The sequence below is a fragment of the Amblyomma mixtum genome, chromosome 3 (assembly GCF_055824585.1).
Source record: "Amblyomma mixtum isolate Tamu chromosome 3, ASM5582458v1, whole genome shotgun sequence".
NCBI lineage: Eukaryota > Metazoa > Arthropoda > Arachnida > Ixodida > Ixodidae > Amblyomma > Amblyomma mixtum.
The window spans coordinates 300756988-300899642 of record NC_143014.1 but is presented as its reverse complement, the minus strand read 5'-3'; the positions used below and the strand labels follow the sequence as shown (position 1 = coordinate 300899642).

The 142655-nt window shown below is 48.9% G+C and overlaps 2 pseudogenes; one reads left to right on the top strand and one right to left on the bottom strand.

The window, feature by feature from the left end:
• Positions 1-23354: 23354 nt before the first annotated feature.
• Positions 23355-77432, bottom strand: LOC149355367 (uncharacterized; annotated as a pseudogene).
• A 7217-nt stretch (positions 77433-84649) lies between these two features.
• Positions 84650-85366, top strand: LOC149355366 (uncharacterized; annotated as a pseudogene).
• Positions 85367-142655: the final 57289 nt, after the last annotated feature.

Here is a 142655-nt window from a genome sequence, read left to right as displayed (position 1 = left end):
CGCGTGTCTTTGAGTACTTCAAGGCCTGGAAGAGAAATATTTTGTTTAATTTATTGCATTTTTGCGTGTGGCAGCTATATAAGTGCGGGGACTTGGGCGAATAATTTTAGATGGCAATAAGCTCACGTCGTTGTCTTTTTGTCTTCCTTTCTCCGCGTCCTTGCCCTGTTCGTGCTGCCGCCTGTCCGCCTTGAGATAAACCAACTGGCTCAACCGACCGCTTTGCGTCCTGGTAATCAGGACGGTAGAAAAGAGAACAGCAGTGGCTTTTTATTCTCCATAGATCGTCAGCTGCTCTGTCTGCTTAAGCGTGCTGGGAAGAAATCAGCATTAGAGAACCAGTTGTATCGTCTGCGAAAGGCACGTACCTCTGTGAGAACCAGTGACAGCGTTCTTATCGCGCACCTCGCGAGGGTGCATGGTATTTATCGCCAGCCGCGCAAGGCATCCGTGAGAGCGAAGTCCATGTTGTATTGAAACAAGCGGCGCAGGTTAATTTTGGCTTCGGAGATGCGACACCCGTACGCGGATATATAAATCCGAAGTTGGGAACACGATCGGCTGCGTTTGCGAGAAGCGACCATGCTCGCCAACGGAGACACCAGCCTTCCACTGCGTCGTCAATCTTCTGGAGAGGAGGAAGCGTTCAGACCTTGTTCCTCTAGGCGGCAACTGTATGGCCGGCCTTGCCTGGAGAGCTCTTATAGCGTGTTCCAATCAGTGATCAGGAGCAAGTTTTCTTACCCGCGAAAACGAAGAGTGAGTTACAAATGGCCAAGTTGAATTAAGATGGCAAGCTCTCATTAGACCGTGACGAATATCTTTCACCTGCTCGGATTCAGACAGCCGCTCCAAGTCGCCGATTGGGATACTCCATTATTCACCTTTAGAGTGCGCGCGGTACAAAGCGTAGGCTATATGCTGCTGCCGGCGTCTGGTTCGTACACCTGCGGCTCTCGATGCCGCAAACTTGTTTCCTGGTGGTGCGCACAAGTTCGTCCAGAGGAACAGTTGTTTACTGCTAATGTGGATTCCTGTTGTCTGCGACTTGACTGTCACCACCACGTAATGGTGCTAACAGCATTGAAATTACATAGCATATTGCCACGCATCATTGTAGAAGGCTGCAGGAAAGGGTTGTTATCACTTTTGTTCGTGACGCGAGAAGCGACCGGACTAATCTCGATTGTTCACAGCCATGAACAGCTGCATCTACTTGTTTCTAGATTACTCTAGATGATCTCGACCTGTTATCTCGAAGTTTCCTTGCCGGCTTTAAATTGAGCGATGCCGCGAGCGGCGGACATTCGTAGTTCGACGACCGCCGAGAACGTTTGTGCAAGCATGCGTGGACGCACTGACAATGAGCGAGGCTGAGTTCTTGCGCAAATGGTCGACATACTTTATCGTCCTGCGCGGCGGTCGAGTATCGGCTTTCTTACTGCATTACTGACGTGCTCAGTGCTGCGTCACTGCGCATGTGCTTGACTCATCACAACATTAAGTTCATCCGTTTTGTTTTGTATTTTCTATGTCACCACAGTACAAAATAAAATTCTATTTCTACGCCCGATCTCGTCCAGACCCAGCGAAGTTTTTTCGGCGCTGGCTTGCTGAGAAGTTTTGCCAAGTGCAGGCGGGCCTCGGATCCACTGCGACCCCGAGGTTCCGCAACCAGCCTCCCAGCCCAGGCGCCGTGCCTTTGCCGGTGCTCGGGCAACTTTGAGACCTTCAAGCAGAGCCCAGTCGGCCGCCCGTGACGTCATGGGAGGCCCGAGACTTGCTGCCCCTCCGGTGTTCCGTGCGCCGCCCCCAAAGGCGCACTGTTTTCAGTTTACAGTTACTTCCGACGCGACAGCTGACGACATCGTCGACGGCATCGAGTCGGTTGTCGGCCCGAAAGGGCTAGAGAGCCTCCAACACCATGGAGGCATGAAGTTCTGCGTCGCCTTGGCCTCGGCTGCGGCAGCGGAAAAGATGCTAGTGGAAGGCGCCTTCAACGTGAACGGCACTTCCGTCCCAGTAGCCTGCGTGGGTCCCGCCGTGGTCCATGTGACGGCTTTTCGTGTGCCGCTGTATGTGGGAGATGCGGCGCTGGCGGCAGCACTGACCTCTTACGGCAAGGTGCTGGACATCACCCACCCCGTCCTCAAGGGCCGTCGTCACGTCGGCAACGGGACGCGCGTGGTCCGGATCGAGATGAAGCAGGCGGAGCCGAACTTCTTGACCGTCCAGGGCCACCGCGTCATGTTTGACTACCGAGGCGTCCGGAAGGTGTGTTCCCGCTGCGGGCAGGACGGCCACATCGGCGCGGCGGGTCGAACGCCGCGGTGCGCTCGCTGCGAGGTGTTCGGCCACGACACGGCCGGATGCGGAGCGGCTTGCAGGCGCTGCGGCGGAAGCCACGCCACAGCGGCCTGCCTGCGACCACGGTCCTATGCGGCGGCCGCCGCCTCGAGAAAGGAACCGAGCAAGGACAACGTGGTCGCAGAAACGCGGAGCACACCAACTGTCCGGACGCCTGTTGCCGACGCGGACCCTACGACCAGCAGCCCGAGGGAGCCCGAGCCCACCCCCGCGACGGAGGTGCCCGTGAAGGAGCAGCTCGAGGGGACGCCTTCAAACGAGGTGGAGCCGTTCGGTGCTGTTTTCGCGGAACCCTTGCCGCCGCTACCCCGCACAGCTTCCTTCAACACCGAGAGCAGCAGCGGCGATGAGTCGAGCGTGGCGTCGGGCGACCTGGAGGAGGTCCCGGACAAAGTCACGCCGCTTCGCCTGACAGGCGACTTGACATGCGGGCAGGTGTCAGGGCCGACGACTCCTCGAGGTGCGGACGACGCGCGCTTCCCGTCACCAGCCAGCCACACCCTCCCATCGGCGACCCTGGCATCGGCTTCAGCTGCGAGCGTCGCCAAGACCACGCAGCAACCGGTGAGCGAGGCCACAAGCGCCGACGGCCCCGAAAATATGGACTTTTCGAGACCCGACTACAAACGTGCCCACCCTCAATCATCGGAATCCGAAGGGACTGTTAACGGACGTTCTAGCAAAAACGTGCCGCGCGCGCCAAGCGCCGCCCTTGGCAGCGCTCTGTAGGTTGTATACTATGCCGTCGGTGCTCTTGGTAGTCATGGCGGTTGTGCATCTCCTCTCCCTGAATGTTCGGGGATTTCACTCCGTAGACAGACAGAGAGAGGTGATGCACTTTGCCAGGGCTAGGGGCGTCGACATCCTGTTTTTACAGGAATGCAACTTCCGTACTTCACGTGATGTGCTGAATTTCACCACCCGGTTTTCTGTTTTTGCTTACTTTTCGTTGACTGATTCTCATATGTGCGGTGTTGGTGTCGTTTTTGTAAACCCCTGCCTGCGCGCGGGTGCTCATTGCACTTTCGGGCTGGACGGCCGCACTCTTGCGGTCGACTTCACACTAAACCAGCGGCGGGTACGTGCGTTGGTTGTATACGCGCCAGCACGGCAGACTAGTAGTTCCGATTTTTTTGAGCGCCTCGACTCATTCCTCCTTGATCCCTACCCCACTTTAATCGTCGGCGACTTCAATTGTGTACTTAACATCGACCGTGACGTCCGCGGACAGGGTCACGGTCGTCGTTATTCCGGTGCCCCCGCGCTCCGCGTTCTCGTGACTCAGTTCCGCTTGTCTGACGCGTGGGTGCAGCTTCACGGGGATGCCTTTGGAGCAACGTGGGAGAGAGCACAGTCAGCGAGTCGGATAGACAAATTCTATTTTCCACCAGAGCTCGCTTCTTTTGTCGTCAGCTGCGAAGTTCTCGCGTACCCTGCAGGCACGCCGGTGATTTCCGATCACCACCCCTTGTCAGTCAGGCTCGACTTTGGTGAGGGCACCCCACGTACTGTTACGTGGCGCATGGACACGAGCCTACTGGCAGACCCGGAAAGCCTGGCGTCGCTGCGTACGGCGTTGGCCGCATCGTGCAAGAGCTTCGTTGCGACTGATTCATGGGACACACTGAAGACTCGTTGGCAGGCAACTGTGGTGGCGGCCGGTCAAGACCGCAGACGCCGGGTAACGCATGCACTGAATGATACCCTCAAGCGCATTCGTATAGTGCAAAGGGGAGCACCCTTAACCTTTGCCATGAGCGATTACCTGAGCCTACTTAAAGCACGTTACCACGTGTTGCTCTGCCAGTCATCACGGGCAGCTAGTCGCGCACACCAGCTCGGGCGGCCTATATCAGACCCGGCTGTGCTACGACACGTACGCGCAGGCACGGCAGAGGAATTCGCTCCCGCTACTGTGCCTTTCGTGACACTCCCTGACGGCACCCAAAGCAAAACCGCGTCCGATATCTGCACGATCTCTGGAAGTCACTTCTCGAACCTGTTCTCAACGGACAGTTGGCTAAATCTTCAAGATGGGTATGACGGGCTTCTACAAAGGTTTTTTGGAAACTTGCCACGAGTAGCTGAAGAGCTGCACGAAAACCTTTGCGCACCAGCCACAAGCCAAGAGCTGCACGCCATCCTGCAGAGTATGAATGCAGCCTCTGCCCCCGGTCCAGACGGCATTCCAACAAGTTTTTATCCAACGTTTTTTTACCAGATCCAAGGAGCACTGCTCAAAATGGTCAACGGCTTTCTCGCGGATGGGTTACGTCCGAACTCTTTCCGCGAATGTCGCATCATACTCATTCCGAAAGCGGGCGGTGACCCCTCCGACCCGCAAGCATGGCGGCCCATAAGCCTCTTAAACGCAGACTACAAAATAGTAGCATCTTTACTAAACAGAAGAATGCGGACGATCCTGCCTCACCTAATCCACCGGGCTACAACCAGCAGCGTGCCTGACCGCTCTGTGTTTTCTGCATTGGCACTCACAAGAGACCTGTTCACATTTGCCAGCAGGACGGGCTTCACCGGGTGTTTTGTTTCGCTCGATCAGGCGAAAGCATTCGATCGGGTGGAACACTCGTATTTGTTCGGAGTCCTCGAAGCCTTCGGATTCCCGCCGCAAATTGTCAGCAGGCTGCGCCTACTTTACGCAGACCTGAACGCTCATCTCTCCGTAAACGGCCACCAGAGCGCTCCCTTTTCAGTCACCCGGGGCATAAGGCAAGGATGCCCTCTCTCACCAACATTCTTCGTGTTATGCCTGGATCCACTCATCCGGCGCATTAACGACAGTCCGTCCATACGCGGCTTCCCTCTGCCTGGCCAGGGCCAAATCAAGGTTTCGGCCTACGCCGACGACGTGTCGCTTTTCCTCCAGGACGAGGATAGCTACGCCGCTTTTTCGCGGCTGTTTCTCGAGTACAGTGAGATATCGGGGGCCCTATTGAACAGGGGAAAAAGCAAGGCACTAAGGTTTGGCACCTTCACACCGAACCTTGCGGGCGAGGTGGAGTGGGTGCAGGGAGTGAAAGTCCTGGGAGTAGTATTCCTCGCCAGCGGAGAAGTAGCCCGCGAAACCTGGACTAACCTCCGCACGAACGCTGAGAAACGCCTCTCGGTGGCGTCAACTTTCCGCCTTTCAATGGCAGAGCGCTGCTATATAGTTAAGTCCACAATCCTAGCCGCATGTTTTTTTTTCGCCCGCGTCGCAAACCCACCGCGCACGTTTGCTCGCAGGCTAACCTCGGCCTGTGGCTCTTTCGTTTGGGCGGGCAAAACCGAACTTGTGTCACGAATGTTCATGCGCCTTCCATCGTACATGGGTGGGTTTGGTATACCTTGTATCCGCACCATGTGCAATGTGCTCGCCTTGCGAGGAGTACGAGATCTTGATTTCTTTAAAACAGCGCGAAAGACAGGGACACAGATAGAAAAGACACACACAGCGCTGTTTTAAAGAAATCATGGTTCACCAACTAGCCTGCACGTCTACACTTATACGAGATCTTGTACGCAACCCAGACTATCCCGGGAGAACACTCCTCACATACTTCCTGGGTACAGCGCGTAACGTGTTTTTTACACAACACGTGGTTGGCCCTACAGCCGAGCAGCCGCCGGAATTTTTCGTTAACGTGCGTCGCACACTGGTGTCGTTGTCTGCCAGCGTGCCCGATTTGGATGTTGATGAAACCCCGCCCTCCAGGATGTGTGAAGCACTAACGGTAGCTGAGCTGACACGCGAACAACTCCAGAAAACGAGACGGGCACGCTGGCGCCAACTGACCTCAGCTGCGCTTCCTGCAGATGTCAGGGACTTCGGCTGGCTGCGAGGCTGGCGGGTCCTGCCCACAAGAGACCGCCTTGCGGCGTGGGGCGTGGCGCCCTCCGCCCGATGCCCGCAATGCGTTCTTTTAGAAACGTTGCGGCACGCTATGTTCGACTGTGTAGTGGCGCGCACCTTTTGGGTACTGGTGTCACGGATGTTTTTAACCCGCCTCGAAGCGCGCACTAGTTCACGCGAACTGTTCACAAATATGCTCTTGTGTGTCGGAATGTTCGTTTTGTGGCGGCAGCGTGGAGCGGCTTCCTTAAATGGGCGTCCGCAAAGAACAATGTTTCCAATGTTGCAGCGCCTCCGCACGCGCCTCTTTGAACAAGCATGCGTGGAGGCTCTGTCAATGAGCGAGGCTGAGTTATTGCGCAAATGGTCGACATACTTTATCGTCCTGCGCGGCGGTCGAGTGTCGTCTTTCTTACTGCCATACTGACATGCTCAGTGCTGCGTCACTGCGCATGTGCTTGAAAGATCAGACTTCAGATCAACTGTTTTGCTTCGTATTTTTGTTCCTTTAGAAAAAAATAAACTTCTCTTTCCACGCCGCCACTGAGTGATTCAGTTCTTTTGCGGGCGCAAGTCAGCCCTAATAAAGAGCCTCGTTTGCAAGTATTTCTGGTGTCTTTCTGACCGCTGGACTGCCGTCACTAAAACGTGACATCTGGTGGAGGTGCGGGGTAGCCTTCCATGTACCGGACACCCCCTACAAGCCGTGACGCCAACCCTCCGAGTCATCAACCGCAGGACCTGAGTCCAGTCCACCGCGCTAGCCGACGCCTGCAAGGGGACGCACCAGAGTTCGGGAATCTGGCGGACCCTACCCGGAAGCGGAAGCCAGCCGCAACGTCTACCATGAGCTTGCCCCAGACGACGACTCCAATCATTCTTCACCAGCCCCGGGTGCCACCAACCTTCGACGCTTCGCCTGGCGCCGACCCCGAAGAATGGCTGGAGCAGTTCGACCGTGTGGCTATTTTCAACAACTGGGACGATGCCACGAAACTCAGGTACGTCTTCTTCGCCTTGGAGGGACCAGCAAAAGTCTGGTTTGAGAATGAGGAAGCTAACCTCACGAACTGGGAAACCTTCAAGGAGCACCTTCTAAAGACCTTCACGAACGTCGTGCGAAAGGAGAGAGCCCAGCAGCTGCTACAGTCTCGCATGAAACACCCAAACGAGACCGTTGCTGTGTACACTGAAGAAATGAAGCGTCTCTTCCGGCGTGCCGACGCGAGCATGAAGGAAGAAGAGAAGGTGAAGTTGCTTATGCGAGGAGTTAAAGAGCAACTATTTGCCGGCCTCGTTCGCAACCCATTGAAAACCGTCGCGGAATTCGTAGAAGAGGCATCCACAATGGAGAAAACTCTTGACGCCCGAGCCCGCCAGTATGACCGTCAGCAGCGCTTTTTGTCAGCAAGCTGCATGGACACGTCTAACAACGATAACCTGCGGGAGGTTATACGTGAAGTTGTGCGAGAGGAGCTCCGACGATTGCTGCCAACGGGAACGCAGCCGCAACTTTCATCGCTCACTGACGTCATCCGGGACGAGGTTCAACAGGCCTTGGGTGTGACACCGACACCCACGCAGCCTCTGCAGCCCCCAGCCATGACTTACGCCGCAGCTTTGCGCCGTCCTGCACCTCGACGACGGGACCCAAGCCCCTATCGCCCTCAGCCAGCTGCGTTGGACCGCCGCCCACTCGCCCCAACCCGCCCGTCCTACGAGCGACGCGCGCAGCCGAGGAAATGCGACGAGTGGAGAACTCCCGACCAGCGCCGCCCACTACGCTTCCACTGTGGCGAAGCCGGTCACGTCCTCCGGCACTGCCCATACAGAAGACTGGGCATCCGAGGGTTCTCTTACGACGCTCCACGACCCCGACCCGGCCAGCGACCAGCCGAAATCGAGGAGTTTTTGCGTCGGGAAGAATACTCATCGCCGAGCCGCCTATCACGTTCCCCGTCGCCATCGTCCCCGCGCTTTGTTTCTCCTAGCCGATGTTACGCCGTGCGTGGACGCTCCCCCAGCCCCCGAAGGTTAAACTAAATAAAGCAGCCTCTGGAGGTGAGGTTGCTTCTAAGCGCTATGACAAAGATCCTCCATCGACGAGTACTCAAGACCATGCCTCAACTACTACGACAACACCGACGACGACGACACGGCCAGACTTGAAGCTTTTACCGCTGCCCTTAAACCTTATTACGAACGCTAAAGGACTCGAAGTTCGCGTTCTCCGTGTTTATTTTCATTCTAAAGCATCGAGGCGATGCTTCTTTGAAAGGGGGTAATGCTACGTATCATTGTAGTGTTTGTTCGTTCAATGTCAAGGCTGCAGGAAAGGGTTGTTAACACTTTTGTTCGTGACGCGAGAAGCGACCGGACTAATCTCGATTGTTCACAACCACGAACAGCTGCATCTACTTGTTTCTAGATTACTCTAGATGATCTCAACCTGTTATCTCGAAGTTTCCTTGCCGGCTTTAAATTGAGCGATGCCGCGAGCGGCGGACATTCGTAGATCGACGATTAACGAGCACGCTTGTTGCTTACGCCGCCACTGAGTGATTCAGTTCTTTTGCGGGCGCAAGTCAGCCCTAATAAAGAGCCTCGTTTGCAAGTATTTCTGGTGTCTTCCTGACCGCTGGACTGCTGTCACTAAAACGTGACAATATGAGGGTCTAATGACCTAAATCTGCACCTGGTATGCCAGCAACACTCTTGTGGAGGACCACCTGGCGTTCTTTATTGCGTGCACTCACATCGCACAGCTCAAATGTGTTTCGCACTTCGCCTCCGTCAAAATGCGGCCACCGCGGCCGGGATTCGATGCTGCGTTCTTCGCCTCAGCAGCCGAACGCCATATTTACTTATGCACCTTGAGTATTGCAGTCATATGAAAAGCGGCCGCTATTTTACCCGTTCGAAACCCACGCAAAAAACCCCGACTTCGCCTTAGCTGAGGAAGCGCTTTTGGAGCACCCACTCTGGCAGAATAGCATGGCCTTGCCTCAGGGATGTGCCTCCAGTAGTCATGTGGTACATGTGCAGCCGGGAGCTGTAACAAAGTGTACCTGGTACCGCATGCAATTTAGGCGGAACAGGCGGAGCATGCATTGATAAGGCTCAGCGCATACCAATGCTCACCTAAAATAATTTTGTTGTGAAATAGCATCTGAAAAGTGATCAGAAAGGAAAGTCTTTAGAAGAGGCATCGCTCGTGAAATATCGATGCAAGAATGGCATGACACTGTTCCTCGTGAGCTGCGGCCCCAAGAGGTAAATACGGGCCTGGCTCCATGAGTGACTACCATTCAATGCCCTATTCTTTCCTTATTGCCTAGCGGTGGTCCTAGTCTGGTTAACCTCTATGTATTGAACTTTTTCGCTCTCTATCGAACACGAGCTGCAACATGATCTGGGGATGTTTTTTTAGAACCCTTGCGCTGCACTTCCTCGCTCTGCCCATCGCAGCAGGGGCTGTATTGAAATAGTTTGCCTATTCGCATGACACTCGACGACTGAAAGAGCTTTGCCCACAAAATCGCATGCTATCCCTCCTTGAGAAGTAGTCACTCTCATCCAATAATTTTTTTTGCACATTTTTCTTTATTTTTTCTTCTGCAATTCGTGACCACATGGCTCAAGCCTGCTCTTGCCCTCTGTCGATGGCCCAGCCGCTGGGCGTTGAGAGTCTACGCGCCGTGGTCGCCACTTCTGCAGACGGCAGGCGAGGCCTGGCCCCGACGAGTGGCACCACCAGTTATTCGGGCGCCAGCCCACCGGCGATTGCAGGAGTTACGGCTGGTTCCTGATCAAAGACCGGGAACCCTGCCGAGCCCGCAAGCAATGCCGACAGCTGCTCATCACCAGGCAGCTGTTGCTGCTGCTGTTCGTCCCGCTTCAACGGACTGCAGCGGTTACCGGAAAGAGATGCGTGAGCACACACAGAAATTAATTTTCCGAACCACTATTCGCGTTACAACTAGGCAGTGGGTTCGCAAAAGTTCCTTCACAATGCTGTGTGAGGTACGTGAATATCCGGGAAAAAAATCTCCAGAACAGCATCGGCTTCCATCTGCTAGATAATATACTACGCAAAGGTACTGAAATCGCTCCCACTATTTCAGCCTCCGCCACACGTCGACAGCAATACTTTCCCTGTGTAAGAGGCGTAAAAAGCAAGAGAGTAACTTGCTTTTTTATATCAGCCTTCTCAGCAGCGGAGGAGTGGACGTCAAGTGAGCTCTTTTTCTAGCACTGTTTGCAGATGTAGAAAGTCTGGCGCGAGGCGAAGATTGGCGCTGCAGTAAGGGGCCTGGTTTGTCGATGGAAGCTGTAACATTTACCTGTCTGTGGGGCAACACGCACTGCTTATACCGGGCGTGCCAGCTAAATGTAACCAAACTTTAAAAAAAGGCGAAGTGTCCTAGTCCAGTGAAACCAACTCAGGGTTGTTCATAGTCGCGTGGCCTAGTCTTGAGTAATTTTTGTGCTCTTGAAAGTTAATTAATGAGTTAAGTTTAATTAGCTAACTTTTTAATTATTAACTTCAGGAAGAAAGTGTCAATGCAAAAGTTTTAGATCACATCGAAAAACCGCTAGCAGTGCTGTTTCCGTCAAGTTACTGTTTACGTAGCTTCATTTATTTTCCTTGAAAGAAAGTTGTCACATGACCAGCTGGTCGCTCACTTCTCTGCCCCAATGTGCACCCAAAGTCTCATCGAGGAGAGCACTTCAGGAAAAATGGATTTTATTCTGTAAGGCCCGTCTTGGGACGTTGAAGTGGCACAGTTGTCATGTGGAAGCTTTTTCTTATTGTGCGGGTTATGGTTAAAGGCAGGTAAAAAAGCTACTTTACGTTAATATTACTTTGCTGCAAATGTCTCAGTAAGCTGTTTCTCAAAGCGATCTACAACTTTTCCATTGACACTTTGTTCCTCAAGTCAATAATTAAAAATATAGTTAATTAATCTTAACTAATTAGTCAACTTTGAAGAACGAAAAAAATACTGCAGACTAGGCCATGCGACTCTAAAAACCCTCATTTGGTTTCAGACGGCTAGGACACTCCGTGTTTTTTAAAAGCTTGGTTACATTTAGCTGGGACACCTGGTATATGCAGCACATACATTTTGCACCTTGGTCTTGTTTAGGGACGGTGAGGAGCAGGAAGCGTTTCACTGACGCACCGTGGACATTTAGCGTGCTCCTGGCATTTGCCCAGGTTGAACTCTTGCGTTGCCACTTTACTCTTCCCTTTAGCGAAAATCACAAAGTGAACAAGAGAGGGAAAACCTCAGGGTGCTCGCCAGTGTTTCGACAAGAGCATTTGTCTTCGTCTGGGCAAATCGTTCATCATTGGCGGGGTTTAATTACAGTCATCCTTCCGAGGAGGAAGGCCTGGTGAGGGGGAGAAAGATGTGAAGTGGGAATGGTGTTAGGATGGGGAGACGTCCAGGCATGATGGCTGCTAAATTGATTAGCCGGTTGACCTGCACTACTGTGAAAAGAGGAGGGCCAGATCACCAGAAAAGAGTCCGGGGGAGTGGAGCGTGGAGAGAAAGCGAGCGTGGGCTTTCAAGGCCTTGAAAGCGAACCCACGCTCGCTGCCACTCCCCCGGACTCCTTTCTGCTGAGCTGGCCCTCCTCTTTTCAGAGTAGTGCAGGTCAACCGGCTAATCAACTTTAGCAGCCATCATGCCTGGACGTCTCCCCATCCTAACACCATTCCCACTTCACATCTTTCTCCCCCTCACCGGTTCTTCCTCCTCGGAACGATGACTGTATTTAAACCCCGCCAATGATGAACGATTTGCTTGGACGAAGACGTCCTCTTGTCGAAACGTTGGGAAGCGCTTGGAGATTTTCCCGCCCTTCTTCACTGTGCGATTATCACGAATCATCTGACTAACCTCGCTACACTTTAAAAAGACATGGTATATGGAGGGCAACAGGCTGGGGCGAGTTTAGCTCAAGGAGGTGGAAATTACACCGCAAACGAAAGGCTTCAACGCTTCTAAGCAACCTCCGATTCCACCATGAAGAAGCACTCTCCCTGGTAAGAATGAGGCTTATCAAGAACGACAGTGCGAAAAGCACAGTGCCATCAGTGCCGGAATAATTGAATTTCTGATAATCTGTGCTGTCTTTGGCTCGTTCCTCTTACAAAACTCTCTTATGAGCTGCCAAAAAAGCAAAGCCTGACTCATTCATTTCCTCAGTGTAATGAGGTCCTCAAAAACGGTGAGTTTTTCTCAATACGAGATCCATAATATTCATCGTCAGTTCGGCCGTTTTACAATTTGATCAGCAAACAGCTCTTCTTAGCCGCCCATGCGTTTCTTATAATTACTCACCTGGAGTCCGTGGTCGCCACCTGTTGCTCTTGAAGTCTAATAAGCTCCTCAAGCAGATCGCTGAAAGTGTCAACAAGCAATTCGTAGATTTCCTCGTCCAATTCGTCATCGAAGCTGTCATCGGGGCATTCTGCTTGCTCCATAGGCCAAATGAAGCTCTCCGAGTCTGGAGCCAACATCTCGGAAAGTCCACACATCTCAGCGCAGTGACCAGCTGAAGTCCAGATGGGGCTTCTGTTAATCAAGAGATGTGTTTTTATTACATTTTCATGTTAAAGAGCGCCTGAGTTTTAGTCGTGCCGCACAAATAAAATTCGTCTGCGACAAATTAATATCCCCAAAGCCTCCCCGGTTTCACGTCTTTCTGCAAGGGGTGTGTTCGGCAGCGTGTTTGGCGTGGAGAGGTGGATATAAGTCATCGCAGATTTGCTAACATCGGTAACCCAAAGAACTGTTTGCCACAACACGGAGTTATCGTCTTTCACAGCCGTATTGCACACATAAAGAAGCACGGGACGATTGCCGCAAGGGCTTGAGAAGTTGGCAGTTAAACCTATAAAAAAAGCAATGATTAAACATTTCCGGACACGTTGACACCACGGATAGCAACAACGCCAAAAAATAAAATCGCTTGCACGTAGCGATGGGCTAAGCCATAGGCGACATCGGTGCTAGTGCCATTTTTTCGACAGATGTAAAAGGCTGCCATTCACAAACGAAGGGCTATCTCGCTATGTTGGGATGCGCGCAGCCCAGTTGCATTACAGTTGAACATTAGACTACTTTATAACTACAAAAAAAAACATTTTCAGCGCATGACATCTATCAAATCGACAAGGGATGTTGTTGTGGGCAATCTATATTGCATGAAACGCACTCAAGGACGGCTTTTGCAAATATTTCTAAGCTCCTGCTCGTTGCGAAAGATTGCAGTGTGGTTTAGTGTTCAGCTCTTACCGCCGCCATCACTACAATATCCCCAAAGAAAGGTATCAGTGGCTTACTGATTCGTGAGAAAATACGGGCACGGAAAGGAATTCTTTTCTCGGGATTGTTAGGGGCGACATGACACGAAGAGACTGGCTGAAGCGCAGAAGTTCTTCAGAGATGTTAATAGACTGCTGCCAATTATCCAAAGAAAACGTTTAGCTCCATTAATTTACTGAATATGGTGCGTTCGTGGTCATTCCAAGAGACCACAATATCGGTAAAATAAAAAGTCGACAACTAATAAATCAATCATAATACGAATATGCACTGCATACCTTTAGCAAAACTCCCAAAATCAGCTCCCTTCGCAGCGAAAATCCCATTACCATGGTGACAGGACCCAACCTGAGGAAAGCAGTTTCGTGCAGTGCAGGAAATTTCTGTCGCAATTCTCGTGCCTGCGCAGTTTCTCTACAGCATGCACATGGCGAGAAGTAGATGTGCACAGCTACGATTAATCCTTTGGTCGCGGCCTTGGTAGATGGCAGGAGCGTGCATGCAGAATGCACACCGTTATTCTGGGTTTACAAGTCTCCAGTGCTGCTCGTCATTTCGCCCCCAAGATAGTCCCGCGCCGCCACGATGAAGGGGTATTACGATGCAGGAAAGCCGACTTCACTTTTGCAAAGGGTCAATACTATCCCCAGTACTTCTATTCGTGACATAACGGAGACCACAAAATTCTTGTTGAAAAAAAAAACAAGCAGCAGCAACTGCGTTAAATCTTCATTTAATGATAGCTGGCCGGCATATTTTTATACCTGCTTTATATGAAAACGATCCTCACCTATTGCAACTAAATTTCCCAAGAAACAGACAAACAATTCCGGGACATGCGTTTGGGTAGACTGTTTTTTATAATTTACTATGACACAAAGGCAAATGTATTTAACCTAAGCGCCTCAAGGATTTCAATGTGTTGTAGTACGTTATTCTCGTGGCTTTGCATAGTTTGAAAATGAGAATCTTCCGGTTCTAACAAATCAATAGTACACCACAGGAGAAGGCGCACTCTCTCAAATGCACGTTTACGAAGGAGGCATACAAGAAACACAGGAAAACAACATATTTTTCAAAATAATTTTGGTCATGGATTTGCTCCGAATAGGAATGGGTTTTGAAAAACATGGAAGGTCATGTTCTCGAATAAAGATTTCTGAATTTACAGGGCTCCTTTTAACGCCATGGTGTTGAGTCATATGAAATCTATGGACACGATCGGACTCGGACCTGAATGATGATAAAGCATTTAACCTTAACCACTAAAGCCCCTTACATTTTTGTAGGGCTCGGTAGTGCAGAGAAACGTTGCGTCTAAATAAATTTAGCTGAAGAATACCTGCGGCCTTGTGCATCGCGTACTTCTCGGTGCCTTCAGGCATAAAATTCTAGCAGCGGCTTAACGGGCAAATGTGCCGAAGGAGATTAAAGCAGTATCAGTGAGTAAATTTTCTCACCTGGGGCCGCCGAGTACTGCAGCAATGAGCTTCCTCCGGGCAGGCTCTAGGCTGCGGACTGTCCTTGCAGCCGGCTGGCTCACAGCTAATCGATCTCCAGGCAGTCGAACGCGCTCATCACCGCGAAGTCCCTCGATCGGATGTGGATGGAAGCTGTCTTGAACCCTTAGGACGGCCTTCCAGGCGGGCTTCTTTCGGGGCGACGAACAGTGTGAATCCTCCTGCCCAGCTGCGCAAGCCGTCAGGGCAGGGCGCGTGTTTCACTCTGATCTTCATTTTCGTTTCTACCTCCTGCCGTAAAAAGCCGAAATTCATCAGAGATGCCTTGATGCATCTGAAAAAAAAAAAGGTTTTTAGGACGCTCTGCAGGCCCAGTGAATGGTGGACGAAAACTAGACAATTTAATGTGCACTACGTATAAGAAATATGCAAAATAAAATCCATTACCACTTTTCACACGTCTAAAGGGTAGTATGAAGACTCTCCGTCTAGAATCGTTAAGCACACTAGTTTTGATTGCTTCTTAACTTATTACTTTTTTTTCTTAGGTGTCACTGTCTTAAATGTAAGTATATGCAAAATGCGTAAAAAATGGTGATTGAGACAGAACGGCGTCTTATAGAGAAACGGGCATACTTTATTTGCTAAGCTATTTCAACACACTGTGAAAACTGTTTGAAATGAGTTATATAACTTTCACACAATAGTCCCCACATTATTATGATTATTGCAAACAAAAATGGTCGCGAAGTAAGGAGAAAAAAGATGTCAGGTGTCCAACTGCTAGTTGATTGGCCCGCCTGACGTCGAGGGATAATGTACTAATGTGGAAGACAAGCAGTAAATTTCATAGACACATGTAAGTGGAGTATAACGGGCATTTAAAAGAAAGGTTACAAATGGAATGCGCTCACCGGTACATGAATATGTGTCGCATGAAGCCAATTAAAGTTCTGAATAGCTGCGCTGGTGCTCTTTCGATGGAGTCATAAGCCACTGCATTTATCACACCTTAAATGTACTCAACACCTAGTTTTTATTGCTGAATTATTTCCTCTGTCTGGTATTTTGAAACCGCTCAAGCTGAGGGCCTATCAACTTCTGTTTCTTTACTAAGGACGTCGGTTTCAATTTAATTCTTCCTGCGAAGCAGCTATTCCCCTTAGAAGTTTCCTCACCCCTCGCTGAAAGTTTCCGCGCGGAAAAGGTTCTATATTCTGCCACCATCGAGTTGCCCCGTTAGCCGACAAAATGTCCATACTGTCGATTTACCCCGTGCAGTTGGAGTGAACGAGTGATGAATAGTGCAGTGGAAACAAGGGATTGTCGGGGGAAGTGGTTGCGCTGATAGGAATGTTGTTGCTCCCCACAGTTAATGATATGTTGGTTTCAGAAGGCAATCGCGCTCAGATTCGGTCGTACACCAGCTGGCGCATTTAATTCATGTCACATGACGCATTTTATATTCTGCCAAATGCGTAGCAAAAAACGCCATTTTTTGCAAAACAGCATAAGGAAAAATATAGCATAGAACTTTGACGAGAAACCACAGTGAGTTTATATATTTTTGCATTCGGTATTAATATATATTCTACCAGTACATACAATGCGCATCCGGCCTCCAGGAATTTGAATGCCTGGCTGCCGACCATCTATTTGTTCAAGAATTGGAGAGAAAATTAACAGAAAAATAAAATTATTGACTTTTTTCCAAAAGTATAAATGCAAATTGTTCTCACGTGGCTTTTTCTCCTGAGAAATGGCCACTTTTAAGTGGATATTAAGGATTGAGGCCTTGGAGCTTCTCAAATACCAGCTCCACGCAGTTTTGTCGCTGACTGTCCTACAGTGGTGGAAAGCCTCTAATAAAGCAGAAAACTGAAAAAAAAAAATTCATCAAGCGTTAGCTCTCACTACTGACGTTTGTCAAGGACGCGGACACAGGGGCACACTAAGTCACATAGCAACAGTGGGCGCGTAGCGCCTCAATTGATGCCTGCACTTGTTGTTGTTGTTGTTGTTGTTTAGACTGAGAGAAGGATGAAAAGGAAAGTGCACGGGCCTGCCGACTGGCTCGAGCCGAGCCACCACCGCTGCCACGTGCCAGTACAGCGGCCATCAAAGTGGGACCTCTTTGAAACCACCATTTGCAAAAATTTGGGGACCACCTGTTTGCCGCAGAATCTTCCAAGTGGTATCTAATGACTTGGCATATTCCTGAGGATAAAATTCGTGATTGAGATAAAGCTTAAATTATGCATGGGATTCGCAAGGACGACCTGTCCGCCCCCGAACTGTGCATTCTGCGGACCTTGAGGCGGCCATTATGGTCGAACCCTTTGCCGCGTGGGGTTCCGGATGGGGTCAAACGATCCGTCGTGTTGTGATGCACACGTTTATAAAATTTATTACACGATATAAAAAGGAAATCTATTCTATATAGCGAAGGTGGCTGGAAATCTCAGTAGTAGTGCAAAATCCTTTCGGTAGATGGCGCGGCTTGTGTCATAGATGGGATGTTTGGATTGCCGAGCTCATCGATTTAAACACTTGAAGCTCCCGTAGCTAACGCTCTTCAAGTCGAACACAGAGGCAGTGTTGGAGATAATTTTTTTTGTTATTTCCTTTCCGAGGCATGAAACGTCCGAATAGAACCGGGTCCGTTCGGTGGCCCTTACCAAACGTGACCAACCATTCTTCCGGCCATCATCGAGAGTCGGATTAAGGGCAAAGTCTAAAAAAAAATCTGCAATTCGCTGATCACGTTGTCTTGCTAAGTCACACAAGAGATGAACTTCAAAGCATGATCAATAAATTAGACAGACAGAGCAGTGCTGTGGGCCCAAAAATTAACATGCAGAAAACCAAAGTAATGTTCAGCAGTCGAAAACGGTGAGTAGCAGTTCGCAATTAGTAGCGAGGTGTTGGAAGTATTAAGGGAATATGTTTACTTAGGCTAGGTAGTGACAGCTGATCCGGATCAAGAGAAGGAAATAACTAGAATAATAAGAAAGGGGTAGAGCACATATGGCAGGTTCTCTCAGATCATGAATGGCAGTTTATCAACACCCCTCGAGAGAAAAGTATACAAAAACTGTATCTTACCTGTACTCACCTATGGGGTAGTAACTTGGAGGCTAAGGAAAAGAGTTCAGCTTCAGTTAAGAACAGCTCAGCGAGTTATGGAATGAATATTGGTACGTGTAACGTTAAGAGACCGGAAGCCGGCAGAGTGAGTGAGGTTAGTGGCATCCTGGTAGAAATCAAGAGGAAGAAATTGGTTTCGGCAGAGCATGTAATGCGAAGGCAAGATAACCACTGGTACTTAAGTGTAACGGAGTGGATTCCACGAGAAGGCAAGCGCAGCACGGTGCAGCAGAAAGTTTGGTGGGCGGATGAGATTAAGAAGTTTGCGAGGATACAATGGCTGCATTTGGCAAATACAGGGTTAAGTGGAGAGACATGGGAAAGGCCTTTGCGCTGCAGAGGGCGTAGTCACGCTGATGACGATGATGAAGGAACAAAAAAAAGAACCCGCAAGAAAGCGCGCTTAATTGACAAGTATGATTACATTGCGAAATAATACGGGTTTTAGCTACGACATCATGCTTACTTGTTCATTACTTGTTCCTGTTTACAATCGAACAGTCCCTAAACAGAACTTCGGAGACTGTCATTCACCGCTTGCGATTGGGAATAGACTACACGAAAAAGTTTCCAAATTGAACTCGGCGTGCAGACCGCCCACGACGTGTATGTTGCGATGAGAACGAAGTCGTAACTCAGCTGTTAATTGGATTGCCTACAGCGTAGCTGGCTTAGGCAATGATTGAAGAGAGACTTGACCACCATTCATAAAAGGCCTTTCAATCTCCAAAACATGTTAGGTTTACGGCTAACGCGCGCACTACGTAAGCGGGCACTCATAGTGCCGAAATCGTTTTCTCGAGAACAGCGTCATCCTTCGGAGTTAATTGATAGGTTATCAGTTGATTTTGTACTTGATTATCTTCGTTCGTGCTGTCCGCTGTTTGCTTCGATCTTACATAATTGTGGGTTCTCCGGTAACAATTCTATCTGTTTATCCTGAGTCTGATGCGTTACTTCACTTCACTTTATTCACCTTAAAGACCCCCTTCAGGGGGTGTTACATAAGGGGTGTGTTAATATATTCAACAATAATAAATACATGTCATTGCAGTATGATACAAGTGGTTAAAGAGGATAAGAATGAAGATGGGCACGTGATGGCGGCAACATCGGCGGGGAGGGCATTCCAGTCAACAATGGTGCGGGGAAAAAAGGAACCTGAAAAAGTTGCAGTGCGCGATAGAGGCCGGGCGATCTGAAACGGGTGTGTAGTGCGGTGAGATATGCGGGTCGGATGAGAAATGTAATGTGTTTGATTCAGAGTACTATGGAAAAACTTGTGGAGCAAACACATGCAGGCGACGTGACGGCGAGCTTCAAGGCTTTCGAGACCGGAATTATTCTTTAGAGATGAGACGCTGATCGTATATACGAGGGGTGTTCAATAAAGATTTCCCCTGACTCACTTCTATTTATTGCAGGATGCTGAAACTGCGCATATGTAATGACTCAAGTCACTATAGGTCACGTGCCAATGTGGAACTCTCAAGTAATAACAGTCTTTCTTTTATAGGTGCTGAAGTGGTGTGAGGTGTGATAATAGATGCAGTGGAATACAGAGCAGTCATCAAGTTCCTGTACTTAAAAGGCTGTACTCCAAGGGAGACGTTCGATGAGATAAAAGAGGTTTATGGGCAGGATTCCCCATCATAAGATGTAGCGAAGAACTGCCATCGTCAATTCAAATGTGGCCGGATTTCGGTGGAAACGGCTCCGATTGCAGCACGACCCCATTCCGCTATCGATGAACACACCATGCAGCAAGTGGAGGCCGCCATTTTAGAAAATGGCCCCGTAACCGTTGGACACCTAGCCGAAAATGTCAAGATTAGTGTGGGTTCCGCGAAAAAAATAATTTATTACCAACTTCATCTGCGTAAATTATCGGCTCACTGGGTTCCCCGGCTGCTCACGCCTTTCCAAAAGCAGGAACAAGTCGAATGCTCCCAGGCTCTTTTGACCATGTGCCATGGAAACCAGGAGGACTTTTTCAACAGACTGATTACACAGGATGAAAGCTGGGCCCATCACTATGATCCGGAGACTGAAGTCTAGTCGATGCAATGGAAGTACTTGGACTCATCGCCTCCAAAGAAGGCACACGCCCAGCCCTCGGCGGGCAAGGTCATGCTCACAGTCTTTTGGGACCAGCACGGAGTAGTCTTGATGGATTTCCTAGCAAAGGGTGTCAGGTTACTGGGGCATACTATGGCTCACTGCTGCGGAAATTGCGGAAGGCCATCAAAAGCAAGAGACGTGGCATGCTCACCAAAGGTGTCCGCCTTCTGCAAGACAGCGCCCCAGTTCAGAACTCACATGTTGCCCAGATGGAAGCACGCTGCTGCGGCTTTCAAATTCTACAGCATCCGCCTTATTCACCCGACCTCGCACCATCGTACTTCCCCCTCTTTCCAACAGTGCAGTCATATTTGAAGGGCAAGCATTTTCCAGTTGATGAGACTCTGATTTCTGAAGTCACAACGTGGCTTTTGGAGCAATCAGTCGACTTCTACAAGCGAAGTGTTTAGAGTTGCATAAAAAGACGGGAAAAATGTGTGTCTTTGGGTGGCACCTATGTAGAGAAGGACTAATAAATCTGCATAGTTTCGTTGCTCTGTGTCCACTGGAAGTGGGTCAGGGGAAATCATATTGAACGCCCCTCGTAAATATACAGAATGAACGAAGCGAATGGCGCGGTTTTGAACTGATTCGAGTGCATTTGTTAGGTATATTTGGTGTGGATTCCAGATGGGACTGGCGTACTCGAGTTTAGGTCTAATAAGGGTTTTGTAAGCTAGAAGTTTCACGTGCTGCGGTGCATGACGCAGATGACGTTATAGGAATCCTACAGATCTGTTAGCAGATGATATGATTGTGGTAATGTGTGTTCGTCAAGAACGATTGCTACATAGTGTTGCACCGAGGTACTGGAACGATTGGACGCTTTCTATAGATGAGTTGGCAACTGTATAGGAAAAAAACAAGGGGGTTGCGTTGACGGTGAAATGAGACGAGTTTGCATTTTTTACCGTTTAGTGTCATTAGCCAGAGGTCACACCATTCATGGACACGGTCGAGGTCATTTTGAAGAGCCACTTGAACAGAAATGTTAGTAACGGTACGATAAATTACACAGTCGTCGGCGAATATGCGAATTTTACACGATACTTGTGGCGCCAGATCGTTAATATATATTAAAAATAAAAGCGGGCCGAGCACAGATCCCTGCGGAACGCCGGATGTTATAAGGAGAGTGCTTGAGTTGATTGTTAATAGAAACAAACTGAAAACGGTTAGATAAGAATTCTTTAATCCAGTCTAGAATATTAGGGTGCAAATTTAAAAAGGATAGTTTAAGTAATAAGCGTTGGTGTGGTACCTTGTCAAAAGCCTTTGCGAAACCTAAAAATAATGCACCGGTCTGTAGGTTACGGTCGAGGTTAGCATGCAGATCGAAAGTGAAGATTGCCAGTTGGGTCTCGCAGGAGGGTCCCCTACGAAACCCGTGCTGAGCTGGATGAAAAAAGTTGTTAGAATCTAGGAAGTTTATGACATGGGAATAGATGACATGTTCCATGATTTTGCAACACACTGGTTAAGGAGATGGGGCGATAATTCAGTGGAGAGTCCTTCAGACCTCATTTGTGGACCGGAATGACCCTCCCAACCTTCCAGTCATCCGGTAGCATTCCTGTTGAAAGCGATTGCGAATACAATAATGAAAGATATATGGCTGAAATGTGTTTAGTATTTTTCAGTATTTAGAGTTGATTTCGTCCCCTCCAGCAGCTGATAAAAGTTTTATTCTGTCAATGTGGTTCGTTATGCCTTGCACTGTGATATCAAGGGGTGGCATTGTTGGTAATGCTACAGTAGGTGGAGTGGGCAGTGATGAGTCTGTTTCGTCTGTGAAGACGGACGCAAAAGCGCGGTTAAATATTTCAGCACATTCATAATCAGTGGCTACCTCATCAGCGGCGTTTGTAATAGGTGTGTTGCATGTTGCTCGGGGGTTTATTATTTCCCAAAACCTCCTGGGGTTATTGGTTAGGATTTTTGGCAGATCTTTTTGAAAAAAGGCACGTTTGGCGGAGCGAACTGCAGCATAATATGATTCTTCAGCTGCATAGTAGCGTTCCCATGCATCGGCACTTCGATTCCATTTCGCAGTACTATGAAGTCGTCTTTTTTTCCTTTCTAATCGTTTAAGATCACGTGAGAACCACGGTTTTGGGCGGTTTGCACGAAAGCTGATACAGGGAATAAATTTGTGTGATAGTTCATTTATCTTATTTTTGAAGACTGACCAGTTATCACTGAGAGTCTGGAGATGAAATACAGATTGAAAACAGGGCAGAAAAGCTTCTAGTTCGCTATTGATTGCTTCGTAATTTCCTTTATCGTACAGGCGGATGGTTTTCGCGAACGTTTGGCAGGAGGTGGGCGAAAACTTGAACGTGGCATGAATAACCTTATGATCACAGACTTCGCGCAGGTATGTAATCGATGATAAGCTTTCAGGGTCGTTGGTGAGTATTAAATCTAGGATGTTTGAAGATTCGTGCGTAACGCGAGTCGGTTCGAGCACCATTTGCCTCAAGTTAAAATTTAAACAAACATTTACAAAATCTCTAGCTTCAGAGTTACCTGCTATAGTGGGCCTACATTTTGCCAATCTATACTCGAGTAGTTAAAATCTCCGAAGAGAACAACTTGTGCAGTGGGGTAATTTTGTAATTTGATCTAGAGAATCGTTTAGTTTAGGAGCGAATAACGGGTTGGTGTTAGGGGCCCTGTAGCACACGCCAAGCAGAACGGTTTCCGGTGAAGCGCTGCATTTTGACCATAATATTTCTAGATCTGAAGTCATGTTAACAAGAGAACACGAGATTTGGTTGTTAATAGCAATAAGAACACCTCCTCCGCGTTTGCCCTGACCATCTTTACGATAAACGGTAAAATTCGGTAAGTCATCTAAAACTTCATTATCACTGACGTCGCTTGATAGCCACGTTTTTGTTAGGATTAATATGTTGCTGCCAGAAGATAAAAAGAGATTAGACAAGGCCTCGCGCTTTGGAAGGAAACTGCGTGCATTGGTGTAAATTATAATTTACAAAAGGCAAGATTAACTCGACAGTTAGTCGGCGGCTTCTTGCGCGCTTTCCGACGGCGAAAAGATTCCTATGGGATTTCTTTGACTGATTGCGTAGCTTGGTCAAAGATATACCGTTTCGGCCCCATGTGCAGGGTTTTGTAACGGAGGGAAAAGGGTACAGACTTGGTCCTAGCAAAGGCCACAAGGTGTTTTCATGCGTTTCGAACGGGTAGAGAAAAATCTTCGCCAATGCTGAAACCAGTGTCTTTAAGCTGAGTGCCTTTCGAGAGTATGATTCCTTTTGTTTTGAACGATGACAGCTTCACTATAATCGTCCTTTTGCGGTCATTGCTGTGGCGGCCGAGGCGGTGTGCGCGCTCTATTTCTTTGGGTTCTATCACCAGGTTGAGGGTGTCAAGGCAGGGTTGAATTATTGTTTTTTTCTGTTTGGTCAGAAGACTCTTTTTCATTTGGGTCCGGAAGGCCGTAGAATACAAGGTTGTCTCTTCTAGAGCGGTTCTCAAGATCGTCCAGACGCGTGTTCAAATCAAAAAGCTCTGTCGTTCTATCAGCGTTTGCTTGAAGTGTTTCCACTTCGGCTCGAAGGGTGCCAAGGCACTCGCATTGGGTTTCGAGGTCAGCAATCCGTTTGCTTAGGGCAGATATTGATTTATCAGTTGCTACCAGTTGACTTTTAAGGCCCTGCACTTCAGTGATAAGTTGTGACTGTCCGGCGGACAGCTTTTGTAATTCAGTCATAATATTGCCACGTATCATTGTAGCGTCCGTTCGTTCGCGGAAGGCCGCAGAAAAGGGGTGTTATTTTTGTTCCTGACGCGAGAAGCGACCGGACTAATCTCGATTGTTCACAGCCATGAACAGCTGCATGTTCGTGTTTCTAGATTGCTCTAGATGATCTCGACCTGTTATCTCGAAGTTTCCTTGCCGGCTTTAAATTGAACGATGCCGCGAGCAGCGGGCATTCGTAGTTCGACGACTGACGAGCGCGTTTGTTGCTTACGCCGCCGCCGAGTGATACAGTTCTTTTGCGGGCGCAAGTCAGCCCAAATAAAGAGCTTCGTTTGCAAGGCTTGCTGCTGTTTTCCTCACTGCTGGATTGCAGTCACTACAACGTGACAATATAATCAAAATTAAGTGGTCCCGGATTCGTTTCAACGTCGCCCGACAGTAGCAGTAGAGCGCGAACGACATTTACACATTCAACAGCAAGTTCAAGGCAACACTGCGTGCTCGGCAGCTGTACCAGGCAATAGTTGCTAGTTTTCTTAGCGAAAAGAGAACCACCTACCTGCATAGCGAAGGTAAGCGGATAGCGGCCCGTGCAGTGGCACAGCCGCAGAGCCCACAGTGTGCCGAAGGTGGGTGTCGCTCTTTTATAGATGGCGTGTATGATGCTGTCGGTGACGATGGTGACGCCGATGCGGCCTCCTTGGTCCGGCATACGAGAGGTGGCGCTGCCAGGGGCTCCGTATCATTGGTGGCGACCAGGTGCAAGGTACACGGTTCATCTTGTTGATATGGTGTCCGGATGTCAGCTGCGTAGCCGGGTGTCCTGATCGTTAACATCGGCAGGAGAGCAAAGGTGACGACTTGAGCAAGGACCTGCATAGCGAAGGTAAGAGGTTTAGCGGCCCGTGCAGTGCCACAGCCGCAGAGCCCACAGTGTGCCGAAGGTGGGTGTCGCTCTTTTATAGATGACGTGTATGATGCTATCGGTGACGATGGTGACGCCGATGCGGCCTCCTTGGTCCGGCATACGAGAGGTGGCGCTGCCAGGGGCTCCGTATCGTTGGTGGCGACCAGGTGCAAGGTACACGGTTCATCTTGTTGATATGGTGTCCGGATGTCAGCTGCGTAGCCGGGTGTCCTGATCGTCAATATCGGCAGGAGAGCAAAGGTGACGACTTGAGCAAGGACCTGCACAGCGAAGGTAAGCGGTTTAGCGGCCCGTGCAGTGGCACAGCCGCAGAGCCCACCCGACTTTAGGGTTATTCTTGTTACTTACTCTTTATCGCTTCCTTTATCCTTTACTGGGATTATGAGTAATCATTGCTTACACAAGTTCTATATTTCAGCATTTCTGCCTTGTACATTGCATTATCTGCACTGTGAATCCGGCTTTTGTAGCGCTGTCTCGTTCATTTTATATCGCCTGTTTTAGTGTGGTTTCTTCGCCTATGTTAAAAGAAGTAGCTCTCGCCGGGAGCAACATCTCATTTTATGCCCGTTGCCATAAAAAAGAAGGACGGCAATGGAGACAGGGCGTTTGGTATGCAGAAAAACAAAAGGAATAAAGACTGCGGTCTCGCCTGTGTCGAAATGCCAACTACAGGCGAGGAGTCGACACCCATCCCTCAGGACTTTTTGACAGGACACGACCACGGATACTTGAGTGGCCATGGTCATTCCTGAGCAGCAGCTTCCACCTCACCGACGTGGGTGCTTGCGATAAAGCGCTTCGGAAGTCCGACGTGCATTAAGCTTGTGGGGCAAGCGATGTGCTCTCCCCAGCCAGCAACTAGAAGCATCGTCGTCGGCACCATGCGTGGAGGCAGAAGGAAACGTGGAGGTGGTCGCGATCCACATGGTCCAGCGATGGTTTAATCATAGGTCACCCTACGGCTGTATGCAGTCGTGGGGCAGGCGGGTATGCAGTCATCATGCCGCCTTCTTAAAAGTTAATTTTCTCAACGCTTAATTTCCATAGGCTTACGCCTTGCGAAAAGCAGGCATTGCTGCGTCGACTTTTCTCCTGAAGCAAGGCTGCTAGTTTAGCCATTTTGTAGCTGTATTTGACTACTTTCGGAAGCAACTACCTTCCAAAGGTTTTCTTTAGCTGTGAGGAGCTTAGTTTGCTCTTTTCTTAAAAGCTATATCAGAATTTAGCTCGTTTTGCTAATTCTAGCTTTAATGCAGAGAAATTTAAGAATCAGTAATTTGGAAGATATTGAACAGTTCTGGTGACGACAACTACTTCTTACTAGTAATAAAGCTAATGCTAAGCATATTGCATCATAAGGTAGCGTTCTAGGAAGATAAAAAGCAGAACAGGAAACCGCACCTCGAGAGAAAGAATAAACTAATTTAGAAGAGGAACGAAGAAACATTCACGTCCCTCCTCTCTAGAAAAAATCATTTTTTCTTTTATATCGCTTCTTTGAGTTTCCGTGAATAAATAGTTTCAGTCGCAGACCATATAGCTGCTGATTATACACACAGAACTAAAAATACACCTGGACTTTTGCTTTCGCGAGACCCATACTCATCCCTCTGCACTCGTCCATGTAAATATACAGGGTGTTTTTTTTAATCCGTTTAGAGATTAAAAAAAAAGGCGTTGACAGTATCGTGAGTGCTGCCTTCACGGAACATGCATATCTGGCTCGGCGGACACAAGATAAGGACATTGCGGTCAAATTTATTTTATTAATGAGCCAATTTTTGTTAATTATATTTTAAGTCTTCACTTTACGCTGCATACTGCAATCGCAACATTGAAGACCGTAAAGATTCAAAGATAATACAATTTGCAGCATGCCCCTAAGTGTAACAGATATTGAGATATTCGCGATTTAATTTTCAGCCTTTTCGCATCCCATTCGTTAACTGGACGTTAAGAGAGAGATTGATGAAATGATGACGACAACCGACAGCACCAAGGCTAGCTCCGACTGCGGAGAAGAGCACATAGTCACTGGGCGAATTTGCTTTTCAGTCCCGGACTGTTCGGGACTACTTGCGGACTCGAGTCCGATATTTGTTTTTCTCGGGCAGCCCGAAAGCTCCGCCCACCTGCCTGCATCACCATAGCAACGCGTTCGTTTTTCGCCTATGGCAGTCCGCGGGCTACTTGGGGCTGCGGGGAAGGCAGCAGACGACAGCTGCGCGCCGTGCTGCCAGCCATATTGAGTTAGACTCTGTGTGCATTTTGCGTACTTGTCGTGTTCCTGGAGGACGATATAGTGCGTTAAACCTTCACACGAGCTACGTAGCTGCTCTCTGAGCCATAGTAAGACTTTTTGTTCTTGCATCTTCGTTCTATTTTCTTGAAATCCACCACACACGGACGAGCGTTCGGAGCTGCGAGAGCGTATTGTTTGCTCGTGTCGTCAAGAGGTTGTTGTTCGCTTGTTTTGCGACATGCTGTCTGCGCGCTTACCTGAAAGCATAGCAGGTGAACCACTCGTATACTGGAGCAGCTATAGCGCTTGTTGCCAACATTTTTGCGAAGGCTTTCGTCTATCTGCCTATCCGAAACGAGTTAGGCTAATATGTGCGAAATTCGCCGCAAGCAGTAGCGGTGAGCATACCCCCGAAGCTAATGGTGTCTTCGGCTGACGGCACTCGTGGAGTTTTCAACGCACTCGTGCGGTGCTCCACGTTCGGCTGGATGCCACTCGTGCAGTGCCGTGCATTCGGGTGGGACGAGCACGACACGCGTGCCACCGTGGAGACCGACGGTGGAGCGCGGTGCAATCCCGTCGTGCAGCGCGCGCTAGCAGACGACGCTGTTCACGCTCGTTGGTTGACGCAGCATCGACGAAGACGAAAAACGGACGAAGCATTACAAGTGGGCACATTTTAAAGAAATGTTGAAATTATAGCAGCTGCAATACATTTATTCGCGCTGCAGTCACGCAGCCACCGGCCGGCGAGCTATGTGCCTTCCGTTATGAGGAAATTAAAGGTTTGTCAATATTTTTAGTCTTGCAAGTTCTGCCTTATAGCTCCTGCAGCGAACGGCATATGCTGTTCATCCGGCATGCCTGCACTTTATAACATCGTACTTTTTGCCAACGTATGCACATGTTAAAGGATACCAATAAAGCGACAATGTGGGGCGCTTAGTGGATTGAGAATCACCCAGCAAACCAAAAACCTCCCAGAGACGTTTAGCTAGACGTCTCTGAGAGGTTTTTGGTTTGCTGGGCACCTGCTGATATTTTCGGAAGTTACTCTATCTGAAGCTCTAAAGGCGTATGCATCGAAACCGGCAAGCATAACGCCTTGGTGTGGTGTCTTACAAACCTGTGCCCCCATAATTAATCACAGTATCTCACGAGCAAGCTCGTGGGTCCCGCGTTTCCCGCTGATTCTATCAACGCCTGTTACAAGCGCGGTTCTGCACTGTTCTGAAGAGGCTGTTGCTAATTATACAAACTGTTGACTGCGCTCGTTGGCGTCGGCCGCTCGTAGGAATAGCCTCTGAGATCATCGAGAGTCTCGGGGGCCTCGTTCAACGGACGGCAGAAAGAGCAAGGGCACTCTGCGAGTGTTTCGCACATTCAGCTGATGTGCAAGGAGACGTGCCACTCGTGTAGTATTTGACGTCACTTCCTGCGCACCGGAACGGAGGCAGTGCGTGTCAGCCGAAGACACCATAAGTTCTGTAATGCACCTACGCTAAGCTGGCAGTACTGTCTTCAAATCGACTCAGTATCGTGATCGAGCGCACGGCGCTGCTTCGGCGTAGTGGTGGCCATGGCTTGCGTCGTCTGCTAGCAGATGAGAGCGTCCTGGTGCGGTAACCGAGGGGGATCCCGGCTCTGGCGGCGAGTCCGCAAGCAGCCTCTGGCAAGTAGGTCATGTGACCATGACGCTGTTTCCTGTCAGAGCGGAAGCCGAGACAAGTCAGCAAGTAGTCCGGGACTGGAAAAATAAATGCGCCCGCTGCCTTCGTGGGCAGCACGCGTTCTTTTTTCGTCATGGGCATTGAACTTGGAGGCACGTTTCCTGCCGCCAGCGGCTTCGAAAAAGCAGGACGGTGATAACGCGCAAGTTTTCCTTTTCCGCTCTGGCTAAGACAAGAAAGGACCGATGGCTTATCAGCTTGCCATTTATTATTTTTCACCGGAATCTCCGCTGGTCCGCTGCTGGCTGTCGATTCTGTTAACAGAACGAACAAAGCTGCGGCAATACTGTACATATCATTTCTGAATGTGCGTTGAAATGGCAGGGCAGCTGCAACCGCGACACTAGTTGATCGAGAAGGTGCAGATGGTTGTCGCCTGTGTAAAAACGAATGGCAGCGCTCAGCTCGCCTCAAGACTCTAAGCCTCCCAGAATCCTGGCCGCCCGGTTCCGTCACATATGATGTTCGCTGAAATATGCACAAACTGTTCCGGACCACAGGATCTGTGCTTCATGCAAGGAAGGCAAAATGAGTTACCCCAAGTGAAGAATTCGAGATAAATGTTCTGGCCTACGATCGTGCATACACCGAGGCTAGCATACGTGAAATCGTCCAGGCCGTTGGATCCTGCCGCTATTCAGTCTGGAGAGTGCTCAAGAAGCGTAGTTTTTACCCACACCACATATCGCTGCGTCAAGATCTCAGTGAAGACGATTATAAAAAGCGGTTTAAATTCAGCAACTGGGCATTAATCATATGTGACGAAGACTCAGACTTTTTAAAGAAAGTTCTGTGGACGGAAGAGGCCCCCTTTTGCCGTAATGGGAAGTCAATGTACCGAACTCCCGCTACTGGTGTGATCAGAACCCGCACTGCAGGGCTCCGCGAACACCGCAAGTCCGGTGGTCAGTGAAGACTGGTGTGGCATTTACTGAACTCGAGTAGTGGGGCCGTACTTTCCGGAAGAAAATCTAACAGCAAAGTCATACACAGCGAGCATTCTAAGTGGTGCTGTCAGCGATTGCATGTCCGAGATCCCGTTAAGTCAAGTCCCCGGCTCGTGGTTTCAGCACGACGGGGCGCCTGCGCCCTTCTCGCCGCGTGCAAGGGATTGGCTCGACAGCAACTTCCCCGGTCAGTGGATAGGGTGCGGTGGAATCATGTTCTAGCCACCTAGGTCACTCGACTTAACTCTGTTAGACTCCTTTCTTTGGGGTTACATCAAGAACGATGTGTAGGCAACTGAACCCGAAGACTTCGTAGACCTGAAACAAAGAATAATCAAGGCATGTGCGAATATACCCCCACATGTTGTGAAACGAGTGCTGCAGTCCATGAAAGAGAGATTCGTGGCATGCGTGGCGGTTGAAGGCAAGCAATTTGAGCATTACTGATGCATAAAATCTAGCCACCGATATACGACGGGGCAACAGTATCAGTCCACGTCTTTTGAAATTACTTTGGAAAAAAATAATGAAGCACAAGCCAAAAACTTGCACATCGTTCCTTTCTTGGACGTGCCAGAGCGGAAAGGGAAACTTAGCGCGTTATCACTATTCTGCTTTTTCGAAGCCACTGATGGCAGGAAACGTGCCTCCAAGTTCAATGACCATGCCGAAATAAGAGCGCGTGCTGCTCACGGAAGCAGTTACTGTGCGCTCTTCTCGAGCGCCTGCCTGCCGCAGTCGCAGCTATAGCCTTGGTGCCGTCGGTTGTCGTCATCATCTCGTCAGTCTGTTACGTAGCATCGTCGGCGGGATTTCTGGCGCACTCTGAGCGTTCAGTTCCTGAATCGGATCCGAAAAAACTGAAAATTCAATCGCGATTATCTCAATACTGTTGAACTTAGGAACATGCTGCACATTGTATTTGCTTTGAATCATTAGTCTCCAAAATTGCATTGCAATATGCAGCGTAAAGTGAAAAATTAAAAATAATTAACGAAATTTGGCTAATTAACTAATGAATTAACTTTGACTGCTATTTTCTTACCGTGTGTCCGCCGAGCCAAATTACTTTCCGTGAAGGTGGCATTCATGATACTATCAGAGCCTTCTTTTTAAATATCTGTAAATGGTTTAGCCGCCGCGGTGGCTCAGTGGCTATGGTGCTTGGTTGCTTACCCGAAAGACGCGGGTTCGATCCCGGCCGCGGCGGTTGAATTTCTTTGGAGGAGAAATTCGTGGCCCGTGTACTGTGCGATGTCAGTGCACGTTAAAGAACCCCAGGCGGTCGAAATTTCGGGAGCCATCCACTACGGCGTCTCTCATAGCCTTAGTCGCTTTGGGACGTTAAACCCGATAAAACCAAACCTGTAAACGGTAAAAAAAAAAAAACACCCTGTGTAATCCTTGAAGACAGGCAAAGTAATATTTAAAAACTTTTTTTAGACCTCCTAGATAATGGTTCGATAAAACCGCTACATATTTGTTGTTTAGAGAACATATCACCGAACCACAAGCCCGAAGCAAGCGACTATATTTTCTCCTCGTCTGCTCCGGTTGGGCGCAATACTCCGCATTTTACTCCGCCGACCGCAAAGCGCCACTCCGCAACGCGATTGGCGGAAAGGCACTACGCGCGTTTTTTTTTTTTTGCCATGAAATCATGTGGCCTGACTCCTCCTACTCTCCGCTTTGAGTTGAAAAAAAGCCGCATGCCAGGACGTGTAATAAGATCCAATAGGAAAATCAGCCCCATCATCATCATCATCATCACAAGCAGCAGAAGCAGCCTGAATACGCCCCCTGCAAAGACCTCTCTCTAACTGTTCAATTAAACCTGTCGTGTGCTAGCCACTGACACCATATCCACGTGAACTTCTTAATCTCATCCGCCCACCTAACTTTCAGTTGAAGTTCGTACGCTATAACCAGCGTCTCTCAAGAGAAGGGAAGATTCCACTGTCTCTACTGTAAGCGATGCTTTGAGATTTCGAAAATTTTAGATTATCACGGTGGTCTTTGGCAAATTCGGATTTTTCCGGCTCGGTGCAGGCCAATGCCCATGAATACCAACATCCACAACGAGAGTTGGCGCGCCACTGAGATGCACTCAGTTAGGAAACAAGATTTTTATCAACATTTCTGTCACCGAGCTCTGCTACTGAATGATGACGAAAATGACCCAAACTGGAATAGTCCACAGCCAAGTGACATACACCATTTATCATGTTCCATCAAAGACAGAAATGGTCATTTTTGGAAAGCTAGGGGTTGCGTTTTTTGGGAGCTTTCTTTACTTTCCTTTATTTCGCCTGTTTGGCTTCTACAGAGTAACCCAAGATTAGGTTTAGGTTTATTGGGGTTTAACGTCCCAAAGCGACTAAGGCTATGAGGGACGCCGTAGTGGAGGGCTCCGGAAATTTCGACCACGTGGGGTTCTTTAACGTGCACTGACATCGCACAGTACACGGGCCTCTAGAATTTCTCCTTCAAAGAAATTCTAGCCGCCGCGGCCGGGATCGAACCCGCGTCTTTCGGGTCAGCAGCCGAGCACCATAACCGCTAAGCCACCGCGGCGGCTAGTAACCCAAGAATATGCAGAATAGTTAGTTAGAATAGAATAGTTGGATTCATCACGTGCTGTAACTTTCTAACGCTCAGAATATTGCAAGACGGGCATACAACAAACGGTAAAAGAATTGAGGGGGCACTTTGGCTCTCTAAAGTGCTGCAAGGCGAAAACCTTTCCTTGCGCACTGGTTTGCATTGATTTCTTCATTTTTTTATTTTTTTTTTGTGTTTTAAGGTATATATTTATTTTTACCTTTTTCTTCTTATATTTTATTAATTATTTTTCTTTTTTTCATATTGCTTGCTGTTTTTATTTAATTTTTCCGACAGGGAAGGGAGGAAGATGGGAGTGAACGAAGACAGTGTATTCACTAGACGCGCCTTTGTTCATTCCAAACCATCCAGCTGGCATTGCGTAGTGGTTAGCGTGCTCGTCTCGCACTCCGGATACCCTGGGTCGATTCCCCAACTCGACCAATTTCCTACTCGGTTTTATTTATTTATTTTAGCTGGACCATCACTGTACCATCCCTTTAATTGGTTTCATGGTTTCTAGCCAAAGTACAATTGACCCCGTTTGAAAATCGCGCACTGTGACGTCACGATAATTTCGACAATTGAAAAGCGTGACATTTCTGTCGACAATTCCTGCTTACAACGATGAGGCCTTAAAGGCTTCCGCCTTAAAAGTGCTTGTCCATGTCCTCCCTTCGGGTTCGTCTGCGAGTTCCGCTTTACTACTTGTAAGTCACTAAGCGTCAAGCCCAACTGAATATTTTGTTGATTTTTTGCTTGCAAGGCTGAGAAGGTTGCAAGGCTGAGAAGGTACAAGACCAACAGGAACTCGCAGGCACAGTACGGGTGCAGATGTAGAATCTAGCGCATTAGAGGCACGTACACAGATGCCTGACAAGCGCGGCGAGGTGCAGCCTCGGAGTCTGTCTTCAAGTCCGATGATTCTGAACGTCGTTAGGGATTTAGTTTCGTAGTGCGTGTGTGTGCGTGTCATTGTGTAAACTAGACACCAGCATGAAACGCACTTAATTCTATGCACGTAGAAGATACGCACGATGGCATGCCCCCTTCATCATGGCCAGGGCTTAAAGTCGATCTCCTTCGAAAAGGTGGGGGGTCTCCAGTGATTCAACCACAGGGAAGGATGAAAATAAAGAACGAGAGAGAAAGTGGCTGGCCGTGTGTTTTACACATCGTTTTGCACAAAGGGGACAAAACTTTTAAATCTATTTATTTCGCTAAATTTATAACACAGACCTGAAAGAAGCTATGTCCGCGCTTTGCTACTGTGCTCGTTGTTGCTGAGTAGCCTGGGAGCTTAGTGGCCAGCTCAGGACTGACTCATTGTGTGAGGGCGCGCGTTTCCCTTTTTATTCCACCCTTTGTGTTGTGCTATCGGCTTTTTATTTTTCTCCATCTTTGATTTTGCAAAACAAGTTGATGAATAGAATAGACGTTTATACCCGTCGAGACTAAAGCGAAGGTTTCGAGGGCAAATTATGGGGTGTCGGTGGCTTTGAGCGATGCACGAATAGTTGCTGTTAATCGGATAGCTCTACACAACACGTGGTTGGTTTTGGGTCATGGAGTTTAACGCCCCAAACCAACTCAGTCTATGAGAGACGCCGTTGTGAAGCGCTCCGGAAATTTCTACCACCTTGGGTTCTTTACGTGCACTGACATCGCACAGTACAGGGGCCTCTAGAATTTCGCCTCCATTGAAATTCGACCGCCGCGGCCGGGATCGAACTCGCGTCCTTCGGGTCAGCAGCCGAGCCCATAACCACTGATCCACCATGGCACCTCTCTACACAACACGTAACTAATGATTTGCTCCCGCTGTGGTGTTCAAGTCGAAGGGCTGCATTTGTATGGAATAGCCAACACCCCTCCTTTAAGCATGCGCTGTAGGACACTGAAGAACGGCAAAGGCATGCTAACTCGGTGTCACTATATTAGGTTTGGGTCAAGAAGCGGAAGTTAGCAACAAGAAAATTAGCTGTGAGAAAATACTTGCCACACACACGTAATTTTCAGTGAGAAAAGTACTGTATCGAAACGCCGTGCGCCACAAAGAGAGTGGAACCACATATGCGACAGAATCCAAAAAAAGTTGAGCGCCATACACACGCGGCAGCTTCCATGAAAATCACTATGAAAATTACTCAATTAGGCAGCTAGTTAAATGGAACTTGTTAATCATCATCAACTTGTTAATTAAGAAAGTTTGTGGTTAGTTCCAATGGAGTGTTCGAAGCAATGGAGTAGACGATGCCATATCTGTTTTTGAAACAAAAAATTTGGTGCCTTCTTTACCACAATCATAAAACAGAGAATACAGTGGCATTTGGGAGCTCGACCTGCCCCAAATATCTCAAAGGACCTCTAAAATTTTGGAAGCTGGTCCACCCAGAAGACGTGTTAAAGTTGGTTAGTGAGTTTAGGACGTAAATCAGTGGGGATTAGTTGGTGGAATAGTGTTGATTATTTGTGATTTGCGAGCGGATTAAGGTGTATTAGGAGATATAAGTGAGTGGATTAAGGTGGTAAAGTTACAGCCGTGCATCCCCTTCGGGAGAGTTCGGTGGTCTTTTGATCTCGCTGCCAGTCTGTAAACTGTTGCAGTGGAGTCCGGCAACACAACACTTCGGCCCCAGCCACGCCAGTTTGTGCCGAGGTTCTCAGCGGTGCTGTGCATGCGACGGTGTTTTCAGCAGTTACCCTGCTCTTGTGACCGACCTGCTGCATATTTGCTGTTATTCATGCACGTATCAGCAATGCAAAACTTCGTGGACCTACGGACATTCCAATGGGAGTTTGCAGCGCGCTGGACTGCTCGACCTCGCAGAAACAGGAGTTTGCACTTTCCTGTTTCCTGTAAGGCGACCAAAATCGAGCACGACGCCGTGGTTGGGAAGTGAGAACGAAGCTAAATGAAAGTTAAGCCAATGACAAATCACGCCTTTCTGAGGTAAGTTTAAAAATCAGTCGGTGTAATTTGCTCCGCTTTCACTGCATGCAGTTTTGGGCACCTGTTAAATGCAGGTACACGTCGAGCCAGATGAGTTTGAGCTACTTCACAGAGGACCGAACAAGCTCATGTGCGCAACATTAACGGCGCTTTTATCGCATTTCTCAGACAAGCGGTCGCAGAAACCATCATAAAAAGAGAGGTGTAAAGCTTATGCGCCGTCCTTGTCTAATTTTTTCTTGAAGCCTCAGCTTCGTTGTTCCCAAAGGAGCTCTGCAAGACCCAGCCATTGCACTTCATAATCTGCGCCATCGATTATATATTCCTCACCAAAAGACTTCGAAACAGCGTCCAGGCCAGAAGTCTCCGGCTGATTTCTCCGCTTTGCAGGTGTCACACGACAATCGTCTCTGTCCGAGATTACACGAGTGGACAAAGTACTAATAAATAGGATGAACAGTCGCAGCATAGCTACAACAACAGGCTATTTTGTGCCTATAAACGTAAATGGGATGATGGGCGATTCCACCATGCAGCTGCAAGCCTGTCTCCATACCACAACAAAGGTTGTCGGCTAACATTAAAACCGATTATCTTGAAAGCAGGTTGGGGTGTTAGATTTGTCACGAATCTTCCTGTCCTTTCGAATACAGTCGAGGACACTTACAATCAACCCAACGGTCGCGTAAATTGTGTTACCGATGTTCACAGTAAGTGGATTTCTCACACTAAAGCAAAAAATACAGTCAGGCAAAAGGGGCGTTCATTTGTTAATAGAAGTGCGATATGAGCGCCAGTGCCTTCCACCCCGATCTCACCACACGATTTCCAAGCTCTCCAAAGCAGCCATGTGATCCACAAGACAACACTGCTGCCGACAAGCTGCTTTAAGGGCGCGTTATGCCCGTGAGTATGCCCGGTGAAGACACCAATCCGCTAGCACCTTTTGCAGAATCATTGGCCGAAAAACAGCCTGGAACAGGAAAAAATTTAGCGAAGGTTTTAGTTGATATGTCACAAAAACTGGCATTGATTACTACTAGGTTAAGAACAGACATCCGTGGCGTCGCAGATGACCACAAGGAACTGAAAGCTTCGATAGAGTGCATCAAAAGTGCGTTTGAAGGCTTGAAAACCAGTGTACAAAATGTTTGTTTAGAACTGTCTTCTGTGAAAGAGCAGCAGAGGGAGGATGCTGGATAAGTAGAGCTGAAAAAGCAAATGGGCGATCTGCGCAAAGAAGTTGTCTTGAAACAATACAGACGCAGGAAAAATATTGAAATCAAAGACGTTCGGCCCACTGCTCGTGAGTCACTCCATGAGGTGATTTGAAATGTGGCTGCTGCACTTAATTGGGAACTTCGCATTGAGGAGTTCGATGCTAATCATCGCGTACCAACAAAGAACAAGGACAAACCAAACATGATAGTGAAATTCACCTCAAGGAAGACGAGAAATGAAATACTGGTGAAGGCGCGTAAGCAGAGACATCTATTCCGGGTGTTGGCGGTAATCAACCAGTGTTTGTCAGTGAGCATCTATGCCCACAGACAAGACCCTCCTTGGTACGGCTGTGCAAGTGAAAAAGCAGAGGGGCTGGAGATTCACCAGGGTAAGCAATGGCAAAATATTAATGAGGAAAACCGTGACTTCTGGAGTCCTGCACACAACAAAAAAGAAGGACCTTGACCAAGTCGTTTAGGTCACTGACCACGATGCAGAGACAGTTTTAGTCTGTTGTTGCAACAATGGGTTTAACCGTGGATGAAGTAAATGTTAAATTTAGTAAGGGTCAAGAATGCACTGCAGCGCTCGTGGATTTTATGCCTTTGGACAAAGAGGTTTCATGAGAGCTATGGAAGAAGTAACCACGGAGTCTGCTTCAGCTCTTTTTCCTTTTCTGTGCAGAAGACAAGGATCGAAGGTAGACTCGCCGGATGCCCTGGGCTCAATCGTCCAGCGCTAGCGTCCAGTGGGGAACCGAAGCGCCGTTGCCAACTTTTCCTTTTGGTTATGATTTCAATAAATTTTTAGACAATGGAAACAGAACTAATTTAGAAATAAATGAATCCCGATTATTTTTATAATATCTAGCAACACTGATGCTGGTTTGGTTATGTGGAGCTTAATGACTGAAAGCAACTCATACTATTAGGGACAATATTACACACGAGAAAAAAAAATTATACAAAATATCAGCCTAAAACAAATATTTTGGTAAATATAAGAAAAAAACACAAATAAGAAATTTCATACAGTTTTCTTCTACATGAAAACAGAAAATATGTGTTATGAAACAAGGAAAGGGGAGAACAAACAAATTTACAGAAAATTTCTGAACACTGTTTTAACCAATTTTTTTTTTAATTGCTCGTCCTGACACAAGAGGCTGGGTATGGGCTGCGTTTAAAAATGCAAGGTCATTTTGTTTCACTTCCGGTAGCCTGTTATAAGGACTGCAGTTGCAATGGTAGAAAAGCCTTGATGGAACACATGAACTTCTACGTATAGGAAATAAAGAGTGTGCTAACTGTGAGCCGGTTTTGAGAGGTAGCTCTCAGGCGCTTCAGCTTTGTGAGCAGAGGGAAACCTGGGCACCTGTCTCATGAAGCCTCCCGTTTCTACTCAATGGGTCAATGGGCGACTAACGTAGTCGTCCTGAGGACGACTACGTTAGCACGAGAGGAAAGGTATGCATACTCTAGTGCCAGTAGCTCGGCATTTCTAGCTCGGTTGCGCTTATCGTTGCAAAGTGTATGTGGTTGTGAAGAATGAGAATACAAGAGGGGAACCAAAAAAACTAAACTTAGAACGCGCCGCCATTCGTAGACGTAGTAGAGAGTTCTATAGCTGAATGGGGTTAGTACTGACCTTCACGAAACAGCTGTGCCGAAGGTATCTGTTTGTAGTTGAACATTTGAGCTATCGACCAAATTTCAGAGAGAGACAAGAGCGAGCTGGAGCTCGGGCTAGCGGACGTTGACTGAGCATCTGCGCCCGCATTTGAGACGTGTATCCGCTAAATTTGTTCCTCCCCTTCTTACACAGGATCGAAAAAACATTCGATTGAGTTTGAGCCGGGACTTGAAAAAAGAGATTGAAACTGGTCTAGACTTTTTCACCGGAGTCATTACAGGTGATGAGGGTTGGTGTTACGGGTATCACCCAGAAACTAAGCAGGCGTCAAGCCAGTGGAAGACTCCCAACTCCGCCATACGAACTCCGCCATTGTGCATAGGGAATTTGATCGCCCTGGCGAAGCTGTAAACCAGCACTTTTATTTGGAAGTTTTAAGAAGTCTGCGAGAGGAAACTCCCGTAGTTTGGCGATTTGGTGACTAGTTTCTTCATCACGACGACGTCGCCGCATACACGGCCTTACGAGTGACCAACTATTTGGCCTCTCGGGGATGGCCTGTCCTTCCTTACCTCCCGTATTCACCACACCTAGCCCCATGCGACTTTTTTCGGTTTCAGAGAATGAAGAAAAGTATAAAATGGACGCGTTTTAGTGTTGACGAGGCGCTAAAGAAAAGCTTCGCTAGGGGCACTGGTCGATGTTAAAGTCTAAGAGTTCCAGTGATGCATCAAACATTGTGAAGAAAGACTTGACAAGTGCATCGCATTTAATACAGCGGACATTGATAGTGACTGAAGGAATTTATACAAAAGTGAAGTTTTTATGCAAACAATTAGTTTTTTAGGTGTCCCCCCTCGTACGCGGTGACTAAAATCAAAATACCATCAAGCTCACGTCTCGTGCGTTTAAAAAGTGGCCGTGAGACCTGTAGATTCAGCTGACACATTGTCTTTTTTTTTCACTTAAGGCTACACTAAGACAATAGGCAAGTGTAGCCATACTGTTGTTCATATAAAGGAGAGATTCCGTTGCTGGCGTTCTTCAAGGTACACTTATTGTCGTAGGCTTTGAAAGAGTGGCCTGAAATAAATCTGGATTCAGTTGAGGACTACGGGGTACAAAGAAGAGCTCAGGTCTTCACAAGAATTCCGCAGTTGAAGTGGCAAAACTTTTGAATAAAATATTCAGAAATCTCACATCTTCCATGAAATGTAAAAGAAAATTTGACGATTCAGATGCACCGCCTCATATGTACCCTCAAATACTGTATACCGTACGCGTCTTCAATAGCCAATGTATTGTAGTAACGCTCGGAGGGCTAAAGGCAATAGTCTCATTCTAGCACTAACGCCCGAGCCCTAACACTCCAAGCTGTCACACCCAACCCCCGGTGCAATTGGTCGCCACCATGGTGGGTTCGGGACAGAGGTGACAAATATGAACCTTCTTGTCGAAAGAGTGTTTACTGCTCTCAACCAATACAAACAGCAACCAACAACTACAATAGTGAGGGAGCGCTTCGAGAGAGAGAGAGAGACTCTTTAATGAAATACAGAGAATTTAGCTTCGCTCGCGTACGGGGTTATAAAAGCACAAAAGAGGGCAAAGCATACCAAACAAGGAAGGAACCTTCCGCTCACCTCGCGTTGCTCCGCGCTCCCGGCCCTCTGCGGTCACTCGTTTCTGTTGGCCGGAGTATACAGTGACGGCAGCGTTCTGCTGGGCAATCGTGTGATCCCCACGAGGGCACGGCTTCCCTCCAGAAGGCACGAGCGCTTCGAGAGAAACGGGTTCGTCCCAGCCTCTTCTAAAAGAGGAAAGGAGGAAAGCCTCCGCAGTGGCGTCGCCCCGGCGATACGAGACTAAGCGGGAGCGGTGTACATTTTCTCCCCTCTCAAAGCTCTCGAATGGAGCAGATTTTTTGCTTCATTGATTCCATTATTATGAAAGGAGGTATAGAAGGCTGAGTTTTTTCTAGCTTTATTTACACAGAGATGCAAACGTACTGAGCTGTAAATGTACACAGCTCTGCAATAATTTTTCTAGAAAAATATAGTGTAAAAAATCAATTCAGAATAGCGATTTCCAAGAAAAACTTTAAGCAACAAGTAACAATAGCAAAACTGAAAGATTCTACGGAAACAATGTTTCTAGTTCTGTCAAAAGCAGAGAGAATGGTGAATAGAATTAAAACATCAGAACGAGCTACGTTTAGTTAATGCTGAGAAAAACGTCTCTTAAATATTCTTGAAAATTCTTCAAAAGTAGGCATCACACCTGTGCCCTTAAACTTGGACTAAAATTGGGGCTCCGGCAAGAATTTTAAGCAAGAACGAATTTTTTTCACCGCACAGCCACATCAAATTTGAGTAGATTTGTGATAAACATAAAAACGGTTTCTTCGGATGGGTTATAATGCAGATCTTGTATGAAATATTGCACACACAGTAGACTCATTTCCGGACAATCTGCAAAGTGCAGTCAGCATTAGAGTGCCAATGAGCTGTTGGAGCAATCTTGGGTGAACATTGCTTCCTCAGCATTCTAATATCAGAGGTGATTTCAAAGACTTGACGAAGTCATATGATGGCTTAAAGCACTGGTCCGCACCTCTGTCACTGGAATAACACCTCGTTATTAAAAATAACTTCTAAAAGAGAAATGTATAGGGAGCAGGAGGAAAACTTTTATTTCTATTTATAGTGAGAGGTCGATGGTGCGAGCTGGAAGGGCCCGCCCCTTACAAACAATAGGAGGGATCCCTAGTCCTGGATCCCTGTAGCTTCCGCAGCGGCCCGGGCTCTAGCTACCAATGCCTGTTGGGCTTGGAGTTCGGAGCAGCCGCGCAGGGCAGCTTCCCATACCTCTCGAGTGGAGTGGAGGTGGGGTGGGTAGGCAGGATTGGAAGGGTATGCCCATACCATGTGGTAAGCGTCCGAAAACTCCTCCTCACAGTGCGGGCAGTCGCCCGAGAAAGAAGAATTGAAGTGCTTAAGTACTGCGGCCACAGTACAGTATTGGTATAGAGGCGGAGAAGCCAGCGCTCCTCCCCCCTGGTGAAGCATTTACAGGGAGTGGGATAGAGTCCATGAAAGGTTTGATAAAGAGATCTCTCTAAAGGTGGTGGCCGGATTGAAATTGAATTCGGGATCTGGCTGCGGATGAGGCGATGCCCGGTGAGTAAGCGTGCGGGCGGCAGCGTTGGCTGCCTCGTTCCCCTCAAGACCCGCATGAGCCGGAGCCCACACGATGGTACGATGGGTCGGAAACTGCGTACTCGCATGCGTGGAGGATTTTGAAAGCACGGTCTGGAATATACCCTTGCTCAATATTCCGGCAGGCGCCCCGGAGCCCGTGATAATGACTCGGCACTATGGATCTGCGGCGGCCAGTGCAATGGCGAGCTCTTCCGCAAATGTAATATTTGCGGCACGAAAAGTAAGGCCCTGAACCTGAACTGTAGTGTTCTGGTTGATGACGGCCGCCGTGTACCAACCCCCATGGTGTGGGCCGGCCGCATCCACATAGAAGACACCTGGCTTATGGCCATATTGTTGAGAAATAGCCACCGCCCGCGCGAGACGGCGACCATCATGGGTGTCTGCAGTCATGTTCTTCGGAAGGGGTCGCACCTGGAGTGCAAAGCGCCAGGCTTCAGGGATGCGGACCTGTTTTTCTGTCTGTGTTACATAGGATATGTGTAAGCGGGTCAGAAGGCGGCTCTCCGCAGGTGTTTCGTTCAGACGCAAGTATTGATTATTAAGATGAGCTTCTAGTAACTCCCCAAAGGTGCTGGTCACCCCAGACCGAGGAGACGCTTGTTGGACGTCGTTATGGGGAGATCGAGCGCTCTCTTATAAATTTTGCGGAGAACTACTTCTAAGGCGTTCTCATAGCATATGCTTAGGTGTAGGTAGGGACCCGAATATAAAATCCGGCTGGTTACGAATGAATTGGCCAGCCACAGGGCATCTTTGCATCGTAGTCCCCCCCCACCCCCCTTTCATTGAATACCCGGCGGAGCATCCGACCCACCTGGTCCCCCACCTTACGTAGCTTGTTTAGGGTAGTGCCTATCTTGCGTCTATGATGAATGAAAAGCACCAGCACGGATCTCCTCGTGTTCGGGTATCGTCCGCTAAGTAGGGAAAGGGAAATTTTGGTTGTGCACTTTGAGTTGGGGCGTATGTTCACAAATTCCGATTTGCTCGGGGAGCATTCAAGACCACAGCGACGAGAGTATTCGTCCACAATAGCTGCCGCTTGTTTCAGATTGGTCTCGATATCTCCAGCCGATTGTTGTGTTGCCCAGAGGGTGATGTCGTCCGCATACAGAGCATGTTGCACACCGGCGGCGACCTCAGCCAACTGGGTAGGAAGCTTCATCATGGCCAGATGAAATAGTAATGGCGAGAGGACAGCTCACTGTGGAGTCCTTTGTGTGCCAAGTAGGTATGGGCATGTTCATTGTCTTGTAGCCGGATATAGGATTGGCGATCTGTGGGGAATTATAAGCGACTCTGTGCTCGCCTCTGAGAGTTGAACATTTTGTTTGACTGATCTCAAATGGGATACTAGGTGTTGCGACCACGTTGGGTATCCTTGGTCCATTATCGATTGAGGATTAGTGTAGCTGTTCCTGAATTTGGTGCAGCAGGGTAGTTTTGCATTGGCCTGGGGTCTTGTGAGTGGCTTGGTATGGATTGTAGTGGTAATTATGCAGTGGTCGCTACCGAGGGATTCCTCGGTGTTGCTCCAACCTGCATTGCGAATATTTTTCGTAAAGGTGAGGTCCGGACACGTATCGCGTGTAACAGAGTTACCTATACGAGTGGGTTGCGCGGGATACGTGTGAAGAGTGAGGCCCAGTGTGGAAACAAGGTTCGCCACCTTGCGTTCGCTTTTCTCGTCACGTGTGTACCCCCATAAGGGGATTGGAGCATTAGTCTCCAACAATTATGTGGGGATGCCGATTCGCGACCTTCAAAGCCAGGCTGAAGATATCTGCGAATGTAACATTTGGTAGTTTTGGAGGACAGTAAATGAGTATGTGCAAGGGTGGGTCCTGTTTGCGCAGCGGAACGATCGTCACCATTACATAGTAGAAATTAGCGCTAAGATCCAGGTCAACCTGGGAGGCCGTGTAATTCTAATGTACGCAGAGGCAGCTCTGCGCATCCTGCTAGTACACCGTGTAATTGGGGAGGGTGGCGCCCTTTCCTGGCTCCTGAAGGGCCACCATAGCAGATAATGTTGGGAAAGTTGTAAGGAAAAGGCATGGATCGCCTCGCTTGGTGCGTGCCTTGAATCCGCGGCAGTTCCACTGTACAATTTGGATAGGGATCGAATCGGTTCGCGGATGCTTTCTATTTTTAGGGGCGCCCGCCATGATCAAAGGTAGAGTTGTGAGTTTGTAGAGAGGAGGTTTGAGAGCCAATGGCTCCAAGGAGAGGAGCGTCCTCTATACTGGGGATGGCACCGGAGGCCTCTTCCACTTCGCCGGCGATCTGACGCCTAGACGCTTTGAGCTGCCGGCCCCCGAAAGTTTTAAGCGGACCAGCGCGCTTGGGAGCGCGGGTGAGTTGAGCGAACTGAGCGGTTATGAGGTTTGGGACAGATGCCGCAAGGTGGCTAATTTTGTTGAGTGCCAACGTTAGTGTGGCATTGATTTGCGTCTGCAATGCGAATATTCTGGAGTTAACTGGAGTTTCGAGAGCGCTGACTCTCGCCTCGAGTGCCGCGAGGGCATGCGCAGCCTGTCTTGAAGGGGTTGCGTCGCTTTCGATTGCGTATGCGGCGGGTGGGGCAGAGGTATGGTTGGGGGAATTTTGGCGGGCCTCCGCTATTGCGAGGCGCCTTTGATAATTTGCAACCTGCTCGCGGATAGCAGATATTTCTTTTTGTTCGGCAGAGATTGCCCGTGTTTGGGTTTGGGAATGGGGAGGGAAGGGAGCAGCTGCCCTGCCCTCGCCGCTCACCTGCGAGTGTTGCTTGACAACTATCGCCCACGTCTTGGAGTCGGCGTACCGGGGAGGTCCGAGGTGCTTCGCTGCACCGGCATCAGGCGGCGGTGGCGCAGCTGGAGGTTCCCCTGGTTCCCGGTAGAGGGATTCACAGGCTGGTCCGTGGCTGGGTCGGCAGCCTTGGACTTGAGCTTGTCCGGGTGACCCTTGCCACGCCTGCGTCGGTTCCGCTTGTATTTACGCCCACGCTCCGCATGCAGGGGCTGGATAGCGCGATGTTTAGCCGTACACGCAGGGCCCCCCGTGGCATGAGCCGTGCCGCACACTGAGCACTTTGGGTTGCACTCGTGAGGGACCCGCACCCCGTCAACGAGTGGAGCCTGCTGCACAGTCCACCCCGGTCCAGCTTCTGGCCGGGGCAGGCGTCCACGCGGTGGCCGACCACATCGCAATGTCGGCAGGCTGGAATGGTTCGCTGGTAAGGCCTGACTTGCACAAGCTCCGAGTCGTAATGCACGAAACGTGGCTTTTCTGTTCCGGCGAAAGTCAGTCTTGCCTTGTTGGAGCTCCCAAATTTACACACTTCCACGATGGTGCCGTAGCGCCATTGGAGGCTAGTACGGGGCGAGACCGTAGTGTGTGTTACGGACCGTAACAACGCCGTAACAGACGCCCTTGTTGTCTGGGGGCAGGTGCCCCACAAGGGGGACCCGCCCGCCGGGTGCATTAAGGTCAAAATTCCCGATGATATGATCGGCTAGCACGGGTTTAGCAGTCTGAAGAATAATCAGGTTTTTTTCTGTTACCGGTATTATGGTAAGATCTGATGCGGGTTGCGTGCCCAGGAGATCCGTGAACGCCCGGCCGTAGCCGGTCTCCTGGAAAGTCTCGTACAACTAGACGCGGGTCCGAGGTTTGATGACAACTACGTAGTCGTCTGGTGCAGGCTTGGGGATAATAGGCGGTTTCCACTTCCTGAGCAGTCACCGATTGCGGCCCGCCGCTCGCGGGAGGGGTGACTGCCGGTTTCCGGCGTGTACGCCGGCCAAGTCTACGGACGCCGGCTGTTACGCTTGGTCCTGCGCTCGGTGCAACACTGCGGCGTTCAACGCAGCGATGCGAAATCTTGCCGAAACTGGGCCTTCGGTTGCCGCTGGGTCAAGCTTTGCCGAAACTGGGCCCCCGGTTGCCGCTTGGTTAACCATAGTCAGTGCATACTTTCCGGGTCGTAGCCCCGGCAGGAGACTTGCGTAGTAGTCATACTGGTGTCGGTGGCCAGAGGTGCCGATGTGTCGGGCGATGGGTTGCCCGCGCCACCAGCCCGATCGGGCGATGTGTTGCCCGAAAAAGAGGTTTAACCGGGCCCGCCTTCGATAAACTGGTGCCCAGATGTTCCGGACAGCTTTCGTTGCACGTTGGAGATGATCTTGCTGGGGTCTGGTGGAAACTTCCGCTGCTCCGGCTGAAAATCGGCGGAGCCGATGCGCAGCACGTTTGACTCCCCGTGTGAACGAGCGCCTCTCCCCAATGTAGAGGGCGCGTGCCTTCCGCAAAGAGTTCAGTTGTGCTGAGAGCTGCACCCTGACCCCTTCTTAGCAAATACAATATATAGATGACAGTCCCTCTGCGTTGTCATCCATAACGAGTAATGACCTTACACTTCAGCGTGGCACCAACGTTTCCGAATTAGTTTAAACTGCCCAGAGAAAACAGGTGCTGCCAATGCAATTTAAGGGAAAAGGGTACAAGTACACTGATGTAAAAAAATGAAGCATCAGTTCTTTATAAAGATGGAGTGATAGGAATGGATCACAATTCTTACAATTTTCTGTTCTTAGCAAAAGCTGTAATAGCTTAGTGAAAGAGCCGAGGACAGCGGGTGCTACGAAGGAGTCAATGTGATACCACGCAGTATCACAGGTTACACTAGATAGGAGCAAAGCTTAGCGTATAAACGGGGGATACTTATGTCTCACTACGAGATTCAAGTGAACCAGTTCTGAGCGTTTCCTTTCCTCGGAATCAAGCCAAAGTTAAGAGTGCAGATAAGATAGACAGTTCAGTTTCTACAGTCTTGTCTTGTTCGTAGTCTACACCCTCCGTTGGATTTGAGGAAAGATAAGAGTCATAACCGGATCACATTTCCGCTGGACACCTCAAACGCACTCAGAAAGTAAAGCAGCAACGCCGACTGAAAGCTTGTTTCCAGCTAACCTTCATGTTTTCGACTAAGCGCAATATTGAGGCGTCCACCGGCAGAATTATTGGCTCATGCGTCTTCCTTTGCTTAAAAGTGGCAGAGGACATAGACCACTTCAAAGAGTGTGGCCTGATTTGCGAACAAGACCCGACTAGGAACTTGGCTGCCCAATTTGCTCTGTGTAAGCTGGCTATGGTCTGTATCTGGAAGGAAGGTTTTAAAAGTACAGCCTATGATGCATAAAAACGCTGTGGATCACCCGTGCGTGTGTCGTCGTGCACAGTGCCTTGTAGTAGCGTCCGTCACTACGTGTACAACTAGTACTACTACTAGTAGCGTCCTTCACGACGAAACAGCAGGTCAGCTCCGGTCGCGGCAGCCGTGTTTTAAAGAGAAATGCTATCAAAATGACCTGCTACAGTTCGTGTTGCCGGCTATTGTCTCGCTGAAGGTGAAGCTTACGTTCAACCTTCACCTCGCTTTGAGGTTACAGTGCTTTGTAAATCGCTTCCTTATATTTTACGCTTGTGTTCCTTTGCCCTCTTCATCAAACATGACAGATGTTTCATCTATAAGGAGTGTTTTCAAACATGCCTTCCTTCCGTCTTCGCCCAGTTTCTACCTCGTGGCGCTTAACTGCAGCGGGCATGCAAAAGAGGAAGCTGAAGTATCCCGGATTACACTTCTGGATTCTTTGCAGAGTTTTTGGCACTTGGCTTGGCTCTTCTTAAAATTCCGTTGCATGTTGCACGGGTACTTATCCTTGCAGACTGCCTTTCACTTTTAGTCTCCTTCCAAACTTCCGGCAGCTCTCTATTGATGCGTTCCTTAGGTTTTTTGTTCCCCGCACAGTAAGGGAGGTCCGCTTTGTCTGGGTACCTGGTCATTCGGGAATCTACTTCAACGAGGTGGCTGATTTATTGGCAATGTCAGCTCTCACTGCCCATGTAATATATCCCGTACCGCACCTTATTATGTTGGAGACCTCCCGTTTCCAGCGATTCAAACATATATCAGCCAGCTTGGGTCATCCGTTGTTGAATACCGTGGACTTTCACCATTTAAAGCTCCCATGGAATGTTCCTTCATGCAAGACAAGGCGGTGTGAAGTGTCCATGACGCTTTTGCGATGCACAATCCCCCACCTCAACTTGTACTTTTGCAGATGCGGGTTTGCTACGACAAACCTTTGTAACACATGCAGAGAAGTTGAAACAATTGACTATTATCTCCTGTCTTGCCGGCGGTTCGCATTTCAGAGAAAACAGTATTTGGAAGTCCCTCTTTCGAGGTTAGGACTCCCTTTGTCTCTACCGGTTCTGCTCTCGTTTGGTGCGAGCGCCACGGGATTCTCGTTAAGCAATATTTGCGGCTACCTTCATGATTACATCATTGCAACTGGTCGCTTTCCCTGTTAAATCCATATAAAATTCCCCCGAATGTCCAAAAAGCGTATTTTATTTTATTCCTGAAATATCTAATTTGTTTCTTTATTAAAGATTTTCAACAATTCTTACATATTTTCTAATTTCAAACATTCTACTATTTCCCTTAGCTTTTTTTCCCGTTTTTTTTTTCCTCGGCATTCACCACCATATTTTGGCCAATCCCCCCGCGTGGGTATGTGCCATTTATATGGTGAAGAAGAAGAAGAACCTTCGCTCGTGGTTCGCGCTCTGTGTTCTTTCCGCCTCGAAGCTGTCCGGTGCATTTTAGCCCCAAGTGGACGGCAAAGCCTCCATCCTTCCGCCACCTGTTTAGCCCAACGAGCCCTGATAAGGCGACGATGGAGTCCACCTTGCTGAGTGTGCCGAAGATAGACCACGCTCTCACTGCTGCCCCTGGAGCTGGGGGTGTACCGCCCTCCGTGGGACGCCGACGCCTTCAGGGCAGATGTCTGGAATCCAGAGGCCCGCCATCCAGGTCGCACAGTGCAGCAGCGCACACGGAGCACTCGTCAGTGGTGGCGTCTGAAGACACCGATCATAATGTCCAGGCTTGCTTCAAACAGGAGGAGCAGCGCACTTGTGGCAGCCCACAAATCTTGCCCCAGCCGTCGACCGTTCCTGCTGTGACCAGAGTGGTGAGGTCATCTCAAGTATTAGCATGCGGAATGGTTGGCTCACGCATCTAGAATTATTCATTAGTATCCCCTGCACCACTCTTCAGCGCAAATTTCCTTTATTCAGGGAAACTCAATACATCATTGAGGAGACAGGTTTGTTGTCACCTTTACAAAGGAGGTTCAGAGGCAGAAACAGTGCCATTCACACAGCGTTTTTGAGTGTTTTCACTTCATTCTGTGCGAATAGCAACGCTGGAAATTATCTTCCCATTTAGCCTATGTCACTTCTCAGCATGGGTATATATGTCGCGGTCTACAGTGCGCAAATATTGTCTCTTAGTGGGGATACCTGGATTACTTGGGCAAGGACGCTCCTAGACAAGGACGCTCCTAGATTTGGTTGGAGTCGCCGGCTTTCTCCGCAACAGGTATCGCACTCACACCCCTCACTCAGTAGCATAACCGGAGAACCAATGAGTAATACAGATGCTACAATTGAGCGTGATTATCTTGAAACAGCTAGTAAAAGTCGCTCTCTTGAGTAAGGCAACTGAGTATGAACACCATTGGGTCATTGAAAAGCTTGCAGGAGTCGGTGAGCGCTTTAAAAAACTAGGAATTTGATTTCTCTCCCTGGGAGACTTTGATACATCCTTAAATTTGTGAGTATGACTTTCGAAAAATCTAAAAGGGCGCTTTCTTCAGTGTGTTGTGCGCGCAAAAGAGAGGGAAGCAGCAATGCGCAACAGACATCGCACTTTCTTGCTTTTCCTTCTGTCGACAGGCAGGATGAACCATTTTCCAACAGCTGCAGAATGTTTCGTGCAAGTCTGCATAGCCTTGTGTGAACATTTAGTAACTATGGAACAGAAACGTGTTCTTAAATATTATCCAGTTTTAAAGGCCACAGTGCTGTTCATGAAACCTTAATTTAATATTTTCTACAACTTAATTATCATTTTATTTCTCTCTGCTTTTCAGCTGAGGGCCCAGGCTCCTCATCTCTTCTTGTCGGAGGCGAGTCACCCAAGCCCATGTACAGAAGCGGCCGCAACTGCTGAAACGACGAAGCAGTCCGCACGCAAGCAGCAGCAGGTCGCACAGCAGGTCCCATCGCTGCTGCGATGTCGCTCAGGCTGGTCGGCCGTGCGCTAATGGCTGCTGCTGCATCTGCCCTCTCAGGTGAGGCTTCCCACCAGACAGCGCTTTGAGCATCCCGTAAGCAAATGGTAGAGCGACATTTTAATGTGCCTCCCACGCCTTGCTTATTATTGCTGCCAGTGGGTGCTTACCAATGGAGAAATTTTAAAGGTCAATATTAGGAATGTGCCAATAACCGAAAGTTCAGATATAGATTTCGGTTACTGTTTTTGTGTCCGAATCAAAAAGTCGCCATATTAAACATTTCGAATAAAATCGAGCCCACTTACAATGGCCGCAGTTATCCCGAATGCTCAGTAATACAGGGGGTGAAGTGCTGCTGTCGAAATACGTATTAGAGGAGGACGCTGCGACTAAGATAAAACGAAGAACCCTTGCCGCATCATTCGGCTATAGAGAACAAGGGAGCAGTAGGACTCCCTTCACAGTGAAACTCCCGTTTCCCGCAATCGCGAGGGTAGAAATTAAAGCGTCTCCCAATATCCAGTACACCGTCCCAGGAATAAGGTCTCGACCACACCCTGATCCACCCGACTAATCCCACGGCAGCACAAAGCCATCTTCCATGTCTTTATAATTAACCCTGTCCTGTTACATTCATGTCTGAAGTTGTGGCCAAGCAGCACACCAGGGCAGCCAAATGCTGTTCCGATGACGGAGTGCGTTGTCGGTTCTGGTCACTAAGGTGTGGCTGCACCCGAAGCATGCATGGTTATGCAATTCCATCTATACGCGGATGTTATTTTTCATTCGATAGAGAATTACGCGCTCATATTGCAGCGAGGCTCCAAAGTTTTACCGATCTGTTGCTTGCCGTTGCGCCTCGCATTACTTGGCGTGTCACTCTAATCTGTTCTGCCGCTACAGATCTTCCTCAGTTGGCAGGGGGCTTCGATTTCCAGCTCTGTGCTGCCCTCTTTACTCGCTGTGGTGTCTCAGTGGCTAGGACGCATGGCTCTTGACCCCTTGAGGGGGTTTCAATACTGGCCGTGGTGGCAGCTTTGCGTTGATATCGAAGAAGAAAAGGCGGTCTGCCTGTGCGATGTCACGGCACGTTAAAGATCTGCAGGCTGTCGAAATTCTTGCGGACTACTGCGCCTCTTTTTCGGTTACTTATTTCGTTCCTTCCTTTATCCCGTCCTCACTACGCGGTTCGTGTGTCAGCGAGAAGTGAGGCAGCTACTGTGTCGTTCGCTTGCCTGACAACGAATTTTCAATTTTCTGCTGCAATGGCTGGTCAGTATATGGCACTGCTGCCGGGCAAGTCCAATCGGGTCCTAGACTGAGGGGTTCCACCAGCAAACAATTCGTACTCAGTAGGTGTTTTTGCCCTCCTCCTCCGTTCTTGGCCACCCCTCCCCCTCCCTGACTGGTGGCTCCCCGTAGCAGCCAAGCGCACGCGGGGGAGCGCAGCGACTGCCCACCTCCTAACCGCAGAGGCCAGGTGCGGTCAAGGCCAACACGGCCAAGCCAGTCGGTGCGCACTGCAGGCACCCTCCATCACTCCTCGGCGTTATCCTTGCTTTCGCCGCTGCTACGTTAGCGGCTTTTAATTTCTTTATTGATCTTTTGTTTGATATTTTTCCGTAAGTTTCAAGGGGGTCGCGAGATCATACAGCCATTCTGCCTCGACTTCTGTCTGTGCCTCTGCTTCATCTGCGTGAAACCTATAACGCATATGATTTTTTTCCCTCCTCAACCCCTCGCCCCGCTTTCTTGCTTCTCGTTCCTGCGTAGCAGCGGATTCTTTGTGCAACTCTCTCAATCCCCGATGTCTTTGATGTAGTCACGTGAACACAAGCGCATCCCTTTAGTTTCCTCAAGCATTGGCTATCTCTGTAAAAGTAAAGAAGAGAGATTACAAATGGTTTCCACCTAGCATGGGGATGTTGAAATGATTGGGAATGACTATAGTGTCAGGCATCCGTCCACGTGCCCCTAAGGTGATAGATCCGTCCACGCCTTCTCCCTTGTTGTGCCTCTGTTCGTGTTGTTCCCCATTTAAAGGTGTCTTCTTTGGGCGCCAAACTCAAGAAAAGAAAATCAAGGGAATATTCAATTCGGCTAGACAGTTAGCGAGTTACAGTGAGTAAAGCGCAATAGAGAGACGAACCCTGCACTTTTAACATGCACTTTTAGTGCTTGTTGTGTGCCCATCCTGTAATATCCTCCGCCTCAACAGTTAAACCACGCAATGAATCAGCTCAATATTTTGTATAATCTTCGGTTACTCTGGCAAAAGAGAGGAAAGGAAAAAGAAAGCGCGCAAATTGCGCCTCTAGCTTTTTCAGAAATGACAATTTCTAGCGCTGTCGATAAGTGATAACCGATGCGTGCCATTTCAATGCAACTGTTCCAGTCGGGCAGTGAGGGTTGAATTGCAGTTTCATTCAGTAGTAGAGCTCAGACACTAATTTTTTGTCAAAATCATGCCGCCACTTTGAGAGCATCGCCTCAGCGCGCAAGTTATTGTGGATATAGAGGTCAGAAATAAAGACATCGTGCACAGTATGCCTTGTGGTGAAGAGGCTTCATAGAGCTGGGATTCAAATAAAAGTGGACTACACTGCCACTCATTTTCCTTCTTTTCCGTGCAGCACACAAGGAGCGAAGGTCCCTTGCTGGACGCTCTGGGCGAAATCGCCCACCGCTACTGCTCCAGGAGGATCAAGCGACAATGTCGACTTTTTTATTTGAAATGGTTCTGGTTTCGAATTAGGGAAATGCCGTTTTAGAAAATAATAGCCTAATAGAATAAAGTTGAAAGTGAATGCACTCCTATCACCTTTCTATATATTTTCTGACAACACAGTAGTAAAGACGCCCTTCTGTGTGATGTGAGTGCACGTTGCAGAGCAACAGGTCATAAAAGTTGACAATTACAGGCGTATTGTTGTGCATTGCAGTAAGTTTTTTTTTGTGGGAGTATGCTACCCCTACCAGCTCTTTCTTTGTTGCGGACGAATCTTATTCATATTGTAATTGCGGCGTATTTTGCGCGATGTATATTGCTAAGTAAATAATTTCGCAGAAATATCTAATTAGCCGTACGTGCTTCAACATTCAAATGAAGACTTATTTGCGGTTTGAAGTTACTTTTCTGGCCTTCAATCAGCTTAATAAAAGCATTATTTGACTACATAATCCGAACATTATCTATTTACCAGTAGAATTGCCAGGGGTTAACTGCGAGCGGTCATCATTCCCCCCAAAAGTGTGTATACGTCCCCAGATATGTGCAAAGCACCTTGATTAAAATGTATTGTATGCTTTCCCACCATGCATGGCTGCACTGTGCATATATGCGTACAGGCGCGGACAAAAGTAAACGGAGCACGCAACTGTCTTCAAATATTTTTCAGCCGTCACCTTATTGTGATCTCCAGCAGTGGTGCGCGCATGCTGGTAGCGGAGGTTGGTGGGTTTTCTTGTAGACAAACAACGCTTCTTCATTACGAATGGAGAAAGCGTGATTGCACTTCCAACTCAATAGCGTGCTCCGTTTACTTATGGCCGCGCGTGTACATGCGTATGTGCATAGCTTTCTTGGGATGGCGCTGCGCACACTAACAAACATACACTGGAAAGAGCAGAAGACAGATCGATGGAAATATGTGCACCTGTTGGTGAGAGATATTTGTTTGCACCAATTTTCTCTAGACTTTGATGTCACCAAAAAGAACTGCAAGGGTGTTTCGGCCCCCTTTTAACCGTTGAGTGAAGAAGATGAAGCGATGCCCTTCGGAAATGGCTTCGCACGGAAACCTTAGGGAATATTTTTTTGTGGAACAAGTCATCTGTCCTATTCGTCAGAAGTCGCCTCATTCAAAAAAGGCCTGAGTAGGAACCTATTGAAGTCACACGGCGGTTCCTGGCTGCGAACTTCGCTTTCAAAGTGTGCTTCACTTTCTACGTTAGCTCTGAGGCCCAGGTGTCCAAACCCATTTGCCCGGATCTGAAACCATGCGCGGAGCATATGTTCATTCGAGGCCTAGAGCACGTTGAGACAGAAACTCGCATAATCTGCAGGCTGCGTCCTCCTTTCCGTTGTGGCGACCGTGTCCTTGGAAGACAATACTACCACACTAGAATGTAGTGTAATGCTGAATAGAAGCCTCCATTCCGTCGACAAGGGAAGCCATGGATGCCACAACCTGGCGCTTACAGAGCACGGCTAAACATTGTGATTTTTTAACCTTCATAGGTTTTTATTTTATGAGCTTCATAGCTTCATAGATTTTTATTTTAAGAGACATGTGGGTGCGGTGTGTTGAGCTGGATTGTACAGAAAGGGTGGCATTATGCATAGTCTTGGTCAAAAGCCTTAAGGCCACAGCATTCAGCTGCAGCGAAACTGATGTTTCTAGGAGGCTTCTGTACCTCAAGAAGAAACCTTGTGCTAGCATTTCACGGTGATTCGGTGTTAAGAGTACTGCAATACTTCTGTTATGCGGCTGAAGCTAAAAAATTCAGGGGGCACTTTGTCTAAAGTGCGTAGAGGCGAAAGCGTTTTCCGCACCACTTTCGCTGCTTCTGTGGCACTGGTGTCGTCACATATAATCGAGTTCTAATTACTAAGTGATGAGAAATCACTCATTAATGCTTAATTACTGATTAATGCCTGAATACTAATTCACTGATAATTAATGACGCTTAAGTTTCGCCTTTACGAGTGGAACACGACAGCGTGTTGTAGCGCTGCCAGGGAGTCCACGGAACGCCACCACCCGTTCGGCGCGATGCCTTGCCCTTTGAATGCTACGCTTTTTGAGGAAAGGAACTGGAGTAGTAATTCTCTGTCATCTCGGTGGACACCTGAACTGCACCGTAGAGGAAGGGAGGAAGTGGGAGTGAAAGAAGACAAAGAGGGCCCGTAATGAAGAAAATGAAAATTGTATTTGAGGAAAGGAAATTACGCAGTAACTGTCTCGCATATCTCGATGGACAGCCGCCAAAATTCATGGGGGCACTTTTTTGACCTAAAGTGTGGTCACTGATGTGTGGTTAAGATGTTAAGCTTCGCCTCTAAGAGTGGAACGCGACAGCGTCTTGCAACGCTTCCAGGTCCATAGAACGCCATCGCCCATTCGGTTCTACGCCTCGCTCGTCGGTAAGTTGGTTCTTGAGGAAAGGAAATGTATCTGTCTCTCATACCTCGGTGGACACCTGAACCTCGCCAGGAGGAAAGGGAGGAGGATGGGAGTGAGCGAAGACACCGTATTCACTAGACGCGCCTTTGTTCATTCCAAACCGTCGCGCTGGCATGGTGGAGTGGATAGCATGCTCGTCTCGCACGCCGAAGACCAGGGTTCGATTCCCGAGTTCGACCAATTTTCTACTCGGTTTTATTTATTTATATGGCCTGACTAGAAAAGTTAATTAGACTAATTCGTTAATTAAGCAATTAATTAAGCACAGTCCCACTTGGAGCATCACTATACGATCCCCTCGATTGGTTTCATGGTTACTAGCCAAAGTACGATTGGCCCCGTTTGAAATTCGCGCACTGTGACGTCACGACCGTTTCGACCAACTGAAAAGCGTGACATTTCTGTCGACAACTGCTGCTGAAATGCTTTTGGCCGTAAGACTTTTTGGTTTGGTTTATGATGTTTAACTTCCCAATGCGACTCAGGCTGTGAGAGATGCCGTAGTGAAGGGCTCCGGAAATTTCGACCACCGGGTGTTCTTTAACGTGCACTGTCATTGCACAGTACACGGGCCTCTAGAGTTTCTCCTGCATAGAAATTCAAACGCCTCGGCCGGGATCGAACCCGCGTCTTTCGGGTGAGCAGCCGAGAACAATAACCACTGAGCACCGCGTCGGCTCCTTCAGACTTTTACTAATACTGTACCTCCTAAGCATCAACAATTCGGCGATAAATAATGTAATTTAACTAACAATTTTTATTTTTCATTCAAGCGGACGCAACATTGTTCGGAAAAAACAAAACTGTGCCTCATCCTGATTCTCATAAATGCTGTGCTGCTTAGTTGTACACGGACAAAGAAACTGGACAAACGCTGAGGTTAAGCGCAATCTACCAACTGAAGTTTTATTCCTTGGAATAGGAAAAAAGGAAACACCAGCTCACGACATAATCAGAGGATTGTGAAAGCACATAAAACATAACAGTGCACTGTAACCGCAAGAACTATGGAATGAAACCATGACAATAAGAACATATGAAAATAAAAACTTTATCTAAGCCCGGGATGAAATCGCACTCAATCGCCCCCCCCCCCCCCCCCGTGCGCCGCGCATCTAACAGACACGCGCGGGTGATCGTCATGGTAGTCTTTTGTCTCTCCGCAACATATCTATTTCCCTGCGGGAAAGGGCTACGGAAGGGGCGCTAACGTAATCGCCTTCTTTGCCAGAAACCACCCGAAAGTCCTCAATTACCTCACGCTTTTTCTTTTCTGTTGCCCGCGCCAAAATAACCGTGTTTTGGAAATATGGGCTTTACTCGTGTTTCAGGCAAAGGTACCCCAAGTTTTCTGCACCCTGCAGGGAGCGTCATTTGCTCCTGTGCTCCAAAAGCCTTTCATTAAGGCATCGCCCAGTTTACCCAACGTAGCACTTGCCGCAAGAGGGGAATTTTGTAAACTACCCCCTTAGAGCATGGAACAAAGGGCGAAACATGCTTAACGCCGCACGCACTTTTCTCAACTGCAGGTCCTTCCTGGTTAACTTTTTTGCAGATGCCTTTAAACTTTGAAGGAGCTGAAAAGACAACCTTCACATCAAACCTCTTCCCAATACTCTTCAGCCGGTGCGAACTGTCATGCACATAAGGGAGGACCGCGAAAGGCTTCTTTCCATCACTTTGCTTCGGAGGCGAAAGCTCTTGATGTATTCAAGCGCCTTAAGGAGTATCCAGAAGAACCAAGCCGGCCCATTTGGATAAGCAAGCTATCTTCCATTGTATGGTCACATGAGTTAGTGAGGGCCTGCCTCACGCAGGACATCGCGATGCCTCTTTTTACAAGCTTGTTGTGCCCGGATGCAAAAGGAAGTATGCCCTTATCTCCTCTCGTTTTATAAAACCAACACGTGTGGTCGCTTGAGAACACCATACTGATATCCAAAAATTGGAGCTGGGAATCTGAGGGGCGTTCTGACGTGAATTGGAGCCCATGATGTGCGCGCGGGAAAAGTGATAAGATATCTTCAGTTTTGGTCTCCGAGTACAAATCGTAAGGCAGGCAAATGAGGAAATCGTCGACATACCTGAATGACCCTGTAACCCCCAACTCGGTTCACTTCGGATGCAGCGTGCGGTTGCCTCTGGCCAAGTACAAGCCACTCAAAATGGGCGCAATACATGAGCCTATGCAAATTACATCCTTTTGGGAGAGAACCACACCCTCAAATTCGACAAAAAGTGACTGGAGGTAGGCTTTCAGTAGGTTCAGAAACCGTTCCACTGCAACACCACACTTGCTCTGAAAGCCAACTGCCCCGTAGGCGTCAATGCATTCTTCGACAGTAATAAGCACCTCCCTCTGAGGAATATTATAGAAGAGGTCGTCGACGTGCACTGAGAAGCACAGCACCGGGCTAGACACACGCAGAAACGAAACGAGATCTCTCGAGTCCCTAATTAACATGGGGTCTTCAACCGGCAGAGGTCCAGAACGCTCTGCAAGAACTTTGCCGCGCACCTCTGCCAGGTGTCCCGGTCCTCAACAATCACGCGGAGTGGCGCTCCTTCTTTGTGGGTCTTCACAGAAAAGAAGGGTCGGAGCGCAAGATTTTTGCTGTTCTTTATTGAGTGCGATTTCATCCTGGGCTTAGATACAGTGTTTATTTTCTTATGTTCTTATTGTCATGGTTTCATTCCATAGTTCTTCTTGCTGTTACAGTGCACTGTTATGTTTTATGTGCTTTCACGATCCTCTGATTATGTCGTGAGCTGGTGTTTCCTTTTTTCCTATTCCAAGGAATAAAACTTCAGTTGGTAGATTGCGCTTAACCTCAGCGTTTGTCCAGTTTCTTTGTCCGTGTACAACTAAGCAGCGCAGCATCTATGAGAAGATGTTCCAACTAGCCCAGTCCCAAGCACTTCTTAACCTCATCCTGAGCTCGACAAGCTCGTCCTCAATTATGTCGTCGAGATTTGCAGCCATTTCGGGCATACTGACTCCAAGCACTGTGAATTTATTGCAGTACTTGGTGCAAAACTGCCAGCTTTTGACGACGAGAATGTGATGACTGCTCTGGAAACAAGATACATATACCCCGTCATGGGTATGTGCCAATGTCACTAAGGTAACAGCAACAACAGTGAAAGAAACGTTTGGAACCGTTCCTTACGTGGTGGTAAGAGCGACTTGGACGACATTTTGGTGGTAAGGTTTCCTTTGCGCACTGGACATAAAGCGCCGAAATAAGAAAACAAGGAGCTCGCGTAACAAAGTTCTTGCTCTATTCTGCGCTGCAAAAAAATGACAAGTTGAGAAGCAGAAAAGACTGAAATTCATAAACAACTGTGAAATATTAGGGAAGGTCACTTCTAATACCTGTTGTCACTCGATGGATCTCGTTCTTCGACTCCTTGGAATGAGTCCCTAGGTGTTGGGACCACGTCGAGTATCCTTGGTTCATTATCATTTCATTTCATTTTATTTTAATACCTTAAAGACCCACTGGGGTATTACCTAAGGGGTGGGTACAAACAGTCAATTGAACAAGTGTTATGTTGAAAAATGGTTGGTAACAGCTTCGGCAAAGTGGACGGGCATGAGATGGTAGCGATGTCATTGGAGAGGTCGTTCCAGTCCGCAGAAACACGGTGAAAAAAAAAGAAGCGGCACAGGTAACAGTACGGGCACGTGGGCGAAACACTTGGAAAGGATGACGAATGTGGTGGGATATGCCGGCTGGTGGGGCAATGTAGGGAGCGACGCGCAGCCAACTATGGAAAAATTTATGGTATAGGGTCTAGAAATACGACGGCTAAGTGAAAGGGGCGCTAAACTGGATTCCGGTTTTAAAGATGTCACACTGATGTCGTACGAATAGGAGTAATGAATGAATCTGGCTTCTTTGTTTTGAAGTGACTCGAGCGTATTGATAAGGTAAACTTGATGAGGGTTCCAAACTGGCGATGCATAATATAACTTTGACCTGACAAGAGATTTATATGGTAGTAATTTTACCTGTTGTGGGGGTGGCGAAGATGACGTCGTAAGAATCAGAGTTTTATTAGCCGAGGAAATGATGTTAGTAACGTGCGTAGCCCATGATAAGTTGTTGCACAGCGTGACGCCTAAGTATTTGTATGATGAAACGGACTGCAGGTGAACGTGAGCGACTAGATATGGGAAATCAAGCGGGTTACGGCGGTGGTGGAAGGACAAACGTTTACATATATGAGGGTTCAGTTCCATTAGCCAACGGTCGCACCATTCCTGTATGTGGTTTAGGTCATCTTGAAGGTATGTTGGGTCGCAGGCGTTAGTAACTGTGCGATAAACAACGCAGTCGTCAGCAAACATGCGAATATTAGAGCACACATTGGTCGGTAAGTCATTAATATAAATTAGGAATAGAAGCGGGCCTAGTACAAAACCTTGAGGGACTCCTGATGTTACTGGTAGCGGATTGGAATTTTGATTGCTAACAACGACAAACTGTGAGCGATTAGTCAGGAATTCTATCCATTTTACTATGTCGGGGGCAAGTTCAAACGGGAAAGTTTTAGGATTAAGCGTTTATGAGGTACCTTGTGAAATGCTTTTGCAAAATCCAGGAAAATGGCGTCGGTCTGTAGGTTAGAATCGAGATTAGCATGTAAATCATGTATGAATAGGGCTAGCTGCGTTTCACAAGAAAAACCTTTCCGAAAACCGTGTTGAGACGAATGGAAAAAATTGTTCGAGTCGAGGAAGTTTATGATATGTGTATAGATGACGTGTTCCATTAGTTTGCGGGGTACGCCAGTAAGGGAAATGGGTCGGTAATTTAACGGCGAATCTTTGTTACCTGATTTGTAGACTGGAACGACCTTTCCCGTTTTCCAATCGTCCGGTAGTTGTCATGTTGAGAGTGAGTGGGTAAAAAGTAAGCTGAAGAACTCGGCACAAATATCACTAGTGTTTTTAGAAGTTTCGCGTTAATATTGTCTACACCAGATGAAGATGAAATTTTCATGTTTTTAATTAAGGACGCAATACACAGTGAGGAAAATGCGGCTACCGGCATAGCATGCTCAAAGAGTAAACTAGATGTATGAAGTTGTGTTTCGGTTTCATTAGTAAAGACAGATGAGAACGCTGCGTTGAATAAAGTAGCGTACTCAGAGTCGGTCATAGTCGCGCCTGATCGATTGGGGATTGAGGATTAGTGTACCTGGCCCTAAACTTGATCCAGTCGGGTAGTTTTGCATTGGACTGTGGTCTTGTGAGTGGCTTGGTATGGATTGTAGCGGTAATTATGCAGTGGTCGCTACCGAGGGGTTCCTCGGTGTTGCTCCAGTCTGCATAGCGAATATTTTTCGTAACAGTGAGGCTCGGACACGTATCGCGTGTAACGGAGTTACCTATACGAGTGGGTTGCGCGGGAAACGCGGGAAGAGTGAGGCCCAGTGTGGAAACAACGTTCGCCAACTTGCGTCCGTGTTTCTCGTCACGTGTGTACCCCCATAAAGGGCTGGGGGCATTAAAATCCCCAACGATTATGAGGGGATCCCGATTCGCGAACTTCAAAGCCCGGCTGAATGTAACTGCGAATGTAACATTTGGTAGCTTTGGAGGACAGTAAATAAGCATGTGCAATGGGGGGTCCTGTTTGCGTAGCGGAAGGATCGTCGCCCTTACATAGGAGAAATTAGCGCTGAGATCCAGGTCAACCTGGGAGGCCGTGTAATTTTTCTGTATGCAGAGGCAGCTCTGCGCATCCTGCAGGTACACCGTGTAATTGGAGAGGGTGGCGCCCTTTCCTGGCTCCTGAAGGGCCACCATAGCAGGTAATTTTTGGAAAGGTTTAAGGAAAAGCGTAGATTGGCTCACCTGGTGCGTGCCTTGAATCCGCGGTAGTTCCACTGTACAATTTGAATAGGGATCGAATTGGTTCGCGGATGCTTCCCATTTCTAGGGGCGCCCGCCGTGATCAAGGGTAGAGTTGTGAGTTTGGAGAGAGAAGGTTTGAGGGCCAGTGGCTCCAAGCAGAGGAGCGTCCTCTATACTGGCGATGGCACAGGGCACCTCTTCCTCTTCGCCGGCGATCCGACGCCTAGACGCTTTGAGCTGCCGGCCAGGGAAGGTTTTGAGCGGGCCAGCGCGCTTGGGAGCGCGGGTGAGTTGAGCGAACTGAGCGGTTATGAGGTTTGGGATAGATGCCGCAAGGAGGCGAATTCTGTTGAGTGCCAACGTAAGCGTGGCATTGATTTGCGCTTCCAATGGGGATATTCTGGAGTTAACAGGAGTTTCGAGCGCACTCACTCTCGCCTCGAGTGCCGGGAGGGCGTGCGCAGCCTGTCCTGAAGGGGTTGCGCCGCTTTCCATTGCGTCTGCTGCGGATGGGGCAGAGGTATGGTTGGGGGAATTTTGGCGGGCCTCCGCTATTGCGAGGCGCCTTTGAAAAGTTGCAACCCGCTCGCGGAGAGCAGAGATTGCCCGTGGTTGGGACTGGGAAGGAGGAGGGAAGGGAGAAGCTGCCCTGCCCGCGCCGCTCGCCTGCGAGTGTTGCTTGACATCGTTCGCCCACGAACATGGTTTTTTTCGTGTTTTTTTTTTCGTGGTTTCCCACGAGGTTTCCTCTGGTTCCCGGTAGAGGGATTCACAGGCTGGTCCGTGGAGTGCGTGGCTGGGTCGGCAGCCTTTGCCTTGAGGTTGTCCGGGCGACGCTTGCCACGCCTGCGTCGGTTCCGTTTGGATTCACGCCCGCGCTCCGCATGCAGGGGCTGGATAGGGCGATAATTAGCCGTACACGCTGGACCCCCCGTGACATGGGCTGCGCTGCACACTGAGCACTTTGGGTTGCACTCGTGAGGGGCCCGCACCCCCTCCGTGAGTGGAGCCTGCTGTCCGCATAGGCCACCCCGCTCCAGCCCATGACCGGGGCAGGCGTCCACGTGGTGGGCGACCACACCGCAATGCCGTCATGCTGAAATGGTTCGCTGGTAAGGCCTGACTTGCACAAGCTCCGAGTCGTAATGCACGAAACGTGGCTTTTCTGTTCCGGCGAAAGTCAGGCTTGCTTTGTTGGAGCTTCCAAATTTACGCACTTCCACGATTGTGCCGTAGCGCCATTGGAGGCTAGTACGGAGCGAGTCCGTAGTGTCAGTGTTACGGACGGTAACGACGCCGTAACAGACGTCCTTGCCGTCTTGGCGCAGTTGCCCCACAAGGAGGACCCGCCCGCCGGGTGCATAGTTCTAAACCTCCGATGATTCGATTGGCTACCAGCAGTCTCAACAATAATCAGGTTTTGTTCTCTTACCGGTGTTATGGTAAGCTCTGATGCGGGTTGCGTGCCCAGGAGAGCCGTGAATGCCCGGCCGTAGCCAGTCTCCTGGAAAGTCCTGTACAACGAGACGCAGGTCCAAGGCTTGGTGACGACTTCGTAGTCGTCTGGAGCAGGCTTGGGGATAATAGGCAGTTTCCACTTCGTGAGCAGTTGCCGATATCGGCCCACCGCGCGTGGGGCGGGTGACTGCCGGTTTCGGGCGTGAACGCCGGCCGCGTGTACGGACGCCGGCTTTAGCTTGGTCCCGCGCTGGGAGCAACACTGCGGCGCTCAATGCGGTGCTGCGAAATCTTGCCGAAACTGTGCCTCCGGTTGCCGCTTGGTTATCCATTGTCCAGTGAATGCTTTCGGGGTTGTAGCCGCGGCAATAGACTTGCGTAGCAGCCATTCTGGTGTCGGTGGCCAGAGGCCCTGTTTTGCCGGGTGGCGGTTCGGCCTTTAAGCCTAGCCGCGCCACCGACCCGATCACACGTTCTATGCAGATGACATCACACTTTGGGTAACGAAAGGATGCGAAGGCTACATAGAAGAGACACTACAAGCAGCAGTGGACATCATTGAGGCATGCGCATGGGAATCCGGCCTCACTTGTTCTGAGCAAAAATCTGAACTCTTCGTGATCCGTCGTAAACAAAGAGGTAGGCGTACCATGACCCCCCCCCCCCCCCCGCAAATAAACGTCTATGTTAATGGACGATCTGTCAAAAAGGTACAAACCATGAGAATACTGGGGTTGTATTTACAAACAAATGGAAAGAATACTGACACACTCACTAAGCTAAAACGCACGGTAGAAGCGACGGCGCGATTAATCCGCCGCATAGCTAACCACAGACAAGGGGTGAGGGAAAGAGATTTATGCCGACTAGTGAAGGCCTTCGCGCTAAGCAGGATACTCTATGCCACCCCTTATCTCAAATTTTCGAAAGCAGAAAAGGACAAATTGGATAGCATAAGACGGCAGGCCTATAAGGCTGCGTTAGGACTCCCACTAAATGCCTCAACCGAAAGGCTTATGAGGTTAGGAATACATAACACCTACAATGAACTGAAAGAAGCCCATTTAATGGCTCAAACAGCGCGATTAGCCAATTCCAGAACTGGCAGGAGTAATCTTACCAGGCTCGGCATTAACTTTCAACCTACGAATAACGATGCTAAAGTAGACTTACCCCGCGAATATAGGACGGCCATACTAATCAAACCACTCCCCAAAAACATGCACCCCTTACACCATGAGGGTAGAAGACAAGCACGAGCCAAAGCCTTACACAAGAAATACTGACAGTGCGCTGGAACACTTTATGTAGATGCGGCAGAATAAAAACATACCAATGCCTTTGCAATTGTGGTCGTGAACGAGAATGGTGACCACATCGTCTCGGCAACAATCAAAACGAAATCCTCTGAAACGGCCCAAGAGGCGGCTATAGCCCTCGCCCTAGCGCATAACCAAGAGAGCATCATCCTCAGCGATTCGAAAATGGGTATCAATAATTTCGCTAAAGGGCGAATTACAAACATCTCCCTTAGAGTCCTTAATGCAACCAAATTCTCACCAAATTATTCCGAATTGATATGGGTCTCAGCCCGTTCGGGGAATCCGGGGAACGAGGCAGCGCACAATAAAGTCCGAGGTTTCGTCGACCGGGCAGTGGATGAGTCTGGCTCCCTGAATTTCACGAAGGACTCCATGGTCACATATCATGATCTCACCAATCATATTAAACTAGAGAGGAGAATTCCCCCCCCCAGACAAAAGACTTACTAAAGAACAAGAGGTTACGTGGCGCCGTCTACAGACGAGATCGATACGCACCCCATCACTCCTCGCGCACATTTATCCAGATCTTTACTACCCAAACTGCAAACACTGTGGCCAATGAGCTACCTACGATCATATCCTGTGGGACTGCAAAATACAGCCACCTCCGGGTGATCTATTTACAGCTCCTTCTCTCGAGGGGTGGGAGACCGTGCTGGCTAGCTCTGACCCCAGAACGCAAGTTTTGGCGGTGGAGTGGGCTGACAAAGTCGTCGAGGGCTATGTTCTCTCGACCACTTTACGCGACCTCTTGCCAAGTTCTTTCCGGCGAATAAAATGTTTTACAATCAATCCTGCCGGTGGTTCGCATTTGAGAGAAGACAGTATTTGGAGGTCCCTCTTTCGAGGTTAGGACTCCCTTTGTCTCTACCAGTTCTGCTCTCGTTTAGTGCGAGCGAAACGGGATTCTCGTTACCCTGTTAACTCCATATGAAATTCCACCGCATGTCCAAAAGCGTATTTTATTTTATTCCTGGTATATCTGATTTGTTTTTTTTTATTGAAAAATTTTAACAATTCATATATATTTTCTCATTTCAATCATTCTACAATTCTATATAGTTTTTTTCCCCTTGCATATACCTTCTTGGCATTCACCACCGTACCTTGGACAATCCCCCTGCGTGGGTAACTGCCATTTTGATGTGGAGAAGAAGAGGAAGAAGAAGAACCTTAGCTCGTGTTTTGCGCTCTGTGTTATTTTCCCCTCGAAGCTGCCCGGTGCATTCTGTCCCCAAGTGGACGGCAAAGCCTCTATCCTTCCGCCACCTGTTTAGGCCAACGAGCCCTGATAAGGCGACGATGGAGTCCACCTTGCTGAGTGTACCGACGATAGACCACGCTTTCAGTGCTGCCCCTGGAGCTGGGGGTGTACCGCCCTCCGTGGGACGCCGACGCCTACAGGGCAGAAGTCTGGCATCCAGAGGCCCGTCATCCAGGTCATATTGTGCAGCAGTGCACACGGAGCACTCGTCAGTGGTGGCGTCTGAGGACACCCAGCATAATGCCCAGGCTTGCTCGAAACTGGAGGAACCGCGCACTTTTGACAGCCCACCATTCTTGCCCCAGCCATCGACCATTCCTGCTGCGACCAATGTGGTGAGCTTATAGCGAATACTTGCATCAGGAGTGGTTGACTCGCACATCTAGAATTATTCACTAGGATCCCCTGCACTACTCTTCAGCGAAAATTTCTTTCATTCAGAGAAACTTGACACCTAATTGAGGGCACAAGTTTGCTGCCACCTTTACTCAGGAGATGCAGAGGCAGAAACAGCTGCATTCACACACCGTTTTTCACAGTGTTTTGACTTCATTATACGCGAATAGCAACAATGAAAATTATCTTCCCATTTAGCATATGTTAGTTCTCAGCATGGGTCAATATGTCGTGGTCTACAGTGCGCAAAAGTCTCTTAGTGAGGGTATCCGGATTACTTGCACAAGGACGCTCCTGGACAAGGACGTTCTTGGATTTGGTTGGAGTTGCAGGCTATCCTTGCAACAGGTATCGCACTCACACCTCTCACTCAGTAGCATAAACGGAGAACCATTGAGTAATACAGATGCTGCAAATGAGCGTAATTATCTTGAAACGGCTAGTAAAAGTCGGTCTATTGAGGAGGCAACCGCTTTCGACAGATGAACACCATTCGGTCATTGAAAAACTTGCAGGAGTCGGTGAGCGCTTTAAGAAACCAGGAATTTGATTTCTCTCTCTTGGAGACTTTGATGCATTGTAAAATTTTTAAGTATGACTTTCGAAAAATCTAAATGGCCGCTTTCTTCAGTGTGTTGTCCGCGAAAAGAAGAGAGAAGCAGGAATGCGGAACAGACATCGCACCTTCTTGCTTTTACTTCTGTTGACAGGCAGGATGAACTAGTTTCCAGCAACTGCAGAATCTTTCGTGAAAGTCTGCATTGCTGTGTCTTAACATTTAGTAACTATAGAACAGAAGCGCATTCTTAAATATTATCCAGTTTTAAAGGCCACAGCGCTGTTCATGAAACCTTCATTTAATATTTTTCTACAGTTTAATTATCATTTCATTTCTCTCTGCTTTTCAGCTGAGGGCCCAGGCTCCTCATCTCTTCTTGTCGGAGGTGAATCACCCAAGCCCATGTCGAGAAGCGGCCGCAACTGCTGAAACGACGAAGCTGTCCGCACGCAAGCAGCAGCAGGTCGCACAGCAGGCCCCATCGCTCCTTCGATGTCGCTCAGGCTTGTCGGCCGTGCGCTAATGGCTGCTGCTGCATCTGCATTCTCAGGTGAGGCTTCCGACCAGACAGCGCTTTCAGCGTCCCGTAAGGAAATTGCAGAGCGATATTTCGCTGTGCCTACCGCGCTTTGCTTATTATCGCTGCCAGTGCGTGCTTGCCAATGAAGAAATTTTAAAGGTGCACTGAAGAGGATTCTGAACTTGTCTTTTTGCCGCAGGAACTCTATCTGCACGTTCCGAGCATTCTTAGGAACTGCGACTTATTGCCCTGTGTGGCCAATTTCCCTAATTAAATCGAATTAACGTCCGGCTCCCGCCCTTTTTTTAAAATTCTGCCTCGTACGGTGGGCGGAGTCGACCAACGCGTGGAGTGCCTTTCACCCAGTCTCGTGGCGGCTTGCCGCTCTGCCATCGGCGGAGTAATACGTAGTAGTCCGTAGTAGCAAATAGTCCGCGCGTATATTTATTTCTGCGGCTATATTATCTGTGAATGAAACTATTTATTCATGGAAACCTAAAAAAAAACAAAATAAAGCGAAAGCAAAGCCTCCACGGAGCTGGTTGAAAGGAACTTCACGCGTTGGTCGACTCCGCCCACCGTACGAGGCAGAATTTAAAAAAAAGGGCGGGAGCCGGACGTTAATCCGATTTAATTAGGGAAATCGGCCATACAGGGCAATAAGTTGCAGTTTCTAAGAATGCTAGGAACGTGTAGATCGAGTTCCCGCGGCAAAAAGACAAGTTCAGAATCCTCTTCAGTGCACCTTTAAAGGCCAATATTAGGCATGTCCCAATAGCCGAAACTTCAGACAAACATTTCGGTTGTTGCTGTTCTTTGTATCCGAATTGAAAAGTCGTCATTTTCTACATTTCGAGTACAATCAAGCCTACTTAAAACGGCTGCAGTTATCCCGAATGCTCGCATAGTAGTACAGGGGGTGGGGTGCTGCAGTCAAAATGCGTATTAGAGGAGGACGCTGCGACTAAGATAAAACGAAGAACCCTTGCCGCATCATTCGGCTATAGAGAACAAGGGAGCAGTAGGACTGCCTTCACAGTGAAACCCGCATTTCCCGCAATCGCGAGGATCGAAGTTAAAGCGTCTCCCAACATCCAGTACACCATCCCAGGAATAAGCTCTGGACCACACCCTCATCCACCCGACTAATCCCACGGCAGCACAGAGCCCTCTCCCATATCTCTGTAATTAACCCTGTCCTGTTACATTGATATCTGAGGTTGTGGCCAAGTACCACACCAGGGCAGCCAAATGCTGTTCCGATGACGGAGTGCGTTGTCGGTTCTGGTCACTAAGGTGTGGCTGCACCCGAAGCATGCATGGTTATGCAATTCCATCTACACGCGGATGTTTTTTTTCATTCGATAGAGAATTAACACGCTCATATTGCAGCGAGGCTCCAGAGTCTTACCGATCAGTTGCTTGCCGTTGCGCCTCACGTTACATGGCGTGTCACACTAATCTTTTCTGCCGCTGCAGATCTTCCTCAGTTGCAGGGGACTTCGATTTCCCGCTCTCTGCTGCCCTCTTTACACGCTGTGGAGTCTCAGTGGCTAGGACGCGTGCCCTTGACCCCTGGACGGGGTTTCAATACTGGCCGTGGTGGCAGCTTTGCGTTTATATCGAAGCACAAAAGGCGGTCTGCCTGTGCGATGTCACGGCACGTTAAAGCGCTGGAGGCTGTCGAAATTCTTTCGGACTACTGCGCCTCTTTTTCAGTTACTTATTTCGTTCCTTCCTTTATCCCGTCCTCACTACGCTGTTCGTGTGTCAACGAAAAGTGAGGCAGCTACTGTGTCGTTCGCTTGCCTGAAAACGAATTTTCAATTTTCTGCTGCAATGGCTGGTCAGTATATGTCACTGCTGCCGGGCAAGTCCAATGCACTGTTAGACTGAGGGGTTCCACCAGCAAACAATTCGTTGTCAGGAGGAGTTTTTGCCCTCCTCCTCTGTTCTTGGCCACCCCTGTCCCTCTCTGACTGGTGGCTCCCCGTAGCAGCCAAGCGCACGCGGGGGAGCGCAGCGGCTGCCCACCTCCTAACCGTAGAGGCCAGGTGCGGTCAAGGCCAACACGGCCAATCCAGCCGACGCGCAGTGAAGGCACCCTCCATCACTTCTCGGCGTTATCCTCGCTTTCGCCGCAGCTACCTTTGCGGCTTTTCTTTTAAGTTTGATTTTTTTTCCATAAGCTTCAAGGGGGTCGCGAGATAATACAGCCACTCTACCCCGCATTTTGTCCATGCCCCTCCATCATCTACGTGAAACTTCTGACGCTTAGGTTTTTTTTCCTCCTCAACCCCTCTCCCCGATTTCTTGTTTCACGTTCCTGCGTAGCAACAGCTTCTTCAGTTTTCCTCTGCAACCTTCTTCCCCCTGCTAAGTCTCTGATGTAGTCACGTGAACACACGCGCATCCGCTGTGTTTCCTCAAGCAACGGCTATCACTGTAAAAGTAAAGCACAGAGATTACCTAAGGTTTCCACGTAGCATGGGGATGTTGAAAGGATTGGGAATGACATCGTGTCAGGCATCCGCCCACGTGCCTCTAAGATGATAGAACCCTCCACGCTTTCGTCCGTGTTGTGCCTCTGTGCTCCTGTTGTTCCCCATTTAAAGGTGCCTTCTCAGCACGCCAAACTCAAAAAATTGGCTGTGGCTTAGATAAGCTTAAGCCTGGATAAGCGAAAAGCTCTAGCTGCTTTTCAGCCAACTCCAAAGCTACCTCTTCTGGATCGGTGCTTCTGCGCCGTCCGACTGTTGCTTCTTCTCCTTCCATGGCGAGTGTCTGCGCTTGTTCTATGGGGAAGCGCGTTATATACCCCTCCTTTCAAATGGGCACTGCGCACGGCTGAGGCGAAAGGTCAAACGGTGGCGAGGATGGCCGCCTCTTCTATGGCCGCCGCCGCCGATCACGCGTCTCGCAACGCCTTGCGAAAGAACCTTCTCCTCTTGGGACGGCGGCGGCGACCGCGCGGCAGCGGTAGGTACGAACACACTAGCGGCAAAATGCGCGGCACGCCGCTGGCGGCGCCACCCCCGCCGCGAAAGAAACGGCCACACTCGGCGGCAAAGAGCACGCGGCTACGCGCCGCCGCGCAAGGCTCCCTTCGTGCCAAACCGGTCGAGGTCCGCGATTCTGCAGGAGCGCGCGCGGCACCACCGCTGCCGCTGGCATGTAACTTTAGTAAGAGCCAAGAGGTGGCGACACAGACGCTCCCCACGTGACCAAGCCGGGCGCCCCTCATTGGTCTCCCCGCTCCGCGGCACGCGGCACGCCGCCGAAAATGGCTCCTCGACCCATTCGCTGCGCGGCAGATCAACCCGCCGCCGCGGCAGGTTTCGCGGCAAGCGGCTTGCCGCCGGCGGCATGCCGCGCGCGTTTTGCCGCCAGTGTGTCACGGTGGCGTGGAGGAGAAGTGGCGACGCTCAGACGACGCAGTTAGCGCGCGGCGGCGACGACGACGGCTGCGGCAGAAGCGGCCACCTCGCTCCGCGTGACGTCTTTCGGTTTCGCGCATACGCAGCTGTGGCTAAAATTGATCACGGCGCACGCCAGACCCGGTGTTGGCGAGCCTGGTGAAGCTTCTCGCTTCAAAAAAAAAAAAAGAGAACCTTCAATTCGGCTAGGCAGTTAGAGAGTTAGAGAAGCGCAACTGGGAGACGAACCCTGCACTTTTAACATGCACTTTTAGCGCTTGTTGTGTTCCCTTCTTGTAATATCTTCAGCCTTAACAGTTAAAGGACGCGATGAATCAGGTCAATGTTTTGCATAATCTTCGGTTACTGTGGCCAAAGAGAGGAAAGAAAAAAGAAAGCGCGCTAAATGTGCCTCTAGCTTTCTCAGAAGTGACAATTTCTAGCGCTGTCGGTAAGAGATAACCGATGCTTGCCATTTCAGTGCAACTGTTCCGGTCGGGCAGTGAGGGTTGAATTGCAGTTTCATTCAGTAGTAGAGCTCAGACACTAAATTCTTTACAAAACCATGCCGCCACTTTGAGAGCATCGCCGCAGCCCGAAAATTGTTGTGGATATAGAGGTCAGAAATAAAGACATCGTGCACTGTATGCCTTGTGGTGAAGAGGCTTCATAGAGCTGGGATTCAAATAACACTGGATTACACTGCCACTGATTTTCCTTCTTTTCCGTGCAGCACACCAGGAGCGAAGGTCCCTCGCTGGACGCTGTGGGCGAAATCACCCACCGCTACTGCTCCAGGAGGATCAAGCGACAATGTTGACTTTTTTATTTAAAATGGTTCTGGTTTCGAATTAGTTAAATGCCGTTTTAGAAAATAATAGCCTAATAGAATAAAGCTGAAAGTGAATGCACCCGTACTACCTTTCTATATATTTTCTGACAACACAGCAGTAAAGACGCCCTTCTGTGGGATCTGAGTGCATGTTGCAGAGCAACAGGTCATAAATATGAGCAATTTCAGACGTATTGTTGTGCATTGCAGTAAGTTCTTTTTGTGGGAGTATGCTACCCCTACCAGCTCTTTCTTTGTTGCGGACGAATCTTAAACATTCATATTGTAATTTCGGCGTATTTTGCGCGATGTATATTGCTAAGCAAATAATTTCGCAGAAATATCTAATTAGCCGTACGTGCTTCAAATTCAAATGAAGACTTATTTGCGGTTTGACTTTATTTTTCTAGCCTTCAATCAGCTTAAGAAAAGCGTTATTTGACTACATAATCCTAACATTACCTATTTACCAGTAGAATTCCCACGGGTTGACTGCGAGCGGTACATCTGTGGGTGAGTGGGATTATTGTTTGCATCAATTTTCTCTCGCTTTTGATGTCACCAAAAAGAACTGCAAGGGTGAGATACACGTATGCAGAAAAGTTATTTTTTCTAGATTGCGAACCAACCCGCGTGTGGACACTAGAGAAAGATAACTAAATAACGGAATGTTACCATTATGTTTCAGCCCCCTTTTAACCTTTGAGTGAAGTAGATGAAGCCATACCCTTCGGAAATGGCTTGGCATGGAAAACTTAGGGAATATTTTTTTATGGAATAAGTCATCTCTCCTATTCCGCAGTAGAAACTTCATTCAAAAAAGGCCTGAGTAGGAACCTATTGAAGTCACACGGCGGTTCCTGGCTGCGCACTTAGCTTTCAAAGTGGGCTTCACTTTCTACGTTAGTTCTGAAGCCCAGATGTCCAAACCCATTTGCCCGCATCTGAAACAATGGGCGGACCACATGTTCATTCGCGACATGGAGCACGTTGAGGCAGAAACTCGCATCATCTGCAGGCTGCGTCCTCCTTTCCGTTGGGGCGACCATGTCCTTGGAAGACAATGCTACCACACTAGAATGTACTGTAATGCTGAATAGAAGCCTCCGTTCCGTCGACAAGGGAAGCCATGGATGCCACAACCTGGCGCTTACAAAGCACGGCTAAACATTGTGATTTTTTAACCTTCATAGGTTTTTATTTTATGAGCTTCATAGCTTCATAGATTTTTATTTTAAGAGACATGTGGGTGCGGTATGTTGAGCTGGATTGTACAGCAAGGGTGGCATTATGCATAGTCTTGGTCAAAAGCCTTAAGGCCACAGCATTCAGCTGCAGCGAAACTGATGTTCCTAGGAGGCTTCTGTACCTCAAGAAGAAACCTTGTGCTAGCATTTCACGGTGATTCGGTGTTAAGAGTACTGCAATATTTCTGTTATGCGGCTGAAGCTAAAAGCTTTTGGCCGTAAGACTTTTTGGTTTATTTTATGATGTTTAACGTCCCAATGCGACTCAGGCTGTCGGAGATGCCGTAGTGAAGGGCTCCGGAAATTTCGACCACCGGGCGTTCTTTAACGTGCACTGATATCGCACAGTACACAGGGCCTCTAGAGTTTCTTCTTCATAGAAATTCAAACGCCGCGGCCGGGATCGAACCCGCGTCTTTCGGGTGAGCAGCCGAGAACCATAACCACTGAGCCATTGCGGCGGCTCTTTTAGACTTTTACTAATACAGTATTTCCTATGCATCAAGAATTCAGCGATAAATAATGTAATTTAACTGACAATTTTTATTTTTCATTCAAGCGGGCACAACATTGTTTGGAAACAACAAAACTGTGCCTCATCCTGAGCTCGACAAGCTCGTCCTCAATTATGTCGTCGAGATTTGCAGCCATTTCGGGCGTACTGACTCCAAGCATTGTGAATTTATTCCAGTAATTGGTGCAAAAGTGCCAGCTTTTGACGACGAGATTGTGATGACTGCTCTGGAAACAAGATACATCGAATGGCCTATACCCCGTCATGGGTATGTGCCAATTTCGCTAAGGTAAAAGCAACAACAGTGAAGGTTAGTTTGGAAGAAACGTTTGGAACCCTTGCTTACGTGGCGGTAAGAGCGACTTGGACGACATTTTGGTGGTAATATTTCCTTTGCGCACTGGGCATAAAGCACCGAAAGAAGAAAAGAAGGAGCTCGCGTAACAAAGTTCTCGCTCTATTCTGCGATGCAAACAAATGGCAAGTCCAGAAGCAGAAACGACTGTGAAATTCAGAAACAGCTGTGAAATATTAGGGAAGGTCACTTCTAATACCTGTTGTCACTCGATGGATCTCGTTCTTCGACTCCCTGGAGTGTGCCCCTAATACAGATGCCGCAGGAAAAAGCTTCAATGGCCATTGAAGGGCTCTACGATTACAACTGTTCCAGCTCCCATAGGACCTGCAGGTCGTGAAAGAGCACTGTGAGGTGAAGGCACTTTTAATGGGTCATGCTGATATTTTTTAATGAAAATGAAAGCCTGGAAATATATGCTCCATTGAACAGGTCTAATTATATCTCTCCTGTATGTAAGTAGAAGCCTGCACGAGCCAGGCTTGAGCTTAGTCTAAGGGTAGGACAGCAACGCCCCGTGCCAAGCCCTGAGTGGCGAGTCACCCTGGTTGTCCGAAGAACAACAGTTGCCCTCGCTGCGGAAAGATTAGCAGGACAAGAGCAAAGAAGAAGCGCGCTTCTCGAGGGAGCAAGCGCATGCAGCCAAGCAGAGGCAGTGCGATTTTGGCGTCGAACAATAGAGGCGCCCGAACTATGCTGAGGTACGTGGTGGTCATGGTGTAAAATATTTATTTGTACTTCTGGCAAAAGAGGTATTGCTTGGACAGGGCCTTAATACCTCGGCACTCAAAATCATTAGGAGGGACCTGTAGTCCGGGACCCCTCTCGCCTCCGCGGCGGCCTGGGCTTTTGTCACCAGGTCTCGTTCGTCCTGGAGAGTTGGGTAGCCGAGCAGGGCAGCCTCCCTGTCCTCTCCGGTGGGTGGGGGGATGGGGATAAAGTGGGAAAGCAGGACTGGCAGGGCATGCCTACACCATATGATACGCGTGCGCAAAGACATCCACAAAGCTACCCGGGCCGTGGTCGCAGCCCCAGGAGCCAGTCGGACCGTGCCGGGAGCCAGCCAGGCTGGAGCGATCTCGTCGCTGTCTGACAGGACCGTCAACAAGCTGCTGGGTTGCCGGGGACCATAGGATCAACGCCACGCCCCTAAGTCATGCTGCCGGATCAACTTCAAACTGTGAGGCGTTTTCTTTAGCCTTGAGGCCTTTCGAGCAACACTTTACTGTGTCGGTGAATGTTACTTCGCGTGTATTGCTCTTTTCAGTTCCCGTCTCTCGATTGTCGCGTCCTTAAAATCTTTGTGTGCCCGCACAGTTGACTCCATGTCCAAACCTTTTTGTGTAGCACGCCAACAGGCTGTAGTTTCTCCACACCCTGTAATGACATTTCCCTAAGGTTTCGCTAGCCGCCAACCATAATCCGTTGTTAACTACTTTAGGAGTAAACAATCTGCTCGCCCAACGTTCCGTTTCACATCGAACTTCTGCGCATGAAGGCTCACCGCTTCTGCACACCTCTTACCGACGGCCCCGCCGCGGTGGCAGAGTGGTTACGGCACTCGGCTGCTGGCCCGAAAGACGCGGGTTCGATCCCGGCTGCGGCGGCCGAATTTCGATGGAGGCGAAATTCTAGAGGCCCGTGTACTGTGCGATGTCAGTGCACGTTAAAGAACCCCAGGTGGTCGAAATTTCCGGAGCCCTTCACTACGGCGTCCCTCATAGCCTCAGTCGCTTTGGGACGTTAAACCCCCTAAACCAACCAACCATCTTACCGACGCGTTTCTGAGCGGCATCCAGGAACGGTAAGACACTGTGCAGAACACAACGTGTGTAAGCGCATGGTGTTGTGTTTTCTGGAATAGTAAAATTTTCTGCCTTCAGCGGTTTATATTTCTGCCAGAAGAAAAAAACCCAAAAGATCGTGTACTTGATGCCACGTACGCAATATTTACATTAATTGAAGCCTAAAAACAGACCTTTTTCATGTATACGCCACAGGCATGAGCTTCCCTTTCACAAACACAAACTTCTGCTCGTAGCCGTCGCAATACCTCGATTTCAGGCCAAATAGATGACTAGTGACGTCAGGAGCTAGATCAGCTTTTGTCCGATGAATTGAGCCGCCTTTGCTATGGCTGCACATGAAAAGCAACGTCTGATGTCGCCAAAAAAAAAACCCACTGACGATTGTTTTGGCTTTTCGGCGGCCTTACGTGCAGCGCCTTATCACGGCACCAATAACAAAGCCGGGCGCTTCACAGAGGACATAGAAACTGGCATCGAAACGCTGCGCAAATAAGAGCTGGTGCGCAAGGTATTGATGCTGTATAACGCCGCCCTTTCCTACACCGCTTGCATTGAGTGATTGTTCACTGTTACGGCTGGTATCCTCAGGAGGAAGCGTGGCAAAATCAGCGACAACTTAAAAAAAAGAGCTGCTCTTAAAATTAACAACGTGTAACAAAATATGAAGCAAGCCGCACTAGTTTATGGTAGTTGGAGTGCGTTTGTGCTATGCCAGTAGAGTTAAAAAAAATAACGCAAAAGTGATCGATTACTGTTCCGTAATTCCACAGTTTCTTTTCAGAGGCTGTAACTGAGAAATGTAATCAGTTAGATTTCAGATTAGGCAATTGTAATTATAATCTGTTACTTGTTTTCTGTAACGTGCACAAGACTGCTAGTTGCTTAATACACCTCTAGCGAATGAAAGCTCGCCTGAAACGACTACGACGATGTCTTTTTCTAGAACCTCCTCCACGCTCATCGATTTGGGTGTCTGCGGTGTAAGCCGAGTCCGCGATGTGCAGCGTTCCTTTTGGACAAAGGCTGATTGATCTCCATCGTTCATATTAGATTTACGTGCAGCCAACGCCAGGATAATAATTACCACGCTTAGACGTTTCGGCTCTGCTTGCGCACGCGAAGTTATAAGCTGGCTGTGTTTATGCTGAAGAGCACAAGCGGCATCTCCTTGCATAAGTACGAAACAATAATTTATTTTACCTAAGTAACGCACCGGAATAGTTTGACTGCCGTAAAGTAATTCGTCCGTTCACAACGGTCCATGGCTGCTGGGTCGGAGCAGCCGTTTTATATTCACGGTTAGGTATATTACCACACACCTTCGAACTGTTTTTTGCGTCACGCTGAAAGCCGCCGCCGGTAGGTGGATTTCTCATATTGTTTGTGACACGAGATGTAACCCGACTTATCTGGATTTATTGGGGCCACGCTCAACTTCTTCTACATTTCTCCAGATTGTTGTAGTTGCTTTTGGTTTCTTATCTCAAAAGGTTCCTCAGCAGCTTTAAATCGAGCGCGGCCAAGAACTGCAGGCATTCTGTTCGACGACCGCCGAGCACGCCCGCTGCTTTCGCCGCTGCCGAATCATTCAGTTTTTGTTTTTTGTGGGCGCATGGCTTCCCACAAGCAGAAAGCTTGTGCCACTTCGCCTATGAAGGGCTGCTGCTTCTAGGTGACATCGTAACCAAGATTGAAGCACACCCAGCCTAGCAGAAAGCAGCCGCTATCGCACAGGCTTCGCCACCGACCGACAAGAAAGCAGTGCGCAGAATCCTGAAATAATAACGAATCTGAAATTTACACCAACCCAAGCAACGTGGGCCTAGGCGCCGTCCTCGTTCAGATAACCGACAGACTGGAGAAAGTAATCGCGTATGCAAGCCGTTCTCTGTCGAAGGTCGACGCTAACTATTCGACGACTAAGGACTGCCTCGTGATTGTCTGGGATACGTCGAAACTCCTCCCTTAACTCTACGGACGACCATTCAAGGTGTCAGCGGTCACCGCGCAAGTAGTTGGTTGCCTATTTGAAGGACGCCTCCGGTCGCTTCGTTCGGTGGAGCCTGGCGCGTCCAAGAGTTCATCACCACGATCTACAAATCTGGACGCAAGCACACCGACGCGGAATGTCTATCTTGAGCCCCAGTGGAGAACCCGCCGTCAGAGGACCATGAGGGCGCCATTTTGGGATCCATAAGTACCTGCGACCTCGCGCAGCACCAGCGCTCGCACCAAGACCTAGAGATTCTCACACAGTATTTGGAAGGCAATATTTCTTTCCCCCCAGCAGCGTTCAAACGTGGGTTGAATTCTTTATGTCTGCGAAATGGCATACTTGTGAACAAAAACTTCACCCCAAACAAGTCCGCGATCTCCTTCTCATTCCTAACAGCTTACCAGAGGAAATTATGCAGGCTTCGCTTGACAAACCAACAGCTGGACATCGCGTTCACCCGCACACTTCGCCGCTATCAAGATAAATACTACTGGCCCCTAATAGCCGCTGATGTCGCACGGTATTTCAGAACATGCCGTTGGTGTTCACGACGAAAGACTCCGCCGATCAGTCCAGCAGACTTTCGATGCCCATTTCACAACCGAGGAAGCCCTTTCACTTTTCCCAACGTCAACATCGGGCAACAAGTGGATTCTCGTCGCGACCGACTTCTTGACCTACTACGCTGAAGCGAAAGCCCGTCTGAGTGGTAGTGCGGTAGAAGTCGCAAAGTTTTTTTGTTTTGTTTTTATCGAGCAGATCCTTTTGCGTGAAGGCGCCCCAGAAGTTCTAATAACGGATAGGGGAAGAAAATTTATGGCCGAGCTTACCCAACTCATTCTGAACTACAGCCACACAAGCCACCGGCGTACTACTGCGTACCATCCACAGACCAAAGGTCTTACGGAGCGTCTGAACAAATCTGTTGCTGACATGCTCACCATGCATGTTGACGCCAAACACCACACCTGGGAAGCCATCCTCCCCTATGTCGTCTTCGCCTGCAACACCGCAGTGCAAGAGACCACCGAGATGACACCGTTTAGGCTCGTCCATGGCAGGGAGGCAACCAACACGCTCAGCGCCGTGCTCCCAAACGTCACAGATGAAGACAACATCGACGTCGCCGCCTACCTTTATCGCGCACAAGCAGCCAAACGACTTGGCCGATTACGGATCAAACATAACAGCCCACCGACGCTCGACGGCGCAACCTACGCCGAGGTCACGCGGAATACATGCCGTGTGACCGTGCAGCGGTGTGCATGCCCCTTCGCCGCCCCGGACGTAGTGAAAAGCTTATGCGCCTCTACTATGGCCCATACAAGAACATTCGTCGACTTGGAGAGACTTACTACGAAGTGTCCCTCGACGGAGCGTCAGTATCACAGCGGGGCTATTCAGGACAGGAACTTGTGCATGTTGTGCGCCTGAAGCCTCATTATTAACGCTAAGCGCGCTCTGTATTGGCAGTCTGTTTTAACGCGATAGCGTTAGCGAGATGGAGAGCCCCTTCCCAATAAGTTTTGAGTCCAATGTGAATCCAGATGCGCTACCGCGGTGGCTCAGTGGTTATGGCACTTGGCTGCTGACCGAAAAGACGCGGGTTCGATTCCAGCTGCAGAGGTCACGTTTCAGTGGAGGCGAAATGTAAGGAGCCCATGTGCTGCACGATATCAGTGCATATCAAAGAACCCCAGGTGGTCAAAATTTATCTGCAGCGGCCTAATATGGTGGCCCCCGTAGCCTGAGTCAATTTGGGATGTTAAACTCTATCATTTACAGTTTGTAAATCAATTTAAATCTTTGCCGAAACACAACACGATGATGGATGAGTGCGTAGTGAAAAGAACGGTTTGCATGCTAGAAGCTATAATGTGAGAACCCAGATTTTACATTTTGGCACCCTCTAGGGATGACTTGTTCATGCGCAGCGAAATGCATAGCTTGGTGTAACAGTTCATATACCGTATAAGCATGTTGTAAGGGCCACATTCAGCCTTTCCTTGTCCCACGTGCCTTCGAAATGCGTGCGCATAGGAGCTTCTGGGCACCACACAGATTCGCGGTAGGCCGTGGGTCGTGATCATCATGCATTTTTTTCCTCCTTTGTGCGAGCTCTTGCTATCCATGCAGTAAAACCCCTATATAATGAACTCAGATATAGTAAAGTGAAACTTCAGTCAAATTTCGCCTTTCATTGACAACTGTACATTTTCTTGGGACATATTAAAGTTTTTTGTCAAGGAAACGGCTATAGGAAGAGCGTCTGGCCGGGGTAACATACCTCCCGCGGAGTGATGACAGCATGGCATGCGCGAGGACAACATTCGGAGGCAGGTGGATACCAAAGACAATAAAACGATGATCTCTGAGGTAGCTTCAGCACTATGCTGACAAGGTGTGGGAAGAAGCCAGCTTTTGGAAGTCCTTGTGGCCATGAGGGAAAGCACGTGGTGCGCACGGAAAAAGCAAAGCTTGCTACGAATGTAAAAAGAAGGCGGCGCGGGTCGCTAAGAAAGGAAGGCCACGAAAAGTTCAGTGAGGAGTGGGGAAGGGAAGGACAGGGGGGAAGATTCTCAGCATGGCAGCACGAAGCACAGGGGAGTGGTGACAAGAAACGAATGGGCGGTGGCACTGCATGGGTGGTGCTATCACTACTTAACTGTGTCGCTCGTGTTTTTTAACTATTGCCTCTTAAACTACTCTGAGGATGCGGAAAATGACACCGTGTTCACGCAAAACATTGCCATTCACATGAAATCAAATTTGCATTATATTCCTGGCCGCATTTCATTTGCGCAAATGCGGTACTTCAACAAGACATGAACAAAATCGAAAACGTGATAACATGAGATGCGATAACTGAAAATAAATATATATCACGCAAAGCGGCAATAAGAGCAGGATGGAAGGTATTTGTAAGTGTTTCTTTTATTAGCCAACACTGTGCTTAGTAAGTAGACAATTAACTACCAGAGAGCATCCTCAGAGCCACGCCATCGCCAAATATTGACATGGTAAAGACCCTGATATACTACAGATTTTTGATTCTTTAAGGCTTTAGTAATTCCTTATTACTCTGAAGTAGTTACCACCATTACTTTCGGAGCTTGTCCATATCTGCTGTCATCATACACCATGATGTTGATACCGGCTTCAATTATATAGCTGATAAGCCCCAAATGTATGTTGGTACTGTTAGAATGTAATATTCAAGGTGTTTTGAAGAGAACGGCACTATTTTACCATGCCAGTCAGCATCATGACGCCAAACTAGCCGAGCATTGAAAATAAGTAATACAGCAGCGCCCCACTATAGTAACTCGCATGTAGTAAAAACAGGGATATGCTAACGTGTTGAAATGTTGCTATTGTGGCAAGCTCGCAGTTTACGGCATCTCAGAGGAACAGACACATAGTGGCGAAATCGCAAGGGCAACAGTTATCTAGAAAAGGATAAGAGGCAATAAAACGGAGCACTTTCAGATGCATTAACCACGAAGGCTCGTAAACCACAGAAGAAGCCAACTTTTTGAAATTCTTGGGGCTTTGAGGCCAAGCGAGCGGTACGCACGAGAGAGGGAAAAAGAAGAAAAGCCATCCTCGAACGTGGAAAGAAGGCGACGCGGTCTGCTGAAAAAGAGAAGGCAGTAAAAGAGATGTTAAGAGTAGGGAAGGCACTGCTATTCGATGGACCATAGCAGCGATAAGCTCGAAGCAGAGGCGTGGCGGCGCTGTGTGCGGTGCTTTGCCATACTTTATTATGCCTTGGGAAATTCTTATCATGTTCACGCAAAAGTTTTGTCATTTTATGGGCTCAAACTCCTCTTTCACGTTATGTATTCGTGACTGTATTAGATCTGTTCAAATAATGTGCCTGGTGCTTTACAAAACTTAGATGAAATCGAAAAGATGGTAATATAAAATGGTATAACTGAAATTATTCGTTAGCTTGCATTGGGATGATTAGAGCAGGATGGAAGGTATTAAGAAATGTTTCTTTTCTGAACCAACGCTACATGTTTGGTAAGCAGCCAAATTAACAGACGATATTCTAAGTAATGTAAGTATGCAGGCAATGTAAGTAAGTAGGTAAGTAAGTGAAGTAAGCCAGTAAGTGAGTAAATTAAGCAAGTAATGTAAGTAGGTAAAGAAAATGTGCTTTATTTTTCCGTTAGCAATATACATTTGAGAACGGTCAGGTTTCAGGAAAAGTTGCAGAAGCAGTTTGACAAGTCCTGAACATCCTGAAATAAAAAGGCAAGCGATGGCGTAGATGTAGAGCATCCGCCTCGCGTGCAAGATGACCGGGGTTTGAATAACGGTGCCACGCAATTCTCCACAGAGTTTTTAAAAAAGAACAAAAAAAAACTGCCTGTGTCGATGGAATTGCATAACCAGACCTGGAGTGTGTTCTGATCTCGGTGACCAGAAACGACAAAGCACTTCCTCACCAGAACAGGATCTGGAGACCCTGGTATAGTACTTGACCGCAATCTTCTATGAACAAGCTAATTAACCCTCGGCCCTCAGTCTCGAGCGGCTGCAGAGCAACTGACCTAGGCGGCGGTCAGACCTGTGACGCAGTGGCGGATGCTAAGAATCACTGGCTCCGGACAGGCCGCCGTTAAAAACTGAACCTGGCAACATTTTACGCTAGAACCTTATCCATTGAGGCTAGCTTAGCAGTGCTGTTGGAGTAATTAGCTGGTATTTAATTGGATGTCATAGGGCTTTGTGAGGTTAGGAGGACAGATGAGGCCTGAGCAGTAATAAAGGGCGGGCACGTACTGCGCTGTCGTGGATTAGCAAACCGAGTGGAACTAGGTGTTGGATTCCTCATCAATCCGGATATAGCTGGCAACATATAGGAGTTTTATGGCATTAACGAGAGGGTGGCAGCTATTGTAATTAAGCTTAATAAGAGGTGCAAGCTGAAGGTGGTGCTGGCCTACGCGCCCACATGAAGCCATGATGACCAGATCGTTGAAAGCTTCTATGAAGACGTGGAATAGGCAATGACCAAAGTAAAACGAAAGTACACTGTAGTGATAGGCGACTTCAATGCGAAGGTAGGTAAGAAATAGGCTGGAGACCAGGCGGTAGGAGACTATGGTATAGGTTCTAGGAATAGCAGGGGAGAGTTACTAGTAGACTTCGCAGATAGAAATAATTTACGGATCATGAATAGTTTCTTCCGAAAACGAGCAATGAGGAAGTGGACGTGGAAAAGCCCGAATGGTAAGAGTAAAAAGGAAATAGACTTCTTACTGTGCGCTCACCCTGGAATCATAGCGGATGTGGATGTCCTCGGAAGTATCGTTGCAGCGACAACAGAATTGCAAGGTCTCCTATTAGCTTAGATTTGAAGAGGGAACGGAGGAAACTAGGGAAGCGGAAGGCTATTAACGAGTTGGCGCCAAGGGGGAAGCAGACTAATTCAGGATTTCACCGCTGAACAGATTTTCCGCTTGAACGAAAAACGACAATCGTAATTTTAAAACAATGAATGATAACTCACAGCTGTCTTTACGGAGCGCACCGTAGAAGTGGGCAGTAGGATCGTTCAACAGGATACCGGTAAGCTATCTCAGGATACTAAAAACCTGATTAAGGAACGCCAAAGCATGAGGACGTCTAATTCCGCAGACAAAATAGAACTAGCAGAGCTATTGAAATTAATAAATAAGCGCAAGGTAGCCGACATGAGAAAGTTTAACACACAGAAAATCGAGCATGCTCTAAAGAACGTAGGTAGCCTAAAGTAGTGAAGAGAAACTAGGCATAGGTAAAAACCAGATGTATGCGCTAAGAGACAAAGAGGGCAATGTGATTAGCAATGTGTATCAGATAGTTAAAGTAGCCGAAGAGTTCTGCACAAATCTGTGCAATAGCGAATGTAATCAGAAAGTTACTGAAAGAGGCAGTAGAGCACAGTAATGGGACATCCCGCCGGTAACGAAGGAAGAAGTAAAGAAAGTCTTAGGAGCAGTGCAAAGAGAGAAAGCAGCTGGTGAGGATTAGGTAACAGCAGATTTTTTGAAGGACGGAGGAGAGATTGTGCTGGAAAAACTAGCCACACTGTACGCGCAATGCCTTATGACGTCGAGCGTACCAGAAGCTTGGATGAACGCTAACATTATCTTAATTCATTAGAAAGTAGGCATCAAGGACTTGCAAAATTACAGGTCGATCAGCTTACTGCCCGTTGTTTACAAGGTATTTACTGAGGTAATCGCTAATAGCGCGAGGAAAACCTTAGACTTCAATCAACCATATCATCAGGGAGGCTTTTGTAAAAGATACTCCACAATAGATCATATACACGCCATCAATCAGGTGATAGAGAAATGCGCAGAATATAACTAACTCCTGTATATAGCCTTCATTGATTACGAGAAAGCATTTGACTCAGTGGAAACCTCAGCTGTCATGCAGGGATTGCGGAATGAAGGTGTAGAAGAGTGTTATTTGAAAATACTGGAAGATATTTATAACGATTGCACTGCTACCATAGTCCTCCATAAAGTCAGCAATAAAATTCCAATAAGAAAGTGTGTCAAGCAGGGAGACACGATCTCGCCAATGCTATTCAGCGCCTGTTTACTGGAGGTATTCCGGGGCCTGAACTGGGAACAGTTGGGATAAGAGTTAATGGAGAATACCAAACTAATCTGTGATTCGCTGATGGCATTGCTTTATTAAGTAACTCAGGACATGAACTGCAAAACATGATGAATGAGTTAGACAGGCTGAGAAGAACGGTGGGGGCAAAAATTAACATGCAGAAAACCAAAGTAATGCTCAACAGTCTAGCAAGACAACAGCAGTTCGCAATATGTAGCTAGGTGCTGGAAGTAGTACGAGAATATGTCTACTTAGGGCATGTAGTGAACGCTGATCCGGATCATGAGAGAGAAATAACTATAAGAATAAGGATGAGGTAGAGTGGCCAAGGACAAGGAATTGGCCAAGGATAGGGTTAAATGGAGTGACACGGGAGAGGCCTTTGAACTGCATTGGGCGTAGTCAGGCTGATGATGATGATGATGTAGTAGAAAAGCCGTTGTCGTTGTAACACGATGCCCTCCAAATAGAAAAAAGAATTGTGGGGCGATACGACGAAACAAACCCTGCTCTTTTAGATTGCGAGGCGAGCACGTGCAAAACACGCTACGAAGGCTTTTTTTATTAGTAGTTCGTGTAAACAGAACATTTCTTCACTGTAATGAATACCATGATTAAAGAAAAACTTTGCCAATGCTTCTTGGTTCACACTGTATAAAAGCGGATCCACTGAATTTTTGGTTTTGGTTTAAGGGGGTTTAACGTCCCAATGCGACTCAGGCTGTGAGAGACGCCGTAGTGAAGGGCTCCGGAAACTTCGACCACCTGGGGTTCTTCAACGTGCATTGGCATCGCATAGTACACGGGCCTCTAGAATTTCGCCTCCATCGAAATTCAGCCACCGCGGCCGGGATTGAACCCGTGTGTTTCGGGCCAGCATCCGAGCGCGCTAACCAGTGAGCACCGCGGCGGGTGGATCTACTGAATGGGTTGTGATCTTTGACTTTAAGTGTCTTTGGGTACTGATGCGCACATGAGTAATACCCTGGAAGCGCAGCAACAGGCCGTCGCGTTCCACTCTTGAAGGCGAAGCTTAAGCATCCTCCAATTTTCTCTCTGATGTGTTTACTTCTGTTTTTCTGCGTTCCTTTTTTTATTCTGTAAAGCATCGAGCCGATACTTATTTGAGACGGGAATAATGCCGCGAAACTTTGTGCTGTTTGTTCACGCTCAAAGCCTTATCATATTGTTTCTGACGCGCGATGCGACGAGACTTATCTCAATTGGTCGTGGCCACGGGCAACTGCTTCTACATTTTTCCAGATTGTTGTAGTTGCTTTTGGTTCCTTATTTCGAAGGTTCCTTGCCAGCTTTATATAAGCTCGCCCAAGAACTGAAGGCATACTGTTCGGCGATCACCGAGCACGCTTATTGCTTTCGCCGCCGTCGAGTCATTCAGTCCTTTTTGGGCGTAGGTCTGGGGACATATTCTGCACCGCTCTTAATACTAAAAAGTTACTAAAACGCTCACAATGCCGCCATATGCAACGCTCCCATTGGTCCGCCTTGGCCGGCGGTTTTTGCGTCAGCGGTGACGTAGTGAACAGGGCTGAAGTGGTGACGTTGCGCACCTAATTATGCGGGCTGAAACTTGAGAGCGAAAAAGGCAGCTCATAAACCGCTATCAATCTTTGTGATCGAATATGGCGGCTGTTCCGCGCGAGCGACGGTGTAGGAGGGTGCATGAAGACGGTTTTGGCGTGCGAGACGAGTTGTTTCGACGCTTCAAGGAGACTGCACAATGTGCACAATGGCTGTGCGACGACCTCGCCGTCGTTCAACGTGCGGGTGAGCGCGCTGTCGGTGGATCGTCAGGTACTGTGCGCGCTGCGCTTCGCCGCCGGTGTGTTCAAGGCGCCGTAGGAAGTGAAGAAAACGTCAGCGTAGCTCAGCCGACCGTGAGCAGGTGTTTGCGGTGGGTGGCGGAGACCATTGTCAACGTTGGGTCGCAGAAGGGGGTGTGTTCGCTTTCCGGCGAGACCCGAAGAGAAGGCGGCGGCGAAGCAGGGCTTCCTTCGCTCAAAATTTCGCCGCGGCAGTATCCCCGGCTTCGTCGGGTGTGTCGATGACACACTCATCGCCATCAAGAAGCCGCGGGCCAGCGCTGCGAGCAAGTCGCCAGGTGTTCTACGCTGCTCACATGAGTGAGTAGACCTTAGCCTCTGTTTTCGACCGCATGAGTTCGGCTACAAGTGCGGGCCTCGACAACAAGAGTAAGTTCGTGCTGTGCGTGTTTTTTCTCAGATCTGTGGTGCGAACATGCGTATTCTGGCCGTGGACACGCGCTGACCCGGCTCCTTCCACGACGCGGTCGCCTGGCGTCACTCCGAGGTGGAGGAAGGCCTGCTGGACGATGGTGAAGTTTTTTCTGGGTAAGCTGTAAAAAGGCCCTCCAGCACACTGCAATTGCCCTGATCTGCTAAAGCTACAAGAATGAGCCTGGCTAGTTGCACCAATGCAGACACTTTAGAGTATGGTAGAGTGTATTTTCACCCAATTACAGCATAAACACAACACTCATATAACGTTGTTGAAATACATGATATTTCGTGTCTAAGAAACCAAGGCAAAATGCACCTGACAGCGTTTGTGTTGTGTAGGCAATCATAATTCATCATTTATATCAGTAGGGTGGTAGAATACTGACCTTATAGCAGTGCTCCCTTATATATTGCAATCCTGTAAGGCTGTTGAGATCACCGAGAAAGAACATGCTTAACTGCGTCATTCTTTGTTATGCTGGAGACAGTGTCTACACATTGCAGCCAGCCATGGCTGCTTGCACCACTGGCGTGGCATCACAGACCCGACCAGCTGAAGACCTGTACAACATGCCACATTCTTTCGTGCTATATGTGGTTGAGCACTGCATCGATGGGCCGAATAGCTACTTCCTGTGCTTTCAAAGGCACTGGACGCACCACCGTCAGTGGAAGTGGACAGTGTGCATCGTCACTGCGCATGCCGCACGTCACAACCTCTCTTTGGATGCATCCATGTCAGCCGAGGGCACAGGCGACACTGCCACTGACCTAGAAAAAACGGGCTACCTCTGCATGCCGGCTGCTTAGTGGAGACAGGATCCCTCCTTGCCTACCTCCAGGGGAGACCAATGCACTACTGTATTTTCGGCCTCTTAGGACGACCCGTCTCCAGAGGCAGGCATACCTTGAGATGGTGCAGGGACAGTTGCGGTGGCAACTCTAGCGTCAGGCAATGACTCACCATGCTGACGTGGAGAGTCATATCACAGCCACTGTTTCTGTTGCCACTGTCATTGCCTCGTGTCGGTACACAACACATATCTGCATGTGTGTGAGCAACTGTGTGATGTGGTTGTGCCCTTGCCCCCACCCAGCCTCGTGGTCTGAATGGATTGCCAAATACAAGCCTTTATAACTGTTTTTAAACAAGTGCCCCACCAGCTGCCACTTTATTGGCAGTGTGTTTGCCAGTATACTTCCCAGTCCCTCAGCAGCTGGTTGCAGTCTCTCTCTGAAAGCAGAACAGGTGTTGAAACAACTCACCCTGTGTGTTAAACGCATCAGTTTGCACTCTCTTTTGCCAATGCTTACATTGACCCACCTGCCCCTTCCCTGCTATCACTTTCCACCTTGGTACAGTGCCTGTGGTCATTACTCATGCGATGGACATGCATAAAACCACGAGTGCAGTGCCGAGTTAAGGCACTAAATGCTTGTGATGGTTGTTGGAATCAGAAAGCACCGCCAATGCTTTTTAGAGCGCAGCTCTTTGGCGTCCGTTCCTGGGTTTCGCGTCGTCGTCGGCGTCGGCGTTGTCGTCGGCCTCGTAACCAGCTCCGCCCCCCTTTCATCCCCCCAGCGCTATCGGCGTTAGCGGCATCAGTCAGTCGCTGCTATCTCTTCCCTCCTCCCTTTATCGTGTTGTCCGCTTGCTGCGCGCGCTTCTGCCCCCATCGTTTGCCGCTGGGTGTACACGCCGCCCCCCTCCCCCCTCTTCCTGCGAGTCTCCGGTTGTCAAAGCGCCGGCTCGAACTTAATTCCTTTCTTCGCTCCTCCTCCAATGCAACCCCTGTGCGGTGGCAATCAGAGAGCCAGATCGGTGGCGGCGGATCTGTATATGTGCACCGCCCGAGCCGAAATTGCGAATACGTGTGAAAAATAAAAAAAAAATTTTGTGATAGCGCATACATGTGTTGCTCGATTTCTTTGCCTCAGTCTATCGAAAAGGTGAAACAGCTTATTTGCTGCGCTCAAATTTCGCATTAGGAAGTAACGTAATCGTCGGTAATTTTTTTAAGTGCAACATACACTCAGTAAGAGCGTTTATTGTTTTAGCCACAGCATTTCACATGACCGTTCTTATTGCAGAAGAAGCAGTGTATATACAAGCATACTTTACCTTGATGTACAATGATCATATGGCATTTTCAAGTGCAATTAAGAAAAAAAATATGAGTTCAAAGTGCCTGTTTTCTTTCACACAGAGGGTGCCTGTTCACTAAGTACTGCATGGTACAGTGTACATAATGCATTTTCAGGACTTGAAAACATTTTTGCATGTATAAAATGCGTAAATACCAAAGATAAGCTTTTAGCTGGATGGTAGGTGACTAGGGGTTTCGCTCTTTGGTCAAAGCTAACTGCAGCAAGGAGAATACTGTAAAAAATTGATAATAAATATTATAAGGTGCAGTGGCCACAGTGAATACAGAATGACTAGAAAATCCTCACTGATAGACAAAGGTGCGTCAACATCACAGATACATCACTGAGAAGATGATGTGTGAGTAGCGGTTGTTTTACAATAACAAAACAAGCAACACCATTACTGGAAATGCAATGCTCTACAGCTCGAAGAATATACAGGCAGCTCCATTATAGGAAAGTTTTAGCAGCACTCAATGACTGCCCCCATAACTGACACCTAGCTTGGTTTCCAATAGGACAACACTATGAAGCCTTGCCCTTGATGACTGTGACACTGCCAAACGGCCTGACAAGTTCCTTATTCAAGCGAAAGCTTTACTACTTGCACTTTCAGCCTTTGCCGTGGCGCGGCGGTGCCACCACCAGCGCCTAACGCCTGCGCTCTCCGCTAGGAGCGCAACAGGTGCTTTGTGACGTCACGCCGAAGAGAAAGGCGACCGACTCGCGCCGTCGCAAGCCGCGGCGGTGCCACCACGGCGTGGCCTCCGCGATCGAAGCGCGCTTTTGAGCAACGGCGCGCGGCGCCGCCGGAGCAGATCGCGGCGGCCACGACCACGGGCGCCTAACTGCTGCGCTCTCCGCTAGGAGCGCGATTGTGGCGTTACGCTGAAGAGATTTAGGCTCGACTCACGTCGCTAGAAAGCAGTAGCTGTGCCAACCACCAGCGCCTTAACATTGCTTCGCGGCGATGCCGCCTACCACTAGGGAGGCTCGTCGTAATGCGCGTAAAAGAGAGCGGCGAGCTACAGAGACAGAGGAAGAGCGCGAAACAAGACTCACTAAGCCACGTGCCCAGTATGCGGCTCGGCGAGAACGTGCGAGCTCTTCAGTGGATGATGGGACTGATTCGCTCAGTGTTGTCGACAGTGACCAAGTATATCCTCACAGCCGCAGCGATTATAGTTTCACTACTAGTTGTACATAGAATAGCCAAGTGATCACGACAGCAGCACCAAGGTATACAACAAGTTTCACACAAGCACCACAACAGCACGACTATCGTGTGAGCGAGGGCGTAGCCATGGGTATTGCTTTCGCGATTTCCCGGCTTAACCAAGTTGAGCCAAAGCCATTTTTTGCTGTCGCGTAATGTGTGCAACAAGTACACCTTAAACTGCTTTCAGGCTACTTTTCCTCTTGGTATTTCATATCCTTTTTCAACTTTAATACTTTTTTTTGTACAAATTGGTTGTTCCTTTCTCTATTGGAGGGGCCTATAGACAACGTGCCTCAGCTACGAGGGACCAAGATTTAAAAAAACCAAAGTGTTCTTCTGAACTGAAAGAAAGTGCATGTTAGAAGCTATGCGAAGTATGTAAAACCCTTCAGACACTGCCCTCAGCAAACCCAGCGATGCCAACACGATCACTCCACCTGCTCTGCAAAATGCAATAACATATTGCACACTACTGCACTGTCCTACCTGTATCACCACCGCACTACATCACTGCCCTGGATCATATGCGAACTTGAACGCTGCCTCTAGACAGTCATTGTGGAAAATTCAGGTTGCTGTGTACCAGCCAACACTAAATTGGCTAAACTTTCCGCCCTATTGCAATTAGCCTTTACACAAGCCATACAGCCACCCCACTTATTCCCTGGTTGACCCCTGACCAGTAAGAAGATCAGCAAATGACCTTGATGGAACAAGCTCGTTTCACCCTCGGTGACAATAACAAATTTACCAAATCAAGTGCTGCCTCTCTCTCTAAACAAATTAAATGGAGCATAAACATCACAATTTCTTCATCTCGCACAGGCACAAAAAATACCACAGCAACTGAACATCAACCGAAAGGAACATCAAGTGCTTAGCTCGATGTGAGCAGCATCACTTGGTTACGAGGCAGATGAGTGATTGTTGCCACAGTAACCGGGCTTGACGGCTCTCATTTCCCGCACTGAGATTGCAAGCTCCCAGCACCTGCACCTGCCTGCTCCCGTCTATCGGAAGCTGCTGCAGTGTGATGATTCATGGTCGTCCGGTATTTTCTAAACAAAAATAAACAGAACTACACGTCACCCTTAGAGCACATTTATCATCGATAGTAGGTGCCGACTGGGCTAAAGTTGTCTTCGTCGATTTTCCAGGCGAGCGCTCCTTGCATGTGGATTTTGGCAAACTCGCGGCAATCACCGCCTTCAAACAGATTTTTCCGCGCACTTAAGACATCCGGTTAGTACCTTGATTCTAGACGACGTGGAAAAAAAGCTGCAGAGCCGCGGAATCAGCTGTTTTTCTTTCTGGCTGCCTTGTTCACGGTGGATGCATATGTGGGTGGATGCATGGAGGGTGGGTGGATAAACAAGGGGCAGTTCGAGGGACAGTTCGCGCCACCTAGCCGACGTTTTTCCGTCATTAGCGCACCCTTGCGGCAGAAAAATTGACTGAAGAGCAAACTTAATTGCAAATCTAAGAACGGTTCTTGTTTTGCTCAATGTTATTGAGTTTGAAACACGGCTTGTTAGCAAAATAAAACATTGTTCATTTTATTCACTCCGTCTTTACAGCAAGACGTTAGCATACGGCCCTTGCCGTGCAAATAAAGGCTTTCGGGGCGGAGTTCTGCTACTAGCCGCTAAAGCCCCTAGATACTCTGATCTAGGGACTTCACTGGCCACCGCTGATTGGTTGATTCCGCGGTTCGCAGCTCGCGGTGTCGTCATTTTGACGTCACGCTCTCAAACTTGAGAGCGATTTTGAGAGCGGTGCAGAATAGGGCCCCTGTCCAGAGGTGCGATTACGAGTTTTTGTCTCAATTTTGAGACAGTGACGTCAAAATAACGACACCGCGAGATGCGAACCACGGAGTCAACCAATCAGCGGTGGCCAGTGAAGTCCCTAGATGAGATTATTTAGGGGCTTTAGCGGCTAGTAGCAGGGCTTCACCCAGGAAGCATTTAGTTGCGCAATAAGGAACCGTATGCTAGCGTTTTGCTGTAAACACGCCGTTAATAAAATGAACAATGTTTTATTTTCCTAACAAACTATGTTTCAAACCTAAAAACATTAAGCAAAACAAGAAGCGTCCTCAGTTTTGCAATTAAGTTTGCTCTTCAGTCACTTTTGTTGCCGCGAGGGCGCACTGACGCTGGAAAAGCGTCGGCTAGGTGGCGTGATTTCCGCCTAACACAAAGGATTCAGCCTTATTCCTCCACCCGCATATTCACCCATCGTAAACATGGCAGCCAGAAAAAAATGAGCTGATTCGACGGCTGTCCCTTTTTTTTACACATTACGTAGAATCAAAGAACTGTGCAGACGTCTTAAGTGCGCGGAAAAATCTATTTAAAGGCAGTGATTGCTACGAGTCTGCCGCGATCAATTTGCAAGGAGCGCTTGGCTCAAAAACCGGCGAAGGCAGCTTTAAGGCAAGTTCACACTGGCGAGTCACAAACGTCGGGCGACCGATTTCTGTCAATTAGTTATGGTTTCCGAAGCACTTGTAAAGCGGGGAGGAAGCGTAACAAATCGATTTAAGCCTGTCGCGCGACCTCCGCGACTCGCCAGTGCGAACTCACCTAGCGTGCTATCGATGGCAAATGTGCTCTAAGGGCTATGCGGGGTTCTATTTATTTTTGTTCTGGAAATACCAGGCGACCATGAATAATCACACTGCAGCAACTGCTCACATACGGGAGCAGACCGGTGCAGCTGCTGGGAGCTTGCAATCTGCGGCAACAATCACTGTTCCGCCTCGCAACCAACTCATGCCGCCCGTTTCGGGTTAAGCACTTGATATTCGTGTTGGTGTTGTTGCCGTTCCCTTCTGATGATGCTCGGATGACGCCACAGGGGATACTGCGGTGGCGAAAGTTCATGCGAAGGAAGCCCTCCTTCGCCGCTGCCTTGTCATGGGGGTCTCGCCGGAAAGCGCGCGCCTTCTGCGACTTAACTTTGACAGTGGTCTCCGCAACCCACCGCAAACACTTGCTCACAGTCGGTTGGGCTACGCCGACGTTTACTTCATTTCCTGCGGTGTCTTGAAACCCACCGGCGGCGAATGCGCGCACAGCCCTTGCCGCTCCACTGACCGCGCAATCACCCGCGCACCTCCAAGTTCAACGGCGAGTGCGTCGCACAGCCATTGTGCAGTCACCTTCCTATGCCAAAACGTCGAAACAACTATTCCGTCGTCCGGCACGTCAAAACCGTCTTCATGCACCCTAATACACCATTGCTCGCGCGGCCACCGGCGATGTAAACAACTGCCATTTTCTGTCTCAAGCGGTTTGAGACCACTCGTTCCAGTCCCGAAAAATCGTCTCAATCGGCTCGCATAATTAGGTAAGCAACGTCAACACTTCTGCACGTTTGTGACGTCGGCCGGTGACGCAAAAAATCAATATGGTCGCTGGTCACGGCCGACCAATAGGGACAAATGACACTTTTTGAGACACTTTCCGATTGAGACGATTTTGAGCGACTTGTAATCGCGCCCCACTATAGAGTTTTCTTTGGAAGCCTTTTCGCTGCCTTTTATAGACTTTCAAAGCTCCGTCAGACAGGAGATAATATACAGCGCTGACAGTACCGGCTGTGAACAAACTCCAAAGAGCTAAGTTGCGTAACATAAACGCCACTCAGTAAAACATCGACTCGCGTACCGCAAGCGCTTCGACCCGCGTAACGCAAGCGCTACGCGGGTCGAACCACAGAGAAGCTCTACCCGCCACAGCGGTAGACCGCCAGCCAGCGTGCAAATGGCGCAGTGCAAAGAAGAAAAAAATCGTGCAAAGGGCGTCTCGCTCCATTGCTCGCTCCAGTGTAGTGGGCGACGGCCGCAGGAGGCAATCATCGCTTAGAAAAGCTTCGACTACTGAGGCGGGCGAGGAGCAAGTGGATTGGATGACGATCCGGCGACAAATTTCAAACAATGGCTGCATTTTTTAACTCAAGCAACAGTAGGGGAGGAGAGCTGGAGGCGAAGAAAAAACAAAACTTGATGGGACACTTAAGCTCCGCCTTAGCAGTATGACGCAACAGCGACCCCGTCCTGAGGTCCTCAGTGCGTGTGACTTCCCAGACACGGACACTGTTCTTTCACCATAACGCGTAGCCTATTTTAAGAAGCTCTGAAAGCGGCTCACACCCATCCCCCCGTGTAGGGTAGCAAATCTTTAATTCTTCCGGTTAACCTCTCTGTCTTTCCTCTCATTCCACCTCCTACTCCTCGTCCTCCTATGAAAGCGGCTGTAATAAAGTTGCGGTATGCCTGGGGGGTGTTAAAGGACGCCTCTTCACTCATATTTTCCAGCAAGAATTTCTTTTTATTAGCCTTGTAGACGCAGAATTATGTGTAGTCAAGAATTGAGTTTAACCATTTTCGTGCATTTCCTTTTCCCTCTCTTCACTTTTTTGTGCGCGCTGTAAGGTCGCCGCGCCTTTGCCGGCCCAAGCTTCAAGGGCGAACCTTCTTGACTCGCCGGAGCTACGCGGCTTACTGGCCGCGGCCATAGTAGGTGCCTGAGGTCTGAAAGAATATAACAAATAGGCATCTCTGAACTGGTGCATGCAGGCTCGAGCGACGGAGGGGGGTGCGAGAATGAAAAAGTCGCGTGAAAGGGCTCGCCAACTTTCGCGCTTGGTTGTGGGCTCCCTGCTGCGTGTACAAGTGCATTATTTGGCTCAGGTGCTCATGAAAACACAACGCAGTGATTGAGATGTGCTCTCTTCAGAAGGCGTTTCAGAGGTCCGAAAAGATTAAAATTCGATCGCAAAGAGATTCCTCTCGCGCAAGTACTCCTTGTTTGACGGCTAGATTTTGACTACAAACCAAGATTTGCGGAACTGGTCGTTCTCTACGTTACACCTATAGGTCTTAAGGAGACTTCATAGCAGTCCTCGCGCTGTGCAGAGGCCAAGTGGTGTTCTTCCTGAGCAGCTTCTCGTGACTAACCATGAACTGTTACCCGCCGCGGGGGAAAGTTTGCTTAAAATCCAGTGGGCAGGCGCCACTTGCAATGATCGGCAGGCTGTGATGATGTCACAAGGGCACGTGACCTCGACAGGTAGGCAACTTGCTTTTTTTTGACACGCCCACGACACCCACGCCGGGGTCGCCGCTGTCGGAACCTTCAACGCTATCAGGCCTCTTCGAGCCGTCGGAATGGCCACGTGGTGCTGGTTAAAAAAGAAAGATCTCCTTGTCCCCGTCGGTATGCGAACACCGCGCATGCGTAGGGAAGGTTCCTTCATTAAGATCCCGAAAGAAGCCTCACCCGAGCGGGTCAAGGAAACTGGTTGGTGGAGCCCACACGGCTTCAAAAAATGTAACGTGACGACCTCTCCAAAACTCTTGCCCTTCTTCATGGCTAGAAGCCTACGTTGTAATGATGTAACTTGAACGTATCTAATGGGGATTTAATTTCCTGGCCATTACCGAAGGGACACTAACGTTAAATATGGACCACCTATTCTTGCCTGCGGCGGCTTGTATTGTAGTTTCGCTGGCACTTTACTTTTCCCTTGGCCCCGGCGGTAACTCTGGCTCGCAGCATCGAATTTGAATCGCTAGTTGCGGAATGGCTTTCCTTGCAGTGGTGACGAACGAACCGAACGCAGCATTAGAGCCTGCTTTGCATTGCAGGTCACCTTGCTGCGCAGTTATAGCCACCGCCTGCGTTTACTGAAGCATCAAACTGCGCATGCCGTCCCTGCATCAGGAGGTGTAATCGTCCCTTATACTCAACTGCGTCCATTTCAACGAGAAGATCTACGTCACAGCCGTGTGCCTACAAAAAGACCGCGTCGCTGTCACCTGCTTCACATGGCAGTGGTGGCGAAAGAACCGAACACAACAATAAAGTCTGCTTTGCATTGCAGGTCAGCTTGCTGCGCAGAGATAGCTACCGCCTGCGTTTACCGAAGCATCAAACTGACCTCACCTGCACTTCCTGCAGATATCAGGGACTTCGGCTGGTTGCGAGGCTGGCGGGTCCTGCCCACAAGAGACCGCCTTGCGGCGTGGGGCGTGGCGCCCTCCGCCCGATGCCCGCAATGCGGTCTCTTAGAAACATTGCGGCACGCAATGTTCGTCTGTGTAGTGGCGCGCACCTTTGGGTACTAGTGTCACGGATGTTTCTAACCCGCCGGGAAGCGCGCACTAGTTCACGCAAACTGTTTGCAAATATGCTCTTGTGTGTCGGCATGTTCGTTTTGTGGCGGCAGCGCGCAGTGGCTTACTTAAATGGCCGTCCGCAAAGAGCGAAGTTTCCGATGTTGCAGCGCCTCCGCACGCGCCTCTTTGAGCAAGCATGCGTGGACACACTGTCAATGAGCGAGGCTGAGTTTTTGCGCAAGTGGCCGACGTACTTCATTGCCCTGAGCGGCGGTCGAGTGTCGGCCTCATTACTGATCCACTGACGTGCTCAGTGCTGCGTTACTGCGCATGCGCTCGAATATTCAAACCATTGAGTTCAGAAGTTTTGTTTCGTATTTTATTGTTTGCATAGATCAAAATAAGCTTCTATTTCTACGCCGCCGCCGAGTGATTGAGTTCTTTTGCGGGCGCAAGTCAGCCCAAATAAAGAGCTTCGTTTCCAAGACTGGTTGGTTTCTTCCTGACCGCTGGACTGCCGTCACTACAACGTGACATCTGGTGCTGGGTAGCCTTCCATGTTCCGGACACCCGCTACAAGTAGTGACGCCAGCCCTCTGAGTCATTCACCGCAGAACCTGAGTCCAGTCCACCGCGCAAGCCGACGTCTGCAAGGGAAGCACCCGAGTTCGGGAATCTGCCGGACCCTGCCCGGAAGCGAAAGCCACTAGCAACGTCCACCATGAGCTTGCCCCAGACGACGACTCCAGTAATTCTTCAGCAGCCCCGGGTGCCACCAACCTTCGACGCTTCGCCCGGCGCCGACCCCGAAGAATGGATAGAACAGTTCGACCGTGTGGCTATTTTTAACCAATGGGACGATGCCAAGAAATTAAGGTACGTCTTTTTCGCCCTGGATGGACCAGCAAGAATATGGTTTGAAAATGAGGAAGCTAGTCTCACGAACTGGGAAACCTTCAAGGAGCAGCTACTGAAGACCTTGACAAACGTCGTGCGAACGGAAAGAGCCCAGCAGCTGCTACAGTCTCACATACAACATCCAAACGAGACCGTTGCAGTGTATACTGAGGAGATGAAGCGTCCCTTCCGGCGTGCCGACAAGAACATGAAGGAAGAAGAGAAGGTGACGTTGCTTATGCAAGCAGTTTAAAAGCAACTCTTTGCCGGCCTCGTACGCAACCTACCGAAGACCGTCGCGGAATTCGTAGAAGAGGCATCCACGATGGAAAAAACTCTTGATCGCCGAGCCCGCCAGTATGATCGCGAGCAGCGCGTTTTTTCAGCAAGCTGCCTGGACACCGCTAACAACAATGACCTGCGGGATGTTATACGTCAAGTTGTGTGCGAAGAGCTCCGACGATTGCTGCCAACGGGAACGCAGCCGCAGCTTACATCGCTCACTGACGTCATCCGGGGCGAAGTTCAACAGGCCCTGGGTGTGACGCCGACCACCAGGCAGCCTATGGAGCCCCCAGCCATGACTTACGCCGCAGCAGTGCGCCGTCCTGCACCTCGACGACGGGACCCAAGCCCCTATCGCCCTCAGCCAGCCGCGCTGGATCGCCGCCCTCTCTCCCCAACCCGCCTGTCCTACGAGCGTCGCACAGGGCCGAGGAAATGCGACAAGTGGAGAACACCCGACCAGCGCCGCCCACTATGCTTCCACTGCGGCGAAGCCGGTCACATTCTCCAGTACAGCCCATACAGGAGAATGGGCATCCGAGGGTTTTCTTACGACACCTCACGACCCCGACCCGGCCAGCGACCAGCGGAAATGTAGGAGTTTTTGAGTCGGGAAGAATACCCATCGCCGAGCCGCCTATCGCGTTCTCCGTCGCCATCGTCACCGCGCTATGTATCTCCTAGCCGAAGCTACGCTGTGCGTAGACGCTCCCCCAGCCCCCGAAGGTTAAACTAAGTAAAGCAGCCTCTGGAGGTGAGGTTGCTTCTGAGCGCAAGGAAAAATATCCTCCATCGACGAAAACGCAAGACCATACCTCAACTACGACGACAACACCGACGACGACGACGACGACGACGCGGCCAGAGTCGAAACTTTTACCACACGCCAGAGAAGTAACGTCGGTGTACGCCCACCGCAGCCTCACTGCTCGACGAAGCCGAGATCGTACACCGAAGACCACGTGTAACACGAAAACGCGAACAAGTAACCTTTAAGTTACGGTCGACGGTCGCGCGGTTACTGCCTTGGTCGACACAGGAGCTGACTACTCCGTCATGATCGGACCACTCGCTGTCCGACGCAGGAAAGTGACAACAGCTTGGGATGGCCCGCTGATCCGCACCGCAAGTGGTAACCTTATTACGCCGTCAGGACGCTGCAGCGCGAGAGTTACAGTAAATGGGCGAACCTATGCTACAACCTCCTTGGTCCTACAGAAATGCTCGCGAGATTTGATTTTGGGAATTTACTTCCTTAATGAACATCGAGCGATCATCGACCTTCGATCTAAGTCGATCAAGCTTTCCACGGACACAGGCATATCTGCACCAACGACAGCGACTCATCACGATGCCTTAAACGTCCTCGACGAAGCATTGAGCGTGCCGCCCCGATCAAGTGTCGTCGCCTGCATAGGTACTGGAGACATCGAAACTGCTGAAGGCGTCGTCGAGGGGAACACCCAGCTACTCCTGGATCGAGGACTGGCCGTCGCAAGGGGAGTCGCCCAAATCCGAAATGGCCAATCCCAGGTGTTTCTAACCAACTTCACCGAAGAATACCGGCATCTAAACAAAGGTACGACGATCGCTTTCCTCGACGAGCTGGCAGACATCGGAGACATATTTGCCCTACCTGACCAACCCGTAGAACCAACTGACCAAGGCCATCAACCCACGTTTGATATCAACCCAGCATTAACCCGGAGCAGACAAGACCAAATACGCAGCCTTGTTCAAAAGTACAGCGACTGCTTCTCATCAGCATCGAATGTGCAACGAACCCGGCTTGCCAAGCACCGCATTGTCACAGACGAACACGAGCGATCACTGCGGCAGAGCCCTTACCGCGTATCGCCTCTGGAACGCCAAGCGATCCGCAAGCAAGTAGAGGAAATGCTACGTGACGACGTCATCCAGCCATCGAGGAGCCCCTTGGCAGCACCAGTCGTCCTAGTGAAAAAGAAAGACGGCGGTTATCGATTATCGCCGCCTGAACAGCATTACGAAGAAGGATGTCTACCCCCTCCTCCGCACCGATGACACATTGGATCGGCTGTGCAACGCTAAGTACTTCTCATCGATGGACCTGAAGAGCGGCTACTGGCAAATTGAAGTCGACGAAAGAGATCGCGAGAAGACTGCGTTCATCACGCCAGACGGACTCTTCGAGTTCAAGGTGATGCCATTCGGCCTCTGCTCTGCCCCAGCGACGTTCCAGCGAGTAATGGATACGGTGCTCGCAGGCTTGAAGTGGCAAATTTGTCTAGTCTACTTAGATGACGTTGTTGTCTTCTCCTCAAGCTTTGAAGACCATCTAAGAAGGCTTCGGACAGTGCTGGAAACAATCAAGTCTTCAGGATTAACACTGAAACCAGAGAAGTGCCACGTCGCCTACGAGGAGCTGCTGTTGCTTGGTCACGCCGTAAGCAAGGATGGAGTCCGCCCAGAGCCTCAGAAGACGGCTGCGATCGCAGTTTCCAGAGCCTACTGAGAAGAAAGCTATACGCAGTCTTTCGATTGTGCGCTTATTACCGGCGATTCGTCGAGAACTTTTCGCGCATCTCTGAACCTTTGACCAAACTTACCAAGGCTGACGCGCCCTTTAAATGGGAAACGCCTCAATTGGAAGCTTTCAAAGAGCTGAAGCACCGCTTACAGTCCCGTCCTGTGCTCGGGCACTTTGATGAAAACGCCGAAACCGAAAGTCATACCGATGCAAGCAGTGTGGGCTTAGGAGCGGTCCTCGTTCAAAAAAATGGCGGACAGGAGAAAGTTATCGCGTACGCTAGCCGTTCACTGTCGAAAGCCGAAGCCAACTATTCGACGACCGAGAAAGAATGTCTCGCCATTATTTGGGCTACGTTCAAATTTCGCCCCTACCAATACGGACGATCATTCAAGGTTGTGAGCGATCACCATGCTCTGTGCTGGCTGGCCAATTTGAAAGATCCCTCCGGCCGCCTTGCTCGCTGGAGCCTGCGTCTTCAAGAATTCGACGTAACTGTAGTCTACAAATCTGGCCGCAAGCATTCCGATGCTTGCTTAACGCTTATCGCGAGCCCCCGTAGACGCAGCACCCGAAGTGGAAGGAAGACGACGACGCTTTCTTAGGACCGGTAAGCGCCAGCAGTTTCGCGCAGCAGCAGCGCTTGGATCCTGAGTTGCAAAGCCTAGTTGATTATTTGAAAGGCAAGACGGCATCGTCTCCCTGAGCGTTCAAGCGCCAACTGTCGTCCTTCGTCTTTCAGAATAATGTCCTCCTGAGAAGAACTTTGCGCCCAACAGGACAGTGCATCTTCTTGTCGTGCCCAAAAATCTCAGGGAAGAAATTATGCAGGCATGTCATGATGAGCCGACTGCAGGGCATCTCGGGATTGCTCGCACGTTGCACTGCATTCGGGAGAAGTACTATTGGCCGCGGCTACCTGCCGATGTTTCCCATTACGTGAAAACGTGCCGCGAGTGTCAGCGACGCAAAACGCCTCTGATTAGACCAGCCGGACTCCTGAACCCCATACCACCTCCAACTAAGCCCTTCCAGCAAATAGGGATGGACCTCCTCGGCCCCTTTCCGACTTCATCATCAGGTAACAAGTGGATCATCGTGGCCACCGACTACATGACCTATACGCCGAAGCAAAAGCGTTGCCTAATGGTACCGCAACAGAAGTCGCAAAATTTTTTGTCGAACAAATTCTCCTGCGACACGGCGCCCCCGAAGTGCTCATCACAGACAGAGGGACGGCGTTTACAGCGGAGCTGACGCAAGCCATTCTCAATTACAGCCAGAGAAGCCATAGGAGGACAACTGCCAGTCACCCGCAAACCAACGGACTCACAGAGCGTCTGAACAAGACCACCGCAGACATGCTCTCCATGTACATCGACGCCGAACACAAGACGTGGGACACCATTCTGCCCTACGTGATCTTTGCCTATAACACTGCCGTCCAGGAGACTACCAGGTTTACCCCATTCCAGCTTGTACACGGCAGCAAGCCCACGACAACACTCGACGCAGTGCTCCCGCACGTTTCAGACGAAGACAACCACGACGTCGCCGCCTACCCTGATCGCGCCGAGGAAGCCCGAAGACTTGCGCGGCTTCGCATTAAAGACCAGCAGCACGCCGACGCCCGACGCTACAATCTGCGCCGACGAGACACGCATTACAAGCCAGGTGATCGGGTTTGGCTATGGACGCCAGTTCGCCGCCGTGGATTGAGCGAAAAGTTGCTGCGACGCTACTTTGGCCCGTACAGGGTTCTCCGTCGCATCGGTGACCTCGACTATGAAGTCATCTCCGATGGCACGACTGCATTCTCAGCGACGACGCACACGCCCGGAAGTCGTACATGTAGTACGTCTTAAGCCCTATTATGAACGCTAAAGGACTCGAAGATTACATTGTCCGTCTTTATTTTCATTTTTAAAGCATCGAGGCGATGCTTCTTTGAGAGGGGGGGTAATGCCACATATCATTTTAGTGTCCGTTCGTTCGCGCTCAAGGCCGCAGGAAAGGGGTGGTATCATTTTTGTTTGTGACGCGAGAAGCGACCGGACTAATCTCGATTGATCACAGCCATGAAGAGCTGCATCTACGTTTTTATAGATTATTGTAGATCATCTTGACCTGTTATCTCGAAGTTTCCTTGGTGGCTTTAAATTGTGCGATGCCGCGAGCGGCGGGCATTCGTAGTTCGACGACTGACGAGCACGTTTGTTGCTTACGCCGCCGCCGAGTGATTCAGTTCTTTTGCGGGCACAAGTCAGCCCAAATAAAGAGCTTCGTTTCCAAGACTGGTTGGTGTCTTCCTGACCGCTGGACTGCCGTCACTACAACGTAACAATATCGGCCACCAGGAGGCAGCATAAAATATTTCATTGTTTTTTTAGTTGTTGCTGGAATACGCGTGCAGCAACACCTTCCGCCTTGTCGGCGGTGGCGATTTTAACAAATATACTTAATGACACCAAAAATACTCGAGAATTGGCCACTGTGTTGCATTCTTTTGGTATTTTAAGCCTACTCAAAACATCCACACCAGTTACTGTCACTACTAAATGAGCACTAGATTGCATTTTGACAAATATTAATAGGCTGCATAGCTGTGGTACTCTCATTTATGACATAAGTGACCATTGCCCTGTATTTGTGACCTATCACAGTAATAGCGCGAAAACAAGGAAAATCATGCAGACCATTATTGCTCAATCAATCACTCAGGATAGGTTACTTGTGATTGGTCTACGGTCCTCAGCAAAACAAACGAGAATGATGATTACAATGAATTCATTAAAATCTTTGTGAATACATGGGTAAAACATTTTCCGTTGATACCACTCAAACCATAAAGGAAAACAAAAACCATGGATAAACCGTGAAGATTTAAAATTGATCAGAAAGAAAAACCACCTTTATCATTTTTTTATCGGATCACGCTACGAACCTCCGATGAAAGAATAAAAAAAAAACACGTAATCAAGATAACGCAGACCTTAAGCAGGCGAAAACTGCGTATTAATAAAAACTGTTTGCAGGTATTAATAGACAATGTCCTGGTGCTGCATAAACAATTAGAAATAACGTCCTTGGACGTGATGACTCCCGTTAAATTCTAAGAAAAAATACTATAAATGGCTGCGACCTGCAAGATCGCGACCCGGCTGAACACTTGAACTAGTACTTTGCAAATGTTGCAACACCGACTAGTACTCAATCAGATACAGTTGCCCTAGATTATAATAGTGTTGAAAGCTTATTTTTCGCTCCTAAAAATGAAAACGAAATATATAGCATATTCATAGGTCTAAACAGCAGTAGATGATAGGATACTGACTGCTAGCATGCTCCACCAAGCAATAGAGCGTTTATACTGGCCGAAAGTGCGTTCAAAGACACACTAATATGTGACCAGTTGCACGCATTGTCAGCGCCACATACGCCCTACCTCCGCTCCACCCCGTCTATTTCACGCTGTGACGCCTCCCCGTAGTTTGTTCGAGCAGGTTGGAATTGATCTGCTTGAACCTTTTCCCAAATCTCTACCAGCGGCTACCGCACATCAGGCGTCCCTGTTTCTTCCGAACTCTGTCCTCTTACGGCATGGCACACCGCGTTCGGTAATCAGCGACCGAAGCCGGCAATTCACTGCTGATATTGTTGAATAGCTGCTGCGTTTATATACCATTACCTACAGGCACTCAACGCCATATCATCTACAGACAAACGGAACGCATAAACAAAACGCTCACTAACATGCTTGCCATGTACGTGGACTCTGACCATAAGAACTGGGACACCATACTGCCCTTCATCATATACGCCTTCAATACCGCCTGTGGTGTCCGGCTTATCGCTGCCGTCGCTAATGCGCAGGCGCGCCAAAACGAATAAAAGGCGTGCGCCGCAACCAACGCGCGGGCATATCTGGACCAGCCACGCAACGACGAACATGTGGAAATAAACGTCGCTGCTCCTTCGCATGAACCACGCAATACAAAACCTGGCGACGAGGATGGGATTGAAGATGTCGTTTCTTCAGTTTGGAAGGCAAGCGTTTCCGAAATTCACTCCATGAAGAAGACTGTCTTTTGCAGTGTGCGGAGCCAGTGACTGTCGTCATGACTGAGGCCGAGGCAGCAGTGACGAACTTCGCTGGGCGACTGGGCCAGCTGGAACCCTTCAACGAGTCCGCCAGCGATTGGGCTTAGTACGAGGAGCGGCTTACGTCGTTCCTGATTGTCAACGGAGCACCCGACGGCGACAAGATACACGCCTTCTTGAGCATTATCGGTCCGAAGGCCTACGAGCTGATGAAGTCATTAACTGCTCCAGACCTTCCTTCTACGAAGAGTTTCGAACACCTCAAGAAAGTTTTGAGCGACCACTTGTCTCCGAAGCCGTCCGTCATTGGAGAACGGGCGAAGTTTCATCGGAGGTCTCAACGAGAAGGCGAGTCCATATCTAGTTATGTTGCCGAGCTTCGTAAACTGTCGCTTAGGTGCCAGTTTGGAAGCGCCCTTTAAGAGTCCCTTCGGGACCGCTTCGTGTGCGGCCTGCTACGAGAAGACATTCAGCGAGTGCTTTTCACGGAAGATAGCAAGCTTACGTTCCAGAAAGCGGTGGAGCGGGCTTTTGCAATGGAAGCGGCTAAGAAGAATGCTGCTGAAGCACGCGGCACCCACGCCGCACTCGGCGATGTGCACAATGTGCAAGCTGAGGCGCAGAAAACACGCAAAAGCTACTTCCGCTGTGGTTCGCGAAAAGACACGAGTGAAGCATTCCCTGATTTGTACGCCACCCGTTTCAGTTGCGACAAAAAAGGGCATATCCAGAGAGCCTGCAACAGCAGTGGCGAGACTTTTTCTAAGAAAAAGCTGAAGAAAAAGAATGAAGATGCTGACAGTTGTGTCGCGGAAAGCTTCGACCCTCAATCTTAACGGCGTGTCGGCAGCTCAGTGCGACCCTGTCACCGTACAGATGACCATCAACGGCGTCTTGGTGAACATGGAGTTTGACATGACGGAAACAGCCCCTCCCGTGTCTAAGACTCAGTTCCGTCAGCTCTTTCCTTCGGCTGTACTGGAGCCTACTGCAGTTAAACTTCGTACCTAAACAGGAGCACTAATACGACCCCAGGGGGTCTCTTCGGGTAACGTGCAGCACGGCGACCATTCTGCAATTCTTCCACTGTACGTCGGAGACCACAAGGGACCACCTCTACTGGGCCGGGAGTGGCTCCGCGCCATCCGGTTGGAGTGGGCGAAAGTCTGGAACATGAACAACTATACAAGGTCATACACTCCTACTCATATCAGCGTAAAAAAGAGGCTTGATGCATTGCTGGCGAAGTACCACCTCCTTTTCAAAGACTAGTTGGGAACGATAACGGAAGAGCGCGCCGAACTTTTTCTTAAACCTGATATGAAGCCGAGATTCCTAAAAGCCAGAAATGTTCCGTTCGCGTTGCAGAAAGCTTTCGACGCTGAATTGGCTAAAATAGAACTGGGAATGATATCGCCGGTTTTGACGTCAGAATACGCTACGCCTGCGGTACCCGTAATCAAGCAAGATGGTAGCATACGGATTTGCGGCGACTACAAGACGACCGTTAACCCGTGCCTTGATGTCGACCGCTACCCATTACCAAAGGTGGACGAACTGTTCACAGCCTTGTCGATGGGGCAAGCATTTCAAGAAGATTGATCTCAACCGGGACTATCAGCAAGTGGTCATGTCGGAGTCGTCAAAACAATACCTCACGTTAAATAAGCAGAAAGGATTGTTTACTGTTAAAAAAACTCGCGTTTAGAATTTCGTCCGCACCTGGGATTTTCCAAAGAATAATTGACACCATGCTGAAGGGCTTGCATGGTGTCAGTTGCACCTAGACGACATTCTGGTGACTGGTAAAAATGACTAAGAGCATTTCACCAACCTGGAAGCTGTGTTAAAACGACTTCTTGAAAGAGGCGTTCGTGTCAAGAAAGAGAAGTGTTTGTTTTCCAAAAGGCCTTTCGCTACCTCGGACACAGAATCAGCGCACAAGGCATCTCTGCAACGACGGAGAAGGTTGACGCACTCCTCAAGGCTCCAGCCCCTAAAGGCAGGCAGCACTGCAGTCGTTCCTGGGAGTCGTCAGTTTCTACGGCAAGTTCCTTCCTAAACTAGCAACGGTGGCTCAACCATTTTTCAGGCTGCTACGTAAAAACGCTCCGTGGTGCTGGGATGAGCGTTGCCATGAAGCGTTCATCAAGATAAATAGCTTGCTAGCCTCTCCACCGATTTTGGGGCACTACGACCCGTTGTTATGTTTCGCCGTGCTAGTAGCGTGTCCCACCAGGCATCGGATCCAGGAGCACCGCCGCTGTGCCGAAGGAGGAAGGAAACGTGGGCCGGAGACGGGGAGTAGGGGAAGTGAAGGAAAAAACTGTATTTACATGGTTACATGATTATTTACATTATTTACAAAGAGCGGGACTGAGAATGGCTCTCAGTGGAAGGGGAACGTCTTCGTCAACCGTAGTCGACTGGAGCTAGCAGGCTTCCCTCGGCCACACTCACGGCCGAGTTAAATATCGTTCGGTTCCCCAGATCCCTGGCTGGGGAGTAATGTTCGACGAGCACTGTCCAATCGGATGGACCGAAGGGGACGTTCTTGTTACCACCCACGGCTGGGCAGGTGCGGGCTTTTCCACTCTCTCGCAGCTGGGTCGATGAGAGGGGGAGATGCTGACTCATCCAGTCCTGCGGGAAAGGAATCTCCCGAAGTCTTCCAGCAGGTGAATGAACTTGCTTCCCCGCCGATTGCCCAGAACGCGAGTCGGGGACACAGAATTCTTCAATTAACCGCCAGCGTGACCGGCGCCGGCACGTCGCCTCCGCTGTGGTCGCTCGGACAATACCTCCGGCGCGTCTCCGGCCTTCGCCGCTATAGTGGTCACCTCCGCTCAAGGAATTTCGCTGGGGTTGCTGCTGACAATGGCCCTTGACATTCCTGCTACACTAATCCGCTGAGGCTCGGAGGGGCATTCCAAGCATCCCACTTCCCACCGCCGTCGCGAGGTTGTCGGCCTCGTTGATTGTTCACGGTAGCTGCTTGATCGGGCCCACGTGGTCAGAAGTACGGTCACAACACCGTGCACACCATTGCAGCTATCATGCGACGCATCGCACTATGGTTTAGGCGCGGTTCTTTCTCATGTTTTGGGTGACGGCAGCACGAAGACAATCGCTTTCGCATTGCGTACCTTGACCGATGCCGAGAAGAAATACAGCCAGCTTGAGAAAGAGGCCCTTGCAATAATATTTGGTGTTAGAAGTTTCATTTCTACATTTTCGATCGTTCGTTCAATTAGTCACCGACTATAACAAAACTTCGTGCTGGGATGGTTGGTACGACATAGTTGAAACTTGGTTCAGCGCATAAGACGAATACAAAGAAAGGAAACGACACACACGGAGCGCTACTAACAACTGATTTATTGATAAATGCAAGAAACACATTTATAGTCTTTACACGCATGCGCACAATCGGGCGGCTCCAGGCTACTTTAACAGTTTTAGATGGCTCACATTTATCTAAGCTTACATTATGTCACTGAAGAAAGCGCGGGAACCAGATAAGGTAGACAACTCTGAACATGAAAATGACAAAAGGAAAAGATATGGATGGGATATGATCTCAACATTTCGAGAAGCGACAGACTGAAAAGAAACCGGCCAGGTTGTTACATGACGAAGTACCGAAGCCGATGCAACCGTTCTCGGTTTTATACGTTCTGCGGTTTCCCGTTATCCAATGGTGAACCTGGATTGAATGTTCGTATTTTATTTTTATCAGCGTTATAGGCCAGAGCCTTTACAGTGCGCGCTGCTATCCTGATAACATTCTGTCTGGTCATTGGTCACTGAGGCACACTGAACCTATAAAACCGAGAACGGTTGCATGGGCTCCGGTACTTCGCAAGAATGCCACCAAGGATTCCAATCGAGGAAAGAAGGCGTATCGTGGGACTGGGCATAGAAGGCGTCCCTCAGAGTGAAATCTGTCGCCGTACCGGAATGACAAGAACCTCGGTGAGCCGTATTCTTAGAGCATATACAAGGACAAACACGGCAGAATTTCCGATGCTGAGCGCAGTGGACGGCCAAGGAGTACTACGCTTGAAGATGAGTTAATCGTTGCTGCCGTAGTTGTAGACCCCTTCTTGAAGGCCAGGGAAGTTCTTGACGAACTTGGGATGAGCTGCTCCTTTGACACCATTAGATCCAGGTGGCGAGAAGCAGGTCTAATGAACTGCGTTGCAGCTCAAAAGCCGCACCTCACAAGAAACCAGAGAGGAGAGAGATTCAGCTTCGCCAGAGCCTTCCAGCAGTGGTCTCCAGAGGAGTGGCGGGAAGCGATTTTCTCGGATGAGTCGACATTCTTCACGCTCTGGGACCAGCAGCAATGTGTGTGGCGCCCGCTCAACAGCAGGTATGACCTGTCATTCTTACAGGTAATGAAGTATGCTTTGCAACACATCGTAGTATTGAGAATATAGCGCAGCCTCGTTTTTCCCTGTTGTTTGATTTCACGTAGATTCGGTAACGAATACGAAGTAGGTTATTCTCTCCTGCCGAACAGAAGGTTCAACAGAGTGTTGGCTTGTTTGTTAGAACTTTGCTGTCCTATGCAGAGGTATCTCCCTGACTACACCCACAACGTGCTCAGCAGTGGCCGGTGTTCAGTCAGCGTCTGGGGCGCCATCAGTAGGGACGGTCTCGGCCCACTCGTGCGGATCGAAGGCTCTTTCACCGGGCTGAGGTACTGCAAGATCCTTACCGGTCACATGATTCCCTACGTCCTGGACGGGCCGTTCCCGGATGGTTGCTACGTGTTTCAGCTAGTGATGAAAAACTATCGATAGTACCATCGATTCTATCGATAGTTGAGTCACTATCGAACTATCGATGGCAAAAAAGACTATCGATAGTACTGTAGATAGCGCGCTATCGATAGTACTATAGATAGTTATTACTTTAGATAGTACTATCGGTAGCGGTATCGATACACTTGTAATGTATATTACTATCGGTTCCATAAAATCAGCCACACGTACCCACTGCATCCTAAACTTGGTTTCCCGAGTGGGTGGTATGGAGGTGATGGTATGAGTAACTGACAGGACTCGCCCCTTTTCGCGGCATACGCGTCACCGAGCTCTACAGATGTTCCCTACGTAAAGTTGTTGGATAAAATGTTAGCGTGCGAATGTCCTAGTTGCGAAGCATATGTACGAAAAGCATTTCTGCAGGGGTCACGTAAGCAAGATGACGTCTGCAGTGCACGATAGTGTCCTGTAAGCCAGCACAACTTGTGCTCTTTGTTCTTTCATCGGATACAAACCCAGGTATTTTTCCGAACTGTCCCAGTGCACGTTAATGAACCACGACTGGTCGGAATTTACCCGGAGACCTCCACTACGGCATCCCTTATAGCTTGAGTCTCTTTGGGACGTTAAGTCCTGAGACCGTGAAACCAATCAGGTATCGCAAATGTTTTGGTTATATCGCTGGAAAACAAATGCATAATATCAGTGTTGTTACTATCGATAGTTTTACGATCGATAGTTTCACTATGGATATTCTTGCTATCGATAGCGGTACTATCGATAGTAATACTATCGATACTAGCACTATCGATACTAGCACTATCGATAGTTTTTTAAGCATGAAATGCTTTTAGCCCCCGTTGTCGGCAGTGTGGTGACGTCACGCCGAGACCGCGAGCCATCATCCGGGCACTGAAATCCACTCATCCGGGCACTGAAATCCACTCATCCGGGCACTGAATTCCAGTCATCCGGGCACTGAAATCCACTCATCCGGGCACTGAAATCCACTCATCCGGGCACTGAATTCCAGTCATCCGGGCACTGAATTCCAGTCATCCGGGCTCTGAAACGAGAACATCCGGGCACCGTACGAGACTTAACGAGATTTAACGAGACTCTCTAAGCCCTCCTACGCGACCGGCATGCAAGCGCCGGTTGGTCTCCAAAGGAGTCGCAAAAATAACTGCTGCCAGTGCCTTCTCAATGTTTAGCAAGATATCAGTAGCTGTGCGTTTGATAATGCACGGAATTATAACTTCCGATTTCTAATAACGCGTGCAAAAAGCACATAAATGCCACGATACACTTCGTTGTCATACGTGATCTCTTAGGGGCTTCGCGCATCGAAGCAAAGCCGCACACGGGCCCGGGGGAGACGCGCTGCGTTCAAAGGGCAAGGCATCGCGCCGAACGGGTGGTGGCGTTCCTCCTTTCCATTACGGTGTGGTTCGGGTGTCCACCGAGATGGGAGAGAATTACTGCGCCATTTCCTTTCCTCAAAAAACCTTGCGTTCAAATGGCAAGGCATCGCGCTGAACGGGTGGTGGCGTTCCTCCCTTCCTTGACGGTGCGGTTCGGGTGTCCACCGAGATGACATTAGGCCCGTAAACATTTCATGCTTACTCTACTCTCGGTTACGGGAGAGGCAGAGAGATTTTTAAACTATCGATACTATCGATAGTCAATTTTCAGATAGTTTTGCATTACTAGTTCCAGCACTACCGCAGCCCCGTGCGCAAGGCGCGTGCTTTAAGCGACCTTGAACGCTGAGCCGTGCTTCAGCTCCCGTGGCCGCCCAACGGGGCTGACCTCAACCCCATCGAAAACATCTGGGGAGACATGAAGAAGGAACTTTCCTCACGGTGCCTTTGTGGTGGCACAGCTGACCAGCTCTGGCATGCCGTCAGAGAGGAATGGGAAGCCCTGCGCCGACGTCCAGAGCTAATGGCCGCACTATATGACTCTATGCCAAGACGACTAAGTCAAGTCATCGCGGCAGACGGCAACTTTTCGTCTCACTAAGGTCACTCTGAAGAATGCCAATGAGATATTTAATCTGCTTTTGCAAATAAATTTCATCACTGACAATAATTTTTGTGATTCGTCTGCCTAAGAATCTCTTCGGGACTGAACTATTGTAAAGAAATTATCGTCAAAGACTACGTATTGTAGACCTCAATTAAAAAAAATTTGAAGATGTTTTGCTGAAGAGAATATTAAGCTTATTGCGAAGAGCGCCAATATGACAGCTTCGAAAGAGAAGCAGCGCCCGCAGAGAAGTTCGCCGTCTCTGTTATCTCACTGGCGTGAAAAAGTGCCTGTCACGGTGGCTGCCGATGCGGCATCTTGGACCGCGTTGCCTAAAATCCGGCTATGGTGGATGCAGGGGATTAGCAGTAACATCCGAGGTGTCATCCGAGGGTGTAATCTACGAGGTGTCAAAAGGCGTGGCAATGATGGCAAAGATTGTGTGTCGTATTTCGGCACTGATGAAGAAAAAATAGCTAATGAATTCAACAGGTTCTTCTCGCAAGTTTCGGGCAGTGCGCAACAGAATCCCTTATTTTGTACTCTGAAGAACAGCACAGTTGAATCTGCACACCTACCTTTGCTAAGTGAGAATGACCTCTGTTCAATTATTTTTGGTCTTAAACGCAATAGATCTGTGGGAATAGATGGCATTTCAGTTGATGATTTGCGAACCTTGTTCGACATACTTAAAGGCGTGTTGCTGTCGCTGTTCAACAGCATTATCTCAAGCGGCATGATCCCGGTGAACATGAAAGCGGCTATAGTTACCCCAATTCACAAAGGTGGTGCACGTAATAGGTATGAGAATCATCGTCCTATTTCAGTCTTGCCCTGTTTGACTCAAATATTAGAAAAACATCTGCTGTTTACAATGACAAGTTTTTTAGATAAGCACAAAATCCTGTCACCGTGTCAATATGGTTTTGTACAAGGTAAAGGGACGGAAATGCTTTTGGAGGATTTTTCTGACATGTTAAATCCATCTTTTGAACGTAACCAAGTGGTGTGTGCACTGTTTCTGGATGTCAGCAAGGCTTTTGACAGCGTGTGTCACAGTGTGTTATTGTGTAAACTGTCCAAGTTAGGCTTCCGTGGAGCGTTTCTTTCGCTTTTGGAAAATTTTTTACTGCAGAGAACGCAATATATCTCCATTGGCCGGGCAAAGAGCGCTTCTTTGTTAATTAAAGCTGGCGTCCCGCAAGGTTCTATAATTAGTCCCCTGTTATTTAACGTCTACGTGAATGACCTTTCAAACTTTGTTCCTGTAGGCCTGTACCAGTACGCTGACGATACTGTACTTGTAACCCAGTCACCGAACTACTCTGACTCAATTTCTTCTCTTCAAGCTGCAGCAATAATTTCTATGGACTGGTTCTCAAACAACCTAATTAAAGTTAACAGCTCTAAGACTCAGCTTATATGCTTTCACAGCCCGATGAAGAAGGTAGATTTAAACCATCACCTTTTCTTGCACGGATCTGATTGTTCCCAATGTCAATGTGTACCCTTGAGCTATACAAATACAGTGAAATACCTAGGATTATACTTTGACAGTGCTCTTTCATGGAATGATCACTTGTCCCACGTTTGTAAAAAGCTCCGAACCGTCTCCTGTGTGCTTTACAACATAAGGTACTACATGCCGCTTTCAATACGCAAAGTTATCGTAAACGCCCTTGGTTATAGCATACTGCGCTATGGCATAACGATTTATGGTCACTGTGCAGTTCGCTGCAAGTGCAGGATTAATTCTCTCCTACGATCTTTATTAAAAAATATCGGCTATGATTTAGGCCTTCCCTCCAATTCTGATATCTTTAAGGTATTTTCTCTACCTGATTTTGATCGCCTTTTGATGGAAACGATCGTCCTGAAACATTTTTGGCTTAGTGACTATAAGATTCCGTATGTTCCCACACGGTCTCTTCGACCGAAGGAACCTTTTTGTATTCCCCGACGGTCTACAAGATATGGAAGGCGTTTAAGAGATTATTACGTTCCCTTTCACTTTAACAGGTTACCTCCAAGTGTTCGCCGGGCAAAAACTAAATACAAAATAAAAAAGATGCTGCGATACATTAATTAGAGGGTTTCCGACGTCATGCATGTGCTTTACCACCTGTCAAGTAAATCTTGTGATTTCATTGGTTACTGCTGTATTTATTGCACTGATCTGAGGTATTGTCATACCACTTTGGTTTTTCTTCCTTTCGATTTAATCTGATGAGGATTTTTTTTTCCTTCATGTAACATGAGTCTTGTGTCTATTTTGTTCTCACCGTCATACTAATTTGATGTCCGTTATTTTGAATGTGTTTTTTTTGCCTGTGTGTATGTCTGCGCGGTTCCGCTGCCTGTCGGGCTCTGCCGCTCAAGCCCTATGAGGCTTTGGCAGGCCGGATTTCTGTACATTTTTTAAAATATTTGGCGCAATGAAGTATTATTATTATTATTATTATTATTATTATCCAACGTGAGGGCAATATAAAAGGACAACCAAAAACAAAACTCGACTGGTTTCTTCACACAGCCGTGGTTTGACGGACTGCGGCTGTACAACTGATCTGCCACAGCCGCATGTGCTCGATGAATAAGCGATGCGCGCTCCCCTTCGTCGGGACCGTCAACAGCAGAGCAGCTGAACGCAACACTAGATATCAGCGCGACAAGCCCTCGCGCGAGGGCGAGGGCGAAGTTTGTCGTCACTCGGGGCACTCAGGCTGCCAGCGAGCGGCGCGAGATAACAGCGCCCCTGTGCGGCCCCGCAGCCGCTGCGCTACCCTTAGCGGTGGTCCATTTTATTTTCCGGCTGATAGTACTGTACGTATAGATTTGGCTGGGCCCTTTTTGCCCGCAATGTTTCTTGTAGTCGTGGACACGCATTCCAAGTGGCCGGAAGTGTTTGTTATGCGCTCGACTACATCGGATGCTACAGTTGACAAACTGAGAGAGCTGTTTGCGCGGTTTGGTTTCCCAGAAACCATTATTACTGATAATGGCCCGCAGTTTACTTCCAAAGAGTTGAAGGTTTTTGTGAAAGAACTGGGCTGTCGTCACGTGCTTACTGCACCGTATCATCCCAGCTCAAACGGGCTTGCAGAGCGTTTTATTCAGACACTTAAAAACGCTCTTCGTAAATCTAGCGGAGAGGACACATTACATCTGAGGCTTCACAAGTTTTTGCTTACGTATCGCAACTCGCCCCCTGCGACAACAACTGATTCACCAGCAAACTTGCTACTAGGACGGCGGCTGCGAAATCGACTCGATGTTGTCAAGCGAGCGGTGGGAGGAAGGGTCGCATATAATCAGTTCAAGCAATCCGTGGCTCGCCCACGTCGTGATCGTGACATAGCAGTCGGTAACCAAGTGACGGCTCGCAATTATCGAGGCAGACCAAACTGGGTCCCTGGTGTTGTGGGGCAGTCCGGCCCTTTGTCTTCTACCGTTCGTGCTACCACACCCAGAGGCAGTTTCACCTGGCGTCGTCACGAGGACCAGCTGCTCAGGCGGACCACGGATGAGGGATACGAGTTCCTGGCGTTTCCACCAAACGTCGACCCAGTGACATCCACCGCCCCTACCACCCTGCTGCGTCGCAAGAGATCACGATGGCGGGTGCAAGACGCTACCCAAATAGAGACCGTCGACCACCGGACAGATATCAAGCTGGAGTTTAGCTTGCTAATTAGCCAATATAGAAGGGGAGGGATGTGGTGTCCGGCTTATCGCTGCCGTGGCTAATGCGAAGGCGCGCCAAAACTAATGAAAGGCGTGCGCTGCAACCTAGGCGCGGGCTTATCTCGACTAGCCACGCACCGATGAACATGTGGCAATAAACGTCGCTTCGCCCCTGGAAACTTGTCCGCTCCTTCGCATGAACCACGCAATAAAACACCGCCGCTCACGAATTAAACGACCGCATACAGTCCATTCTACCTCTTGTACGCTCGCCCGCCTTGCTACACCCTGGGCGCCATCCTTCCATTTTCTACCAGTGGCGAAATTTGTATCGCCGAGATACAGCCTTTAGCTGAAGGTCATTGGATTATTCGCCTGCGATGCACTGCTTCAAGGATCGCTGCAGTGGCCGCCGCCGGCATGTCGTGCGATATTGTCTGGCTTTAGCGCCCAGGCAGGCGCCGTTGCTTGCACCGAAAGCGACTGGCCCACTAGGATGGCCCTTACGTGATCGCGGCCGGAATTAGCGACCTCACATATCAGATTGCGCACCTCACCGCAATTGGTCGCCGTTCCGCGAAAACAACTTCCACATGTCGCTTTCGGGACGCAACATAACCCGCCCGGCAGGCGTCATCTGCGCAGAGTGCAAAGGCTGCGGACGAGCGACGACGAGGTGCAGACGTGGTGGCAGTTGGATCGATTGGACGCTATCAAGAACTGAATTAGTACACCTGGTGTGAACCAATCTTGAGCAATGGTTTTGGGTCTGTAGCAACTTATCCGCTTAGCACAAATCAGAAGACGCACGCAACTTGCAGCGGGGAAAGATTACCGCTCGCAGTGAACCAATGGCGTTTCTTGAATTGGCGATATAAGAATTACGCAGTCCAGTACCATTTTTTTCTGGAGGTCCACTTCTCGCCATAAGGGTAAAATAAAATGGTCCAGTAAGATTTTATGCCGATGTAGAAGCACGTAGGGCTAAGTTGGTATTTCTGTAAAATTATTTGCTGAGCAGAATGAATGGCATAAAACACAGAGCAGTTATAGTGTGAATGTTTCTAAATTCGTTCGCCACAAAGAAATAGTTATTAAGAGCCAGCACAATCACAAGAAGCACTGCACTGTAGAGAATAAGAGCCACAGTGATCACTTAGAAGGGTGTCTTGTTTTCGCCTCCGGCATTTATTACATGATTATTGAAGAAAACGTTTAAAATTCGTTGGGATTTATTTATTTTCAATTTTAATCTGTCAATATTTTATCAAAATTAATTTACATATTTCTAAAACATAAGTGTTTGGAGGAAAAGAAACTGACAACGCCGCTTCGTTTCCTTCGGGCAATAGCGAGGGCCCGTTCCGCCCAGAGCGTCCAGTAACTGAACCTTCATTTCTTGTGAGCTGCGCAGAAAAGAAGGAAAACGAGCCCAGGATTATTTCAACACCAGCTCTAAGATGCCTATTTACCTAAAGGCATGCAATCCACACGGACTGTGATGCATACATTCACATACACAACAACAGCTGGCGCGCCTTTGCGATGCACTCCAGGTGGAGGCTTGCTTTACCCTACAATTCTGTCACTGAGTTCTGCTATTGAATGGTCCTGAAAATGAATCCCCACTTGCCTGCTGGAACAGCTGTCGACAGTGAAATGGCAGACTCCAGTTATCACTTACCGTGAGAGACAGAAATTGTCATTATTGGTAAAGCCACAGACCGTATTTTGTGAGCTTTCTTTTTTTTCCTTTATTTGGCCCCTGACATCTGCACTGTTTCCAAGGAATATGCGGAATAGTTAGCTGATTCATCCCGTGCCTGAACTGTTTAACACTTAGGATATTGCACGAAGCGCACACAAGCGCTTGAAGTGCTTCTCCCGTGTCCTGCGTTTGCGTTCTTCTCCCCGTTCCGCTTTACTTCTTTTAAATCAGTGACCATCTATCCCAACTGCTTATTTAGTTGACTTTTGCTGTTGCTGCACTCAGAGGTTCCTTTAAGCGGGACAAGAACAGGTGCAGGTAAAGAAGAAACTGTCAACTTAGATCAATGCGCATGGATGCCTCACATCATGTCATTTCTTTACATTTCAATGTGTTTTGCGCTGAAGGCTACCGTTGACGTCCTTTAGAGAGTGCCGTCACGTCCCGATGGCAGGCGGAAATCTTCGGTAATCTTTCTGCTTCCTTTTACGGCCGTAGTCGTTATAAAGGGGAGAGCGATGAAGAAGACAAACAGGAGAATATGAGGCTACGGCACGGCAGTCGGATGGCAGTTGTTGGGAGAGCGATAGTGGGTCAAAATCCATATATGCGGAATTGGTCATTTTCTTCGTTCAAAGATCTCTGGAAGTCTCCTATACAATTAATGGCGCACTGTTGCAGCGGTTAAATTATGTGTCACTGCCATTCCATGGCAAGTGTTCCCATTGGAGGAACATAGTTGCTTGGGTGTGGTTGCGATTCAGGTTGCTCTTCCTGAGCAGCCTCTCACGATTAATTGAGCTGCCACCTGACACGGTGAGGAGGCTGCTTACCTGCCCAGCACTCGGTAGGTAGGCCAGCAGCCTGCCATAAACCCGCTCGTTCTGGCAGGCAGACACGCAGAGGCAGGCAAGTAGCTAGCAGACAGGCAGGCACAGGCAGCAGGCAGAGGCAGGCAGAGGCAGGCAGAGGCAGGCAGAGGCAGGTAGAGGCAGGTAGAGGCAGGTAGAGGCAGGTAGAGGCAGGTAGAGGCAGAGGCAGGCAGGAAGGCAGGCAGGGGGCAAAAGAGGCCATGACGAGGTCGCCCCTTTCGGGAATCAAACCGGGTCCAGGAGCTGAAGTGCCGCGCGCCCATACACTGAGCCTCCCCATCGGGTAAAGAAAGCAGATGAGAGCGAAAAACAAGAGCGAAGCTAACAAACAACTCCAATGGCCGAGTAGGAAATAGATTGTGCGTGGAGTATACTGCTTCAGTGCATGGGTCTGCGATGCCGGCTGCAAAATCCTCACCAGCGAAGTCTTGTTTGGCAACATCAGGTGACCGGCTGGGCCAGCAAGGCATACCACGTTAGCGGTATTAAAACTTCTCACATTGGTGCCATTGGTTGATTACGGACTAGCTGCGCTTTCAACGCTGTCCCTGTATACCACGCACCACACTCCTGCTTACTTTAGACGCTTCGCCCCACCGACACACAAACGAGCTGATCGACCGTACAGGCCGTGCAACGCGTCAACATAAAACTGGCCACCGCTTATCTACAGATTAAGTGCTGTCTTTCTTATTGCTTTATAGGATGCAGCGGAGGCGTAGAGGTAGAGCAACCGCCTCGCTGTTCCCTTGTTAGCTATAGCCGATTGATGCAGCCACGTTTCTTTATTAAATTTAAAACGGTCTGGCCTTCCGCTGTTACTTATTTTGACCATAGCGCCGCCCTCATTCGTAATTAGAAATCGTTAATGATAACTGCGGCCGTTGTAAGCGGGCTCGATTGCATTCGAAATGCATAAAATGCATACTTTTCGAATTTGATAGAATGAAAAGTAGCAACCGAAATTTGTACATGAAATCTCGTTATTTACACAGAAATTTTCATCATTTTCCAAACGCGCGCTGAGCTCGATCATAAGCGAGGCTCTAACGGCCCAAGAGAAACAACACTCGGAAGCCTCACCTCAGAAGGAAGATGCAGCAGCAGCCAGCAGCCAGCAGGTCAGGCCCAGACAGCCCCACAGACATCGTAGCGGCAATGTAGCCAGCTGTGTGAGCTGTTGCGGCTTCCGTGAGTAAAGCTGCGTCGTCCGTGGCGGCGAATTCTGCACAGCTGTCTGCACGACTCGGCTTGGGCAAGATCAAATAAGGAGTCTGGGCCCTCAGCTGCAAAAACGGAAGAAAACGAAATGGCGACTGAACTGCAGAAATCAAAATAATTTTAAAAAAGAGCACAAAACAAGACTCCATAACATTGCTGAGGCTTTGATAATGGATAATATATACATCTATGCCTCCATACTGCCCAAATCTTTTCAGATGCCTAACGTGGAGGCGAAGGAAAGGGGTTCAGCTTAAGTCAAGGACAACGCTGCGGTCTATGGAAAGAAAAATGATAGGTTAACGCCAAGAGACCGGAAACGGGCAGGATGAGTGAAGTAACAAACGCTGGTTAATGGCATCTTAGTTGAAAGGAAGAGGAAGAAATAGGCTTCGGCAGGGCATGTAATGCGGAGAGAAGATAAAGGCTGCTCCTTAACAGTAACCGAATGGATTCCATGATGAAGCAAGGTTAGCAGTGGGCGGCAGAAAGTCAGGTGGGCAAATGAGATGAGCACTTTGAGTTGAGACGGTGGCCGCAGCTGCAAAACAACAGGGTTAAGTGCAGAGAAATGGGAGAGGTTTTTGCCCTGAACCTAGTCAAGAGGATGATAATGATGAAGCTGTCCTGCACAACTATTCTGCAGCGGTTGGAAGCAGGTGCGATGAGAACGTCCAGGCAACGGTCAGAAGCAGTAGCAGGAAGGTGTGCTTCCTTCTTCTGTGCATTCCTGCGCTCCACTTTGCGAACAACGCCGTGAAGAAAGCGGCACTTTCGATTTCTTGAAAATCGTACTTGAAAACTTCAATAAGTATCAAAGCCTTCAGGAGAGAGAAACCAAATCTCTGGTTTCTTAAAACACTCGTCGACCCCTGCAAGGTTTTTGAGCGCAAGCTCCACTTCTCGCGTACAAACCATGAAGGGTGATGCTACGGCGCCAATATGACCTTGATGCGGCCACAGTTAAGAAAGAACAGAAGAAAATTGTGGCCTAAGTGCGAATTAAACACGGGCTTCCGGCATGCAAGACGGGGACGTTTCCACTATGCCACGATTGTTCGACTTTTGAAAGTGAATGAAGACGCGTCTAGTGAATGTACAGAGGCCAACGAAACTTATGTACTAGATACATACTGAGGCTGGCATAAATAAATTATGAGCGTGTAAAAACAAGTTCATTTCCGCTGAATTTCCATTGCCGTGGCGTACAGTCGTAGCGCCATCATGCAACATCCACTGAGACCCCAACACGCAAATACGGCGATGGTACAGCAGATGGCGAGCGTCTAGTGAACGCGCAGATGTTTTGGAAACGTAGCTTGGAGTTATTAACACATGTGTTCATGAATAACTTAATTATGAGCATGCAAATTACAGATGTTCCAATTAAGCGAGTAGCGAAGTTGTCCGGAACGCACTCAACGCTATAGACGCCAAGCAGCGTGTAGTTGGACGCACACATTTCGCTCTCTGACCAGGTTCTGCAGCAGGTAAACCAGAGTTAATTTTTTTTTCTTTCTCGACCGTGTTTGGCTATCGAAAAGAGTATCATTGTTGAACAGCGCAATTATAACTCGCCATTACAAGCTTATTACGAACAATGAGAGCTTCCGTATAACTCACTGGTTCTCCGGTTGAGCTACCGAGCGAGAGGTGAGAGGGTGCGGCGCTTACAAGCCTGCGACTCGAACCAAATCCACAAGCATCCCTGTCCAGGAGTTCCGTTGACTTTAAAAAGTGCCCGGCGATGTGAAGTAATCTGGATACCCCCACAAAGTGGCAGCTTAAGGTGGTGTTAAGATTGGCGAATTCGGGCCAGGGAAGAATTAGTACCGGACGTGACTCATCGCGAAGCAAAGATACGGCGACAGCTTGCGACAGCGTCAGCAACGGCGGAAGCACAGATGCACAAGAAGCACGGCGGAAGCAGCGGTATACGTTGGCCGAGTCGGTCTTCGGGTAACCGGACTGGGTGATCCTACGCAAGGCCACGCTGAGCGAGGCTGCTAATTGAAAGACGCTGTGTCCTCGACAGAGGACATCCGGTGGGGGAATTCGAGGACGTTCGTTCACCTGCGGGGAAACTGCAGGGTATTCCTTTCCCGCGGCGGCAACGCATAGAAGACTAGCCGCAGTGGACAAGGCGACGCATCTGTGTTTGATAATTCTGTCTTCCCCTTCCCATCGACCGAGCTGCGAGAGTGAGAGAGAGCTTGAGAGCCCGGCACTGCCTCCTGCCGTGGATGTTAACACCAGCGTCATCAACTGCCCATCCGATTGGACAGCGTCCTACGAACTAAATTCCCCAGTCAAGGATCTGGGGAATCTGAACCCTATTTAACGGGATGTTGTTTTGTGACCGGAGCACTCACTTCTCGACTGTAAACATGTAAAATAAAGCTTCTGTACAGTTTCCTCGATAACGCAGTCCGACACCTTCCTTCCGAGCCGGGAGCTGCGGGGCTGAACGAGTCAATCATCTCCAGGACCTCTCGGTCTCCAACAGTGGCCAAAGTTTGCAACTTATTTACCCGTGGGGAGAACTGCCATCTCGTAAATGCGCAGATAATCATTGAGCGGAGTGGACACACTCCTAATAACGGTGTGAGAAAGCCATGCTTCTCTCTGTCTCCTTAGTGACAGTCACATCAAACAAATTATTCACCGCCTGCACCTTAGTGACGTCTCGAGGTCCTCTGAATGGAAGGCAATTTGTAGCGTAAAGCTAGACTACGCGGGTCAGAGCCGAGTTTAGTGTGAATATGTGCCGCCCATTATGCGCATGCGCGAGAGCCGCGTCACGTCACGAGAGGCGCAGGTGCGCGCTCCTCCCCGCCGGCGTGCTCTCCTCTCCGACGCGTGACCTTAGCCAGAGCCGTGTTTACAACAGTTGCGCCGCGCGCTACTGCACATGTGCGAGGAGAGTGCGCCGCGTGTATAAAGACGCCCGGCGGAGAAAAGACGGTCGCGCTCGACATGGAAGCTAAGGAGAATCGAGACGCTGCCAAACGGCGCAGAAGTCTGGAAAATTAAAATTCTTCCGATCCCGAGGTTGTCGCCTGGCAGTTGGCCGTCGGGCAGCGGAAGAGAGATCGAGCCAAGCCGAAACGTGCGGCCGAAACACCGGAGCGCTTTACGCTACGTATATCCAGGGATAGCAGAGCTAAGCCACTGCCAATTTTTTTTATGCGAAGCATACTACTTTAGCTACCACTTCAGCCCTTGACCGTGGTTATGCGCCTCCAAATCACGGGATACATGACGTCACACCACGTGACACGATGACGGCACGACAGTAGAGAAACGGGGGCCCACCTTGCGCCGTCGCTGTGGTTGTGCGCCTCCAAATCACGTGATACATCACGTCACACCACGTGACACGATGACGTCACGACAGTGGAGAAACGGGCGCCCACCTCGCGCCGTCGCTGTGGTTGTGCGCCTCCAAATCACTTGACACGATGATGCCACACCACGTGACACGATGACGTCACGGCAGTGGAGAAACGGGGGCCCACCTCGCGCCATCGCTGTGGTTGTGCGCCTCCAAATCACGTGATTCATGACGTCACACCACGTGACACGATGACGTCACGACAGTGCAGAAACTGGGGCCCACCTCGCGCCGTCGCTGTGGTTGTGCGCCTCCAAATCACGTGATACATGACGTCACACCACGTGACACGATGACGTCACGACAGTGGAGAAACGGGGGCCCACCTCGCGCCGTCGCTGTGGTTGTGCGCCTCCAAATTACTCGACACGATGATGCTTGGCATTCTCCAGGCTTAACCAAGTTAAGCCTCAGCCATTTTTTACCGAAGAGTGGTGCGGGGGAGCGTAATGAATTATTCTACGTGTGGGCGTCCACCACGACATGCAAGCCTTCGGGGTGACCTCACCGTACTGGTCGCAGCAAGGACGGTCGACGACAGGGCCAGGATAGATGTGCTGCCACACGTGCGCTGCTCCTCGCGTTCCCAGCATCCCGGGACCTTGGGCTGGGTGTCCTCGGATGCCAGCAGTGACGAGTGCGCCGTGTGCGCTGCTGCAGTGTATGACCGGGATGACGGGCCGCTCGTTGCCAGACTCGCCCCCAGACGGCGTGCGTATCCCACGGGGGGCGGTGCACCCGCTGCTCCCACGGCAGTTGTAAAAGCGTCTTCCGTCGCCGGCAGACTTAGGGCGGACTCCATGATCGCCTTGTCGAGTATCGTGCGCGCAGGTAGATGGCGGAGGGGGCACTTTGAGAGAAAAGCACCAGACTTTCGCGGCTCTTCAAATGGCGGCTCTGTCGTCTACGAGGGGCCAAGAATGCACCGGGCAGCTTCGAGGACGAGCGAGTGCGGAGCGCGAACCACGAGCGAGGGTTCTTTCTTCTTCCTCCTCTTTTTCGTGCGCGCGCATGAATGAAGCGCCGCCACAAGAATTTGGGTGAAGAAGAAAAAGAGAAAGTTTGAAAACCGTCCTTCGAGATGAAAAGTAAAGTTTGGTGAAGAGGCAAATGAACGCGGGCATAAAAAGTAATGAACGCATTTTGAATGTACAGTAAGCTTGGAAAGCCATGAAGGTCAAATTACGCTTCACCAACTGCGATACCACAGCCGGTAACAGGAGCTTGATTACGTGCGCTGGATTACAATTAGCTTTAAAACGCGGCTGGCACGGCCAAGACTGACCTAGTTTTGCTCGCATGAGGAGTGCAGGACACAACTAGAAAGCTCTGTGCAGGATTGTAGGGTGAGGGATACGCACCGGATTCACAGTGTTGTTCTGCAAAATTACGTGTCCGTTTGAATCCTTCCTATCACAGACCAGGTCTCGCTTGCGTGGTGCAATTAAGACAACTTTTACAGTGGAGGTTAGTCGCAGTTTAGACCATATCGCTGGAAGTGATCTAGCCCTTCCTGCCTTGGATTTTTTTATTTTCGTCTTAGATTTTTTTCTCTATGTGTTTTTACAATGTCTAAGACCACGTAACCAAGTGGTAGGTTTACAGATCGTGTTGCAAGGTGGCAGGATGGATTCAGAGACAGAGTGTAAATGTAAGACATCAGGGCTCAGTGGGCGTAGAGTGAAAGGGACCGCATTGCTTACCAAAATTCATAAAGCAGAAGTCCGCTACAAAGAGACTTATTTAGCAGCGTGGAGGACACTAAACGGGCTTTTTTTTTACTTTTTAAACAATAGATGGATCTTGCACAAGCGCACAAAAGATCCCATTTTGTCCTGTTGGCCTTCCGTTAAATATAAATTTTCCTCGTTTTTGTCGCAGATGGGGTGCTCCGGTAGACAATACATCACGTCAGACAAATGTGTTAGAAACTTTCGTAGCCTGCATGGAAAGCGACTGTGGGCAAGATGAAGGCCTTCCCCACATGTGTAAAGCCCTCTTCTATGCAGCTTCATAAAGCAGCTCAGAAACACTTAGTGTGGAGCCCCGCATATCGATGTGCATACGGGGCACAGTACATATGGCTCGCACCAGTTTTAAACCAGGCGTTCACAATTCAAGAGTTCATAAAATGAAATATAATCTGTAGTGTTTCCATCCTGACGAAATGGTGTTCTGCATAGGCAAGAAGAAATTAAATGTCATCACAGCCCTATTCGGTGCAGATATCTTAAGGGTAAGCAGTAAGCAGAACCTGTTCATGAGCGCACCCAGGCGCGTTCTGGAAAAAAAGCAGCCAATACAATGCATTCTTCCTGTTGTATATGTGATTTTAGTTCTTGCTTCAGATTAGTAGGCTGTCTTCGGACTTGTCTTTATAAATGTTTGTTTGCTAAGTGGTGATAAGTGTCACATTATTGAAGTGTATATACACCGACATCCTAATCGAACAAATGTTATTTGTTCTTCCGACTGAACCCGGAGCCTCGTATCCGTTCTTCGGGGAACCGGCGTCCCCTCCACAACGGCGACGAGACTGAGTTGGCCGCGTCCTTCGCGGCCGCTCCAACGTAAGTACCCAGTACGAATAATGCGGCCCGAAGAGTTGTGCAACTTCACACGGCGTCGGCAGCTTCTGCTGCAATTTTGAGTACTCATATCTTTTCAGTTGTTTGGTGGAAACGAGCTTCAGAAATGAGCAGGGGAACGAGCTGGCTCGGAATAGGACGCTTCGGTTTCAAGTAGCGACCCAGCTGCATTCGTGAGTTCTTTGTGACTGCCCACAAGATTTTTTCAAATTTTTGAAGTGCTTTGGCCGGCATCGTTCGCACTTGGCAGGAACCGGGGTTCAGCAGCGCCAATTGAATATCCATGAGTATCGTCCAACAAAGCCAGCCGGCAACATAAAGTTCACAAAGCACTCAAGAAATATACGAAGCCGAATGTGCAGCCCCAATTATTTCGAAGGGAAACCATAAAATTTAGGTGAAGCTGTTCAGTTCAAATGTCTGTACAAGCCGCCGCACTTTTCTGTCGTTGCAAGATTGCGGCGCATCTTGCAACGGTTTCCCACGCGGGGACGAAGCACACGCGGTAGCTTGGCCGGCATTTTACGGGCGCGAGGCCTAATCTAACCATAAATATCCTTAAAAGATCATCCGCAAAGAACAAAACAGTTTTAGACTTTTTTAGCAAGAAATAGACTCTCAGAGATATTGGAAAAAATGTCCAAAGAAGCACTGAACACGTTCTGGATTTTTACACCTTCACCGTTCCAGCCTAGGCCGAGCCGAGCAGAGGTGCCCTGCTCAAAAATGGTACTAGTAGTTCCAAAGGTATTTAACCATACACGGAAGAATAAGGCTGTCAGTGCATAAAAAAAAAGTTTACTTTCTATTCATATCTTCGGGACGAAGGAAGCCGCAACTACCATGCGGGAAAAGCGGGCCAACCGTCTCGAGTGGACACCGATGCCAAAGGGGAAGGAACGCCGGACGATTATGAAGTTGCGTTAAAGATTCTGAAACAAGAGTTTTCTACATCGTCGGATATTTTCTCTGATATTTTCGGACGTTTCCTGTGACGAATGCAAGAGCCAAGAGAGACTGCTTTCGAGTATGTCGAAGCGCTACGATACTTGCTGAATGCGTGTGACTTCTCAGCGTCTCAGGAGATACTTCGTGACCAGTTATTAATTCGAACCCCTTCTGAATGAGTTCGGGAAGCCTTCGATGACAAGGGTCATCAATGACGTTGCAGACAGCTGTTCGCCGCGAGAAGCACTATGAGTAGTTCGCAGCGAACGCTCGGAAGTGTGCCGCAGGAGCGCGTCTCATTCGGAGGACGCCTGCAACGCGCAGAGTAAAGCTTCGTTAACCTACAACGCCGCCCCTATCTGGGGTGCGTTCATTTGCAGGGCGACGAAATCAGCTGCGGCGTTTCGAGCCCAGCCCACGACAAGATACTGCTTTCGATGCGGTTCGGAATTCTCCAGAGAGAGGCAAAATCGGATTTTCTGTTCCAAAATAGGGCATTAGCACAGCGTTTGCAGCCAACGTACGGAGTCCATTCGCAAAGCTTACGAGGTGGTGTCAATAAACTATCAAGGCGAAAAACTTTCAGAATATCTATTTACCATTCTTAATAAGCACGAGACAAAGCCAGGGATATATATCCAGCTGCAAGTGAAGCAAGGAGCAACGGGATTTCTTGTGGATTCTGGTTCCGAGGTATCAATCATCAAACACAAGGTGTTCTCCAATTTTTGCTAGACATAACGATTCTATAAGCGGCTCCGTAACACTGCTAAATTATTCCAAGCGCGCGATCACTGTCGTTAGCTGTTTCACAACCAGAGGAAAATTCGGAGGAAGCACGGCGGAAGTTACGTTTTATGCCTTTAAAGAGGGCACTACTGTGATTGGCTCGTATGCCGTCAGGACTTTAAATCTCTCCATCATCGGGGCAACATAAAAATGTCTGCACGCAGTAGTTACACCCTACTCCGTCACAGCCCGACCCCGACGGGCTGAAAGGAGCTTCCAACGGCCAGTGTCTTTACCCAGTGTTTTGTATAATGGAAGTGACTTAATCCTCATGGCTCAGTGCAGTGCTCACCGCCGTGTGGTGCAATGAGGACCTGTTATCTGCCATAAGGAATGATTACATGACGCTGTTGAGACGTTATCACACCGCTTTCATATGATCTTGTTGTCATGCAGTGTTTTCTTACGGTGTGATGCAAGGTTAGATGAAGACAACTGTTCTGAGAGAACACCATCTGCCGGGCTAGTTGGTTGCGATCCATATGTATAAGCAGCGCGAACACAAAACAGGAAGAAGGAGAAGATAGTGCAGTGCTCTGAACTTCAAACTTTTAGAAAACTTTTTTTATTTATTATTTATTTGAAAATACTGCAGGCCTATGTGGCCCAAGCAGGAGGGGCAAACAACCTAACAATACACAAAAGAAACGAAAAAACAACACAGCATCATTCGGCGATAACAAAGGGAAGATAAAAAGAACAGCATTAAAAAATACAAAATGAGACAACTTAACCAAGGAAATGTTCTTCCAATGCGTTGCTAAAATTGCAATTTTGAAAAAGGGATATTGGGAGCATGTTCCAATCGGAGATGGTTCCAATAAAAATTGGAAGTTGAGCGCTCTGCACTATCTTCCCCTTCTTCTTCCTGTTTTGTGTTCGCGCTGCTGACACATACGCTCCGGGAACGTAACAGCACCCAGCAACAGCAGCCTGAGGGCGCGCCCTGGTGGATAGGAAAGTCTGTGGGCGTTTATTAAATTTGAGTGGATGTGTATGTGATTGAATTTCAGTCAGTGTAGGTTTAGTTTCAGTGGGATGCGTGTTTTGTTTTCTACAGTGTGCATTCAGCTTGAATAAGACTGTGTGTTTTGTTTCATTTTTTTACAGTGCGTATGCAGTATTGAATATAAGTGTCTGCGTATGGAGTACATTTTAAGTGAGTGTGCTGTTATTTTATTTTGTACATGGGAGGAAATATATTTTCCTTATTGACTTTTGTTCTTGTTTCGGTTTAGTGGATTGTCTTGTGACTCGTCTTTGTAACTGTGTACTTGTTATTTGGCTATACGTGTTGCGTGATTTAAATGTACATTTAGTGGCGTCATCCTCTAATAAAGTGTTTTTGTTCTTCCATCGATAACGGGACCTGGATTCTCGTATTAGTTTATTCCCCCCCCCCCCCCTAGTTTTTTGCGTGGATTGCGTGCCTCATGTGCTGCACGAGCGGCACTGCGTGATTTGCAGTGTGCATGCCTCGTCACTTCTTGAAGCTCGCTGCCTATGCTCACAGGAGGAGCAGAGCGGAAAAAAAAGACGTAAAAGTACAAGGTTTGGGGTCCATTCATTCACATGCTCAGTGTTCCTTTAATCCGGTTGGTTTTTGCTACAATCCGCATGGTCATTGCCTGGCTCGATCCCCAAATTCACCTTCTTGGATAGAACAATTTTCCGTTTTCGTGTTCCTTAAAAATTGTAATCTTAGATTACATCTAAGATGCATCTAAAAAAGGAGGTATCAGTGCGCCGGATACGGGCAGGGCGGCTCTGACCCGGTCTTTCCTCATCTGTGGCGTAAAAAATATCTGCCAGCAACTGAGAGTTTTCCTAACTGTGGCGCTTCACCGCACATTTGTGATGTGCGGCATTTGTTGTGGACGTGCCCAGCAACGGATCCTGTTAGAAAACAGCTCCTCAGGATGTGGGCCTGCGGCGGAACCGCGAATGTGACAGCGTGAACTATGAACTCACTTCAAGGGCAACCACTGCGGCTTCCTCAGCGAAAACTGGTCTTCAATTCTTCTTTTAACTTTCTATCTCCTGCATTACGTTCTCCTTTTAGCAGCTCGTGTGTCACGACAGACTTTTCAAATAAAAAAAGAAATCCCGCATGAACTGTCGTAGTAAAAATTATTTGTATTTTCTTCCTTTACAGAGGCGCGAGCTGTGTTTTGGTGTCAACTGACGTCACCAGCGCCGAAAGGGCGAAACCCTCCGCAAGATTTGACAAATGGAAAGACGCATAATTGGACCACTCTGCCGGTGGACACCTCGTAAGCGCCGTAAGAGAAGGACACGAACGCCTACTGGCAGCTTATTTCGAGATAGCGGTCGTGTTTTTCTCTTAAGGCGCGGCTGGGGCATCCACCGCCAGAGTGATCTAGTTATGCACCTTTCCTTTTGCTCTAATCTGACACAGGTCTAGACCCCTTCTAACGCTGTGCCCTAAACTGCGAATAAGGCCCGACTAGGCACAAGACTAATTTGCTCCGTCCCAGCGGGCAATGGTGCGTGTCGGGCGCAGAAAGTATTGAAAGTGGTTTTCTATTAGGGAGAACAAATCTCTGAATCAAACTAGCATTCATCGTCGTACACAGTCGCGTTCTGCACTCCACCTGCACGCAACAGCAGATAAGTCCCGGCAGCGGCACCCAGGTTTAAAAGCGAAATGTGATGAAACTGACTTGTTCCAGTTCATGTTGCCGGCTGTGCTTTCGCTGTAGCTCAAGCATACCTTACCCTTGCCGTCCTTCTTGGTTATGTATACTTTCGAAATTCGTTGTTTTTAATGTTTCAACTCTGGCTTATTTCGCCCCCTTGATTCAACGTGACAGATTTTTCATCTTGTATGACGGTTTTCAAATTTGCCCACTTTCCGTCTTTAGCTATATTAAACCCTGTTGCTCTTTACTAACACGCGCATACCTAAAAGAGGAGGCAGAAGAAAGAACCCTCGCGCGTGGTTCGCGCTCAGCGTTGGTTTGCCTTGAAGCTGCCCTCTGCATTCTATGCACCCCGGAGACGGCAGAGCAGCTATCGAAAAGCCGCAGAAGTGAGGGGCTTTCCTCTCTATAGTGCCCCCCCCCCCCCCACGTCCTGCCACCTGAGAAGGAGAGTATGGAGTACACGTTGTGGGATCTTCAGGCTCTCAAACACGCTTTCACACCTGCCATGGGAGCGGTGTGTGTACAGGCCGTTGTCAGATGCAGAAGCCGTTTTGGCGGGAGTCTGGAATCCAGCGGACCGTCATCCCGGTCATACAATGCAGCAGCGCACACGGAGCACTCGTCACTGGTGGCGTCCGGGGACACCCAGACCCAGGCGTGCTGGAGATGCGAGGACCAGCGCACTTGCGGAAGCGCACCTAGCCTGGCCCAGCCTTCGACTGTCTTCGCTGCGACCAGCACGGTTGGGTCATCCCAAAGGCTTTGATGTCGAGTTGTAGATGTGCACACGTAGAATAATTCATTACGCTCCTCCGTACCACACTTTGGAAAAATGCTTTCCTTTGAGAGGACCTCGAGACGTCACTGAGGTGCAGGTGGTTGTGAATACAAGTTTGATGTCACCGTCCCTTAGTAGACACACAGACAGAAGCAGTGGTGTTCACACAGCGTTATTTAGTGTGTCAGCTTTATTCTACGCGAATAGCATTACTCCAATCTATGAGCACATTTACGACATGGCAGGTCTCAGCGGGAGCAAATAAGTCGCAGACATTAGCCTCATGAAGCTTCCCCTTAGTAGCGGGATTCGGATCACTTATTGTACCCTGCCCTTTTTTAACGCATGCAACTCCTCGACAGGGACGCTCCTACGTTTGGTTCCAGTCGCAGGCTTGTCATCGCAGCAGGGTTCACAATCCCCCCCCCCTCCCTCCCCCGTCGTGATCAGTAGCTGAGTCAGAGAACCACCGAGTCACATGGAGGTTTCGATTGAGCCTTATTTTCTTGTGACAGCTAGTAATCATTATGCTCTTCAACAATGATACTCTCTTGTAAAGACGAACACGATCGACGACGCCAAAGCTTCCAGTCGGTCGACGAGTGCTTTAAGAAACCATACCTTTGATTTCTTTCTCCCAGAGGCTTTCATACTTCGTTGCGTTTCCCAGTATCACTTTCAAAAAATCTCAATGCCCGCTTTTTTCACTCCGTTGTGCGTGAATAGAAGATCGAAGCAGGAATTCACAGCAGGCAACAGACTTTGGTGCTTTTCCACCTGACGATATGCAGGACTTGCAAACTGAACCAGCTGCAAAATCTTCGTTTGAATCAGCTTTGGGATCTCTGAACATTTGCTCGCAATGGAGACATAGATGTATTCTTGAATATTATCCAGGTTGAAAGGCCGCGGCGTTGTTCATGGTGCCTCGGTTTGCATGTTTTTTTATTATCATTTGACTTCATGCAGTTTAATCACCATTCTATTTTCTTTCGTTTCTTCATCTGAGGGCCCATGCTGCCAATGCCCTATTATGCGAGGCGAGCCGTTCAGGCAGCGGTGGACATGTCGCCGCCACTGCCGAAGGAACTGCCTGCACGCAAGCACCAGCAGCTCACACAGCCGGCCTCATGGTCGCCACGATGTCGCTGGGGCTGGTTGGGTCTGCAGAGCCGTTTGCTTTCGCACCTTCCACCTGAGGTGAGGCTTCCGACCAGACACCGCTTTGAGGAACCCGTAAGCATATTGCACAGCGATGTTTCGTTTTTTCATTCCGAGGCTTGCTATTTTCGCGACCAGCGCGCATTTGCAAATAATGAAAATTTAGAGGCTAAAATTTAGTGTGTGCGAATAATCAAAATTTGGAATACAAATTTTGAATCTTACTTTGCTTTGTATCATATTCGAAAATTCGAATTTCTTGCATTTTGAATACATCTTAGCCGACTTCAAACGGCCTCAGTTATCATGAACGCTCGCTTATTAATAAAGATTGAGGAGCTACCATCAAAGTACTTAAACGGCAAGGGCATCGTACTCGCGCCACTGGGTTGTAGCGAACGAGGTAGAAGCGTGACTCGCATTCTCAATCTCCCGCTTCCCACAAGGGGGGGGGGGGGCAAGAAATCGTTTCCCAGCCTCCGGCATACCGTCCCAGAAAGAACTGGCGACATGATCATCATCATGCACTCGAATGCGCCCACTGCAGGACAAAGGCCCCTTTCCATATCTATGTAATTAACCCTGTGCTGGTGAATTCATAGAGGATGTTGATGCCAAGTACTACGCAACGGTGCCAAAATCACGTTCCGGCGAGGGAGTGCGTTCTCGGTTTTATTCACTGAGACGTTGGCCTCACCTCAGGCCTGATTTTGCAATTCCATCGATATAAGTATTTATTTTTTGTTCGCGAAAGCTGTAATGCGGTGCTTCTGACCTAACGGTTGTATGTTTGCACGAGACCAACCGAAATCCCACAAATTCCACTGCTGGCAGCACCTGCCATCCCAAAGCTTTGTCTCGGGAACAACTACCTTGATTGCACAAATTCCACCGGTGACAGCCCTTGTCATTTCAGGGCAGGGGCGCACCTGTCAACCTTCGCACAACTGGACCAGGAGTGGGTTGACGACTCCTAGGGATGTACGATAGTTAAGTAGAGACAGACAAATTTTGCATATATGTATACGCCATGCTTTCGCGCTGTGTAGGGACTTTCTAAACCTTCGCAGTTCTCTTTATCTGGTGCACAGCTGCGTGCTAGAAGGATTCGAACCCCGGTATTCTTACCCGCGAGGCGTAAGCTACCTCTAAGCCACCGCTGCATTCTAGAAAGGAATAAAAAGGCAGCATTTAAACTGCAAATAACTGGCGGCCAAGTGCACGCTGGCGAGCTGCACGGCCTGTACGATCGACTAGCACGCGTGTGTGCGTGTGCGTCGGTTGGGCAAAGCGTCTAAAAGTTGAGCAGCAGAATGGTGGGCGGTTACCTGGAGCAGCATTGAAAGCGCAGCTACATTGTCGGTAATCGACCAATTGCACCAATTTGAGAAGCTTTAATACCGCCCACATGGTATGCCTTGCTGACACAGCTGGGCATTTGGCACGTCGCGTGCCCAATCAGCTCTCCACCTTCTGGACAGCTATTCCGCGCAGATTGCACCATCTTCGCCACTCCCTGGGACCAGGAATGACAGATGACGTTGCCGAATGCCCGTATGATCAGGCCCTGGTGGATTTCTGGGAACGTGTTGGTGATGGATAGCTGGCCGGACCTCATCGCCTTCGTTGGTGCGGTGTCCACACCCGCACGAACGAACTAATTATTTAATTAATTAGAGCCAGAAATGTCCAAAAAGTTATCGGTTTTGTGTCATCACGCGGTTGTCCGCGCGATTATGTCCTATTGAATGGGTTTATGCGAAAAAGAATGGTACCATAGCATAGAGCATCAAAAATCTCTTATGGGACATCAGGGCATTGAGGTGGGTTAAACAGTTAATTGGAGCGAAAAATGTCCCAAAAGTAAGCGGGGCCGGAGCAAAGGTAGCGCCAAATTTGCAAACACCGCAATTGTGGCACCAAGTAACCGGAAGTGTGGGCGGAGCCAATGCGTGGCGCCAACTTTGAAAACGAAACGTGGCGCGACGTTTGACAACTCATGCTTACGCATTTCTAAAATGCGGTGTCCGCAGTGATCTCCAACGTTTATCTATCGCGCCGCTAAAGCAGCTTGTGGGCAGCAGTCTTGTCGGTGCGGAGCACATGGCTGTGTTGGGTAGGTCGCAAAGCATCGTGATGTCGTTCGCTTGATACCGCGGGCGCTAATATTGCACTTTCATATAAAAATGGACGCTCTGCCTACGCGTGACTGTATTTTCTGCCTTAATATGAGAAGGCAATTTACTGTGAACATCAGATACAAAAAACGAAATCCGCGCGGCCGCGTGACGCGCTGGCCAAAGTTAACTAGACCAGTGGCCCGAACTGTTTGCAATGAGAACCGAAGTATGTCGCAGTGGACACAGTGATTGATTGTAAAACATTTTATTCGCCGCAAAGAGCTTGGTAAGAGGTCGCGTTAAGTGGTCGAGAGTACATAGCCCTCGACGACTTCGTCAGCCTACTCCACCGCCATAACTTGCCTTCTGGGATCAGAGGTAGCCAGAACGGTCTCCCACCGCTCGAGAGAAGGAGCTGTAACTAGATCACCCGGAGGTGGCTCTATTTTGCAGTCCCACCGGATGTGACCGTAGGTGGTACGTTGGCCACAGTGTTTGCGGTTTGGGTTGTAAAGATCTGGACACAGTGAATTTCTTCCCCCATATGCAGATTTAAAATTCTGCTCTTGTTCGCGGTTGGTTTCATCTCAGCGTTATGCATGCAGTCTACAAAAGCGTTTATCATGCATTGGTGACATCACAGGTGTTCACAATAAAGCTTTCGACCATGCGAGGTATAGTGTCTCGGCCCTGTAACAGCAAATACATTGTGCTGCTCTTCGTTGTCTTTCTGGCGCACCACGCATTGCTGCAGCGATGTAGGAACCAGCTGCCTGGCTTTGCGCCTCTCTTTGATTGGCGCGTCCCACTCTCATCCTCTCTGCAATTGTAGCTGCTAGTTGGTGTGCTGCGCGCTTCATTCTTCAGCTGACGACTCATTTTCCGTTGAGGGCAGAGAGGATTGATTTTTAGTGTAATTCAGTAGTACACCTCAGTGACAAAGATTCTAGACAAAAATTAAGCCTCCGCCTCAAATGGATCGCAGTGGCGCGACAGCTTTCGTTGTCCATGTGAATTTGTGCATTGAAGCCCTTGTGGATTAGGTAAAGAGGCATCAGGCCGCTCATTTGCCTTCTTTCGTGTGCGGCACACTAGGAACGAAGGTCGACTCGGTGTACGGCCTGGGCGAAATCGGCCATCGCTACCCATCCCAAAGGGAAACGAAGTGGCAATGTCGTTTTTTTTAATGGTTATGGTCTCCAATGATGAAAATGCGCTTTCAAAAAAGAAATTTTAATAGTTTTCATTAAAAAGAATATACGATTTCCATCTTCTTTTCAATATATTTTCTCGCAACGCTAATGTAATAAATAGTGGTGGTGAAATGCAAGAGGCGCCTTTCTATGTGACGTCAATAGAGGTTGGAGAAGCAAAGTCGTCCAAGTGAACCCGTTCTGGCGTTTTGTTCGCAACTGTGTGTGTAGCACTGTCACAGCTTTTTAGGAGAGTCGGCTACCCGTAACACAGATTGATTTATTTCATCGTAACCAAGAAACATCCTTAGTTCACTGCGGCGTAATTCAGGCGATGTAGCCAGCTCAGTAATTTCACAAAAATGTCAGCTTATCCGCCCATGCATCTACATTGCCATGAAGACATATTTGGCCACTTTATTTTAAGTTAATGAACATAAATGCAGCTTGAAAAAAAGTGTTGCCCTGTAACATAATCCTCACATCGCCTATTCGAGAAATATCAGCGGTTAACGGCGAGCGGTAACCTTTTACCACCAAAATCTGTTTACTTCCCTAGATTTGTGCAAAGCTCCTTGGTTGAAAGCAAGTGCACGCTTCCATCCTACGAGTGCCTTCGCGCGCTGCACTTAGAAAGGAATATGTGCATATTCGGGTCACTAGCATTTTTGAACACAATATCTCTTGTGCACAAAAAATTGTGGTCGAAATTTCCGGAGCCCTTCACTACGGCGTCTCTCATAGCCTTAGTCGCTTTGGGACGTTAAACCCCATAAACCAAACCAAACCAAACCAAAAGACTTCACGGGATAAAGAAACGTATGCAGAAAAAATTATCTATGCTAGATCGGGGACCACTCCGCACGTATGACTTTTGAAATTTCCTGACGATATGACTTCGTCCGCTTCTTTACTCACATCCTCGAAGGTGGCTGAAAGATAATAGTCACGTTCTGTTAATTCGTTCTCCAGTCAATGTGCGGAATGGTACACGACAGATGGTCGCCGGTATCAGCTCCAGAATAGGACAGGTGACTTATCATCAAATTTCCTGAAGACTAACGTGCCCGCTCTTCACTCACACATTGGAAGGCGGCTGAAACGTAATAATCACGTTCTGTTAACTAGTTCTCCAGTCATTGTCCTATTCTGGAGCTGAGGCCGCATTCAAAAAGGGCACCTGGTTTCAACCAATTGAAGTCAGATGAATCAATGCGGAAAGCTGGGCTAGTTGGTATGTTATCGTTAATTAAACTACTAGCGCATAAAACTAGGACCAACACATAGGAGGCAGGACGAGGGCTAAACATCCACTGAAGATTTACTACGACAAACAGGTACATAAAAACACTTCGGTGGCACATGCGCACACTGGGCTAAAACGAGCACAAACTAATCAAAATGTGGCAGACTGCTTCTGACATATATTTCTTTTCTGGTCAGGGCAAGTGATGCCGTGCTGCCACAGTTATCACCTTCCCTGTTAATGTGATAAGCCTGACAAATCTCACGGACTAACCTTGTGCCTCCCCTACCAAGCACACACGAGGCATCAAATGCCGGCACGCACCCGCACCGCCTACAATGCGTGGCCAAATGGCCTCCCCCAGCCAATGAATCCACCAGCGTGCGGTGCTGTCGTAGCCGGTCATTTAGGCAGCGTCCAGTCTTCCCCATGTAGCATCTACCGCAGGAGAGGGGTATGCGGTATTCAACGCCAGCAGTGCAAGGAACGAACTTGCTTCGTGCTTTATGGTGCACACCGGTTTCTTCTTCTCTTTGACGGCTTTGCACATGCACACCAGCTTTTCGGGGGCAGTGAACATGACGTCCACACTGCACTTCCCTCCCACTTTCCTCAGCCGGTGCGATAACTGGTGCACGTAGGGTATGGCCGTACGCCTGAGCCTTTTGCAATTTTCGTCGGCTGCCACGCCAGGGCGGACACTTGCCCTGACTTCTTTCAAGAGGCATTCCGCCACAGCCGTCAATGTGTCCTTAGCTAAACCGGCCTTCTTCAACCGGTGCCCTTACGTTTGAAAATTGTCCTCAATCTTATGGTGGCATGACCTGTCGAGAGCACCCTGCATTCAACTTTTTCCAATCCCACGTTTGACCAAATTAGAATGGGCCGAATTATACGCTAAAATTTTGTTTCTTTTTGTGCGTGGCTGGTACGACCAACAGAGGTGCTCAGTGCCAAAGAACAAACATAGCTGGAGGAACTGGAGGCACCCGTTCATTGGAACTTCATGCGTGAACCTCAGCTTGCCAGAACAATCACCAAAAATCTCTACAACACTCTTTACAACTTGTGGTTTGTCGCTCTCGTTATGAACATAGATAAACACAATAAGGTCATCCACGTACCTAAAACACCTCACAGAACGGTTTTCCTCTTCCATGCACGCTGGAACGCGCTTGTCAAATTCACCTAAAATATTTCTCTAAGAATCGGCGCTATGCAAGAGCCTTTGCAAATACCATCCTTTTCCACAAGCAACTGGTCGTCAAAACAAACGTAAGTGGATGCGAGGTAACACTTAACTAAGGCTACAAAGTCATTTAGCGAAACCTTGCTACTATTTTGAAACTTGACAGCCCCCCAGCTTTCAATCCACTCTCTGACTGCGTCTAACAGCTCTTTTTGTGGTATGGAGTAGAATAGCTCCTCAATATCAAATGAAAAAAGCAAAATTGGCTCCTGAAGCACCACGTTGCGGAGCCAAAAATTCAATCACATCTTTTGAGTGGCTCACGTGAAAAGGGTCTTCTATGTCTAGTTGGCTAAGGTGCTCTTGTAGGGATTTCGACACCAGTGCTTGCCAAGCTTCTTTCTCGGGTACAATAGCTTTGAGAGGCATGCCTTCTTTGTGGGCATGCCTCGAATACGCTCAGCCCCCGCATATTGGCTCCTTTTAAAGACTTGTGAAGTACTGTCAAAGTGATCTGTTCGCAAAGTTTTAATGCCTCAGCCTTTACTTCCCTGCTAGATCTTTTTAGGAGAACGAAATTCTTGTCAATAGCCTCCATAGCCTTTTCATGAAACAGTGTTTTTATGTACTTGTTTGTCGTAGTAAATCGTCAGTTGATGTTTAGCGCTCGTCGTGTCTCCTTCTATGTCTATGTCCTAGTTTTATGAGCTAGTCTTTTAATTAATGAAGTCAGATGAGTGTTCCTGGTTGCGCACTTTGTAGTGCACTGAACGGGCTCGGGCCGGCCCGAAAGCCCGGGCCCGGCCCGGCCCGCGGGCCGGGCCGGGCCGGGACATGATTTGTTTTGCCGGGCCTGGGCCGGGCCCGGGCCTGAAGTGGCGGGCCCGGGCCGGGCTCGGGCTTAAAGCTGCTGATCCGAGCCGGGCTTGAGTTCCTACAGAAATGGCTGGTGTGCGACTATTCATTCACTATTGCAGAGTGAAGTGCACAACTGCGGCATTGGAGCAGTGACACGGATGAGCTATGGGTTATAGTACGCGCTGAGAAAAAAACTAAGCTTGATTCATTGACTTATTTATTTCCTTATTTCCACTCCGCGGTGGCTTAGTGGTCAAGGCGCTTGATTACTGAGCCGGGGAACCAGGGTTTTCTCCTAGCCTCGGTGGCCGCATTTCCATTTAGGCGGCAAGCATGACAGCCATGTACTTTGTAGTATCATTGCTCGTTGAAGAAACCCAGGTTGTGGAAATGATCCGGAGCTCTCTGCTTCGGTGTCTCTCACAGCCTGACTTCCCTTAGACTCTTAAGCCATAAAAACATAGCTTTTATTTTATAGCTATATTTTTCTTATGTGAGAAAACTCACAAACTAAAGCGCGTTTGGTTTTCTTTTTGTTTAGCTGACCAGAACGTCTCGCGAATGAAATAGCCACAAAAGTTCGCCAGAGTTTGTAAATCTCTTCTCATAACCACATCCTGGTTATAATCTCAGCCTGGTTGCCATAACAAGTGTTTTGCCCTGTAAGTTACCACGTGGTTCACGCGTTATCTACTGCTCCACCGGTAAGAGCAAAATTCAACCGGTCTTAATTGGCCATTTATCGTTCGTCATCCCAAAACATACCTATACACTATTAGAAATGCATTCGGCAAGAACATATTAGTTCAGGACGCTTATAGTCTTCAAAACACACACCGTGAAATACTCAAGCCTTTTAGCTTTTCGTTTCTGCTGAAAGGCGACCAGTTCGGCTATGAGTTAAAACTGTGAGATGGCGTTCACTACAAAAATGTTATCCCACTGCTTGCTAGGCAGCTTAATATAACTGATTAAAATCATGGGGGAATGCAAAGTAGTCTATTACGCGCGTATGCATCCATTTTTATTTGGCTCTCGGAACTTCCAAGTTTATCTTAGCGCACCTATACGCGATCACTGTCCAAAAGGCGGGCCTGGCGAGCACTACTCTTCATCACTTCCTTCTGGGTTAAAAAGTATCAACTTTCTGCAAGCCAAACTGTGGTTTCAGAACCTTTGTCGGCCAGTTTCTTATCGGTCTAGTAGAAGTCTACTTGCTCAGTGAGCAGTATACCTCAAGCGTTACTGTGAAACGGGCCGGGCCGGGCCCAGGCTGGGCTTCACTCCGAGATTCACGGGCCGGGCCGGGCTCGCTAGAGCGATATATTAGCGGGCGTGGGCCGGGCCCGGGATTGAAGCCGCGGGCCTGGGCCGGGCTCGGGCTTCAGGTCTCGGGCCCGGGCCGGGCTTGGGCCTCAGATTGAGGCCCGTGCAGTGCTCTAGCACTTTGGTTTCCCAGTATGCTTCACATTCCATGTTAGCTCCGAAGGCCTGGCATACAAACCGACCGGACTTGCCCACAAGAAATAGCATTTTGTCCTGTTCGCCTTGCGATGTGTATAGTTTCTCCTTGTTTTTGTCGCAGACAGGGGACTGTGTAGCGCCTTCGTATATCGAGCTTCCTAAAACGGTTCAGTAACACTTATTGTGGAGCCCCAGCCATCGAAGTGTTCAGCAGGCAGGAGATACAGTGCATATGGGTAGCGCCTGTTTTCAAACCCCGCGTTGACAATTTCAGAGTTCATAAAATGAAACATAATCTATACTCTATTCATCTTGACCATATGACGTTCTTTACAGGCGAGAAGAAATTCCATCTCACAGATAGCCCAAATCGGCACGGTTATCTCTGGGGCAAGGAGTAAGAAGAATCTGTTCATGAGCGCACTGTATGTGAGTTCTGAAGTATTTACAGCCAAGCCCAGTGCATCGATTCGGTTGTATATGTGATTTATTTCTTCTTTCGGTTTAGTGGGCTGTCTCATTGTAAATGTGTACCTGTGAATTGGCTGTGAGTGTCACGTGATTGAAGTGTATATCTACCGTCGTCCTTATCTAGCAAAGGGTCTTTGGTCTTCTATTTACAACTAGACCCGGAGCCTCGTATCCGTTCTCCTTCGGGGGCACTGCGCCCGCCCCCCCCCGCTTTCAGTTGGCAACGAGGGATAATGTGGCCGCGTCCGTCGCGCCCGCACCGACATAGGTATCTGGTACGAATAATGCGCCTGCATGAGTTTTGCAACTTCAAGTGGGGTCAGCAACTTCTGCTGGAAATGTGAGTCGTCACATTTTTTTAACTTGTTCGATGGAAACGACCATCGGAGCGAGAAAGTACAGAATAGGACGCGTCGGCTTCAAGTAGCGGCCTCGGCTGCATATCTGAGTTGGATGTGACTGCATACAAGTATTTTTTTTTTTCAAATTACCCAAGTGCTTTGGCTGACATCGTTCACATCTAGCAGGAACCGGGGTGTGGAAGCCCTAATTGCATGTCCATGAACATCGTCCAATACAGCCAGCCAAGAGCATAAAGTAGATAAAAGACTGAGAGCTAGGATATAAGTAGCCGAATATACAGCCTCAATTAATTCAAAACTGAACCCTCAAAATAAGGTCAAGCGATTCAGTTGAAAAGTTTGTACAATCCGCCACGGTCTTCTGTCGTTGCAAAACAGCGTCGCATTTTGCAAAGGCTTCCCAGGCGAGGAAGAAGCATATGGACGCTTGACCGACAATTTTAGGTCGGGAGGCCTGACCGAACCAGACATGTCAAAGACGGCATTATATGCTGAAAATGTAATCCACATAAAAAACAGTATTCGAGTTTTGTGGAAAGAAATAGTTAAAAAACGCAACCAACATGTTCAGTGTTCGTGCGCCTTCGCCGTTTCTGCCTAGGCCGGGCTGATCCAAGGTGCCCTGGTCACGGGTACCAAAAGTTCCAAACGTATTTGACCCTGCTAGGAGGGTCAAGGTTGTCAGTAGATATGGAAAGTGCGCTTCTTATTTATCGTCTTGGGGACGAAGGAAGCCGCATTTACAATGCGCGAAAAGCGGGCCAACCGGCTGGAGCGGTCCCCAATGCCTCAGAAGAAGAAGCGCCGGACGCTTGTTAAGCTACAATAGCGGTTCTTAAACTAGTAACCCCAGTTTGTTACACCATCACATACTGTTATCGAGCGGCGAAGTTTTCTGTGCCTAAGCAGGAGCCAGGAGTGTCTGTTTTAGAGTATGTCAAAACGCTACGAGAACGCTTGCGGCTACTGAGCGTCTGAGGAGATGCATACGCCCTGTCTGTTTTAGAGACGCCGTGTCTGTTTTAGAGTGTGTCAAAACGCTACGAGAAAGCTTGCGGCTACTAAGCGTGTGAGGAGATGCTTTACGACCAGTTCACAACTGAAATCGCTTCGCAACAAGTTCACGAAACCTGGTGTGAGAAGGGTCGTTAGTGACGTTCGAGACAGCTGTTCGCATCGTAAAGCAGTGTGAGCAGATCGCAGCGGACGCTGGAAATTAGTTGCGGCATTACGTCTTATTCAGAGGATGCTTGTAACGCGCGCAGCAAAGCTTCCTACGCTTACAACGCCACCTCTATCAGGCGCGCGTGCGCCTGGTGGGCGACGGACATCACCTGCGGCGTTCAGGCACCAGGGCACGAGAAGATAATGCTTTCGATCTCTGTTGAGTACGACACGCAAGTAAGAGGCAAAATATGCTTTCCTTTTCCAAGATAAGACATTCCCACAGTATTTGTATCCAACGTACGGCGTCCGTTCGCAAAGCGTACGAGAAGGTGTCGGAAAACAATGAAGTCGAAGAACTTTCAAGAAATCAAGTTCCAATTTGACCAAGCACGCTGAAAAGTCGGGAATATACCATGTGTTTCAGCGAACACTTTCAAAAATTTTCAAAAATAGGCTTCTTGGGGTAAAAATGTAGCTTTTACGGCATAGTATTACCAGCATTTACGGACACCAGAAAACCGGTGAAATGTCTTAAGTAGTCAGCTGGTTAACTAATTTTTAATAATTATCTTTTTCACTACTAGAGTTAGGCGCCTAGTTGCAGTTACAGATTAGTAGCCGGTCGTTAGTGATAAACATATCAGTTTTTAAAATTTATCAAATACGATGAACCTCGCCGCTGTGGCTCGACAAAATCTGGCAGCATTGTGCGAAAATGCATGCTCTTTCGAAAGCGTGCAGACAAAGCAACCCATCCAGTGCTCGTAACTAGTGAAAAAAGCCAAATTTTGTCGAGTCACAGCGCCAAGGACAATCGCGTTTTCGAAACTCTAAAAACTGATCTGGGTATTACTAACGATCAGCTACAAATCTCTAATCGCAACTAGGCGCCTTACTCTACTAGTTAAAAAGTTAATTATTAAAAATTAGTACACCAGATGACTACTTAGACGTTTTGCCGATTTTCTGGTGTCCGCCAACACCAGTGTTCGCTGAAGCACCCTGTATATCCAGATGCAAGTACAGCGAGGAGCGTTCTTGTGGATTCTGGTTCCGAGATATCAATAATCAAACACAAGGTGTTGCTCAAATTTTTGCTGGATATAAAGATGCTACAAGCAGCTCCGGTGATACTGCAGGACTATTCGAAGCACCCTATCACCGTCGTTGGCTGTTTGGCAGCCAGTGCCACATTCAGGAGAAATAACCGCGCAAGTTATGTTTAATGTCGTTAAGGAGGGTACTGCTCTGAATGGCCCGGATGCCATCAGGACTTCTAATCTCTCCATCAAGGGAGCTACACGACAGTGTCAGCAAACAGTTCTTCAGCCAGCTTCCTAATAGCCCGACCCCGATGGAGTCGATGAGGCTTCCCGCGGTGAGTGTCTTCAGCAAGTGTTTCTTTCAAATTTGAGAGACTTACTCACCGATGGCTCGGTGCAGTGTCCTCCATACTGTGGTACTCTGCGGACATGTTATCGGCCTACGGACCATTCTACTACGGCCCTCGCTTCATTTTAGCGAGGGCTGTTTTTAGGTCATGGAGGTGGAACGGTTGATCCAAATCCGCGTTCTCGCAACCTGCATACGAGTACGCCTGACAATGGGGATCCTGGTGTATGCTCAAATATTTGTCGCGGAGCACATCAGCCTGTTTGGCCGTGTCTCCAGTGAAGTGATGTATAGCCCTTTGAAGGTGTTTTTGTGTCTCAGTACAGGTTTGTGCCGGATCATTAAGGGCGCGGAAGAGGCGCCACGTACTCCGAGTCGATATTTGCTGAGCGGCAGTGTTGCATCGGTGCACCCAAATCGAGTCGGCGAGTTGTGCCGCGTAGTGAGCCGCCAGTTGGGTGATTTCCGCGATGCGAATTTTCTGTTTCCGATTATATATATAACGACGACAGCGGCGGACTAGGCTGTGTCGTGCTTCCCAGAGGTGGAGGGGGTGGTTATCCACCGCCGGGCTCGCTTCTGAGAGTTGAACATTTTGCTCGACTGATTTCAAGTGGAAAACTAGGTGTTGGGACCGCGTTGAGTATCCTTGGTCCATTATCGATTGAAGATTAGTGTAGCTGGTCCTAAATTTGGTTCACTCGGGTAGTTCTGCATTGTCCTGTGGTCTTGTGAGTAGCTTGGTATGGATTGTAGTGGTAATTATGCAGTTGTCGCTACCGAGGGATTGCTCGGTGTTGCTCCAATCTGCATAGCGAATATTTTTCGTAGGTCCGGACACGTATCGCGTGTAACGGAGTTACTTATACGAGTGGGTTGCGCGGGATCCGTGTGAAGAGTGAGGCCCAGTGTGGAAACAAGCTCCGCCAACTCGCGTCCGCGTTTCTCTTCACTTGTGTACCCCCATAAAGGGTTGAGAGCATTAAAGTCCCCAACGATTATGAGGGGATCCCGATTCGCGACTGTAAAATTTGGTAGCATTGGAGAACATTAAATGAGCATGTGCAATGGGTGGTCCTGTTTGCGTAGCGGAAGGATCGTCACCATTACATAGGAGAAATTAGCGCTAAGATCCAGGTCAACCTGGGAGGCCGTGTAATTTTTATGTACGCAGAGGCAGCTCTGCGCATCCTGCTAGTACACCGTGTAATTGGCGAGAGTGGCGCCCTTTCCTGGCTCCTGAAGGGCCACTATAGCAGGTAATTTTGGGAGAGTTGTAAGGAAAAGGTGTTGATCTGCTCGATTGAGGCGTGCCTTGAATCCGCGGTAGTTCCACTGTACAATTTGATTAGGAATAGAATTGGCTCGCGGGTGCTTCCTGTTTCTAGGGGCGCCCGCCATGATCAAGGGTAGAGTTGTGAGTTAGGAGAGAGGAGGTTTGAGAGCCAGTGGCTCGAAGGAGAGGAGCGTCCTCTATACTGGGGATGGCACAGGGGACCTCTTCCTCTTCGCCGGCGATCCGACGCCTAGACGCTTTGAACTGCCGGCCCGGGAAGGTTTTGAGCGGGCCAGCGCGCTTGGGAGCGCGGGCGAGTTGAGCGAACTGAGCGGTGATGAGGTTTGGGATAAATGCCGCAAGGTGGATAATTTTGTAGAGTGCCAACGTAGGTGTACCATTGATTTGCGTCTGCAATGGCGATATTCTGGAGTTAACTGGAGTTTCGAGTGCGCTCACTCTCGCCTCGAGTGCCGCGAGGGCGTGCGCAGCCTGTCCTGAAGGGGTTGCGTCGCTTTCCATTGCGTCTGCTGCGGAGGGGCAGAGGTGTGGTTGGGATAATTTTGGCGGGCCTCCGCTATTGCGTGGCCCCTTTAAAAATTTGCAACCTGCTCGCGGAGGCCAGATATTTCTTTTTGTTCGGCAGAGATTGGTTGGGATTGCGGAGGGGAGGGAAGGGAGAAGCTGCCCTGCCCGCGCCGCTCGCCTGCGAGTGTTGCTTGGCAACGTTCGCCCACGTCTCTGAGTCGCCG